The 144179-nt window shown below is 38.7% G+C and overlaps 2 protein-coding genes across 7 annotated transcripts; both read right to left on the reverse strand.

Annotated features, from left to right (window-relative positions):
* Positions 1 to 12049: 12049 nt before the first annotated feature.
* Positions 12050 to 91040, reverse strand: ATE1 (arginyltransferase 1). 4 transcript variants are annotated; one of them, XM_087725916.1, is made up of 13 exons: positions 90844 to 91040; positions 88081 to 88144; positions 86580 to 86642; positions 84945 to 85048; positions 81397 to 81636; positions 79760 to 79983; positions 74683 to 74811; positions 69834 to 69962; positions 63926 to 63958; positions 53929 to 54110; positions 47336 to 47435; positions 26711 to 26831; positions 12050 to 13188 (listed from the first exon to the last, which is right to left on the reverse strand). In XM_087725916.1, the coding sequence occupies exons 1-13, from the start codon at positions 90947 to 90949 to the stop codon at positions 13010 to 13012; spliced, it is 1674 nt and encodes a 557-aa protein (XP_087582042.1). In that variant the 5' UTR covers positions 90950 to 91040; the 3' UTR covers positions 12050 to 13009. The 4 variants fall into 4 exon arrangements, with proteins under 4 accessions (XP_087582042.1, XP_087582041.1, XP_087582040.1 ...); XM_087725915.1 differs by lacking the exon at positions 69834 to 69962 and having other exon boundaries at positions 81397 to 81633; XM_087725914.1 differs by lacking the exon at positions 74683 to 74811.
* Positions 91041 to 100047: 9007 nt separating this feature from the next.
* NSMCE4A (NSE4A component of SMC5/6 complex) lies at positions 100048 to 111809 on the reverse strand. Of its 3 annotated transcripts, none has more exons than XM_087725919.1 (11): positions 111537 to 111809; positions 110010 to 110090; positions 108056 to 108186; positions 106094 to 106245; positions 103997 to 104096; positions 103232 to 103322; positions 102600 to 102694; positions 101979 to 102027; positions 101738 to 101826; positions 101191 to 101279; positions 100048 to 101086 (listed from the first exon to the last, which is right to left on the reverse strand). In XM_087725919.1, the coding sequence occupies exons 1-10, from the start codon at positions 111592 to 111594 to the stop codon at positions 101214 to 101216; spliced, it is 912 nt and encodes a 303-aa protein (XP_087582045.1). In that variant the 5' UTR covers positions 111595 to 111809; the 3' UTR covers positions 100048 to 101086; positions 101191 to 101213. The 3 variants fall into 3 exon arrangements, with proteins under 3 accessions (XP_087582045.1, XP_087582044.1, XP_087582043.1); XM_087725918.1 differs by having other exon boundaries at positions 101196 to 101279; positions 108056 to 108213; positions 111537 to 111808; XM_087725917.1 differs by having other exon boundaries at positions 108056 to 108213; positions 111537 to 111808.
* Between the last annotated feature and the right edge of the window lie 32370 nt (positions 111810 to 144179).

Here is a 144179-nt window from a genome sequence, read left to right on the forward strand (position 1 = left end):
TTGTTATTTTGATTTGGGTTTGGTTATTTTGGCATGAGGGACCCGTAGCAAACATTTTACATTGGGCTTTCCCTTATTCTTTGGCTTGGCAGAAATAGGCACAGTCCTTGCCTTGGGGACTAATCTCTTATTTGTATTTAGTCCAAGGATGCTTGTGAGTTCTGCTCTCTCGTAGACAACGCTGGAGTTCGAAAGAAAGAAGTTAGAAGTTCAAACACAATGGAGTGATAGACCACAGAGCACTGCATATGAAAGCAAACGTGCACTTAGCAATAGCACTTAGATTTACACAGAGAGTCCTCAATTTACGACTACAATTGAGCCCAACATTTCTGTTAAGTGAGAAATTTGTTAAGTGAGTTTTTCTTGCCACATTTATTAAGTGACTCACTGAAATTGTGAAGTGAATCTGGCTTCTCCACGTTCACCGACAAATGCGCGCTCGACAAAAGCGCACCGATGAAACCGCTGTGAGAAAACCGCGAGTTCTAAATCGCACCAACGAATGAGCGCAGAAGCGCGCCGACAACAGCGCGCCAACAAAAGCGCGCCTTTAACACACAAGTAATAACCGCAAGTTCTAAACCTAGCCCTAGGAGTAAGGAGCCGAGGTGGCGCAGTGATTAGAGTGCAGAACTGCAGCCACTTCAGCTGACTGCTAAGCTGCAGTTCGGCGGTTCAAATCTCACCGGCTCAAGGTTGACTCAGCCTTCCATCCTTCCGAGGTGGGTAAAATGAGGACCCGGATTGTTGTTGGGGGCAATATGCTGACTCTGTAAACTGCTTAGAGAGGGCTGAAAGCCCTATGAAGCGGTATATAAGTCTAACTGCTATTGATATTGCTAACCCTAAACCTAACCCTAAACCTAACCCTAAACCTAACCCTGAATCTAACCCTTATCTTAACTGAAATCCCTAAACCTAAACCTAACCCTGAACCTAACCCTTACCTTAACTGAAATCGCGCTTTTGTGGGCGCAGTTTTGTCGGCGCGTTGTTGTGGGCGCGTTTATGATGTCGCAGTTTTCTCACCGCGGTTTCATCGGCGCACTTTTGTCGTTCGCGCATTTGTCGGGTCACGCTTCTCCATTATCTTTGCTTGTCGAAAGGTTGCAAAAGGTGATCACATGACCCCAGGGCACTGCAAATGTCATAAATATGAGTCAGTTTGTCAAGCATCTGAATTTTGATCATGTGACCATGGGGATGTTACAATGTTCATGTGTGAAAAATGGTCATAAGTCACTTTGCCATTGTAACTTTCAATGGTGACTAAACAAGCTGTTGTAAGTCAGGGGTTATTTGTATACTGCTACATAGTGCTTTACAGCACTTTCTGGGCAATTTACAATGTCAGCCTACTGCTCCAAAGATGGGGCTCCTCTTTTTATTGACTTTATTGGAAGGATGGAAGGCTGAGTTGACCTTGAGCTGGTCAAGATCAAATTCCTGGCTGTTGACAATCTCTCCACTTGGCCCAATGGAATATCAGAGGGTTAAAGACCAATAAAGAGCTTGCCAAAAATGTATGTGCAGATACATAGAGGAAAAGTTTTCAACAAAAACACATGAGAATTAAATGCTATTTTGCAAAACTACGCAGAATGCTGTAAAATATTGCCCTGGTTAGCTTATAATACATAAATGAACTCCATTGTTCCTTAGGATTTGCAAGGTTGTTAGCAATGGTTTGGATACAGTTTAGGCACCTTCAGACCAAACTCTATGTCACATGTCAATGGAAACTCAATCATCCAGGCCAAAGGTGTTTAAAGATTGACTCATGGCAACTCGACAAAACTTTGTTAATCTGAGACATTTTGTTGCTCATCCAAGCAACTTCATCAATCAGAGCAAAATTAGTTATGCAGAGAGAGTTGTTGGAATAGGCCAACTCTTGCCAAAACAACTTCAGGGGTTTTCCCCAAATGGCTTGCAATATGTTAATGAAGAGTCAATCATCCAGGCCAAAGTTTATTAAAAGATTAGCAATAGCAATAGCAATAGCAGACTTATATACTGCTTCATAGGGCTTTCAGCCCTCTCTAAGCGGTTTACAGAGTCAGCATATTGCCCCAAACAATCCGGGTCCTCATTTTACCCACCTCGGAAGGATGGAAGGCTGAGTCAACCTTGAGCCGGTGAGATTTGAACAGCCGAACTGCAGAACTGCAGTCAGCTGAAGTAGCTTGCAATGCTGCATTCTAACCACTGCGCCACCTCGGCTCTCCTATGATTGAATCATGATTGAATCATGGCAACTGCACAAAACTTTGTTAATCTGAGTTTCAGGTTGCCCTCGTTCAACCTTTAAACAAAGTTTATCTATAGTTCCTGACACAACACCAAAGTAAGCTGCATAATTTGTTCTGCCTCAGTTTCTATGCTGCTTCAGAAATGGAACAAGTGGTTCCATTTCTGTCAGTTTTAATGACAAGTTAAGAGAAGGGATTGGTTGATTCCATGCCATCAAAAAATCATCGGCCAATCAATCTCCTAATGAAAGTGGGTCTAAGGCTTGAGTTTTGATTGAGGGTTTTAGCCATAGGTCAAAATTGTATTGGAAGGAGTTTCCTATTTTCTTACCGACCCTCAGATGTCAGGAGCTGTAGCTTCCACTAAACCCATGGATGTTCTTTCTATTTGTGGTCTAGGACTTTACATTTTAAGAAATTAAAAACCTCTGTCACAAAGGCAGATTGTCAAGGCATTTATGTGTACACATGTAGACAAGGAGCCCATATAGTGTTTGGCACTTTACATCTCGGTACCTGATCATTCCTACTAGCCAAGCCAAAACACCCATGGAAGAAGTCAACATAATTAGAGAAGAGGTGGCATCTTCTGAGCAGCAACAATAGATGGTGGGTAGGTTCAGAGCCTGCCAATTCATCAAAAGCCAATCCAACGTGTTTAAACCGATCATTTGTCACCATTATCATTTTAATTACATAGCATCATAAGATGTAGCTTTAATAGAGCCGAGGTGGCGCAGTGGTTAGAGTGCAGTACTGCAGGCCACTTCAGCTGACTGCTATCTGCAGTTCAGCGGTTCAAATCTCACCGGCTCAGGGTTGACTCAGCCTTCCATCCTTCCGAGGTGGGTAAAATGAGGACCCGGATTGTTGTTGGGGGCAATATGCTGACTCTGTAAACCGCTTAGAGAGGGCTGAAAGCCCTATGAAGCGGTATATAAGTCTAACTGCTATTGCTATTGCAATAATACATTTGTACAGTATATGGGTAAACATACATATTCTCTTAGTGTAACAAAGGTAGGACTACTACACTTGACCAGCACAAGATGGAAGCAATGACATAGAGAAACCTAATTCTTAAGTGCCATCTGCTGGACCTCTTTTAATCTGGATTCAAGACAGAGTACAATAGTGAGGAAGCACGGGTCGTATTTGCAGGTGACCTTGGTGAGTTTGAGAGTGGAGTGGTGTGAGTGTTTTGCCTTCATGCCTCTCTCAGCAGCTTTTAATACCATGGTAATGGAATCTAATGGATCAAACAATTAAAAGTGATAGTGGGAAGTTTGTGCCATCACATTTTCAAAATTCTGTTAATGTAGCCTTACACTAAAGTAGAAACTCATCATGTTTTGCTTCCCTTGTATCCCATCTTTATTATTTTTACAAATAGCTCAAGGCAACAAATTATCCAACATACATTCTTCCTCCTATTTCCCCCCACAATAATAACCCTGTAAGGTGGGCTGGACTGAGAGAGGGTGACTGGGCCAAGGTCATCCAGCTGGCTTTCATGGCTAAAATGGGACTAGAACTCACCTCCTGATTTCTAATCTGGTGCCTTCATCAGTAGTTCAAGCTGTCTCTCTTGTTCCTTGTCTGGTTTATCTGATAACCATCAGCCAGGGTTATCCTTCTAAGTTGGCTTTGGGGACTAGAAGTGGGAGACACTGTTTTGTGGTGGTTCTCCCCCTTTGTCCAGTTTCAGTCAATGCTGGTGAGGAGAGAAAAGTCAAGCTTTGTCCGAGGGCTCGGTCTCTCTTTAGCATTTATATGAAACCACCAATATGAATTGTGGTACCAATCAGTGTGCTGATGATTCCTAGTTAGATATCTCCAACTCTGGCTGGTCAAGTGATGTTATCACAAATGCTGACCAACTGCCTGGAGACTCTGAGAGTCTGGATGGTGAGGTATCAAGTTCAACTCAACCCTGGCAAAACAGAGTCGCTGTGGGATTTGTTTTTTTTTGGCCCTGGTCAGAGGTGGGTTCCTACCAGTTCGCACCTATTCGGTAGAACTGGTTCATCAAATCTACCGAACCGGTTAGAAGAGGTTCCACCAGTGGACCCAGAAAGCAGGCCACACCTACAGAAGAGGTTCCAATTTTTTTGGAAACTCCTTGGATATGATTACTCTACACTATCATGCTCATATTTATAAAACTCAGTGCCTCTGTGAAACGTAAGGATGACTATTGCGTTTGTGGTGCAGTCAGAACATTGCGTGTGTTGAAGTTGTTTTAACGCAAACCAAAGATGCCTGTTAAATAAACAAGTTTACATCATATTCTTATGCATGCCAGTCTGTGTGTGAGGTAATTTAAGGTGGTTCTGACAAGTGTCGTCGGCATCTTCATATCCAGTCACATGGGCGGCAAACCGCTCCCATCTAGTCACATGGGCAGCAAGCCACTCCCACAAAGGAGGCCACACCCACAGAGTAGGTTCGAACAATTTTTGAAACCCACCACTGGCCCTGGTGATATGCCATCTTTGACTCTGGATGTGACTATGCCTCCAAGACGGAGCTGGTGTGAAATTTGGGGTCCTCATAACTATTGCTTGATGAGGAGATAGCAGCTATGTTGGGTGGGGACTTTGCATAGATCTACATTGTATGTTATTTGTGCCCTTTTCTGTAACAGCGTTCCGTGCACCTTCGGCATTTAGTCATGCCGGCCACAGGACCACAGAGATGTCTTTAGACAGTGCTGACGCTTCAGCTTTGAAACGGAGATGAGCATCACCTGCTAGAGTCGGGATCGACTAGCACATATGTCCGAGGGGAACCTTTACCTATATCTTAACCACCACCCCCCTTAAGATCAGATATATTATTACCATTTATCCTTATGGAGAGCACTCAAGACTCTTTTCCCAGGTGCTAGGATATAGTGCAATCAAGATTAAATGAGACTGTATCAGGAAAGTGTAACTGCAGCACCAAGTTTTTTTCCTGGTTATATATATATAAAAAAAATCTATTAGATTTTTTACAACCAGGGGTTGTAAAAAATCTAATAGATACCTTTCACCCTGGCTTCGCTGATAATGGATAAGAGCCTGTGGCCTAATGGCTAAGAAGTTTGCCTAGTATGTAATATAGCCCAGGTTCAAATCCCAGTAAGGGTATGGCTAGCTGATGAGAGCTAAATAGCTTGAAATAGATCTATACTAGTCTCCCTTTATTTATTTATCAGCACAAATAAACACACACACACACACACATACACACACACACATATGTGTGTGTGTGTGTGTGTGTGTTTTATTTGTGCTGATAAATAAATAAAGATCTATTTCAAGCTATTTAGCTCTCATCAGCTAGCCATACCCTTACTGGGAATCGAGCCTGTGCTGTATTGCCTCTAAGGCAGATGTGTTAACCATTGAGCCACAGAGCTCGACTCCTTATCAGCCAGCCAGGGAAGAAGGTATATATTTAGAGTCACAACCCCTGGTAAGCCCCAATTATGGGAGGAAGCTAACTGCTCCCATCATCTGTCAATCGGCTCGTCACAAGAATCCATCACGACAAAACCCCAATATTTTTACTGTTGCCTTTGTTATATTTGTGTTTTATTTGTGCTGATAAATAAATAAAGGGAGACTAGTATAGATCTATTTCAAGCTATATATATAGTAATTGTATATATTGTCTATTGATCAAAAGCCGCCAAAGTCAATTTTAAGATGAGCAGCTGTACAAAGGTTTTTTTTAAAAAATATATAATATAAAATAACTAGTTGCCTAGGTTTTCATATCTTTATTAAAGGTTCATTAAATCTGATCCTCCAAAGCTGTCATTAGAAAGAAAGGGCTCCGCAAATACAAATTGTTCTCTCCTCCAAATAAGAGGGAACGTCTTGATAACAGCCAAGTACACATTACATGTGTTCTTTGTTTATAAAAGTAAACACAGCAATGAAATCATTTGGCTTCAATTTAATGACTAGCCTAGAGAACTGCCCCAAGGGGGGGGGGATATGGAAGGCAGCCCATAAATATCAACAAACCATTCGTGGTTTTAGTTCCATCTCTTCGTATGAAGTACCGCTCAACTATAATTTTTAACTGTGTGGTCCATAAAAAGATAACATGAACTTTGGCACCTCCGTAAAAAGACGGTGGACATATTGGATTTGGTCTGTTAACTTTTAGATCTACAGATAATCTAACATGCTAATCTGCTTTCAGCAAAAGGACTCACGTTTTACATAGATAGTAAGAGGTTTGGTAAGCTTAATTTTGCAAATAATTCATAAATTTTAACACATAATCTTAACCTGGGTGAAATATTTTCTTTCGTGGGAAAAAATAGCAATAGCAATAGCAGTTAGACTTATATACCGCTTCATAGGGCTTTCAGCCCTCTCTAAGCGGTTTACAGAGTCAGCATATTGCCCCCAACAACACTCCGGGTCCTCATTTTACCCACCTCGGAAGGATGGAAGGCTGAGTCAACCCTGAGCCGGTGAGATTTGAACAGCCGAAGTGCTGAACTGCAGTCAGCTGAAGTAGCCTGCAGTGCTGCATTTAACCACTGCGCCACCTCGGCTCTTACCATTACCATTGAAAACCTACAAAGTCTTGAGACAAAGTGAAAAAAACGTCAGAACAAGACATTCACACACTTATATTAAAATAATTTCAATGAGGAATCAGCCTTGCTGTGTACATTACTCTGTCAAATGCCATGAAACATACACTAGTTTTAATATCACCACGCCCAGGGGTGAAATCACTCACATTGCTACCGGTTCAGTAGCAATGTGAGTGCACATACATGTGCAGAGCATCATAAACAGATGTGATGACATCCAGGTAGGTGGGCGGAGCTTGCTACCGACCATGTCTGTAAAGATAAGTGAACAGCAAGGGGGGGGGAATCCGATGTGCCACACAATTTAGATTTAGCTAGAAAGCAGGTAATCCTGCTTTCTAGTTAATATAAATTGTGTGGCACAGCTGATCATCGGAAATACTGGTTTGCCTGAACTGGTAGCATTTTTTTTTACTACCAGTTCGAGTGAACCGGTAGCATTTTTACTACCGGTTTGGGTGAACCGGTCCGAACCGGTAGCATTTCACCCCTGACCAGACTCCAGGCATGAGGCAATCTTCCATCATGTGAAACTCCATCCCTTATTTTAAAGTATCATTATTCCTGAGCATCAGGGTAATTCACAGAAATATCCTTATTTTTGGAAATGTAGGGTTCATAATATTATGTAAGAAAAATAGCAAAATGCTATTGATATGATATGGATATGATGTACTTTCTTATCAATCATTTATGATAAAAGTACTACTTTTCACAAAATATAACAAAATCATGAAAGGAGACTGGGCAAAGAATTTCACAAGATTTGATGTTTTTGTTTAATTATGCCTTTTTTTAAAAAAAAATGCTGTTTCCACCATTGGACAAATTATGACACTTTCAAGTGCCAGGAAGTTGCTAGTCATCATTAGAACATTTTACTCAAAATAGCATAGCTTTCTATCCAATAGATTTTCTTAAGTATCCTTGTTTTGGACATTTGTCATGATTTAGCATCTTACAATTCTATATAGATATACATAATGATAGTAGACAATAAAGCCAAGGTGGCGCAGTGGTTAAATGCAGCACTGCAGGCTACTTCAGCTGACTGCAGTTCAGTAGTTCAGCTGTTCAAATCCCACCAGGCTCAAGGTTGACTCAGCCTTCCATCCTTCCGAGGTGGGTAAAATGAGGACCCGGATTGTTGTTGGGGGCAATATGCTGACTCTGTAAACCGCTTAGAGAGGGCTGAAAGCCCTATGAAGTGGTATATAAGTCTAACTATTGCTAAAATACATATCAATCCATTTATGAGTGTTTTCAGTTCAAATTTTCCTTTACTGGGACAATTACAAATCTCACAAGGTAATCTCACAATGTATAAGAATAATTTCCAAAGCACCAGAAAAAAAAGCAACAGTATATATTTATGAATATTGTTGGTATGGAGGGAGACCCCAAGCACATTTACTTTAAACATTTCCTTTTGACCTGTTTTCACAAAAATTGTTTAAAATCCACACTTTAAAATATTTCTGTTTGACAAATGCTTTACATTGAGAGTGAGTACTGACTATACATTTTGAGTTCGATATTTGAGCGATGAGATTTAGAGATTAAAAACATATTACCCTATGTTATACTGGCTGTGTGTAATTTTGACTAGATTTAGTGGAAATGTTTTTTATATTTAACACCTACCCACATTAAATGCAAATTTTCAAATTGATGGCTTTTTAATATTTGGAATTCACCAAAATACTGAGTACACTTGATAGCTTTCTGTTTAAGAGCAAGAGGGGACAAAGGTTATATTGCAACTTGAGCAACAGCTTTGATTAATGGGTAATGTGTAACCCACCTTGTTTGAAAAACATTAATGGAAATTATGAAAGACAAATGATATATCCAATCCTCCACCTTCAAAATTCTTTTTGGAAAATAACATTTATTGGGGACTTCGCATGTTAAATTACTACTTAGCTGGCAGTTCTCATCTTTCTGTTCGAGTAAAGTAAAAATAAATAATAGCTTTTATTTAAATGTCTTGACAGGTCTTGTATCTTTTGTTAACATTTGATAAAAAAATAGATTTTCTGTTTAAGCTGGCCCTCCAGCACATAATAACTCTTCACTAAACACACATCTCTCACACACTTTTAAGTATAAGTCTATAATAGACTTAAAGTAGAATAAAAAGTTTAATTAAAACATGGAGCAGTAATAATTAAAATACCTCACCAACTAATAAAATTTGATTTTGGGAAGGGGGCACAGTTGCATGTCTACTGAAAGATTTCCAAAAAGGGGGGTCTGACTTTTTTGTTGGGAGTTTCATAGTAGCAGAATCATAATCCTGTGTTACATACTTTACAAGCAGGCCCATACAAGAATTAGCAGCCTTTCAGATATTCTGGCCCCAATCCAACATACTCCTGTTTATGAAGTAGTTATTTCATTTTAGTTTTCAAATAGTACGAGATGTAAATTGTATGCGTTGTCAGCAGTTTAGTGGTGGAAATAATCCCTTAGGCATATTTATTGGAACAGAACAATTTTGTTCTATATTATGGCTTTATTACTAGCCTCTATCGCCCCAAGTCAGCATGAATCCCTCATATAGATAAGGAGCAGTTTTTTGAAATCATCACTCCATGTTCACAGAAACAATTCCAGTTTGCCAACGATGACCCAAACCACCACATTAATGTATAATCTGTTTATTAAGATACTACTGAGAATGCTCTTTTTCAGTTTCAGTGTTACTCCTCTAATAGCAGAAGAGAGATGTCACCAAAAGAAAACCCCAGCTTTCCTTTTTATCAATGGGAACTACTGTGGCACAAAATTCAAATACTTGAATGAACAAGCATACATAACAGCAAGAGAATGGAAGTACTATATTCATTGAATCCTGAAATCATTGACGTGCTTCATTCAATGTTCTTTTGGTGGCTCAAACACTTTTGTTGTTTTCTTCAAACAAAATAATATTTAGCTTTTATATCAATTACATATTTTTATTCTACTGACTCTCCACTATTTTATGACCGTACAAGTTGACTCCAATAATGGTTTCCTTATCAAGATTTCCAGGATTAAAAAAATAATAATAAGTGGCGAGAAACCAGATGCAGAACGATAATGAATACTGCTGGAATGGCAAACAATATATTACTGATTTTCAAGTTGGAATGTGCCCCCTAGTGGCAATTGAATATGTAGTTAATTATTTTTATTGGATAAAAATGACACAGCCTAATTGTAATTATCTAATTGCTCTAAAGAATGGGCCCTTTGGTTGTTTGGGGAGAAATAAAGATACAGTCAATCTTCCAAGCAGAAATTCTGAGTATGAAATCCACGCAAGATTAATCCAGGTGAGGTTACATGTTACCTTAATAATACTTATTTTACTTCCTATATTTTACATTTAAAGGTATGTTATTTAAATTCTAAATGCTAGATCAAATACTATCAGACTGTATTCTGTAATCTGTAAAATAAAACAGCATTGGGATTAATGCTGCATTGATTTCAGTAAATTTATTCTACGTATGACTTAAGTCTGACCCAACTTCAAAAAACATATATCTTATTTTAGCCACAGCTGAAAAGCGTTCAAAATAATTACAAGAGACAAGGAATTCATTCTGGGTAAAATTTGCAGGTGTAAAAATAACTATGTAGAGAAAAAAAGAAATGTTACTTTCAAAGGCAAGAATAATCATATAGGGCATCCATACGTTCTTGGATCACACTGTTACTGGCTGGTACTAGGTTCAATGATCATGCCAAACCTTGTGTGGATGCAGGAATAAAATTAAGAATTAATTAAGAAAATGTGTGATTTTTCCTCTTCCCAAAATAATGGCTAATAATGTCAAAACTACAACCCGACAACATATCAGCATATTTAACTAAACATGTATGCATTTCTGTGAACATACAGCATGCAATAGCAATAGCAATAGCAGTAGACTTATATACCGCTTCATAGGCCTTTCAGGCCTCTCTAAGCGGTTTACAGAGAGTCAGCATATTGCCCCCAACAATCTGGGTCCTCATTTTACCCACCTCGGAAGGATGGAAGGCTGAGTCAACCCTGAGCCGGTGAGATTTGAACCGCTGACCTGCTGATCTAGCAGTAGCCTGCAGTGCTGCATTTAACCACTGCGCCACCTTGGCGTAGCATGCACTACGATATGCTTGCAAGAGTCTCTGAAAGAAGGCTGATTCCGTGCATACTATTATCATGTTTTCCCAAAAACAAGACAGGGTCTTATTTTCTTTTGACCCCTGAAATAAACACTTGGCCTTATTTTCAGGGAGGTCTTATTATTTTTGAGGTGCAGAAGGTCCCTTAACTGCAGCCTGCAGCTGAGCTGATCAAGAGAGGGCTGGAAGTTCTGCCTCTGTTTCTGGCTCTTGCCAGCCCTAGCATCAGTGGGCCTGCCCCTCTTTTTGAAGCCGCCATTAAGGGGTGTGGTAGCTAAGGCTTGTGGGAGTAGCTTCTGTGAGGCCATTCTGCGCATGGTGCATGTTCCCCCCAGGAAATGGTAGGGGCTGGCTGCGCATGCATTTAAATATTTTAGGGGAAGGCTTAATTTTGGGAGAGAGCTTATTTTAGTGCACATGCTCAAAAGCCTATTGGGGTCATTATCCGGGGAAGTCTTATTTTGGGGGAAACACCTGGGTACTTGAGAGACCGCCTTCTGCCAATTACCTCCCACAGACCCGTTAGATCGCACAGGGTCGGCCTCCTCCGGGTTCCGTCTACCAGCCAATGCCATCTGGCTACTACCTGGGGGAGGGCCTTCTCTGTTGCCGCTCCGGCCCTTTGGAATGAATTCCCCACGGAGATTCGGACCCTCACCCCTCTCCAGGCCTTCCAGAAAGCCGTCAAAACCTGGCTGTGCCGGCAGGCCTGGGGTTGATGAGTTCCCCTCCCCTCTCGACTTGTATGGCCGTATGACTCTTGTCTATTTTAATTATGTGTATTGTGTTTGTATCCCCTTTCCCCTTTTGAGTTGTTCACCGCCCTGAGTCCCTCCCGGAGAAGGGCGGCATACAAATAAATTAAATCTGAATCTGAATCTGAATCTGAAACAGGGTATTACATCCCAAACTACAGGCAAAATCTAGGCAATTAACTGGGTTTTTATGTTCTGCTGTCCTGCTGAATTAGATAATGAGACAAAGATTGATCAAAGTTGTGTGAAAAATATCAGCCGAGTGCAGAATGTTGAATTTCATAGCTTTGTATTTTACAGCTTAAAATACAGCTTAAAATACAGAATGGATAACATCAAAAGTTCTGAAACTCAGTTAAAACATTGCTCAGTGTGAAATGAAGGATTTTTTTAATGGTGTATTGCAAGCATATTCTCTGAATACTACAATGGATATAATGATTAAGAATACAAAAAAAATGGGATGTTTTAATCTACATTTTAAAATTAATTTCTTTGGTAATTTGATAAACATTTTGCCTTCAACCTTTCCCAAAATGTCAATTACAAAAAAAAAACACCACCTAAATCATCAAACTTCCTGGTTATTTCAATACAATTACATGTTATTTAAAGCAAACATCTAAAAGGGAATAATTTGAAAGATGTAATGCATAGATACACATTAGATGGCTTTATATTATATGATATAATAGCAATCCTAGTCACCAACTCTACTAAACAGAGGTTGGGTTTTCCCACTGAAGCATAGTGCAAAACTTTTGCTTACTTACAAGTATCTGGCTAACTGAATTCTGAAATAACACTAGAACAAAATATTAAATTATCTGATAGTAGTCAAAGAAAATAGAAAATTTCTGAAATATTTATACATTTCACAACAACTTATAGTTCATCACCTAGTTGATTTTAAATATTATCTTTACCAAATACCTACAAAATGTGATTTCCCCCACCCCAATGTTCCACTCAATTTTATATTTTTCCCCTTCACTTATTTGAAAATGTAAGAAGGTCTTTAAACTAATGAACTTGGTCATTGTAATATTCTGACAAGCCCTTAATATAAAGACTCAAAATCAATGTTTTATGCTAAAGTTTGTCAACATGTTCATTCCCAGGCAGAAAAAAGGTACACAGTGCTTATTCAATAGGCATAACAACAGAAAAAAGCAGAGATATGTAATATGTATGGATAAAACATCATTCTGGAACATATACAGAATGAATATTCAGCTCCGAAAAAGCAACATCCTCTCTGAACACGCCTGTCCCACGAGAGCTGCATATTGCTGTACAGTTTCTTCATCGCTTGGTCCTTTTCGATTCCTTCTATACATCCTGTAAGGCATAACTGACCTCTTATGGAGAACCTGAACTTGATCAAGTTCCTTTACCATCCCTTCATCAACTGAAAAAGGAAACAGAAATATTAACAAGCTGTAATGGCTAAATGAAAATTAACATGTTAGGTTCTTTTCAGATGACATCAAACTGTACAGGGCAGCAATTTTTATGTTTAGAAAGTGCATCATACGGAAGAAATTTAAAATACTGGATAGGTGAATTTATCTTGGTTTTCAGCTTCAAGCCTGATTTTCGTAAGCAGCGTGATCACAGCCTTATGGAGTTCTCTGAATTAGTTCTATTCAGGTTTTAAGTATAGGAAACCATGCACGTTACAAAGATTTTATTTGTTCACCACTACTATTTTGAAGTATGCAAGCTATGTCTAATATAAATATCAGGAAACAAGTAAGCTTTTCTAAGGTAGCTGCTTAAAATAATTGTTCAAGGTTTAAAATGTTTACTGTATATACTCAAGTATAAGCCTAGTTTTTCAGCCCACTTTTTGGGCTGAAAAAAGCCGACTCGGCTTATACTCGAGTCAGTGAAAAATTTGCCCGAAATGGAGGAGAAAAAGGGGCGGGGCCATGCCGCTGGGTGACACTCGTGAATGGCCCAGTGCCCCTGTGAGTTTCCCCTCCCTCTGTGTCAGTTTGCCGCGCAGCGCGCACCGCACCATCCCCCCTCCTCACGTTCTAATGTAATGCAGGGCTGTCTTACGATTTCCCTTCCTCCCCCTCCTGCCGCTCTGCAACGATGTCCCACCTCCTCCTTGTTATGGCAAGCAGCCACATAGCGATGTCCCACCTCCTCTGGTACAGTGATCCAATGATAGGAATCACTGTGCCGTGTGTCATAGGAGGCGGGACATCGCTCCCGCGGCTGCACGGGACATCATCATCACAGCGGGACATCAGCATCATGAGGTGAGTGAAGTATTTCATTGAATACACCGCTAGTTTACTGTTTTTCTTTGAAATAAATATTCAAAAACATTATTGGTATCTATTTTTATTTTTGAAATTTACCGGTAGCTGCTGCATTTCCCACCCTAGGCTTATACTCGAGTCAATAACTTTTCCAGTTTTTTGTGGTAAAATTAGGTGCCTCGGCTTATATTCGGTTCGGCCTATACTCGAGTATATACGGTAATTGTGCTTGAGTAAAAAGTGCTATATGCTCTTTAAAAATATATTATTACAAGTTTAGAGTATACATGAAAAAAATTGAATCATACAAAATATATAAAAATGCTTTACTAGACTTACCTCAAGGGGTCATATCCCTTCATAAAACCTTCCCATTTGGAGCTAGTCTTATTTTATTCTTCCTATAAAACCATAGTAGGCTTGCACTTTTTATGTCAAGACATTATTTATTATTACTGAATAAAGTAATTATAGAATCGGTGCCATTTTATAATTGTTTATAGGATGGGTTATAATGCAGAACAAAATTGAAATAGTTGTATAAGAGACTTCATTCAAGAAACAAGCAATAACTGAAACATGATGTTTTCCGTTGTTAAATTTAACACTGAACATCTGTTACTAAGGTATATTTTTATATTTGATTAAGAAAAAAATAGATTTTTAAACAAATTATAACTAGGATTTTAAGAAACTCATTTTAAGCTTTGAAACTCATTTCACAATTTATCTGGAGATATTTTTTATAAAATAGGCTGAATTGATGCAATAATATAAAGCATGAATGGAAAGGCCCCCTACTTTGAAGCCATGTATTTATAAAAGCACACAAATCAACAGAAAGCGGAATGAATCCAAACACTTGATAATCTCAAATTATTGTACAAGTTTGTTATGGGAAACTGGCAGCCTATATCAGTAGGAAAAGTTTTGTGTCAAAACAATGCCAACTTTCTCTCTAGCCTCTTCATTATAGCAGTAGAATTTACAAAGACTTGAGACTCCTTTCTCCTTGAGAATGTTTCAGGATATGGATATCTATGTGCAAAGCACAGCATCCTTTAATCACTATTTATTCATTTTGTTTCAAACATAACAAAACATAAAAGGAACATAAGGCTCCATGTTGTGTGTTGTTCAACAAGTCCAAATTTACTTTTGTTTTTAATATTGACAAATGCAATCAAATCCCCAACAGTGACTCAACTTGTTAGTGGCTTTTTGAACAATTAGCCATGTGTAGACCAGTGTTTCTCAACCTTGGTCACCTGAAGATGCGTGGACTTCAATTCCCAGAATCCCCCAGCCAGCTGTGCTGGCTGGGGAACTCTGGGAGTTGAAGTCCACGCATCTTCAGGTGGACTAAGGTTGAGAAGCACTGTTGTCAGAGGTGGGTTCCTACCAGTTCGCACCTATTTGGTAGAACTGGTTCGTCAAATCTACCGAACCGGTTAGAAGAGGTTCCACCAGTGGACCCGGAAAGCAGGCCACACCTACAGAAGAGGTTCCAAAAAATTTTGAAACCCACCACTGGTCTTTGGATATGATTATTCTACACTATCATGCTCCTATTTATGAAACTCAGTGCCTCTGGGAAAGGAAAGGATGACTGCTGTGTTTGTGGTGCAATCAGAACATTGCGTGTGTTGAAGTTGTTTTAACGCAAACCAAAGATGCCTTTTAAAAAACAAGTTTACATCATATTCTTATGCATGCCAGTGCTGTGTGTGAGGTAATTTAAGGTGGTTCTGACAAGTGTCGTCGGCATCTTCATATCCGGTCACATGGGCGGCAAGCCACTCCCATCCGGTCTCATGGGCGGCAAGCCACTCCCACAAAGGAGGCCACACCCACAGAGTAGGTTCAAACAATTTTTGAAACCCACCACTGACTGTTGTAGACTATCTTTTTCTAACATTCTATCAGGTTTATGTATTTCTACTCCTTTGATTACAAATTTGGGGGGGACATTCTGCAAAGAATTTCAGTTTCAAGTAAGTTCATCATAAAATGAGTTTAAGTTCTTAGAAAGAAACAGAAGAGTTATTTAACCTTATGAGCTGCAACCTGAATATTCTGGCACTAAATCATATCTTTAAACAAACATCCACAAAGACCCACCCTCCTATTTCAAGACTCTCATATTTTCCAATCCTATTTCTTTTACCAAACATTGAAATTTGAGATTGGAGAAGCATTTCTTTCTTATTTTAACTGCTCCTAGATCCAGATTTTGTTGACTTTATTAGATGCTGCCTTATAACTATTTTTAAAAAAAAATTGCCAGTGTTTGAAGAAATCATATCTACTACAATAAAATCTGATTTAACTATGGTCTGTATGTCATACAATATTCCTAGTTGTCTTTAATTGAATTCTGGGTACCTCTCTGAACAATAAGTAGAAATCTTTTACGTAAGTATTGCCAAATAAATTAAGAAAACAAACAAAACCCATTGAAATGAACAAAAATGAAATGAAAATGAGATTGCTAAATCTGCAATCCACATCTATCCAGTTGCAAAAAACTCTAATCCCAATTCCACCTGCCTACTATTTTCTAGTGTAAATGTTATTTTTATTTATTTATTTGTTAAGTTTATGTTATACTCAGTTAATGTCAGTATAAATTGAGTTATACGCTCTAAATTCTTAAGAAATATTTTTGATGCAGGCAGTTCTCTCTCTCTCTCTCTCTCTCTCTCTCTCTCTCTCTCTCTCTCTCTCTCTCTCTCGTTTTACAAACTCTAAGGAACAGACTGAGTCAAATTATAATTGCACAAATTATAATTTCAATCCAAGTGTCTTAGTTATTTATGGATATGTACAAGATAATTACAAATATACACTAATCACATGAAGGAAGGATTATGTATTTAAATCTGTCCATGCAAGACTCTGCCAGGAAGTGCTTTTCTGAAAATAATTAAGTAATACTTCATCACTAGGATTTATATGGCAAACAAAGACAGAAATATAAATATGAGCTAGCAGCTTACATCAAGTGAGCAAGATACCGTAAGTATTTCACTTGAGTTGGTTGAGGGATTAATAGTAGATCCCCCCCTCCCCGCTCCCTTCAATCTTTTAATCATAATTTTGTATTCTTGATAGTAGTATGGAGTATGGAGTAGTTTATTTATATGCCGCCCTTTTCCCTGGGGGGACTCAGGGCGGCTTACAATTCGAAAGGAGGGGAAAACAAACAGATTAACACATAAGACAGTACATCATTAAAAGCACAACATTCATACAATTCGGGTGGGTTACAGTCTTTAACCCCAGGCCTGATGAGATAGCCAGGTTTTAAGGGCTGTGCGGAAGGTCTGGAGGGTGGTGAGGGTACGAATCTCCATGGGGAGATCGTTCCATAGGGTCGGAGCTGCCATCGAGAAGGCTCTCCTCCGCGTGGTTGCCAGTCGACATTGACCGGCAGATGGAACTCGGAGGAGGCCTAATCTATGGGATCTAATTGGTCGAGTGGAGGTAATTGGCAGTAGGCGGTCTCTCAAGTACCCAGATCCCAGATTCTTACCTTTAAGATAGATAGATATTTAGTTACAACTGTGTAACTAGACCAGAGCCTTGACCATTTGGCTCTTCATTAGCCATAATTAAGCAACTAGCTAATCATCAGGCTTGCTACTGAATAAGAAACTATCTGAGAAGGGAGTCAGAACATTACCCTGGAGGACTGCATGAGATTGTGTATTATGTCAAGAGGCACGCTTTAAAGTATCACTCATTTTTGTGTGTTTTTCGTAAAATACACTTGACGTCCAATCCAAACATAACACAGTAGGAAAACTCAACATTTATGTGGGAGCTCTGGTAATCACACAATAGGCCCTGGCGGGCTATGTATGCCCACAGGATACACTTTTTGAATTCTAGAACTGCAATGCAAAGTCCATTCATGTTGAGACTGGCTGACTAGACAAGAAGTCAGTATTATAACACAACCCGTTTCTATATGATGTAATTTATTTGGGTTTAGTTAAAATAATGGATTAACTCCCCATTGTGGCTTTGCATTATGTTTGCATTACTAGCACAAACAGTTCCAGCAACCATAATTTAAAGAATTGTGTCAGCATTATGGGTAAATGCAGCAGTCTTTTGAGTACAATACCATGATTTAATAAAGATCATACAGATAGTAGGTAAGACCACAAATAGTTCACACTAGAATGTCCTCAATGATAGCTTCTGACCTCATTTTTTTATGCTGCCCTCACAAAATTATTAAAGCCCCAATTGTAATAGGTGAATTATAGTTAAAATACTAAAATAAATGTTAAAAATAGGGATGTACAAAACATTTTTGTGCTTTAACTGTTTAGGGCCAGTTCATTCTATTCTCCTTCATGTGTCCCAGGAGTGATATGTGCATTTCCAAAAAAAGTACTATAGGAAACTAAAAGAAACATGATCGTGTCATCCCAAGTACGAATGGGTCAAGTTTTAATTCACATCCTTTGTTCAACTCCTGCCCTTTAATTCACATCCTTTGTTCAACTCCTGGAATTTAATTATTAGATCTTGAATTCCAGGAAAAAAACCAAGTAGATCCATAACAATAAAAAACAGAGAAATAGAAATCATGTTAAAGGTTTTGGAACATATCTGCAGTTAGTTAGATCCACACATATATACATACACAAAAGTAATAATTTTAATCCAGAACTTTTAACAGATTATTCCCTTTTTAAAAGACTGCTATCTAGCTTGTCTTTAAAAAACTGTAAATTTCAGAATAAAAAGCTATCAAAAAGTACCAAACCATGCCCTCAAGTTAAATTAATGCTACCAATCCTCCCCATATTCTTTTAATGTAGCTTTATGTATAAACTAATCTCAAAAAAGCAAAGACTTCATGTCACAGCAACAGTATTAGTTATTTAGTCAGTTTGAATTCAGCTATTGTTTTAATGCCAAGAGCCAGTCAAAAGAAAAAAAAAACCACTTTGTTCATTGTAACCCTTCAACAGAATGGTTTTAACTGAGTATAACGGAATCTAAAAACCCTTTACAGCTGTTAAAGAATGACACATAAAAATGATACAATTCTTGATTACTTATAAATGGTTCTGGCATTCCCAGACAATAATACTGATCTGTCAGGATCAATTTTACAAGAATATACCATGAAGTATATATATACAGCATACTATGCTACCTTTTAAATTCAAATTAATCATTTTTCATGATAGAAGTTTTGGCCAATATCTATATTTTAATAAAACAAAAGTTAACGCTGTCTGGATAAATTTCTGTCTATTGAAAAAAGAGTTAGAAAGGGAAAGAGCAAGGAATCTTAAGATTTGGTGGCACCAAAGCCTAACACTGAGACATCAGTAGATTTATCTTCCACTATTCTCATCTGTCCAATCCTGGAGAAATTAAAGTCCAAGGTTGGTTTCTCAAATTTGGGGAAACTTGTGACACTACTGCATATAGAGCCAAAGGGTAGAAACAATGAAATGCTTAACTGCTTGAAATAACCCCTTTGGTTCAAGGTACTATCAGGGGTGGGTTTCAACCAGTTCGCGGCGGTCCCCGCGAACCGGTTGGTCGGCGAACCCGGAAGTAAGTAACTTCTGGGAACGGCAAAGGGCCCACCCGCCCGCCCTCCTTACTGGTCTTTGAAGGCTTCTGCGCTTCCACGCGGGCGCATGGCACATACAGCGCCTGCACAATTTTCCACGAGCAGCTGGAGCATCGCGCAGGCACTAAGACGCATGCGTGAACTGCGCACGTGCACGAGGACGCCGCTGGCCCCGTTCCAACCGAACCGGTTGGAACGGGATAAGCAACCCACCACTGGGTACTATAGAATATAACTACTGAAGAGTCCAATATTTGAACTTGCAGCAATTAAGACTCTGTCTGGAGGCAGTCAAATCCTGAAAGAATTTTGTCCCTTAACTCCAAACCTTACTTAATATTGTTACAAACTTTTGACTCTTCTCTGGGCCTGACTAGTTTGTATATTGCACTTTGTTGACTGAACTCTAAGCTGTGCTGTTGTCTGCTTTTAAGTATTCTTGGCTGATTTTTTAAATCTGGGTTGTTGGTTCATGCCTTTTGCCTTACTATGTGGACTCAGGATAGGATATTATGCTTTAGACCAGGGGTGGCAAACTCTATTTCATTGAGGGCTGCATCAGGATTGTGTTTGACCTCGGGGGGCATGGGGGCGTGGGCAGAATGGGTGTGGCCACCTCGACGTCACTCGTGTCAGTTGTTTATCATCCCCATGGAATATAAAACACTGTAATGTTGTAGTGACATATTTTAAACTTCATCCTATGAACACAATAAATGTTGCTTTAACACTAGTTCCATTTTTCCCCTTTCTAGTTGATGGGAAACTGAAATCTTACAAAATTATAATCATCATAAACATGCTTCCATTAATTTGGAGAAGAATTGTTTATCAGCAAAGATTAACATGCTTCTGCTTACATGACAAACATTCTTTGTTCAGATAAAATGTTCTCTTTTTTATCACAGCATAGCTAGAATTATTGAACCATCAGCGAGTCATCTACTTATTAGGGTTTCCTAGCATAGACTAAAGTTCAGTTGACAAATTTGGATGCAGCTCATTAGCACTATCTGCACTGTTTAAACATATTTTATGATCAAGAATCATATTGGACTGTGAACTTCAAATGCCTTCAAGTGTTTATAAAGTTAATTAAGAACAGATGCAAGATCCAAAATGTAAGAAGTTAAAGCAGTTCTGGGAATAAATCAACACATTTTATGTCTTCTGTAACTTATGGAACAATAACCTTCTACATTTTGCTAAGAACTATGAGAAAATAAGGCTGTTTCATAACTTTCAAAGTGTTGTTTCAAATCTATCCATCACAAAGACAGTATCAATATACTGTATTAAAAATTGTTTATTAAAAATAAAATTTATTTCTAATGAATTCTTAAGTACTCGGGATATAAGCTTGGTTCATTAAAAGAGGTGTAAAATTTTGCTGGCTACATCAGTATATATAAACATATACCGTATTTATCGGCGTATAACACGCACCGGCGTATAACACGCATCCCCCATTTTAACACAAAAATTTGAGTAAAAATTTTTTTCATTAAAAATAAATGACTTGGAAGCTCGGAACTTAATGTTGGATTAAAATTTATAACATTAGAACATGAATTATAACATTAACTCCTCTTAAAAGGCAAATATGAAATGAAAAAACACCTCTTTGAGCAAAAAGTTATTTCCATTTTCTTCCTTATATAATATTTTCTGTTTCAACATAAAGTGCCTTCCTTCCTTCCCTCCCTCCCATCCCTTTCTTTATGTTTTCTTCATGCTTTCTTTTCTTTTTCCTCTGCTCTTTTTAAATCCCCCCCCCTTCTTCTCCTCCTCTACATTTAGGTTGGATTAGTTTGTACAACGGTCATCAAACTTCTGAAGTAAAAATAAATAAATAAATCATATTTAAGAAGAAGAAGAAAAAGGAAGACGTTTTTAGTTAAGTCAAACGTTTTAATAAAAGTTTCATCTTTTAAGATTTGTCCAACACATCCAATTGTAACCTTAACAGTAAAGAATATCACCCCAGCTGCTAAAGGTTCAACCAGTCTGAGAACCATTAAAAAGACAACAGTGCAAAATCCAAAAGACACAACTTCCTCACCGCCATTGCTTTGGTACCAAATCTTTGAGGAAGGGGCTCCAGAAAGAAGGAGGAGGAGGAGGAGGAGGAGGAGGAGGAGGAGAAGGGAACCAAAGAGAGGCTTTTACCGGGTCTGCGCCCCACAGCCAGGACCGTCCTGGCGCCTCCAGCCGCGTTTCTTCCTGCAAAGCCCTTCGGGCAACCCGAGAGTTCCGCTTGACGCCAGAAGGGCTTTGCAGGAAGAAACGCCGCGTTTCTTCCTGCAAAGCCCTTCTGGCGTCAAGCGGAACTCTTGCGGAGTTCTGGCGTCAAGCGGAACAGACTGTGGAAGGAGGGGGAGGAGGAGGGAACCGAAGAGAGCTTTTACCGAGTCTGCGCCCCACAGCCAGGACCGTCCTGGCGCCTCCAGCCGCGTTTCTTCCTGCAAAGCCCTTCGGGCAACCCGAGAGTTCCGCTTGACGCCAGAAGGGCTTTGCAGGAAGAAACGCGGCTGGAGGCGCCAGGACGGTCCTGGCTGTGGGGTGCAGACTCGGTAAAAGCTCTCTTTGCTTCCCTCCTCCTCCCCCTCCTTCCACAGTCTGTGTGACGCTGCCGCCAGGCTGAGAGCTGCCGCTGAAACAAGTTTGGGAAGGTCCTTTGCAGGCAGCCAGTTCTAGCTGCCTGCAAAGGACTTCCCCACGTTTGCTTTGAAAGAAACCTCTGCGCGGGAGTTAGAAACCTCTGCGCGGGGGTTTCTTGCCATGTGCGCGGCCGCGCGGCCGCGCACCTTAGAGGGAACAGTGGACCCGGCGTATAACACGCAGTATCGGCGTATAACACGCAGGCAGGGTTTAAGCTTCAAATTTTAGTTTTAAAACTGCGTGTTATACGCCGATAAATACGGTATGTCTTATTATTTGGCAATAATTATAGTAACGATCATGCAGCCTATATTATCTTTCCAATAGACAACTGTAATTTGCTTCTTTATAAAAGGGAAGCAAATAAAAACGATGCTAGAAAATCATATAGAACGTTTCTTCTGTAGATCTTGTTCCTGCATTATGTTCATGTCTGCTTCACAATCACATAAGTATTAAACGGTTAAGTACCACTATAGGATCATTCTGTTCACCTTAAAAGTCTGAGGAACATTGCACAGGTTGTTCAGTACTAGCTGGGACTGCAAAATTATTTTATTTATTTGGCTTCTATGCATATATGTCTTGAAATTTGCAAAGTAAAAAGCAAAATAAAATTGGTACCAATTGGCTACATCTGTGTTAAAATAATTGGTCTTTATTTTACTCGTTGTGCATTGACAATAAAGGATTGAATTTAAATCCAAACTAGTGAAGATGATGTTTACTTTGTGCTATAGAAAGTATCTTTTTTTGTTTTTACCCAGCATGTAGCTGTTTAAAAAACATTTTAATACTGGAACAGAGAAGTGTATTTGAACTGCTTAAACAAGAAGTCTACTATCTGGAGTTGCATGATACCTCTGAAAATTATAAGGCAGTAGAACTCTCTAGTCTAAAATGTATTTGGAGATGGTTGGTTTTAGGTTGATAGAACCTAGAACATTCAACATGAACTCAAGCGAGTCATCATATTAATAATCTTTAATTTTTAAAACGTTTAATTAAAGAGAGAGAGAAAGAGAAAAAGAGACAGACAGACAGACAGACAGCCCTTGGCTTCACTCACTAGCTTTTATGTCCCACTAAAGCCAAATCAATTCCCAATCTGAAAAAAATGAGAAGATTCCTGATAGCCATTACAACAATAGATTTTCATCACTAACTGCTATACTGATACACATCCATAAAACCAAGCTTTGGCATGACAGATTATGGTGTGATAGGTCTGAAGAAATGATCACCAATAAATGAATATCGCTAAATAATTCTTCCAAAGGTAGCTAACAAGTATCACTATTAGAATAAATAATATTTCTACTGAATCTCACCAGATTCAGTAAAAGATACATTTTTGAAACGAAGTAAGCTGGTGGTCATTTACAGCTATTGATAAGATAACTCTGTCTTCTTACATTGTTCAATTCTGACAACTATTTTATGAATTGGGTGGTCTATCAAACTCTTATGAACTCAATAGCATAACACACATTGATAAAGCAAACTATAGCATGTGAAACAGCATACCACTGTCTGTCTAAGCCAGTGTTTCCCAAAGTGTGGTACGCGTACCCCCAGGGGTACGGGAAGAGTTTGGTGGGGGTACGCGTTGCACCGGAATTTGGTGGGGATCACGTGGGAATATCCACTGCACCGTGCTTAGCTGCGCCCACAGAACAAGGAAAGAAATAGGCGCGTCATACTTTAACATCATTCTGGTTACAAATGCAACACGTGTATCCGGTTTTAACAGAAAAAGTCCTGAAATACATCTTGCCTTTTCCAACTTCATATTTATGCGAAGTTGCTTTTTCTGCATTTGTAGACATTTAAGTCGAAAAAAAGGAAGAGACTATTGGACGTGGAACCGCATCTCAGATTATAATTAACAACCAGGGAACCAAATTATGATGATCTGTCATCTCAACATAAACAATTTCATCCTTCTCATTGAATCAAATAAACGTTCTTTACAACTTTCGTTTATTTTGCGTATGTACCCAAAAAATAAAAAAATAAATATATTTTGATTTTTATTAAAGCATATGTTTTTTATGAGGGGTACTCAGCGTTACGAAAATTATAGAAGGGGTACACATATGTCAAAAGTTTGGGAAACACTGGTTTAAGCCAATATTCATTACATTGTAATTAAAGGCCTTTTTTTAAACTGATGACTGTAAAGGCAGTATTCTGCAGGAGACAAGCCTTGGGATGGTAGCTGCATAAACCTTGATGGCTCTCATTCACAGCAGGCATTATGTTTTAATTTCCTTAAGCCACAGGACCCAAGCTTGAATTCATATTGTATCTGCACTTATGCATTCACTATGGACAAAGAGGCAGACTTTAACATTTATTATTTTGAAGTAGAATTGGTACAAACGTTCAAATTCTTTAAGCTAAGATCACTATTATTATTTGGGTATTAGTTCCTTCATCTTGGAAATTTTTTCTAGACCACCTATTCAAAGCAGCATTTTGTCCGTCTCCTAGTCAGATGGTTTTGTTTGAATTCAATTTATAAAGCAGTGTAATCTTCTTCTTACGGGCAAGGCGTATTTTGGCATTGTTTTAATCTCAGAATCAATTCAGACTTTACAGATCAGCCAAAGTCAGAAAGCTCCTCATTACATGTTCAAGGAAAACAGCATGAAAAAAAACCCCTCACCAACTATAAATTGATTTATTTTCTTCTGGATAAAGTATTCAGACATGAGTAAGCACTTTCATATTTATCAACAGAACCATTTACTTCTATAACAAAATAATCTAGGAAGCAACAGGTTTTGCCTAAAGATCAATGCCAGGAAAAGCCTCACATTTTAAAGAAGCATAAAAATATTGCGTAGGACACAAACAGGGCCTTTCAAAGAGAAGCGTATTTTTCTTTAGCTCTATAATGCCATATAATGTGAGACTGTGCCCTAATTCATATATTCCTCAGGAGCAGACGATGAAATGTAGTGGAAAACATAAGTTCTTCCCACTTCCTCACACTACCTCGTACAAATATTTTATCTTTACACAAAATGTCACATTGCACAGGATACAAATATTTCCCAGGGCATTCCTATGAAAGAGTTTGTTCACCGAGGCTATATGTACATGTGTGTGTGTGTTTCCATTACTCCATTACCATCGTGTTATTTCAGCACTTGACACTGGTGAATATATGAAAGGGACTATAGGATTTTTTCTTAGGTAACATAATAGCTTGTGAAAAATTCTAAAGGAATAGTCGATATATTCGGGTCTTTTCCCGTGTAAGATTGAGATTGTCTTGGCAATGTTTCGGCAACAGGCGCTCTGCACGGCTGGAGAGGGGGGTTGTGCGAGCGGCTGTTCCGCTCTCGCTCACCCACCGCCCAGACTCACCCAGCTCTTCCTGCAGAGCCAGGGCACCTCCACTGCCGCCACCATCCCAGCATGGCTTTTTTGGCGGCTTCCAAACCGAGTCTTCCAGCAGTGGCTGCTCTGGATGTATGCTCTATGGTTGTATGCTCTGCCGGCAGCTGGCCCACAACCATAGAGCGTACGCCCAGAGTGGCCACTGCTGGAAGACTCGGTTTGGAAGCCGCCGAAAAAGCCATGCTGGATGGCGGTGGTGGCAGCAGCGGAGGTGCCCTGGCTCTGCAGGGAGAGCTGGGCCAGGGCATCGTGAGGTGGGAGGCGCGCAAGCAGGAGCAGAACAGCCACTCATGCACCCCCCCCTCCAGCCGTGCAGAGCATCATTCACTGGCATTTTGAAGGCGCCAAGCCACGGGGGTCGGGCGGCAGCAAACAGGCGGTCAGTGAATGACGCTGGAAAGGGGGTTTGCCGGGTGGCTACTCGTGAGCGTGGTCGCTTCATGGCTGTTGTGTTGCGCTGCTGCGACAGCGCAACACAGCCATTCACCCATAAGGCTGTGCCCGGCTCTTTGGGAGCCCGCTCAGAAGAGAGCAGCCGCCCGCCAAACCAAAAAACAATAAACCCCCCCACCTCATAATAAGGCCCAAGCCATATTTTGCGGATAAAAAGAAAATAAGTCTTATTTTCGGGGAAACACAGTATATATAAAAGTGAAATACCACTCATGCAGCATCACAAAATCTCTAGAACTGTAAAGCCTACAAACTTTAAATTTGGCACATATGTTCCTCTTGGCTTCCAGGTCCTCGCTAAGAAAGGATTTTTTGAAATAAGCATCAGATCATTAGTATTTCTTATATTATTATTATTATTAATAACATGTTCTGATGCTAACTATTCATTAATTTTTAAGCTGTAAGTGTCAATTTATTAAGCACAATCACACAGTTTTGTAGCGGAACACAAGTATCCAGTTAGTACATTATAGACTGAAGGTGTCTGCAAAAGTTCCAATGAACTGAAGTTATGCACCTACCTATTTTCAAGTCTTGATTGAGGCGAGAATATTTTGAATGCTCAAGAGTAGGCAGACACTGCTCAAGGGGTATCCAAGTATACGTCTCTGGACATAGTAAATCAGAAGGTCTATACTGCCCCTGCAAAGAAAATAATAGCATGCCATTTATCAAATTCAAATATCTCTTTGTCCAAAAAGTCTCCTGCCTAATATAGATATGAAAGCTTAATAAAACAATCCTGGTACAGTATGTGTGAACAAATGTAAATTTCTCTAAGTATGTAGATTTTCTGCTGGGATGTCCAACTTTGGCCAATTAAAAAAAAACAAAACACCAATACTTGTTTTATTCTTGGATATGAAAGTGCCAGGAATCCCCCAGGAAATTTGAAGACATTTACAAAGAATGCAACGTGCATTTGAAATAAGACAAAACGAACATATCTATATGAACACTGGACGGTCTCTTTATCTTTTACTGCATCTCCTTTTTTAAAAAAAATATGGTATCGCAACGGTAACATTAATGACAATTATCTTAATTTCACTGGCAGCTGCTGTAAGCAAAAATACATTGCACATTAAGAACAATTTATGTGACAGTTTATTGTTTTGAGAAGATAAAACGGAATTAAACCCAATACTAAATAACACATTAAGCCGTTACCTACAAGTCACAGAATGTCTGCCAGCATCACCATACTAGCTGGGAATTTTAGCATCTGCAACCCCAACACAGCTGGTGGGTACCAAATTGGGGAAAGAAAATCTGGAGAATGAATTATCAACTCTGCTCCTTTACATCACCTGTCTTAATCAAATGAAAACTAATTCTAGCTGAAAGACTTAAAAACAAACTAACAAAAAATCAGGATATGTACGGATATAAAATGAAAATAGCGGGGCACAGGATTGGGTTCAAATAAATTAGAGTGTTTCAGAGTAGCAATGGCAGTTAGACTTATATACCGCTTCATAGGGCTTTCAGCCCTCTCTAAGCGGTTTACAGAGTCAGCATATCGCCCCCACAGTCGGGGTCCTCATTTCACCCACCTCGGAAGGATGGAAGGCTGAGTCAACCTTGAGCTGGTGAGATTAGAACCGCTGAACTGCAGATAATAGCAATAGCAATAGCAGTAGACTTATATACCGCTTCATAGGGCTTTCAGCCCTCTCTAAGCGGTTTACAGAGAGTCAGCATATTGCCCCCAACAATCTGGGTCCTCATTTTACCCACCTCGGAAGGATGGAAGGCTGAGTCAACCCTGAGCCGGTGAGATTTGAACCACTGAACTGCTGATCTAGCAGTAGCCTGCAGTGCTGCATTTAACCACTGCGCCACCTCGGCTGATAACAGTCAGCTGAAGTGGCCTGCAGTACTGCACCCTAACCACTGTGCCACCTCGGCTCTATGTGTAAATTGCTCTTTGCAAACACACGGTCATTAAAAAACAACATGGCGGTGACATCAGCGGCAGCAAGGGAACCGGTTGGGGTCACGGCAAGCCTGGGTCACTCCCGGTTCTGTGACCCAGGCAAAAAATTCCACTACCAGTTCGGCTGAACCGGGTTGAACCGGGAGCAACCCACCTCTGGTGCAGGCTTAGTACCCGTAAACAAGTTCTTAAACCAATGAGTCTTTTCTGAGGATGGTGCTGCAACAGTGCAATCTTAGGAAAAGATGCCGTTTCTTTAAAAGGAGAGATGCTACATCTGGGCTATTACATGCTTCAAACCCACTCTGTCCCTTCAAAATTGAAGCTCCAAACTTCACCAGCATCTTCAGTGATACATAAGCTGTTAATGAAAGTAAGCCTTAAAGCAGTTCTGTAAAATTAAATCTTTTCTGACAGATCACAGATATTGCCACCTTAATGGAAATGAGGTTGGCAGCAGCTTTTCTGACTTTTAACACATTATATTGTATTAAAAGCTGTATTAAGCCATTCCATGTAGTGGGTGAAGCAAGGTGAAGCTCATGAAAGCTTACACTTTTTAATAACATTTGTTAGCTGGAAAAGAAGCTTCTGCTCCTGATTTTTTTTTTCCTACCATGGATTAGGATGGCTCTTTTTCTACAATGCTACCTCAAAGTGAAACATTTGGAACATTTTTCTTTCTATAAAATAAAATCTGAAATATCCCTTATTTTACCAATCATTAAATTTGAGAAAAGGAGAAAATCTCTTGAGCCAAAAATAAATATCTTCAGGATAATCATTTATACAAAATCTATGAAAAAATATTTTGGAAAGCAAACTACAATGCCAAATTTTAGGTGATATATATATATATCCTTTCAGCCCAGAAGATTTCAACTTTAGCCACAGAGAAGCCTAACAGATGCTGAGGCTAGGCTAATCAAGCAAGCAAACTTAAGTGAACTAAATATGGAATAAATATCAACATCATTATTGTTTTTTTTAATCAATTTCATATATACATTCACAATTATATGATCTCATAACTGTTATTAATAATATGTATTTATAACAATTTTTCCCTACAGTTGACAATATACTTGAAGATTGCTTTCTTACCATCCCATAGATCCATCTTATCTTACAACGGTCCTACTTCTTCTTCCCTCCTTCCCTCTTTCCTTCCCTCGTTTCTTCTCTCCTACTCTCCTTCCTTCCCTCCTTCCTTCCCTCCCTCCTTCCCCCTTCCCTCCTTCCTTCCTTCCCTCCTTCCTTCCCTCCTTTCTTCTCTCCTTCCTTTCCCCCTTCCTTTCCTCCTTCCTTCTCCCCTTCCTTCTCTCCTACATTCCCTCCTTCCTTCCCTCCTTCCTTCCCTCCTTCCTTCCCTCCTTTCTTCTCTCCTCCTCTCCTTCCTTCCCTCCTTGCTTCCCTCCCTCCTTCCTACCCCCCTTTCTTCTCTTTCTTCTCTCCTTCCTTCCTTCCTCCTCTCCTTTCCCTTCTCTCCTTCACCTTCCTCCCCTTTACCCTTCCCCTCTTCTTCCCATTCCTCCCCTCTTTCCTACTTTTACATTCCCTCCCATTCTTCCTATGCCTTTCCCTTTCTCCTATTCCTTTCCTTTCTCCTCTCCTTCCTATCTTTCCTTCTACTCCTCCCTCCATCCACTCTATCCGTTGTTGTGTTTACATATTCTCAACATCATTATTGTACATTGAATCAAAGACAACCCCTATTGACAGATAATCCTTGACTTATGACTAGTGATTTAAGTGACTTAAGTCACTTAACAGTGTTCGGGGTTACAATGGACTTTTTAAAAAGCTTACAACCCATCCTTGAAGTTATGTCTGCCACCTCAACGCTCTCACACGATTGCATTTCAGGCATTTTGCAACTAACCTGCATTTATGATCAGTTGCAGAGTTATCCAGTTATGTAACCATGATTTGCAAGTGTTTTGTCATTTTCTGGCAGGAAATGCCCATTGGATATATTCCTTTAATGATCACAATTCACTTTACGAAAGTAGTCACTTCCTTTACAAAAAGAATTGAATCTGGCCATGTGATGACCCAACTACTTACTACATTGACTTGTGACCAAAATTCCAGGCACTGTTATAATGATAAGTCAACTACTATCTGTATTTTATAACAGTTTTAATTTAAGTTTGGCACTAGAGAGCTGGCTATTTTTACAGCAGATGCAAACGAATATTAAGCAATGACCTAACATATGGTTCGAATTCCATATCCACATATCTAGTGGGGAAGAAAAGCAACAAAAAGAATTGAAGGAAACTATCACCTGCCAATCATCATATTTTTATATTAAGATTTTCATATTAAGAACATGTGGACTTAACACATGAAATATTTTTAAGACCCATTAAATTGTTAAATTATTTCCTCAAAGAAAAATATCAGTAACATATTTATCTGATCAATGAAAAACTTCACTTTCTACATTTTAGGAATTTTTTTTTTCAGATGGCTTCACATGAAGGCTAACATTTAAACAATGTTTATACTATTTAAAACAGAAACTATTTTCATTATTCCCACAAAATCATAATGGGTGTGAAAATTTTCATTCATGCTTTTGATTAGCCACAGCTCCTTATTGCATCTAACTATGATGTAACAATGTAGCTTATGCAGCTGTTTTATTTTAACAAACCATAGTTAGTAAAAAATAGTTTGCCTGACATTCAGCAACAGTGAATTGTAATTCGTATACATGTAAACCCCTTCTCTGAGTCAAGTTGGAGGAAGAGGCTGGGGTAGAATAGCAATAGCAATAGCAGTTAGACTTATATACCGCTTCATAGGGCTTTCAGCCCTCTCTAAGCGGTTTACAGAGTCAGCATATTGCCCCCATCAGTTTAATAAAATGCACAGCAAATAGACTTACAAAAAAACATGTATAGTCTAAAAATAGAAAACTGGAAAATTAGGAGTACATTCATCCTCTATAGGTGCAGCATATAGATCAATAGCAATAGCAATAGCAGTTAGACTTCTATACCGCTTCATAGGGCTTTCAGCCCTCTCTAAGCGGTTTACAGAGTCAGCATATCGCCCCCAACAACAATCCGGGTCCTCATTTTACCCACCTCGGAAGGATGGAAGGCTGAGTCAACCCTGAGCTGGTGAGATTTGAACAGCCGAACTGCAGAACTGCAGTCAGCTGAAGTAGCCTGCAGTGCTGCATTTAACCACTGCGCCACCTCGGCTCTGTTTCACGCCACCTCGGCTCTTTTTAGAAGCCTAGCTGACCTGAGCTAAGCTATTCTTCTCTCTCATGTTAGGAAATGAAGTCATGTTACATTGAAGGCCCATTGCCACGGTTTCAATTTGTGATGACAATCATAAAATTCCTCTTTATGTGCCACTCGGTCCATATGTGTTCACTTAGAGAAAATCATAGTAGTGCACCAAATCACAATTCTGCTTTTGGCAGTAGGAACAGCTTATCGTGTGCCCAAGCAGCAGAATGGAAACAGAACACCCTGTCTCCACAATTATCTGGCATAATGTGTGCATCTTACTGTTTATTAAATATATCTTTCCACATGGCTCTTTTGAAGTATGCAAAACACTTGCATCATTTTTTTGTTTCATCCCACACATTCCACTATGAGGGGGCAAAGAAGACAAAATATTCCTGATGAAGAGGGAGAATATCTCACTCAGATTTATTCTACAGGCAAATTTCAACTCGAGTAATTATTTTGTCTCTCCTTTCTTTCTCCTTTTTTAGTCTTCAGCCAAAAAGGCATTCAACCAATCTTTCTTGTCGCTAGTTTCCCTCTTGTAAAAGAGACACTGAAAGAAAAACCTTACATATGACATTCATTCAGGCATGGCTAGATATTTAATTGGAAACTTCTGGAGGCAAACTTGGCAGTTCTGCCTTAAGGAGTCTTTAATTGAAGTATTCTCACTTTGCAAACCTTTCTAGTTCCTGCGCTAAAAGCATCTCTGGACTTCTGTTCCAAGGCAAGGCCAAAGATTTTAATAAAACTTTAAGTCTGAAGATTTACTTTTAAAATATTTTGGAAACTCTAAGGGATTTGGTGAGCATTTGAGATGAGGGTATGTTAGTGGGGTTTGTTTTTATAGACTAAGCCAAATATGAAAAGTAAAAAGCTCCAGAGAAAGATAATAGTTGCAAAAAAACAAAGGAGGTCGAGTACCAGTAGCACAGTACAAACAAAAGAGGTTAAACACACATTTAATTCTTTTATCAGGTACAGTGTACATCTGTGTTCTATTTTTCCACAATAAACCCATTGATCTTTTATTAAAAGTGAATTAAGGCCTTCGTCTCAGTTTCCAGACAGCTGCTTTGTAAAGGAATTTTAACATTACATAAACAAAATACCCTAAAATTATCAACAGCAATATATTAAGGCAAAGGCATGAGAAAACGTGAGCCAATCCAAGGATTTATTAAATTCAGCCTTTTCCTTGAAAGAGGACACCAGCAGAATCCCATCAGCCCGATATAACAGCAGACCCTTGCCCCCTTATTTAATTACATAAACAGAGATATGCGTTATCCACCCCGAGAGAGGTCTTTGCAACTAAATTCAGCTACTCTGTTTTCACAAACGCTGTTTAGAGAGCATCACACAGGATAAAGCAGTGTTGAAGGAGGAAGGGGGGGAAAAAACCCAACTATTTGGTCAAGGTTCCAGAGTGCAGGGAGAGTTTGCATGCATTGGATCTTCTTTGTGGATGCCCATACCTTATACCAGCAATGGCAAACCTTTTTTTGGTGTGCATGGCGCGCAGGGGGGGGGGTCGTGCGCAGGAAGTCACTTGCGGTTTGACTCGTAGGGTCATTTTTAGTCCTCCGGAGGCTTTAGAATAGCAATAGCAATAGCAGTTAGACTTATATACCGCTTCATAGGGCTTTCAGCCCTCTCTAAGCGGTTTACAGAGTCAGCATATTGCCCCCAACAACAATCCAGGTCCTCATTTTACCCACCTCGGAAGGATAGAAGGCTGAGTCAACCCTGAGCCGGTGAGATTTGAACAGCTGAACTGCAGAACTGCAGTCAGCTGAAGTAGCCTGCAGTGCTGCATTTAACCACTGCGCCACCTTGGTCCCTGAAGCCTCCGGAGGGCTTAAACCCATCCTATGAGCAAACCAGAAGTCTGTTCCTGAACTTCCGGTTTGCCCATAGGGCTGGATTTTTGCGTTCCAGGGGCTTCAGAGAAGCTCCTGAAGCCTCTGGAGGGCCGGGGGGGGGGGGCGGAGGAGGCTCTTTTCACCCTCCCTAGGCTCCCATAAAGCCTCTGGAGCTTGGGGATGGCAAAAGATGGCTTTAAAAAAGACTGAACGCCTTGCATGCCCTGACAAATGGCTCCATGTGCCAGCTGTGGCACGCGTGCCAGAGGTTCACCATCCCAACTTTATACAGTGATGCTAGGAAACAGTGCTAGGCAGCCTTAAGTACCAGGGCCAGTAGAGACTCTACAGCAGTGTTTCTCAACCTTGGCGACTTTAAGTCCTGTGGACTTCAACTCCCAGAATTCGCTAGCCAGCATTGCTGGCTGGGGAATTCTGGGAGTTGAGGTCCATAGGACTTAAAGTCGCCAAGGTTGAGAAACACTGCTCTACAGCCTCTTTTTACATATAATTTATTTTCACATGTCAAGGAGCAAAAGAGCTTCAGTATCTGGCTTCACATTCAACATTCCAGAACTTATATTTTTGGAAAGCCCGGCCACACTTAAACTTGGCCCTAGAACAACAACAAAAAAACCTTGTGTCTAATATTTCTATTTTGATGGCTTAGGATGTTGTTATTGTTTCAAAATATCAGGAACGAGAACAGATATTTTTGCTGATCATTTTTTTTTTGAAAGCTAGTAATACATTTATTCTAGTGAAATATTTCAGAATAGACTTTTACACAAATGCATATGCATAGATACATACTTGTGATTAAGACAGAGGCCAACAGCTATTTCAAAGAGGGAGTTTGGCAACACGTCACTAAAAACCAACTTCTATACTGGCAGTGGTGTTGGTTTGTTTACCAAAAGATTCCTATGACCCCCATGTAGGAATCCTGAGATTATTGCGGCATTGGTACCATTCTGTCAACCTCTGTTAAGAGTATATAAACATTTTGTTTATTTTGAATATGTAGTGCTTATAGGACCAACTAATTCAATTCTTCAGAACAACTGGATATGACACAAGCCTTTATGCTCCCTGTTGTAAAATCTTATTGAGCAGCATTTGTTTAAAATGATAGGTGAAATCGATAGGAAACCCTTTTTTCTTTTCCTCCCAGGTATCTGTGTTGTTTCTCAGGCCTATATTTAAGGATTAAACCATCTTTAATCTTTGGTTAACATTAACGTCTTAATTTATATAATCAACTAAAGAAAAAAAAGGAGAAATTTGCAGGGGAAGAGAAGAAAATCCTTTGTATAATTCTAAATAGCCAGCTTTGACTATATTCCTACTTCTTTAACATGCAAATCAGATTTCTGGTACATTCTGGTATTTTCCAAGCTCCTGTTTCAAAAACCTCAAATATTTTAAGTGGTAAGTTCTTTTTAAAGCATGAATAATTCAAGTTGTCAGATGGCTCCTAGTCTACACAAGTGAATGGAAGCTTGAAAGTGGCAGACAAAAATATTCAGCCTACTCTCTTCGAGGCTATTTCTAGTCTGTAACAATTATAACAGATATAACAGAATAACAGAGTTGGAAGAGACCTTGGAGGTCTTCTAGTCCAACCCCCTGCTCTCCTTGATTAAGTTTTCTTTTACACTTTTAGTCTACCATGCAATGAGTACAAGAGCTCAGAATGTGGTTGTGACAAGTTATCAAATCTGCTGGAAATGGAAATCTATGCAGTTGTACAATGAATTATTGTTAAAAACAACTCCACACATAAAGTATAGTTAAATGTGAAATAAACTTATCACAATTAATATGACATTTGTTCAGTATTACATTACAATCTTGCCTTACTCAGATCATTTACTTTTAAAAATTCAGTCTAATCCACATATCCATTTGCTAACAAAGAAATCAGTCAAAAAATATTTTAAAAACTTTGTGATAGCAACATTGAGTTGATATAGGATTATATTTACAGACGCTGAAAGGGGTAGATTGAAGATCTATAATTCCAGAATTTTTTTAAAAAACAAAAACAAAAATAGTATACTAAATAGAATACTGTAAATAGGTTACGTTAGTGGAGATGCTACCAATTGAAAACCAGAGAAATTATTGTACATCCTTCAATTCCTTTAATCTGCTTAAGGATGTAAATAGCAATAGCAATAGACAAATACCGCTTCATAAGGCTTTCAGCCCTCTCTAAGCGGTTTACAGAGTCAGCATATTGCCCCCACAGTCTGGGTCCTCATTTCACCCACCTCGGAAGGATGGAAGGCTGAGTCAACCTTGAGCCGGTGAGATTTGAACCACTGAACTGCAGATAGCAGTCAGCTGAAGTGTCCTGTAGTACTGCACCCTAACCACTGCGCCACCTCGGCTCATTCATATTTTTAAAGGTACACTCTGCTCCCAGCACTGATTGACTATTATTCTGAAGAAGATGCTATTAATTGTAATTCTGTCGAACTGACCTCATTGATAGAAATGTGATAATGAAATTCTCATTTTCTCTTTTCAATAGCTTAGTAGATGGGGGAGGGGTGTTTTCATCCATTCATTTGTGTCTGATTCTCAGAGACTGACTCTGCGACTCCCTGCAATTTGGGAGTCCTCCTGGATCCACAGCTGACTCTAGAACACCATCTGTCGGCTGTGACCAGGGGGGCCTTTGCCCAGGTTCGCCTGATGCACCAATTGCGACCCTACCTGGACCGGGAGGCCCTTCGGATAGTCACTCACGCCCTCGTCACCTCAAGACTGGACTACTGTAACGCGCTCTACATGGGGCTGCCCTTGAAGAGTGTTCGAAGACTTCAGCTTGTCCAGAATGCAGCCACGCGAGCGATTGTGGGTGCACCTCGGTACACCCACGTTACACCTATCCTCCGCGAGCTGCACTGGCTGCCCATTGGTCTCCGGACACGTTTCAAGGTGCTAGTCGTTACTTTTAAAGCCCTACATGGTATCGGACTTGGTTATTTGAGAGACCGCCTCCTGCCAGTCACCTCCCAAAGACCTATTAGATCCCACAGACTAGACCTCCTCCGAATTCCATCTGCCGGCCAATGTCGGCTGGTGACTCCCCGAGGGAGGGCCTTCTCTGTGGCTGCTCCGGCCCTCTGGAACGATCTCCCCGTTGAGATCCGGACCCTTACCACCCTTCTGGCCTTCCGCAAAGCAACTAAGACCTGGCTGTTCCGGGCTGTTGAACTATCCAGCCCCCTTCAAGGTTATGACTGTTGTTGTATTTTAAATTTCTGTTTTCTACTTTTATTATTGTACCCCCTCCCCTTCTGATTGTTAGCCGCCCTGAGTCTTTCGGGAATAGGGCGGCATACAAGTCAAATAAAACCTAAACCTAAACCTTTTCATAACCTTTCAAAAGTGGTTTTGCCATTGCCTGATTCCTAGGGCTGAGTGAAAGTGACTGGTTCAATATAGCAGTAGACTTATATACCGCTTCATAGGGCTTTCAGCCCTCTCTAAGCGGTTTACAGAGAGTCAGCATATTGCCCCCAACAATCTGGGTCCTCATTTTACCCACCTCGGAAGGATGGAAGGCTGAGTCAACCCTGAGCCGGTGAGATTTGAACCGCTGAACTGCTGATCTAGCAGTAGCCTGCAGTGCTGCATTTAACCACTGCGCCACCTTGGCTCCTCAAGATCACCCAGTTGGCTTTGTGCCCAAGGCAGGGTTAAAACTCACACCATTAACCACTACATTAAACTGGCTGTCTTAGAGACCCTATCGAACTTGTGGCCAAGAAAAAAGAAACGTTTATGAAACACATGTACCTGAAGAGTTTCAACTATTCTTGAGAGATTAAAAACAATTTCAGGGCAGATTGAAACACAAGGGTTATTTTATTGTCAATCAAATGGCACCACAATGATATGTACACCATTTGTTTAACAATCTGTAAAAATCCCTATTTTTAACTGAACAGTACAAGAATTACCATTCTTAGAATGGATTGTATTTTAATGATTTGTATTTTTCCAAATATCCTCTAATTGTATGCCATTTAAAGCATCTTTTAATGCATTTTACATTATCTGCACTGATTTTCTAGTGTCAGAAACATATTTTTACACTAGAAAACCAGCATACAACAAAGGAGAGCCAAAAATTGGCTGCCGATTATTATTTTCTGTATAAAAAATAAATAATTCATTCATTATAGATGCATATTTAACTGCAGGAATGAATTCTCAGGCAGTACATGCATTAATTCAATACAACTCCAATAGAAGAAAATATATGTAGCTCAGGGTTGAACTGTGGAACCCATGAGCTTATTTGTTTGGTTGTAGACATTACATTACCCAAGTAGGTAACATTATCCATTTAGGTAATAGGTAAGAAGAAGAACTTATCTTAGGGAACAGGAAAGAATAGGCAACAGGCTGAGAACAATTCTTGATTTAGGACAAAATCCAAAAGAACAAAATTCATAGCCAGGCAATGCAATTATTACAACTATAATTTATATGAACATTTTAGTTCTTTAATATAAGTTATGTAAATTATCCTAGATAGGCTGGTTGGAAACAATTAACTACAGTTACTTATAATTTAGAGGTGGCACGGTGGTTAGGGTGCAGTACTGCAGGCCATTTCAGCTGACTGTTATCTGCAGTTCAGCGGTTCAAATCTTACCGGCTCAAGGTTGACTCAGCCTTCCATCCTTCCGAGGTGGGTAAAATGAGGACCCGGATTGTTAGGGGGCAATATGCTGACTCTGTAAACCGCTTAGAGAGGGCTGAAAGCCCTATGAAGCGGTATATAAGTCTAACTGCTATTGCTATTGATTTACATTTCTGATTGGGAGCAAAACCGGAATGAAAAAGATTAGGATTTTTAGGCTCATTCAATTCAGAAAATGCCTCCCAATACAAGTATGAACTGGTATGACAAAAGCAATTTTAAAGTATTGCTACATTTTTGACTATCAAGAAAATCTTCACTTGTTTAGATAAAAGTTTTCACTAATACTTCAAAATTTTCTGAGGCGAGAATTTATCAACATTGTTCAGCCACTTCACTGGGCAAGAGTAATAAACAGCACATCATATGATAATAAAACATCACTGAATGAATTACAAGGGTCTGAAAAGGGTCACAGCTCTCAGAAGACACTCTAGTATTTCATCCTATGCTAAAACAGTGTAATAAAAAGATTATGTAATTAGCCTTTCAAGACCAATAAATACTATTTAGTCTACAGCAGTTTTTGTACTTTGGCTCCAGACTGCTGATGACAGAAATACGTTTTATGGTTTCTCTACTGAGGTAAGATCTCTGAATGTTTATTTATAACTAAAATAATAATATTCCAGTGATTTCATGTATGGACATAGTTCTAAACAGCCGAATAGTAAAAATACGGATAATAAAAATAAAGGAAAATAATCAGTATTCTTCTAAACAGTTTGTTTGTTTATTACCTTTAACTGCTTTCATTTTTTTTTCACCATTGCAAAATTGATCTTATGACTCTGAAAAAGGAGCTTTTAAAAACATTAGACATGTTTTTAAATTTTTAGCACAAAAAATAAAACACACTTCCAAAGAAGTATATGTCTCCTTTTCAGTACTTCATCTTACATTTATAGATTCTATATGCTGCACCATTTCTATATTAACTAAGGTAATTAAATTAAGTTAAATTGTATTGTATAAAATGGGGGGGGGGCAAGGATAGTTGATGCGCCAAATATAGCCTCTCAACTATCAAACGACAACCCGGCCTTCACGTGGTGCCCCCTGTTCCCACCAATCGGGCTCTGTCGACCCTTGGGACTGGCGTCCCCTTGGGTATATCCAGCCGAAACAGCTTCCATGGATCGCCATAAATTTCCATGGAAGTCGCCTATACCCACGTTGGGTGAAGAGGCGTCGAGTGAGTGAGTGAGTGTATAAAATGCTTTTTTATATGAGTTATGAAAATATAATTGTTGATATGAAAGCTACAAAAGAGAAATATTTCGTTGAATAGGTCCATAAGGAAGTGCATTACGGCTTTAATAAAAGCGTGCTATATACTAACTACAAGACCATGGGTCAACTAAAAAAACATCTATTGAGATTTGAAAGCATCTTTGAATTGCATCTTCTTTGCATTTTCTTGCAAAATAGAAGATGGATTCATACAGAATTGGTTTTAAAAAGCTAAATCATAATTATACAGTCTATATGACAAGTTTCCAGGAATCATCTGTCTTCATGTTTTAGTAATGTAAATCATACCAATCACAAGCATTATAGCAGGCCTTCATTGTTTTGATATAATTCACAACTAACCTCTTTGCATTTTGCCTTGATTAGCTTAAGTTTAGTACAGCATGAATTAGTCATGATAAATATCTCCCTAGTGTGTCATTTAGAATAGTTCATTTCTAGTATGTTATGTGAATCTGGAATTAATCTTTCTGGCAGCTCTCTTTTTGACAGCAGCAGTCAAATTTCCCGTAACAAGTCAGGGGCTGTTAACTTCCTTTGCTTTTCTCTCAATTGCCCTGAAATTCAAACTTTGAAATAAATAATATTTAAGTGGTCAAAATAAAAAGGCAATTTATTATTTCTATGTTTTATGTTATCTTATTAAGAAAACATTCTACATTTGAAATGAAAGATGTTTGCTAAATGATATAACCTTTTGTAAGGATACGTCCAAACTGGAATTGTTTGCTGAAAAAAGTAGAAACAGCATTTACATTCCCGAAGCTAATCAGAAGTAAAGGCTGACATATTTTTAAGGAAGACAAATACTTCTGTCTTTTTTACCGGTATCCCAAGATAGTGCAGATTCCACTCATAAATGTTAGAAAACTGAAGTTTTCATTTTATAATTCCAGTCAACCAAACAAGTCATCTTAAGTAATCTTGACCTAATACTTTGTAGTGTATTATAGCAATAGCAATAGCAGTTCGACTTATATACCGCTTCATAGGGCTTTCAGCCCTCTCTAAGCGGTTTACAGAGTCAGCATATCGCCCCCACAGTCTGGGTCCTCATTTCACCCACCTCGGAAGGATGGAAGGCTGAGTCAACCTTGAGCCGGTGAGATTAGAACCGCTGAACTGCAGATAACGGTCAGCTGAAGTGGTCTGCAGTACTACACCCTAACCACTGCGCCACCTCGGCTCTTACAAAAAGTATTACAAAAAGCTTCTAAGAATTTTGTTCAAGCATTCACAGGCCAGAAATATTCACAAACACTCTCAATTAACTTTATTTTTCATCTTAAGTGATATTACCCTCAGGACATTCACATATGAAACATGAATAATAGCATAGCCAGAAATTTTTCATGTAAGCAACAATCAGATTTCAAGATATTTGCTCCTACAGATACACATACTGCATAGATATTTTCCAGGGGCATTAAGATGCTTTATGTGTACTTCCACAATTAAACCAAAAGCAACTGCATAGATAAGCTGTGGTGGCGCAGTGGTTAAATGCAGCACTGCAGGCTACTTCAGCTGACTGCAGTTCTGCAGTTCGGCTGTTCAAATCTCACCGGCTCAAGGTTGACTCAGCCTTCCATCCTTCCGAGGTGGGTAAAATGAGGACCCGGATTGTTGGGGGCAATATGCTGACTCTGTAAACCGCTTAGAGAGGCTGAAAGTCCTATGAAGCGGTATATAAGTTTAACTGCTATTGCTATAAGTTCGGCTAACAGATAATGGATGATCCAGAATGACTCACTAGGCGTCCATGGCTGAAATTGACCATAAATCTAGATTTCTATAGTCCTAGTCCAAAACATTATATATTACATTCTCCCCCACCTCACACTGCCCCATACACACTTACAAATATGATTAGGGAAGGGTTATGTAGGGCATACACAAAGTTCATTACAACAGCCCAGAGGATAGCTCATTTTTCAGGACAGGCCTAGTCAACCTAAACCTTTGGAAGTTTTAGAATGCAAGTCTCATAATCTATGATTACTGAAATGCTTCTGAATTTTCTAGGACTTGTATACCACAGTATCTGCAGAAGAAAAGGTTGACAGTCCTCATTTTTTAAATCCGTGTACTACTTTTCAAAATCAAGCTTTCGAAGAACAGCTTACTATAGATAAAAATCAAATGTTTTTAAAATTAATATCAGTGGCTAAATCTATGTAATATATGGATTTAAAATATTTATGGCCTAAAAGAATATACCAAAATTTTAGTTCCAATATTAGTTCCAAGCATATCTCACTAGGGAGGGCATTCTAGAATCTGGAGGCTAACGGTGAAAGATGCCCATTCTTGGAATGCCACATCAAACATATAATGGATAGCACATATAGAAAACCCTTTGAAGATACTTTTAGTGTATTAGTTGGTCTCATTAAAAAGCCCTAAATATCAGAAGGCAGAAACTATTAACAACTGGTGACAAGTAAACAATATGAAGGTGTCCATAAAGTCACCAGTAATCAACCTCGACTTGTAGAAAACTTTACTATAGGAAAAGGAACATATATAGGAACAAAACTACTGTGTTAGGATATCAGGAATTATATATTATATATAGAATTTCTAAGATATTATGTATCTAAGAAATCTTACATGAGAAATCTTACATGAGTTTAATGGTGACATTTAACAAAGCAAACATTTAAAATTTGATTTCATCGCAACATCTTAGGTTAGATTAGGTTCATTCGATTTATATGCCGCCCTTCTCCCAAGGACTCAGGCGTACAACATTAAAAGAAACACATAATACAAAAGTTAAAAAGAAATTATCCCAAACCCAATTAAAATTGACAATGACATTTTTTTAAAAAGAATTAAAATTAACAGTAATCAATAATTTATTTTGTTTTGTTCGGGCCAGGCTGGCTTGCTGGAAAAGCCAACTTTTTAGGGCGCATCGGAAGGACCGGAGGTCAGGGATTATACGAAGCTCCGGGGGCAGCTCATTCCAGAGGGAAGGCGCTCCCACAGAGAAGGCTCTGCCCCTGGGGGTCACTAGCCGACACTGTCTGGCCGACGGCACCCTGAGGAGGCCAACTCTGTGGGATCGCACTGGACGATGGGAGGCTACCGGTGGCAGTAGGTGGTCTCGGATCTTCGACAATGAAGTTATCTGAGGTTTAATTAAGAATCTTTCCATATTGTAACAAGATATTTTAGTAGCTATGACTACAAAACAATGGTCTCTTCTTGATGCAATTGCTAGAGATTAGCATTATTATCCTCAAGGAATCAATAACATATGAGCCTTGAATGGAATATAACCCTTCCAATGTTGTAATTCTCTGACAGAGGTCAATATTATCATGTTAGAAGCTCTGGCATGTACAGGTAGTCATCAGTTGTGAAACTTTCTGTCACTAAGTGATGCAGGTATTAAGCACAAGTCATGTGACCACACTGCTTAGCAACATCAATCCCGCCCATCCCAGTTGCCATTGTTAACCGAATCCCATCAGCTGGTTAGATGGGGACCTAGCCCAAACCCAATCAATCCTGACCTAAGTCCTCCCACATCCAAGCTTGAGTAAAGTAAGGGACTGTCTCCTCTTGAACTCCACTCACCCACAACAGTCTCAGCTGGCTGCTACTACCCCAGCCTCAATTTCAATCCCAGGGGCACGGGCGCTGCCACTCTCAAGTGCTGCCTGAAGGTTTGCATCCCCAGTCCCTTGTGAAGAGAGTTTGGCATGGTTGTTCCTTTTTAGTTTTACAGTTTTAATATGGTTTTCTATGTTTTAACTCTTGATTAGGAACCACCCAATGCTGATTAGAAGATGGGAGCCTACATCAACGTTTTAAACAAACAAACAAATAAATAAATTTGAGGAAAAATATGCAACGGTCTGGCTTTGGCAGGAGAAGTTATCGTTATAGGAAGGTTTTTTTTTAGATATATGATGTTATTCGCATGGAATTAAACCTGGCACCACTATTAACTCAGATTGTTAGACTGCAACATTCAAAATAACAAGAAGCTGAGATCAGAAGCACAAGAGGAAATTCCACTGCCATATGGCAATGCTACATGTCACATGCCATCTAAGAGGCAACTGCAGTCATTCCATGCAATTTACATTGTATTACATGCAACTTCCATCTTTTCTCACAACAGAAGGAATACTTTGAGAAGGGCATATGTTTGTGTCAAATAAGCAAAAAGGACCTTCAGGATCTGATTGAAGAGCCAAAGTTTTTTCATTCAGGCTTTAGAAGCCTATCCGTGATGCGCAGAAGTGTACAATTAATGGTAGACATTATGGTAAGTAAATGCAGGTAACAAAAGAGCTAATTTCAAGGATTATTTTCCTGGTTCGTATATTAAAATATGCCAATTGTATCTAAAGTTATGTAGTCGAAGGATCACTTTTCATTTACTCCTCATATGTAAAGAATTCAAGCTATGTCAGTTTAAGGGTCAGGCAAAATTTCTACTGCACTTATCCTGCAGTTTTTTTGTCTATGGCAGGTGTCAGCAACTCACAGCTCCAGAGCCACATGCGGCTCTTTCGTCCCCCTGCTGTGGCTCCCTGCCAGCTGAACCAGCCACTGGCAGGCCCCGCACCTCACCTTCCCCTCCCAATCTCTCCTCACCTCACCTTAAAAGGTAAGGGCGACGGCGGGAGCTGAAGACTCACTGTATATTCCAGAGTGGGAGCAAATGCCGCTGTACTTGCCTCATCTCATGAGTGCTTCTTCCGGCCCTTGTTAGTGTTGCATGCACCTCGGTTGCTTTGGGAGACGTGCAACTTGCTCTCCGCCCCAAGACACTGGCCTGGTCTGGCTGAGGCCAATATTCTACATCGTAATGGGCTCCGGAAGGAGAAGGGGATGCCGTCTTCCCCCATTGGGAAGCGGGCTAAATTTAACTGTGCTGCACAAGGTGCTGCAACAGCAGCGGACAGGCCATGGAGGTGGCAATAGCAGCGGCGTTGGCCACAGCTGGGCTGGGCCAGTGTCTTGGGGTGGAAGGTAAGTCATGCGTCTCCCTGAGTGACCGAGGTGTGCACAGCACCAACAAGGGCAGGAAGAAGCACCCGCTTTGCTTCCACTCTGGAATAGGGAGTGAATCTCCATCCCCCGCAGTCGTCCTTACCTTCTCAGGTGACAAGTGATTGGGAGGGGAGGGCGAGGGGCAGGGCCAGCCAGTGGTGAGTTCAGCCGATAGGGAACCACAGAAGAGGGGATGAAAGAGCTTCATTTATCATTGAGTTGGCCATGTCCACCCAGGCTTCGTGGCTTCCGGTGTTTTCTTTACAGTGGGAAATGGGTCCAAATGGCTCTTTGAGTGTTTAACATTGCAGACCCCTGGTCTATAGAGATTCTCAGTCATCCAACTCATGGTTGTCTCAAGGTGCCATTGAAAAAGCAACAGGACTTTCTTTGTGTTTTTCCTTGAAAATATTTAGCTTCCCATCCAAGGGTTTTTTAATAGCACCTTTGTGATTACAATTTACTTACCTATTTATTCAATTTATATGACACTTATCTCACATTCCTACAATCTGACCTATCATAGCCGTTTTAACTGAAATCCATGCAATAAATATTATAAAACACAGATTTTATTGCATTGCCAAAATAATTTCCTGTTCATAACAATGACTTCTGGCAGACCACGGGGCCATACTCACTTTCTCCACACCCAGATTATATTGTTCCTTTGCTTAATTTAAATTTTTATTTTTTATGGTATAATTTTTAAGTCTGTAAGGTTTGGGTTGTACAACAGAATAGTTGTATATTTGAGTGTTCTCACCCACTCAATTGTGTTATTCAAGAACAATTTCAAAACAATTATTGCAGCTTTTCGTTTAAAAAATGTTTGTGCAGTCCAGTAATAGGTCATTGCTGCCACAGGACTCTATCAGTACATGAGCCAAACAGTTGATTTTCATCTTAAATCAGCTAAAATATAAAATGCAATTATGCTGACCAAATAATCCTTCAGGAAGACACAAAGTGAAAGCTGTATTGTGTTAGGGCTTGCAAAAGATTTGCAATCTTTTCAGTGTTACAATGGCAGGCTCACAATTGTAGCTTTGAGCAGGAGATCATAGGTAAACAAGCATCCTGTATGGATTCTGTTCTGCTATGGTTTTCCATTTCTGCTTAGGCAGCAAAGCTAATTTACCGAAAAAGGTTAACTAAATTCCACAGTCATGGAACTATGAAGGAGCCAGGGCTCAAGAGATTAAAACTGCTAACATTCCTTGCACAACCTTTCAAGCTGCTGAATATCGCAAAACTCAAATCACAAAAATTGGTTCTCAAGCACTTTCAAAAAGTACATTCTGCTTATCACAACAGCCTATCCAAAGTAATGTAATAATTAATCACAGATGAATTGGCCTTTTATTTCTTCGTTAACCTTTTGGAATCCATTCTGATATCAAGCTATCTCATGACAATAATAACCTGGGTTTAATCTGTTAAACTAATCACACTTTCTATTGTCTTTCTGCAACTCTAAATTAAGTTCACTTAAAATGTTCTGTTGAAGTGATATCATTTTTTAAGAATGCTGAAATATATTTTCAGAAATTTTAATTCTACTATATTCACATAAGTTATAATTTGTTCTAAAAATACAAACCTAACGTAAAAGTTTTTGAGAAGATAAACAGTTGGTTAAACAAAAGCAAAACTGGAAATGAAACTGAAATGTATTTGCATGAAAACGTACAAAATGCTAATAAATCTTGGGAAATTCCTTGACCATAAAAATCTAGTCTGGTAGGTGTTATGTTGTGCTGTCATTGTCCACAGATCCAATTTAAAGATCTTAAAATGGCTTTTAATTTTCAAAAGATGCTTTATAACTATACTAAGTAAATAAAAGTGTAAGTTGCCTGGTACTGTTATCTGCCAACTTCTCTACTACAGGGCTATGGATTCTTTCTATTAATACATGGAATTATATTCCAAAAATTTGTTCTTCAAAAAGACAAGAAAGTAATTCATGTTTTATGAAATACGTTCAATCTATTGAATTATATTAACAAAGTAAAACTTAGAGGATTAAGATACTAAAGAAAAAATTGTATTCCTGAATTAGATTGCGAACCAGCATGGTATGTCATAAATATGTTTTTTTAAAAACTTAGGAAGTGTATTTATGAATATGTGAATTGAAGAACAGAATAGACAATGTGGAACTAGTTAGATAAATGGTTTAATCTACTAAAAGCATCTTCCTGCAGAGTAGGGAATCTAACAGAAATCCCTTGGACTTAATTTATAAGCTCCATGTTTCAATTCCTCACCAACATTTTATTGGTTTTAATAATTTCAGCAGACTCACGGAAATCAAAACTAGGAAACCTGTATTCCAGCTAACAATATTTGCCAAAAACTGGATCATCAGATCTTTACAACAATTACAGAAAGTTATATTTGTAGATGGAAAGAATAGAGAGCCACTAAAATCCATTTTGTCAGGGCAATATTCTGTCTTGCTCAGCAGATGCTAACCCATTTTTAAACAGCGCTGCATTTTAGCAACTGAAGCAAAGCTCACTTAACACTAAAAGGATGTGAGTTTTTTTTAGCCAAACCAAAGAGCTCTCAAAGGACATTAACACTAGGATCTGGGAAAGAAAATAGAGTCTACACTAATAAAATAATGTAATTGCCATCCTTACTTTATTCAACATTCAAATGTTACTTATATAAACATGTCCCTGTTAGATTAGGCTGAAGACCTATCAAACCCAGAAACCAAATAATTATTTTAAGTATGCTGAAGGTTTGTGTGTGTGTGTGTGTGTGTGTGTCTTCATGATTTCTTTTTCTTTTTCAGTTGAATAGGATATCCTTACCCATTATTACGATCTGTTTAGAAAGTTTCCCTCATGTAAAAAAAAGTTTGATAGGTGGAACATGGAACAACTATTTGTGAAATATAAAGTCTTTATTCTCCAATTACCCAGCACCAGCCAATTTATAGACAACTAAGCAGATAGTAGTTCTCTCTTTTTGACCAAGCAAAGCAGGAAATATTGAGAATGTATAAATCTGTCCTAATGGTATTGAAAAATCAAATATCAGGCTAAATTCTAATAATTAAAATTGTATCTTACCTTGTATCGCATTTTAGGACATGAATAAATATAAAACCCCATGTAATAATAACATAGATCATAGGCCTTTTCATGAAGTTGCCTGGTAAAAGCAATTTCCCTGTAAAATAAAAATAATCCAAAATGTATCAAAATATAATACCAGATAAATTGTGTACAGAAATACAAATAGATCTACAGTAAATGTACATATAATAAAATAAAATGCCCTAAAATTTGCTTTATGTTAAGAACTTATTACATTTAAGAAACAGATTCTACCTACATTAAAAACTCCAACTAATTTACTTAAAAAAACAATTTTTCATGTTGTCCTGACAAGATGCTAATACAGTGTTTCTCAACCTTGGCAACTTGAAGATGTCTGGACTTCAACTCCCAGAATTCCCCAGCCAATGCTGGCTGAGGAATTCTGGGAGTTGAAGTCCAGACATCTTCAAGGTTGAGAAACACTGTGCTAATATGAAACTCAAATGTGAAGCAATTAATAGGAAATTTTTGAAAGTTTTTTTAAAAAGGTTAGTTTTATTGAGAAAACTATGGATGTTTAGCCTAGTCCTTGCATTCAATAAGATTTCAATACTTTCAATGCAACTTCAGAGATTTTTTTTAATCAAACCAGATGATTTTAAAGAACTTTTTATTTAGTTACAGAAATTTACCCAAATATCTGCATAAGAGCAGCAAATACTATTGTCTGTATTAACTCAATTTTCATCCCTTTTCTTTGATGAAAAATGTGCAGTATTTCCTTCTTTTCTTATTCAACCTGGAGGCCATTCTGCAGTTTTGCCAATTACATTAGTCACTTGCAGAGAGCTGCTTTTACGCTGCTTAAAAGGAAGAAAGATGCAGGATTGCCAAATTCTGTTCTCTTTGTACCAGAAAGCCATTTAGCGTTTTAACCTTCATCTAAATTGTTCCAACAAACATGAGGGTTAAGTATCTCAAATCCTCATACAGGCACTTATAAAGAAATGGAGAACCGAAGCGATTATGAAAGTAAGTTAATATAAGTGGTACCTTCTAAGGGAAATAAGAATCAGTTGGCAAGATGGTAAACATTTTATAGCGTGACCCAACAAAAGGGCAAATGACAAAACCGCGCCTGACTAAACCGCGTCGCTAAAACCGCAACATCATCAACGCGGCGACAACAGCGCGGCGACAACAGCGCGGAGACAGAAGGGCGCTTTACTACAGCGCGGAGACCGAAAGCCGATTTAACTTAAGGTAAGGATTAGGTTTAGGGTTAGGTTTAGCGTTTTGTTTAGGGTTATGGTTAGCGTTATGTTTAGGGTTAGGGTTAGCGTTACGTTTAGGGTTAGGGTTAGGTTTAGTTTTACAGCGTGCTTCTGTCGTCGCGCTGTTGTCTGCGCAATTCAGCGATCATTCGTTGGAATGCTTTAGAACACGCGGTTTTATCACCGCAGTTTAGTCGGGCGCGGTTTTGTTGTTCGCCCTTTTGTCGGTGAACCCATTTTATAGGGGTGTTATAAATGTTCCTGAATATAAGATTGAAGGCTCAACCATATTCCCATGAAATACAGTTGTTTATCAAAGACTGTCTCAGATTATGCTGGAGAGGAAAAAAAAAACGTTTGATATGTTTAAAACAAAAGAGAAAATTCTGGAAAGAGGTTGAACAGAGGCTTTCGATGTTAGATCCTCTGAAGAAAGCATGGAACCTCCAAGAAGATTCCTGGAGAAGTCCGAGAACCCTAAAGGAAAAGGTCATTGTTCAGAAAGTCTAACATACAAAACCAGAAATTTTGCTATGCTTTTTATTTTATTTTTGTTTTCAACATTATACCAAGCCTCTTTGTATTTAAATTTTCTACATACATTAAGGAGTATCTAATTTCAATTTCATCCATATTACAATGTAAGAAGATATAATTTTTTTTTCAGAATCTTCTTGTAATGTTCTGAACCCTCTTCTTGTGATCTATAATATTCCAGGTAGATTAGCAGATTCAGCTCTCTACCGGCTGCTCTTTTCTTGTCTCCGCTGTAATTTCTGAGTTGCTATATACTGTGATCTGCTAAACTCTGTAATTTATCTTCCTCTCCACTGAATATTTAAATTTTTATAATTAAAGTCCCAGGGGGTGGAGTAATTCAGGAGGTTTTTTAAAGAGGTTTGATGTCACATAGTCAGAAGCAGATACATTATTTTATTTTGAATTTTTAATCTCCTTAAGAGGCAGCACTGAGTATGAGAACCTTAATTTTTTTTACTCATTAAGATTACAGGGTGGACATCAGGTGAAGCCTCCTGAAATTTAAGTGGCAGCAGCAGGAACTACCAACCACATTCCCAAAGTAAAGGCAGGACCAATACACAAGGTTCCAGAGGGCTTCATAGAAAGGAGGGCCTTAGCAATTCTGTACAGGGTTTTCAAACAAAAGTTTAGAAAACTGCAGAACTAAAAAAAGCAAGGGGAACAGCATTTCCCTTCCATACCTATGTTTATTAATTAGAAAGACTATAAAAAGTGGATTTTTTCATACTGATTCCAACTGACTACGTAAATTAGAAGACATAGATATCTAATCTGTTGTAAATTATTGTTCTTTGGTAATAAACTATTGTGCTTCATGTTTAAAATTAAAAGAAATGTACATACAGATTTTAAATTCAGTCCAAGACCCAAACTAAAATTCACAGCAAGGAATGAATAAATGTTTGGCATATATTCTGAATGTTACATATCTAATTCACATAGTTTTTAACTATGTAATCTGAGTTATTGTACTGTTTACAACTTCCTATAGTATTCGAATGTAAGGAATCAATAGCTATCATATGTCAGCAAATCACACTACTATTCATTACAGATATGATTTTTATTGCCAGCAATACTCAGAAATGGGAATGAACCCAAACTATAAGGCATACTTATTCTAATTCTCCTTAGCAATATTCAAACACTGAAAAATTAAGCAGTTAGGTAATTTTAATTTTAAAATATCTGACATAGATTGTAAAGGATATCATAGTTCTTTGGTTGAGTCAATCAAACTGTTACAGAAAATAACCTTAATTACTGTTTTTCAAAGACAAATTAGTTCTAATGCTTTTCTCATTGCCCCACAAAGTAATGAATAAAGGCTAAGGACATTTCAGAGTGCCACAAAACTAGTTAATCTAGTTTACTATTTCTTTTGCCCTGTTTTCCTGTATTGAAAAATAATTCTTAAATTTAATGGCCTGGAGTGAAATATAATGAATGTTAGCTTGATCAAACAAAAGGCGCATTAAATACAGCATCCTACAAAGTACTAGCTCTTTCTTAGTGCTACCACATATAGATTGGATTAGAGAAGTTTTATACCTAATTACATGGCCTCTGACTCTGTTATAACATTGTGAAGAGCCTATGTTGTTCTTCACTAGTAAAACATCCTCAAAGTAGTCATTGAGCAGTACAAGGGAGCCTACTATTATCATGTCCAATATTATACAAAGATGTTGCTCTGGTTGGAAAATTTTGGTAGACCTTTACTGAGTTCAACAGTTACATCAAATAAAAACAGTAACAGTGAAAATCTGTGAGATGGTTCTGCAGGAGGTAAAATAATTACCCTTGGATCAAATATGTTAAGGTTATAAGCATTTAAGTATTCCTGCAAAAGGAAATAGTGTCATTTCTGTTTCAAAGAACACTGTTCAGAAAATAAACAATTCATTTAGCCCACATCAACTTCTATATACTGTCCCTAGAAAACGAAAATAAACAGATACATTCTCAGAGGCACAAGAGACTTTAAAACTAAGCATGTAGCAGGAAGTAAGAGTCCTTATTTGATTACTGATCTACTTAAGTCAAGAATCTGCCAATCAATCTTTAACAGATCATATTAATTTTTAAGAAGTTTACTGATATTCTCATATAGCATTCTTTAAATGCTTAGCCAAAAACAACAACAATGCCAATGTAGAATTAATGCTCATTAAAAAATTACAGAATAAAGCTGGTAGCAGCTTGTATGTAACCAATGCCTTCCTTGCTTCCTAAGAGTTTTCTAGTCCTAGCAACTTCAATTAGTTTATGTGTGCAATTCTACATAAGAATTACTAATCCTCAAATGAATTCACCCTTATATATTAATGGTTTAACAAGCTGACTTCTTTTTTTTTATTGAAAAGTTTTAATAAATTTTACAAATATTTCCCTTTCCCCTTCCCTCCCTCCACCCCCACCCTACCCCCCTGCCACCCCTCCTTCCCCCCAACTTCCCAGAGCAAAATACAGGGTATAAACATTTAACAATCATACACTAACATAAGCTAACTAACTGTAACATCTTACCTCCCTCTTGTACTTTAACTCCCCTTTTATTAAGCTAAATTTAGATTAATTATAACATTCCTTGGTCCTTCATAAGCTAAATAAAATTCCTCAGTCCAATATTTATTATGAATGTAGTCAATCCATCTTCTTCATTCCAACTTGTATTTCTCATCTGAATAGTCTTTCCAATATGCTGAAATTTTAGCCATCTCTGCTAAGTTTACTACTTTTAATGTCCATTCTTGAATAATAGGCAATTCTTCCTTCTTCCAGCAATCTTCTGACTTCTTAAGTAACTTAGACATAAAAGCACACTGAGCTTAGCTAAACTTTATAATTTATTATTAATCACAGAGAGACACCAGATACACCAAATACTGCTTATCGGCAAATAATACATTATTTCCATTAGGGGGAAAAGTATTGCAACTGTTAACACTTATTAACTACATTAAATGAACTTGTTATTGCAATTGACATTCATTGATTGATTGATTGATTGATTGTCTGCTAAATATCACTGTATACATCATAATTTGTTGTATCAACCTGTAGTCTTATCTCTATGGATGAACACATCTGATTTTTTTTTAAATGAGAAACTAAAAGAAACAGAAGAGCATTTTTCAAGGAAAGGGGGAAAACCCTTCTGCATCTGTGGAAGAGAGCTGGTGAGGAAAGTTAAGATGATAGCCACAACTCTGGAAATCAAAGTCCTACCCTTTTGTATATGTGTCAATACCATATAGAAAGAGAAAAGGGATTGATTTGACTCACCTGGGTAAGGATCCCCCCATCCCTTTTATGCTCATGCAAATTTACACATCTTCACAAACTTTCCTGGCGTTCATCACAGCTCCTTTGCAACCTCTGTGACTTATATGTACCTTCTCCAACCCTCCCTTACTTCATGCTCTTCCCCCAACCTGTGCCTTTTGCAACCTCCTTGTACCTTTTCCAACCTGTGTCTTGCTCTTCTTCCGCAACCCCTCTGTCCTGCACACCTTTCATGACCCCTTTGGAGCACACACACACCCATCCATGCCATACCTCTCTCTCACACCCTGTCGAGCCCTCCCTGACTTATGTCTTGTTTTGGTTGTGGGAAGCCTGCAGGAAACTGCATCTCAGTCATGTTTTCACCATAACAGTCAAGTGTTCTCCAACTGGCCTCTCCCCTCCCACAGAGTGGAGAGCTTGCCTAAACAAGTGATCAATTCTGAGTGTTTTTTTCCAAAGCTCCAGATTTCTATAAAGTGAAGTCCAGCTCTATGAACCTGATTAGTCTTCTGGCAGCTGCTGTCTGTAACTGATGAGAGTTTAATCAGCTTCACAGCTTTGCTTTTTCTAAGAGGCTCAGGGTTTGAAGCCCAGAACCCATTAGGCCACGGGGGGGGGGGGGGGAGGGGAGGACGGGGACGGGTGTGTGTGTCAAACTCAACTTCATGGAGGGATGCAAAAGGGTTGTGTTTGAATTCGTGGGGTCGGCATGGACAGGGTGGGCATGGCCAGCTCAATGTCACTCGTGTCAGGGGCACCAGTGGTGGCCTGAGTGCTCTCCCAGGGAAACAGGCCCCCAAGCTCAGTTTGCAGCCGCGACAGCCTCCTGCAACCTTCTGCCAGTGAAAACGGAGCTTCGGAGAGCCACGTGCTGCCCTCCCAAGCTCCATTTTCGCTGGCAGAGGCACCATGGGCCAGTCCTTCACTGTTTCCAGGGCAGCCCCATGGGCCAAATCTAAGCACCCCACAGGCCAGATCCATCCCTCGGCCCTTGAGTTTGACACCCCTACACTAGGCAAACAAAAAGGACCAGCGCATTCCTCTTGATGTGTATTCCCCACTTTATAGTATGCCTACTTAGTCTCTTGTAATTCTTTCTTCTCCAATAAAAGTAAATACAAACATTAATTTTTTTTCTTGCCCTCTTCTTAATTTTCCAGTGCTTGGATGAGCATTCCAAAGACTAGGGGAGTAGGGGGAAAGTGTTATGACATGTGCCCTTTTAACCTAGTTTGCTCTTAGTTGAATTTAGGAAATCTTCCTGCCATTTGGGCTCAATCAGCTGCCTGAGGTTGTATCTTTCTGTCCCTCTAAAACAAATGAAAGCTGAAATAAATCTGTAAGCACAGTCACTGGGACATGATTTTCCACTTTGTGACGACATCACTTAGCAACTGATTTGCTGATCCCAATTGTGATCATTACATGAAGACTATCTGCATTAGAAATGTCATTAGATGAGACTTGAATACTTTTAGGTGCAAAAATATGACAAGGGTCTTGTACATATCTTACCTTAAAGCAGAGTAGACACCCAAAGACAGAGAAGAAAAATCTGGATCATAGTAGAGATACACAGAGGATACACACTTCGGAAGGATGTCAATTACACCGACAGCAATTAGTTTTCCCTCAAGCCAATATTGCTGGTGGAAAGAACCATAGCCACAATCTGGACCATTTGGTGAATGTTCTGCCTAGGAAATTAAAATCATGATAGAAGGATCTTGTTTTTATTCAGTATGACTTCTTAAAATTGGTATTAGCAAATAGGGGGGGGGATATTTATCATACAACAAAACTGATACTTAAAAAGGGGTTCCACCACAAAACCGCGGATGACAAAATCGCGGTCGACGAAAGCGCATATGTGACGTCATCACAGCGCGACGAAAAAGATCGAAAAATGTAAAAATAAAGCGAAAACCTTACCCTAACCCCCCCAAACCTAACCCTAAACCTAACCCTAAACCTAACCCTTAACCTAACCCTAAACCTAACCCTAAACCTAACCCTTAACCTAACGAAAAACCTAACGCTAACCCTTAACCTAACGCTAAACATAATGCTAACGCTCTAAACCTAACCCTAACCCTTAACCTAACCCTAACCCTAACCCTTAACCTAACCCTTACCTTTATGTGAATCGGCTTGCTGTAATTTAATTTTTATTTCAATTTTTCGATCTTTTTCGTCGCGTTGTGATGACGTCACATACGCGATTTCGTCGACCGCGCTTTTGTGGAACGCGGTTTTGACGGGTCACGTAAAAAGGCAAATTCTTTGAAAACACATACATACATATTGAGAAAAAGACTCCTAATAATAAAAGTTACAGTGAGTTCTTTCACAAGAACCTGAATTAAGGCTTAAAGCAGTATGTGAATCAATTTCTGACCTTTTTTTTTTGGTTTAAAAAATTAACATTCAAGGCAGTGGTGGGTTCCGGGTGGTACGACCCAGTACGGCTGTAACAGGAGTAGCGGGGAGACGCAGCCACTGTACTGGTATGGTGGCTAGTTTGGCCCACTTGCCTGCCCACCCTCTATGGTCGTTTAATACCACGACCGGCCCATTGTGCACGCGCGCACGGCATGTGGTGCCTGCGCAACCTCCGCCAAGCAGCTGGGTGTCGCAGGGCAGTGTTGTATGCAGGTGCGCGCAGCTTGTGTGCCTGTCTAGGATGCCCGGCCCCATGTGCAGCGTACCGGCTGCACTGTGGTCTGGAAGCCACCACTGATTCAAGGCAATCACCTTGAATAATCACCTGCAGTTAATAAGTTTATCTCTCAAATGTAGTAAGGTTGGGTTTAACGGCTTAAATCAGGAGTGTCAAATTGTATTTCTTCAAGGGCGAGATCAGCATTGTAGTTCTCCTTGAGCCGGCTTGGGGGGCGGGGCGGGGCAGAATGAACGACTTCTGTAGCACCCTGACAGCCAAAAGCCCCTCCCCCTGCACCCATTTTCGGCCTGGACAGCCTCCTGCAGAAGGCGGCTTCCTGCGTTTTGACCAGCAGAGTTCTGCAGGAGGCCATCCAGACCAAAAATGGGGCACAAGGGAATCTGCATGTGGCACTCCCATGCTCCATTTCGGCTCCCAGAGGCTGTGTGAACCGGTTGTTTACTATTTCCATGCTGGCCCCATGGCTAGATTTAAGCACCTCATGGACCGAAACTGGCCCACACCCCTGGCTTAAACAGACTTGATGAGTCTACCATTGTAAATCCAATTTATATAATTATGCTTATGTAAATTGTTCTGAGTGTACTGTGATTGGACCAATGTTGAAAAATCAGTATGCTTATTTAATTAATCCAGCAAGTATATTCAAATAATTTTAATTTTCTTAGCTTAAAGTTGTCACCAAATAAGGATTAGAAGTTTTTCAGAAACCATACTTCAGGGGATATATGGTTATACTTGTTTTATCTAATGGTTCCTCCTTAAAAATGTATCCCAGGAAAATATGTGTTTATCCCAAAGCATCTTGCAATCCAGAAAAATTCATTGACAATAATCTTTTAGTTTATTATGCCAATTAAACCAGTTGAAGAGATGCCTACACTAACTGACAACTTCTGGAAATCACACTCACCACAGTCTAGGGTATCTGGATGTGGCTCTTCTTCATTTAGACAATTATTCTACTACCAGTGTTGTCATGAGGAGATGCTCTCTACCTAGAATCTGGGTGTATCAGAATAAGACAGCTCTCTTCCATCCGAATAAACTTTTAAGTGGACGGCTCCAATTTTAACCAGGGTTACTAGATCTAAATTGTCTTGGATTATACAGTGCTAGATAGTAGTAGAGTAGAAAAATTATGCTTTTAAAAAAAATAAAAGATAACAAAATAAGGATTGGAGAGAATTTAGTTGTAACAAGCTGCATAAAGTTGAGATCTGCCCCAAAGCTAGCACTGAGAAATCTGCAAGTAGTCTGAAGAAACAAAGAGGTAAGAATTGCAGAATTGGAACAGATTAAAAAAGCCACCACTGAGCCAACAGCACATAAAAGAAATAAATGATCCCTCACATGACTAAATGAACCTTGAAAACTGTACTAGTTCCAGTTCCCCTGGGGATTTTTAGGCACAAACATATGAAATCCTTTTCTCCAGATTCTTGCTTTTTGCAGACCTCCAACTAAGACACAATGAGAATTTAAAAAAACTCAAGTTCCCCTTTGAATTCCTCCGTCCCTCCATTATTACCCACTGAAGAAAGTCATTGTCTTTAGAGAACCTTTAAGAACCATCAGCAAGCCATTCTTTTAAAACGTGACCCGTCAAAACCGCGGTAGACAAAAGCGCGCTCGACGAAAGCGCGTACCTGACGTCATCAGCAGCGTGACGAAAAAAATTAAAAATAAATTAAATTGAAAGTAAAATAAAATTAAAGCAAGCCGATTCACATAAAGGTAAGGGTTAGGTTTAGGGTTAGGGTTAGGTTAAGGGTTAGGGTTAGGTTTAGGGTTACGTTAAGCGTTAGGGTTAGGTTTAGCATTAGGTTAAGGGTTAGCGTTAGGTTTAGCGTTAGGTTAAGGGTTAGGTTTAGGGTTAGGTTTAGGGTTAGGTTTGGGGGGGTTAGGGTAAGGTTTTCGCTTTAATTTTAAATTTACCGCTCACAGCGCGATGTTTTTGTCGCGCTGTGATGACGTCACGTACGCGCTTTCGTCGAGCGCGCTTTTGTCTACCGCGGTTTTGTGGTGGAACCCTTTTTAAAATCCAATTACTTTAGATACTATTCTACCCCAAAATTCCTTAATTATTAAATCAGGCAATATCTTGACAATTTGAATTGTATCTGATTAAGTTACTGGAGGCAGCTAGGCTATTGAGTCTAACTCCATACTTAGCAAAGTGGTCCAAATTCAGCCATATGCAACAAATGGGTGGTCAGTATTTCTTTGAATGTGTCCAACTATTGATGATAGAATAACGATTGATGGGAATTGTTTCTGCTATCAAACTGTTTTTAACATTCGAAAGTTTTCTTTAACATTCAACTAAAATTTGCCTTTCTATAACTCTTAAGACTTGTGAAAATTGTTTGTTTCAGAATCTAGAGCAACCATTCAGTCAGCCAATTAATTTGGTGGAACCCAAAACTTGGAACATTCTGACTTGAGGTTTCATATAAAATAAAATCTGGATGGGGCACGTAGAGCAAAGCTGTTATGTGTTTCCAGTGCAGTATATTCCAACAGCTTACCCACAGCCAAGTAGCTTTTTCCCCTTCCTTCAGCAACTGTAATCTGATAGCAATAGCAGTAGACTTATATACCGCTTCATAGGCCTTTCAGGCCTCTCTAAGCGGTTTACAGAGAGTCAGCATATTGCCCCCAACAATCTGGGTCCTCATTTTACCCACCTCGGAAGGATGGAAGGCTGAGTCAACCCTGAGCCGGTGGGATTTGAACCGCTGACCTGCTGATCTAGCAGTAGCCTGCAGTGCTGCATTTAACCACTGCGCCACCTTGGCTCACACAGTATACACAATCTTCTCAACCCCTTTCCTCCCTACTCTTAGTCACTGACATAAACATATCTTACTAAGCCACTGTTCTCAATCTTCCCAACACTTTCCTTTGCTCCACTAATCTTAGAAGGCTTCTGTCTTTGTTTTGATATTATCGTCCGTTGGTCTCCTATTAAAGTACATCTCTATCAGATTATGAAACTCTGCCTATAGCCTATAGAACCGAGATGGCGCAGTGGTTAGGGTGCAGTACTGCAGGCCACTTCAGCTGACTGTTATCTGCAGTTCAGTGGTTCTAATCTCACCGGCTCAAGGTTGACTCAGCCTTCCATCCTTCCGAGGTGGGTGAAATGAGGATCCAGACTGTTGGGGGCGATAAGCTGACTCTGTAAACCGCTTAGAGAGGGCTGAAAGCCCTATGAAGCGGTATATAAGTCTAACTGCTATTGCTATTGCTATTGCTATTAATTAAATCTTGGGTGCAAGCTCTAAGAAATTCTTTAGAGCTTACTTCCAAGGCTACAATACATTATATTGGTCACTTTATAATTTTTAAGAAGGTAATAAGCATTTGTTTAAAATTATTTTTGACCAGCTTTCATTTAAATTAAAGAAAGGAGGATGGTAAAAAATACCCTTCAGTTAATTAATACTTTGGACTTCTCCTGTCCCATAAACCAGTGTTTCTCAACCTTGTCAACTTGAAGATGTCTGGACTTCAACTCCCAGAATTCCCCAGCCAGCATTCGCTGGCTGGGGAATTCTGGGAGTTGAAGTCCAGACATCTTCAAGTTGACAAGGTTGAGAAACACTGCCATAAACACATAATTGGTACAACTGTACATGACAAGGTATATGAAGCTATCCTGAATGTCAGAATGTAAAATGATCACAGGTCAATATATTCCATTAAAGGTAACAAAACTAATCTGTTGAAATATAATTCCAATAATTATTTTTATTTTGGGTTTCCCCACAATGTCCCAAAGTCTTCTGGGTTATTGACAACTGAAAACAATGATCCTAACAGGCAGTGCTGTAAGAAAATAGGGTGCATATAAAGGAGGCTCAAATTAATAGTATGAAGGCGTACACTTCCAAAGTGTTCAAATCTGGTTTTGGGTTTGGGCATATGCGTGCATGTATTATATTGAAAAAGAGGGAGATGTACCCTTTTTAACTGGCATATGTAGTTCAAAAGTTTTTATGGCCTTGAATATGCAACACTTTTTTATTCAGAGCCATCTAATCAAAAACATATGCAAGCAGTGCCATACAAAATTTAATTCAAGATTCATAAGTTAAAAATACACAGTATACATAAGCAAGCCTACAGCTATACAAAAGAAGAAAAATAATCTGCTGTTTTACTTGACGAGTGATAAAAGCTTTTTTCCTATTAAGTCTAATGATTCTGATTAGCCTTCATAGCTTGGAGAAATGTAAAAAAAAAGTAAGGGTAGATCTAGCAAAGGAAAACAACAAACTCTTCACACATGGCTTTGTTCAAAACGCAGCATCTCAAACTACTGGTGCAATTACTTTAACTTGACAATTTCATTATACTCATGTGATAGTTAACTCTTTTAAGATGGAGAAAAAAGTTCTTTTAACTATTAGATATTAAGTCATCAGGTACCTTGACTTTAAACTAGCATTAATTCTCCAGGCTGGGTTCTCTGTTTTTTTTTTTTTTTTTAAATATAATGTTGAAACTGTTGGCTTTTTTTAAATTTATATATTTGTGTTTTGTTTTTTTTTAAATAAAAGTGCTCAAGCATAAGAATCCTTTTAGGCTCCGCTTTGTGAACGTCAAATTTATCTTTTGCAAAACAGAAAAAAAAACCATTCTTTATTTATTTTTTATTCTTTGCTGTGTAAATGCCTCAAGTATTTATTTTGGTCACAACATTGTAAAAACAGCTTTTTAAACCGAGTCCACAACTTGCCTCCCCCCACCCCCCACCCCCCACCCCCCACCCCAAGCAGATCCAGACAGCCTTTTAATGCCTAGAGAATTGCACTTTAGTATTTTTGGCTGTTCAGATACTGGAGCTGATGGAGTGATAATGAAGAATGGGTAAGCCAGGATTTTAAGGATTTGGGGAAATCTTTTCTCTCTCTCTTTTTTTTTCCTTAAATGATGTGACCCTCTGGAAGGAGGTCCACCAATATCCTCTCAACTCCTATTGTAATGATAGTCTGGAAATCCTTATTTAGTCACTGGGCTAGGCTGAATGGGACATTGTGATGTTTTAGGTATCTTTTACTTGGTTGCTGGATTGCAATTATTTTGTCATTTTTACACTTGTTTTGGTTAATATTCTATATTCTTATTTTATGTGTTTATTGTTGTCAACTGTCCAGAGTTGGTTGGAATCAAGAAGCATTCAAATGGAAATAAATAAATAAAAGTTTGGCAGAATCAGGCATAGGGGGATTGAGAAAGTCAAATGGCAGCTGCAACTCTGCAGTCATACCATTTCCTCTTTTTTGCATATTTCTTGATACCGTGGCACGACAAAACCGCGGTCCACTAAAGCGCGCCCGATTAAAGCGCGTACCTGACGTCATCAGCAGCGCGACAAATACGACCGCGGAGAAAAAAGGCCGCTTTAAAAAGAGCTTTTAAAGCAAGCCGCTTCACGTAAAGGTAAGGGTTAGGGTTAGGGTTAGGATTAGGTTAAGGGTTAGGGTTAGTTTAGGGTTACGTTAAGCGTTAGGGTTAGAGTTAGCGTTAGGTTAAGGGTTAGGTTTAGGGTTAGGTTTAGGGTTAGGTTAAGGGTTAGGTTTAGGGTTAGGTTTAGGGTTAGGTTTGGGGGGGTTAGGTTTAGGTTTACGCTTTAATTTTAACTTTACCGCTCACAGCGTGCTGTTTTCGTCGCGCTGTGATGACGTCAGGTACGCGCTTTCGTCGAGCGCGCTTTAATCTACCGTGGTTTTGTGGTGGAACCTCTTGATACATGTATAAAATGGGTAGAGTTTTGATCACATAGATGCAAACAGCATATTGAACCCTCTTTCCATAAATACCTCTGTACGTGTTTTGAATTTCTATCAAAACATGGCAGGCAACTATGGATCCAAAGACAGAACCCGAAGGTCCTCTGCAAAATTACACTCCATTTCTGCCCCCAAAGATTCTTACCAATAAAGTAATAAAAAAGACTGTGCCATCCGAATATATGTATATATTCTTATAAACAGTTGCAAGTTAAATCATTCTAATATGCAGATACAATGAAATCCCCTAAATGTTCCCTTTTTATAAATATAAGATACGTTTCCTACTAATATTTGTATTTGTATTTGTATTTAGTTTATTTGTATGCCGCCCTTCTCCAGGAGGGACTCAGGGCGGCGAACAACTCAGGGGGGAAAGGGGACATAAACACAGTACACATGATTAAAATACACGAAAATCACACAGCCATACAGTCGAGAGGGGAGGGGAACTCATCAACCCCAGGCCTGCCGGCACAGCCAGGTTTTGATGGCTTTCCGGAAGGCCTGGAGAGGGGTGAGGGTCTGGATCTCCGTGGGGAGTTCATTCCAAAGGGCCAGAGCTGCTACAGAGAAGGCCCTCCCCCGGGTAGTAGCCAGATGGCATTGGCTGGTGGACGGAACCCGAAGGAGGCCGACCCTGTGAGATCTAACGGGTCTTTGGGAGGTAATTGGCAGCAGGCAGTCTCTCAAGTACCCAGGTCCAATACCATGAGGGGCTTTATAAGTTATAAGTGTTTGTGTGTGTGTCTACAAGAAATCTCACCACAACCCTAAGAATTCTCATATCGCATTACCTTGTAAATTCATTCCACCATCATTTATCACATATAGCCATCTGTACCAATTATTCCACAGCAATAAATCCTGGGAAGGATTAAATTGCTAATCACTAACTGATGTAACCTATTCAGTTTTATCTGAAAAAATAATTAAAGATCTTGAGGCTTTAAGCAGCTCAGTTTATTCACAAAATTAGCCACTCATGGTTGTATAAGAATGTTATGTAGATAAAATCAGCAAAAGATTGGCCATCAATTGAACCTGTTTAGGGTAAATTGTAGAGATCAGAAAGACTAAACTTGAACAAGAAGACAAATACTATGGGTATGTCTGTGTCTGTTTTGTGTATGTGTGTATCTAAGACCTGGGATAGGCCAATGTTGTGGTTTGAGGGTGTAAATGCATTGTCCCAGGATGTTAAGTTGTTCCAAATAAAGCTGTTTTTTCCAATTAACTGATGGTGACTTTGTCAATGTCAATGATGCTCTCTGTGTGTTTGGGATTGCATCCATGGTGCCTATTAATACTCTTTTTGCTTTAAATCAAAATTGCTTAAAGTTAGCTTAGCAAGAAGAAGCTAAGATCAATGTAGAGATGTTATTAATTTATTTATTTATTTTTCTCATTAGATTTTAGACTGTGATTGTTAAAAATCTATACCGTGTACGGGTTCTGGGAAGTCGGGGGGGGGAGGAGGTGGGGGGTTGGGGGAGGGTGGGGGGAGGGAGGGATATATCTTACACAATGTGTTAGATCTCAATGCAATGTGACTTCACATGTGTACTGTTTTTCTTTAATTCTTTTTTAAAAAAATAGGATAAGCCAAGTACATCAATATATAGTGGAAATACACCAAGGAGAGGAGGAGTAGGGAAGAAGAAAGATGGGTAGAGAGGGATGGGAGAGAGGGTGGGGGGAAAGGCGAAAAGGAAGGGGGGGAGCGGATCTGGAGAGAGGAGTGGTAGAGGGCGAGGGGAAGTAGGGTAGAGGGGGATGATGGAGGGAAGATAGAAAGTTGGAAGGTGGGTGAAGAAAGAGGTGTATGAAGAATGGAAGAGGTATATTGGGCTTTTATTTTCTGGGGCATTGTTGACAAGAGGAATTGATGCAATTATTGTTTAATACTGTATGGTGTATACATGTGAGTGTATGAAAATGAAAATAAATATACTAAATCCTAAAAAAAATAAATACTCTTTTTGCTTTATTTTGCCACTGTCATTCTACTTAAATTTACAGATTTTGTGATTTTCTCCAGTTCTTTCCCTTCTCTTTTACTGTCTCCAAGTATTGCAATGTCCACTATCCAGACTTTTTTGTCTTTCTTCACACCAACTATTAAGTCTGGAGTGTTATGTAGTAGTAGGTGCTTATCTGTTTGAATGCTACTTTGGTTTCTACATTTGTATCTCTTTGGTTTGGTCCCATCAATTCTTGCTTCAGGCATATGTTATTTCTTGCAGATCTTCCAATATACCATGGTTACTTTGTCATCCTGCTGCATTATCTTATGATTATATCGAATTGTATCTCCAAGTAGATACAATTTATTGAACATGCATTGATCAGATCCCTCAGTCAGAGGAATTTGCAGAGTCTGATAATATCACAGTACAAGCTTCACTTTTTATGTATGTGTATGTGATTTCAAGATATAAATGCAAAGGGGGCTAAATTCATATTGCACCAATGGAATACTCATTTTGACATTCCCTCACTTACACATGCCATAGAATTCTGTTTACAGTTCCTAGTAATCATCTATATCACCTATTGTCCAAAAAAATAATAATTGTTGCTTTACTTTGAAGTCAGATTAACATATCACTAGCCTGTATTTGTAAACTGCCCAGAATCCTTTGGCACTAAGATGGATGACATATAAATTAAATAGACAGATATCAATATTTTAGTTAAAATATGTGCTTAATAGATCTCCGCATATGAAAATCTATTAAGTAACAAAAAGCTCATCAACGGTTTACAGATAGATAAAAATATCAAGCTGCACGTCAACCTTAAGTAATGTATTCATAAAATAAACAAAAATATAAAACTCATCAATCCTTTTCAATTGAAACTCAAAGAATTAAATCAACAATAACAAAAATAATTCAATGCTAAATTAGTGGAACTGAGAACATTTTCTGTATTATAAATATAGTAGCAAACTTTAGATACTGAAAAGAAACTGTATGTTGTATTTAAATAATACAAAGATATAGTGTTAAAAGTAATTTCATACCTCAAGTGGTGAATCACAGAGAAATCGCGTAAACTGTATTTGATGTATTTTTCAAAAGTTCAGATCACCAGAAGTCAGATCCAGCATAAAACAATGAAACACACAGAGTAAAATAAGTTAATATTATTTGCTATGCATTATTATGCAGCATTATTGAAAAGAGTAACTTAATGCCTAGTGCTTTTCTATTATTAACAGGTTGAATTGATGGAATAAATCAACAATTTACTTCAAGTCTTGTATCAATACAGAGAATAGCAATAATAGAGACAGTTTCTGTCTTAATATTAATAGGAAGAGTTACTTGTTGAAATGGACAGCTGTATAAATAAATAAATATTTTTGCAAATTTAGGTCTTGAAAATCTATAACTGTTATCATGTCGCCTGCCTGTGTGATTCATGTATAATGAAGTAGATTATATTTTAGTTTTTTACTTTAACAAATGCATCAAAACATTCAAGTGGCTTTTATTTCATGCAGTGGCTAGAACATTTTAAGATACTAATATTACAAATTTAAAACTTTAGGGCAGGGGTGTCAAACTCAAGGCCCGGGGGCAGAATCCGGCCTGAGGGGTGCTTAGATCTGGCCCATGGGGCCGCCCTGGAAACAGCACAGGGCTGGCCTGGGGTACTTCTGCTAGTGAAAATGGAGCTGAAGAGGGGCGTGGGTGGCCCTTCTGAGCTCTGTTTTTGCTGGCAGAGGGTTTCAGGAGACTGTCGCAGCCGAAAACACAGCTTGGGAGCTTGTTTTCACTGGCCGAGCATTTGGCCCGCCACAGGCGCCCCACGAACAAATAGCATCATGCTAGCCATGCCCACCGTGACCACACCCACCATGACCACACCCAACCCAACCCTCTGAGGTCAAACACAACCTGGATGCAGCCCTCAATGAAATCGAGTCTGACACCCCTGCAATCAGATGAACAGGCTAGGGTCATATAAAACCTATAAGGGCTATTGTCAATATAGGATATTTATTTAGATATGCTATATGAAATGATGTGCCAGCTTCTATTAAAGTCCAGTGATGTTGAAGATGCACTTTAATATTTTGCTTGGAAGACCCAAGTTTTGTATGTTATGGATAGGCATTGACTTACAATCACAATAGAACCTGGGATTTCAATCATAATTTGTAACATGCCCTTCCCCCACTCTTTTAATAGATTATTGCTCTTTTAAAATATTTTTTATGATCCACAAACCAGTCACATGATGAAAGAACACTGCAATCAGTCATAAATGCAAGCTAGTTACCCAACACATGATCACATGACCGTGGGATGGGGCAGTTGTAACTTTCAGATGGAACAAACCGGTAAGTAGCGCTTTAAAAGTCCACGTAACTGAACAGCTGTTAAACAACTGGTCGTACGTCGAGGACTAATTAAAATACCCTTTCCTTGATCTCAATAGCTTATTGATCCTGCTTTCCTCGTTTTTATTTTATTTATTTGTATCACACCTTTATTACTTTTACAAATAAGGTGGTGAACATATCTAACATACTTTTTCCTCCTCCTTTTTCCCCTCAACAACAGTCCTGTGAGGTGGGTTGGGCTGAAGGAGAGTGACTCCTTCTACCAGATGGCTTTCATGCTTAAGGGGGAATTTGAACTCAGTCTCCTGCTTTCTAACCTGGTGCCTTAATCACTAGGCCAAAGTGGCTCTCTACACAGATGCAATGTAAGACAGAAGCAATATAACCCATTTTTTTTAAAGGATAATGTTTCAAATTTAACTTGAATACAGAAATAGTTCTGAAGAACGTATATGAACACAAAGAAAACAAAGTTGCATTTACAGATATATTCCTTCAGCAAAATATTCTAAGAGCAGCCATGTGCATTCATGAAGACTAGGATATAGCCAGAGGTGGGTTTCTACCAGTTCGCACCTATTCGGTAGAACCGGTTCATCAAATCTACCGAACCGGTTAGAAGAGGTTCCACCAGTGGACCCGGAAAGCAGGCCACACCTACAGAAGAGGTTCCAAAATTTTTTGAAACCCACCACTGGTCCTTGGATATGATTATTCTACACTATCATGCTCCTATTTATAAAACTCAGTGCCTCTGTGAAAGGTAAGGATGACTACTGCATTTGTGGTGCAATCAGAACATTGCGTGTGTTGAAGTTGTTTTAACGCAAACCAAAGATGCCTTTTAAAAAACAAGTTTACATCCTATTCTTATGCATGCCAGTGCTGTGTGTGAGGTAATTTAAGGTGGTTCTGACAAGTGTCGTCGGCATCTTCATATCCGGTCACATGGGCGGCAAGCCACTCCCATCCGGTCACATGGGCGGCAAACCACTCCCACAAAGGAGGCCACACCCACAGAGTAGGTTCGAACAATTTTTGAAACCCACCACTGGATATAGCATACAGTAATTTTAAAAAATTCTGTTTGTATGTGTGTGTATATATTGTTATAACAAAACAATGTCCAATTCAAATGTCGGATAAATTGATAGTGATGTATCTTTACAGAAAAGGTTTTTTTTTTTAAAATCTGGAAAATCCCATTTGTTTATTCAGTTTTATTTATGGCAGTACTGTGAGCAGAAAGCAGAAATCACATCAAGCCGAGGTAAAAAACTGTTCATCCTACAGAAATTGTAACTAGGTAAGCAAAAAAAGACTAGCTGTAAACTTCATGATACAAAACAGACAAAAGAAATGGGAGAAAAAAAATCAAAGGAAACCTAACTATGCAGATGACTACTTCCCCACCCCGCAGATATGCTAAAAGACAAATACAAACAGGGCCAAAAGTATTGGTGTCACTCCGCTTTTTCTGAAAGAATCCCAACTGACATGAAATAAGTTGAAACTGACACAAGTGCATGGCATCCACCATTCTTTATTGCACTGCAAGACAGATTTTAAAGAATCGAATCCTCCCATGAACAATACAGATAGCCCCCAATTTACAACAGTTCATTTAGCGACCGTTCAAAATTACAACGCCACTGAAAAAGTGACATGATCATTTCTCACAGTTACCACCTTTGTAGCAAACCATGATCATGTGATCAAAATTCAGATGCCTGGCAACTGGTTCATACTTATGACTGTTGCTGTATCCTGGGGTCATGTGATCGATCACCTTTCCTGACCTTCTGCCAAGCAAAGTCAATGTGAAATTATTATTAACTTATCAATGTGCTAGTCGTCACTTATAAAGCCCTTCATGGTATTGGACCTGGGTACTTGAGAGACCGCCTGCTGCCAATTACCTCCCAAAGACCCATTAGATCACACAGAGCAGGCCTCCTCTGGGTTCCGTCTACCAGCCAATGTCATCTGGCTACTACCCGGGGGAGGGCCTTCTCTGTGGCGGCTCCGGCCCTTTGGAACGAACTCCCCGCAGAGATTCGAACCCTCACCTCTCTCCAGGCCTTCCGAAAAGCCGTTAAAACCTGGCTGTGTCGGCAGGCCTGGGGTCGATGAGTTCCCTTCCCCTCTCGAATCGTGTGGCTGTTGGTTGTTTTTAAATGCCCTGTATTTTTGTAGTTTTTGTGTTTTTTCCCTTCCCCTCCTTGGGTTTGTGCGCCGCCCTGAGTCCCGCCGGGAATAGGGCGGCATATAAATAAAATGAAACTCGAAACTCAATTGCAGTAGTTCACTTAACAATTGGGGCAAGAAAAAAACGAACTAATAAAAACAGGGCAAAAGTCACTTAACTCATGTCTTACTTAACAACAGAAATCTTGGTCTCAATTGTGGTTGTAAATCAAGGATTACCTGTATTTTTTTTTCTGATGCCATTTTTTATTTTTATTCAACCCAAAGAAAGTATAATTAATCCACAAAAGAACAGTAAATATTTACAATCCATTTAGCAATTAAAGGAAAGGCTTCTATAAACTTAAATCAGTCCTGAAGACAATGAAACAATGTAATATTCACTTATTCACAACCAAGCTGTTCCAAAGACTGAATAAATTGAAACTATTTATAAACCTTAGAAGAAAATTATTGGTTTCATTATTCTAATTATACTCCTGAATTTGAAAGTAGTTAAGTAGCTTGCTGAAATCTATTCAGATCTGAGAAATAGTCTATTGTAATAGGAACTGCCTGTTTGGCTTTTATTTAAACTTGCTAATTCCTTAATTATACATAAGATCAATTGGAAAATATAGTGTAATTAAATACTATTTTTTTTCCATTGGAAATATTTTTGACACTGCAGGACCTTCCAAAATTTTAATGCTAGATTTCTATTGCTCAAGAAATGTTACCACATTATATACTGTAAATATATATTCAAGATTATACAGTATAGTCTATCCTATAAGACTATTTTCACTATTTATTATTAAGATAACTATATGAAAGCTATAACATCTAATCACTGTTCTGTGGTTCTTGAGAGCACACAATTTTTTTAATACTATGATTAGATCCGTCTCCTAAAAAGAGATCCCTTAACTACAACTACTTATCTAAGTAACTTAATTGATTTTGTGTTATCATTATATCTTATATACTATCATTAACCTGCTATGAATCTAGCAGAATCAAAGCATAGTAAATAAATATCAGGACCAATTGCTAATAGTTCACAAGAAAAGCATGTTTTAAACTGCAGATTTGTTTCAGATATTTATGCCCTAAGGGAGAAGGGGGGGAAAATATGTTCTTATGCCCAACTATTTTCTTTTCCTTTACGTTCCATTTCCCTTTTTAAACACTCAACTGTATGTTGGGGGGGTGGGGTAGAGTAACGAAGAAAGGAAAAGACTATTCATAACCAGTTCAGTCACACTGGTGCAGCATTTTAGGCAGATAATATTTTTCAGGTCTTTAAATAAATTTCCTTCCAAAACAAATATTTGGCTAAGCTCAAGGTAAGGAGCTTGTCCAGTTTTGCAGTGGAAACTGAGCTACGTAGTATTTTTTTTCCCCTATAAACTTGTCATTATGAAATATACCAAAAGTAGTGGTGAAAATGCTTGCTCCATTAAGTAAGTATTGCAATAAAATAGTTTGCTGTGGCTATTTAATAGAACTACCCACCAACTTATGATCATGTATGGAAATGTTTTCTAACTGGTGCAATTGCCGTTTGATTTGCTTTGGTTACCTGGAGATGTAAACTGATTCTTCAGAAGACTTGGAACAGCATAAAGGGTCTTAATAACCAGGACCATTATAGAAGCTATGCATGGTGAGCCCGAAATAGTAACACTATATTATCAGGTGCAGTTAAAGAAGACATAAAATTATTTTAAGGTTTAAAAAAAAAATCTGTGATCAGATACAAGTGTTCAGCACACTTAATTGGCTCAAGCAGGAGCCCACTTTTAATCCCATATTAAAAGTCTCATTAAGAAACAGCACTACAATATAGGCAATATGGATACTAAATATATTCTGTTTATATGCACCAGCAAAAGCTTTGTCTGAAGATGGAATTGCAAACAGTCGTAGCAAATCGTATTCTTTAATAAGCATTTGGGCTTTCTGGGAATGAACGTGGTTGGTTGTGTTAGAACTTTCAGTTGACTTGACAGAATGAAGCCAAAAACATTTAAAATTAAGGCCATACTGTCCAGCTGCAGGAGAATATCTTTATTATTATTTATTAAATTTATACGACACCTTATTGCCTAGAACTCTGGGTTTCCCTGTCAATCTTCCATCCAGGTGTTAACCAAAATATTTCTGATTAGCTCCAACAAGATAGGACTGATATGGTTACTCTTGGAAGCTCTATGGACTCTTCCCTATATCAGGATTTATCTGGGCTTCTGTTTTTACGTTTAAACGAGATTGGGAAAAACATTGCTTTGAAAGATTAGATCAATCTGAATGACTGGGAAAAAAGTCCATTCATGTTTATTTATAACATTAATAATATGGACAAAAAAATGCATGCAAAAAACTGTACCTGGTCCTCGTCACATTCAAGAGGGGTGTCCTTGTGTATGGTCATCTGATACTTGGCAAATAAACTGGCCGACTGAGTAAAAGATGAACTGAACTGTGGATCCTCAAAAGAAACTGGTACTAACCTCACCTTCAGAGCAAGGGAAAATACAATATTTTATATAATTTTTTTCCTAATACTCCTGAAGGGTAGGCCAGGCTATCATCTCCTCAGATCCTTTCAAAGCCTCTGCCAAGGAGACATACAAGAAACTCCTATCAACCACAAACCCCTCCACCACCACCATTTTACATGCTAACATGTTTCTACATGGTGAGGGCCTTCTCTGTGGCTGCTCCGACCCTCTGGAACGAACTCCCCGTGGAGATTCGTACCCTCTCCACCCTCCAGGCCTTCCGCATAGCCCTTAAAACCTGGCTGTTCCGACAGGCCTGGGGCTAAAGACTCGCTGCCCCACTTCGAATGATATGATTGTTGTGTGTTTTTAACTATGTATGGTTTTATGTTTATTGTAACTTTGTTTGTTTTTTCCCTCCCTTTGAGTTGTGAGCCGCCCTGAGTCCCTTTCAGGGAAAAGGGCGGCATACAAATAAAATTAAAATCTAAAATCTAAATCTACCATGTTACTAGTCTATGCCCAGGCTCCACAGGACAGGCAGCATACAAATATCTGTGTAAATATAAATAAATACTACACAGAAACGATAAAATACAATTTGTACATAGAGGAAACTGTAAAATTTTGTGGCATTTCATAATCTACACTTCTGAGGAAGCCAAGAGTTTTAGTTTTTGAAGTTAACTTTGATACTTCCATTTTCAAGTTGTGATCTGAATTCACTCTGGTCAGTATTGTCTACCTGCCTCAATGAATGGTAAATACGTTCTAAGGAAAATCACACACAGAGCAACATCTAACAAAGGCTACTTTCTCCATGAATTGATTCTCCCTTTAAGGACTCTGTTACTATTGAGATACTGAGGTTATCTGGATTTTTTCCAACAATCAAAGCTGCTATCATAAAAAATTTCTGAAAGATTTTTTTTTCTTTTTCCAAAAGAAAACGAATGTTTCAATTTTAATTGAGTAGAAAATACATAATCATTATTTCTTAATTTGTAGAGCTGTAGAATATGAACAAACTATAAGCAAAAATATGAAATGTAACTGGGGCAGCAGCCCAAATCCTAATTATCAGAGCCAATTTCTAGTAATTTCTGAAGCTCTGCCATTATTCCATTCATGTGCCAAAATAAGAGCTGATAATGAATGCTCTTAATGCCAAAGGAGTTATCCATAATCTGTGACACATCTTTAATAACCAGTCATTCTAGCAGACCCTCCCTTATCACACAATTAACACAATACCAATCATTACCTTAAAAGGGTTTTAATTCAGCTAACATTAAAAAGCACTAAATAATTCCAAATAATTTCCACACGCTATAAACTGGTCACTTTTTAAAAACATTTTTTTTTGTCTACTGAATTTATATATTCTACCACATGAAAGAAGTCAGCGTAATGTAGGATGAAAATGGGATGAGAACTGAGAAGTGATGGCAAAAAGACTGAAAGTTTTACTAGGAAGAAGAAACAGTGAAAGAATGAAAGGAACACAATAATGAATGGCATTATGGGCAAACCAGCATCATTTAGTACCAGGAGGATTCTTAAGAATGAATGCAGGTAGTCCTCAATTTATGACAATAATATCAGAATTTCCATTGCTAATCAAGGGGATTGTTAACTGAGTCGCGCTTGATTTTTACAGCCCTTTTTGTAATGTTTATAAAGCATATCACTGCAATTGCCAACATCCAAATTTTGATCATGCGACCATGGAGATGCTGCGTTAAGTGTAAGAATGATCGTAAGTCACTTTTACAGTGCCCTTGTTAATTTTGACTGGTCACTAAAGGAATGGTTGTAAGTCAGGGACAACAGGTACTGAATACTAACTATAGTTCAGAAGGCAGCTGCGCGGGTGATAGTGGGTGTGCTGAGGTACAACCACGTTACACCTATCCTCCGTGAGCTGCACTGGCTACCTATTGGTCTCGGGACTCAATTCAAGGTGTTGGTTATCACCTTTAACGCCCTACATGGCTTAGGGCCAGGATACCTTCGAGACCGCCTGCTGACACATACCTCCCAGCGACCAGTAAGATCCCATAGACTGGGCCTCCTTCAGGTGCCGTTGGCCAAACAATGTCGGCTGGCGGGCCCTCGGAGGAGACCCTTCTCGGTGGCTGCTCCGACTCTTTGAAACCAGCTCCCCCCGGAAATCTGGACCATACCCGCTCTGATGGCCTTCAGGAAAGCCGTAAAAACTTGGCTGTTCCGGCAGGCCTGGGACTGTTGACCTCACTGTTGAGGTCCGCCCCCGACTAGAATGAATTTATGAGGGATGACTGTTGTTTTAAATTGTATGTTTTTTATTTTATTTTTGTAAGCCGCCCGGAGTCCTTTGGGATTGGGTGGCATATAAGAGCTTTAAATAAATAAATTAAATAAATAAATAGATACTAAACTTTGCCTGGCTTAATTTAAGAAACATTTACAGCACCCGCAAAAAAACTAACAAAATAGCATTTGAAGGAAAAATCAAATGCAGGCAAGCAGAAAAATCAAGCGTGTACCAACTGCACCTTTTTCTAGGTGAGAAGGTTCTCCTAATAATCACTCACATCTCAGTCACCTCTCAGATGGACTAATCCAATGCATTCTACACAAGGCTGCCCTTGAATACCTAGAACAGTGTTTCTCAACCTTGGCAACTTGAAGATGTCCAGACTTCAACTCCCAGAATTCCCCAGCCAGCATTAGCTGGCTGGGGAATTCTGGGAGTTGAAGTCCGGACATCTTCAAGTTGCCAAGGTTGAGAAACACTGACCTAGAAGCTGCAGTTGGTTCAAAATGCAGCAGTGTCGACAGTTATAGATGCTGCTCCATAAATTACATTATTTCCCGCATCTTTCTGAGTCAAATTCAACATCCTGGTGATCCATAAAGTTCTCCATGACATGGGGACAGGTTGTACGCAGGATTTTCTCTTCTCGATCATGGCAGAAGAGGTACGCTATGAAAGAGTGCAACCTGGTAGGATCCAGGAAGAAACCTTTTCCTTTCACAGCACTTGTCCTGGAGATTGGATTGTCCACAACTCGTTTAATCTTTCACACGTCGTGGGCTTGAACTTGGGGTCAGAATGTTTGCTGGAGCCCGTAAATTAGTTTTATTGAAATATTTGGACAGGCAGTCCTCGGCTTATAACCACAATTGAGCCCAACATTTCTGTTGTTAAGTGAGACATTTGTTAATCGGGCTTTGCCCCCATTTCACAACCTTTCTTGACACAGTTGTTTAAGCGAATCACTCCAGTTGTTGATTTAATAACACGGTTGTTAAGTGAATCAGGCTTCCCCGTTGATTTCGCTTGCAAAGGGGGATCCTCTTGGGACACAGCAACGGTCATAAATAGGAACCCATTGCCAGGCATCAGAAGTTTGATCATATGGGGATGCTACAAAGCGCCGAGGTGGCGCGGTGGTTAAATGCAGCACTGCAGGCTACTTCAGCTGACTGCTATCTGCAGTTCGGCGGTTCAAATCTCACCGGCTCAGGGTTGACTCAGCCTTCCATCCTTCCGAGGTGGGTAAAATGAGGACCCGGATTGTTGTTGGGGGCAATATGCTGACTCTGTAAACCGCTTAGAGAGGGCTGAAAGCCCCATGAAGAGGTATATAAGTCTAACTGCTATTGTTATTGCTATTGCTACAAAGGTCGTAAGTATGAAAAATGGTCATGTTGCTTTTTTCAGTGCCGTTGTAATTCTGAACGGTCACTAAATGAATATTATAAGTCTAGACTACCTGTATTGTATTTGTATTACAAGAGCCGAGGTGGCGCAGTGGTTAAATGCAGCACTGCAGGCTACTGCTAGATCAGCAGTTCAGTGGTTCAAATCTCACCGGCTCAAGGTTGACTCAGCCTTCCATCCTTCCGAGGTGGGTAAATTGAGGACCCAGATTGTTGGGGGCAATATGCTGACTCTCTGTAAACCGCTTAGAGAGGGCTGAAAGCCCTATGAAGCGGTATATAAGTCTACTGCTATTGCTATTGCTATTAGTGGTTGGATATGCTGCATTTTTGTGAGAGCGTTTTTTGCTGTGTTTTGAATTGTTGCTAGCCACTCAGAGTCAGTTCTTTGAGATAGATAAGTAAGAAAAGAAAAGAAAAGAAAAGGAACAATAATATTTCAGACTTTCCTTCCCCACTTTGTCTAATGATTTCCTTATCCATCTCATTCCACTGTGAAATCTACTTTATGAATAGGACCTTCAGCACAAGTTTAATCCAAGGAAACTTTCCAATGGTTGCATTCTGCATTAATATTGTTAAAATATAATTCCAGCTCACAGTAATGACATAAATACTCTCTGGACCAGTGTTTCTCAACCTTAGCAACTTGAAGACGTCCGGACTTCAACTCCCAGAATTCCCCAGCCAGCGTTCGCTGGCTGGGGAATTCTGGGAGTTGAAGTCCAGACATCTTCAAGTTGCTAAGGTTGAGAAACACTGGTCTAGACAATCTTATATTTCCCCGTTTAGAAAATCTACAGTGTACTATACTTAAGCATTGCTAATATTTATGACAAATTAATTACTGCTTCTCTTTTTATATTTTGTGTATTTTGTGGCACTCCTGAGTTTGAAAGGATGCTTGTGTTTTCTGGATATTCAGTTTAGTATAATTGAGATAGTTTTCATAGTTTCTACGATTAAGATACTTTTAAAAAATAGCTTTTGGTTTTCAGAGTAGACTAAAACAGTACACTGCCTGACCTGGCTGGCGGTTGGTTTACCAGGAGGGTCCTTGTGAATAATCATCTGGTAACGCTTATAAACCTGGTAAGACTCCTGAAATGTGGCTTTGAACTGGGAACTTTGTGGAGATGATCGCATCAGCCTCACCTTCCAAAGAATTAAAGACAATTGTTGCAATAATATACATCAGAAATCTAAATGCTTGAAAACAATACAGATAATATTTAAATAATAATTCTTCATGTTTTTCACCCAACGTTGTGCAGATATTTTTCACAAAGAGAACATTTAGCTTTTCTTTTGTTTTCACCATTCAAAGCACAAGTTCCAACCACATTGCCCTTCATTTCAATATTTTCAAAAGATTATAAGCAAAATCTGATTTGAAGCAGTCATGTGATGTTCAAATGTAAAGTAAATGTAACATAGGTTCATGCATACATACATTCACACACTCATATTACCGTTAGTTTGGACTTTGGTGGTCAATTAACATTTACATGCTATTTTGAAACAAAAGATTTTTTTTTAGGTTTTCTTAAATCTAATTGTACATTATATTTGTGATGATTTATTTTAAGGATACCTAGTCAACTTTGAATGTATTAAAATACAATATCGGTGAATTTCTTAACATGTTTAATCTGAAGTGTCACCAAGTTCAGTGGTAAGTAAACATAAATTTGCTTAGGTCCGCATTAGCGAATTCAGGGGTCTCAAACTCCCCACCCGTGGGCCAAATGCGTCATGCGCTGGCCATGCCCAGTTTAGCGAAGGGGAAAAAAGTCCCGATGTGACAAGAGTGTGACACTCCTGAGCTAATTCATGTGCTTAGGTTTGTGTTATCCTAGAAGCTCAAAAAAACCACCATGCTTGGAATCAGCTATTCCTAAAACAAATTTTATTTATTTATATATTTATATATTTATATAAATAGCTTGAAATAGATCTATACTAGTCTCCCTTTATTTATTTATCAGCACAAATAAAATAAAAAAACACAAATATAACAAAGGCAACAGTAAAAATATTGGGTTTCTGTCGTGATGGACTCTTGTGACGAGCCGAAGGACAGATGATGGAAGCAGTTAGCTTCCTCCCATAATTGGGGCTTACCAGGGGTTGTAAAAATCTAATAGATGTGTATATATATACATACATACATACATACATACATACATACATACATACATACATATATATATATTAGTTATATTTATGCTGATAAATAAATAAAGGGAGACTAGTATAGATCTATTTCAAGCTATTTAGCTCTCATCAGCTAGCCATACCCTATGTTGGGAATCGAACCTGTGCTCTATTGCCTCTCAGGCAGATGTGTTAACCATTGAGCTACAGAGCTCGATTCCTTATCAGCCAGCCAGGGTGAGAGGTATATATTTAAAGTCACAACCCCTGGTATGCCCAAATATGGGAGGAAGGTCACACTTCCACTCTCTGTCTTCGGCTCGTCACAAGAGACCATCCAGACAGAAACCCAATATTTTTTACTGTTGCCTTGGCTAGCTGATGAGAGCTAAATAGCTTGAAATAGATCTATACTAGTCTCCCTTTATTTATTTATCAGCATAAATATAACAAATGTAACAAAAAGGCAACAGTAAAAAATATTGGGTTTCTGTCTGGATGGTCTCTTGTGACGAGCCGAAGACAGAGAGTGGAAGTGTGACCTTCCTCCCATATTTGGGCATACCAGGGGTTGTGACTTTATTTTATATATATATATATGCCTTTGTTATATTTGTGTTTTTTTATTTGTGCTGATAAATAAATAAAGGGAGACTAGTATAGATCTATTTCAAATCTAGTTCAAATCCCAGTAAGGGTATGGCTAGCTGATGAGAGCTAAATAGCTTGAAATAGATCTATACTAGTCTCCCTTTATTTATTTATCAGCACAAATAAAAAAACATATATATATATATATATATATATATATATATATATGTATGTATGTATGTATGTATGTATGTATGTATGTATGTATGTATGTATGTATGTGTATATATATGTGTATGTATGTATGTATGTATGTATGTATGTATGTATGTGTATATATATATATATATATATATATATATATATATATATATATATATATATATATATATATATATATATATATATATATATATATATATATATATATATATATATATATATATGATTTTTACAGCCCCTGGTAAGCCCCAATTATGGGAGGAAGCTAATTGCTTCCATCATCTGTCAATCGGCTCGTCACAAGAGTCCATCACGACAGAAACCCAATGTTTTTTACTGTTGCCTTTGTTATATTTGTGGTTTTTTTTATTTGTGTTGATAAATAAATAAAGGGAGACTAGTATAGATCTATTTCAAGCTATTTAGCTCTCATCAGCTAGCCATACCCTAAATCTAATAGATACCTTTCACCCTGGCTTCGCTGATAATGGATAAGAACCTGTGGCCTAATGGCTAAGAAGTCTGCCTAGTATGTAATATAGCCCAGGTTCAAATCCCAGTAAGGGTATGGCTAGCTGATGAGAGCTAAATAGCTTGAAATAGATCTATACTAGTCTCCCTTTATTTATTTATCAGCCCAAATTAAAACACACACACACACACACATATATAAATAAATAAATAAAAATAAAACACACACACACATATATATATACATACATATACACACACACACACACACACACACACACACACACACACACACACACACACACACACACACATATATATATATATATATATAAAATTTAACCAATGTGCCCTTTGGATTATCTTCACTCTATCAAAAGCATTATTTTGATACTGGAAAACATGCCACTGGCTATGGATGACGAAGGTTCAAAAGATCAAACAAACATGTTGTTGCCATGTACTACACTGAACAGTGAGTCCCAATGCCCTGGCAGATAGAAATCATCACAGCAAGTGACACGGAGGTCATGTTAATGCTTGGCAGCAATCAAGAAGCTCAGGTTAAGCATCCTTTTGGTTCAGAGACAGCATAAACAACAAGAATAGGTTAAATCCAGGAAGCAGCCCGTGGTAATGGAATTGCGTCAGAAAATAATGTGGCAAGAAAGAAGTTCCTGGAAGGAACAGAAGACTAGAAATGGAAGAAATGACACTCGACATGTTAAAAGGTGCCATGAGTTTTTAAGAGTTTTATGCCAGTTTATTTTTGATTTGAGGCAGTTACTTGGTTTTAATGTTTTCTATGCCACCCATGGTTGTTGTTACAATATGGGTGGCTATATAAATCTTTTAAAAGAAAATAAGAATTAAATTGAGACTGAAAGTTAACAAGACACTCTTTTTAAGCCAGAGTCTTAAAAGCTACGTTCTTTGAACATTTACTACTTTGGCATAACTGCTAAGAAAGCTTCACTTTAAAAAGTTATTTAAATAAAGCACACTTAACATTAATGAATGCCTGCCATGTTAATAAAAAAATGGATAATTTCCATTACCTACTAGTCACGTCTCTTTCTTTACAATTAGATTTCCTCTTTTTACCAGTATTATATTTATGTTTGGGTATAATCACTAATTTTGAGTAGAAAGTCCTTCTCCCAAAATCATTGTTTTTTTTGACATTCAAAGAAATAACAAAACCGCTGCCATCAAAACAACTTCCTCTTAGCTGTAACTTGGAATCCGATCAAAAATTAATTAAACAGGATGATTAACAATTGCTCCAAAGTTAATGGATATACAGTATAATACACACACAGATTTTTATACATCTAGTTGAGCTAGGACATTATCGCCTAAAAAACGCCTACATTCATAAACAAATGTTTCATTCCGGGCTTTATGAAATAGTTGAAAATATACTGGTATTCCTATCTTCGGCTCTCTAAAAATCTAAACCTCTATAGTCATTTTTATAATTATGTTCCAAGGATGTTACATTTTAGGTTCTCATTGAAGTTATACACCCCAATCTCTTTGTCTCATTCATTTAGATGGAACCATAGCACCCCCTTGTGTTTCTGCAAAGAACACGAAACTTTTCAAGCGCAGGTAAGTCCTTGATTCACAACAGTTTATTTAGTGACTTTTGAAGTCACAAAGTGACATTACAGTTTTTCACACTTACAACCATTCAGCATGTGATCAAAATTCAGATGCTTGGCAACTGACTCATATTTATGACGGTTGCAGTGTCCTGGGGACAAGTGGTCATCTTTACGACTTTCTGACAAGCAAAGTCAACGGGGAAGCCAGATTCATTTAACAACCGTGTTACTAACTTAACAGCCTGCAGTGATTCACTTAACAACTGCGGCAAGAAAGGTCGTAAAGTACGGGGAAAAGTCACTTAACAATTGTCTTCCTTAGCAAAGAAATTTTGGGCTCTGTTGTGGTTGTAAACTGAGGACTACCTGTACAAGTAACACACTATGTTTTCCCAATTCAAGAAAGGTTTGCCGTGTTCCCTGCTTTTGCATTTAAAACAGATCTCATATTTTGCTTACTGTATTGCTTAACATTAGTAAATATCACCTCCCAAAGACCTATTAGATCCCACAGACTAGGCATCCTCCAGGTTCCATCTGCCGGCCAATGTCGGCTGGCAACTCCCCGGGGGAGGGCCTTCTCTGTGGCTGCTCCGGCCCTCTGGAACGATCTCCCCGTTGAGATCTGGACCCTTACCACCCTTCCGGCCTTCCGCAAAGCCACTAAGACCTGGCTGTTCCGGCAGGCCTGGGGCTGTTGAATTTTCCAGCCCGATCCGAGGTTACGACTGTTGTCGTATTTTAAATTGTTGTCTTTTATTTTTATTTTTGTACCCCCTCCCCTTCTGATTGTTAGCCCAGTGTTTCTCAACCTTGGCAACTTGAAGATGTCTGGACTTCAACTCCCAGAATTCCCCAGCCAGCGAATGCTGGCTGGGGAATTCTGGGAGTTGAAGTCCAGACATCTTCAAGTTGCCAAGGTTGAGAAACACTGTGTTAGCCGACCTGAGTCTCCCGGGAATAGGGCGGCATACAAACCAAATACAACTTAAACTTAAACTTAAACAAGGCAAAAGTACCTTGCCATAAGCAATAGGGATATATATTCATACCTCTATCTGATGCAGAGCTTCAGGAGGTAAGGTGGCAAAAATGAAGTCTTCAATTGATTTTGGTTGATTTGTTTTAGGACAACAGTTCTGACTGGTCAAACTGCGAGACTCTGATTCAAGTGAAATTGGCTTTGTCTGGCCCTGAAGTTTTTTCTGCAACTTTTGTTCCTTCCGGATGACCTTTGCTTTACGACAGGGTGGTTTATTCAAGTCAGGTCCTCTGCCTAGAATGCCAATACATTACCCAGTGGGAAAAGCATATATTGAAGGAAATCAAATTAATTTACTTTTGTACTTTTAATATGACTGTCTATAAAGAAAGTATTATTTTTAAAGAGTTACGCTTTATGTAACATTTCGATTGTTGCTACTCCACCTATCCATTAAAATGTTAAGGTTCTAGTGTCCTCTTATCTATTATTATATTTGCAGGTTACTGCAAGTGATGTAACTATACAGAAAAACGCACTATATAGTGATTATGACTTAGATGCAACAGAAAGTTTGCCTTCCATCATTCAGAAAAAAGGACCTTGCGAACAAGATTATATTGAAACTTTGATAAAGGATGAGGATTTTTTTCTTCTCTTAAGTTATTCCATTAAATAGCCAGGTTTATGTTCAAAAACACATACACAAGATTAAATTAACTACATATCTGTTAGATAACAAAATCCCTAGTCCTAAAAAAAGGGGGAATTTAAAGATGCAACACCACAGAAGAACTAAAAAAAAATATAACATCAGTGTTTTCTACACCAGCTTGAGGGGGGAGGAATAAGCACCCCTGGAGCATATTTTAGCAGGCTCAAAAATTATTTTGCAAATGAAAACTTTCCTCCTTTCTCTAGTAAAGCAATTCTCAATTTTGGCCTTGAAAGATGTGTAGTTCTCAACTCTCAGAATTCCCCACTAGCATTGCAATCGAAGTCTACACATCTTTAAGCGCTGAAATTGAGAAACACTGCTTTAGCAGAATTCCTGCTGAACACAAGAAACACAAAGTGCACTTGTTGAACCAAGACAAAGATGCTAATTTATGTATCCAATATAGTAAAATAAATCTGAGGATTGTGAACTAACAAGCTTACAAGTACCATTACCATGAAGGAGTTAATGAAATGGAGAAGATAGCCAGCTATGCTGTGGCTTTTTTTTAACCTTTATCTTTAGCAAGTTTCTTGATAAATAAAAGTGTCATAATACATTTAATGTTGGAACTTAGTTAAGAAGCTCTACAATTAATTCTAGTGTCTTTTTTCTCTGGCAAAAAGAAAAACCTTCAGAAAAAGGAGAAAAGAATGAATTAAAAAATGAAATATGTTTTCTTACGTTTGGCTGAGAGAGAGAGCTACCATAAATTCTGTTCTAACAAAGTTAGTTAATACTGGGTAAAGACTCATGCAAAATAACAATGCCAATACATCCATTTGGAAAAGAGGATTTTCTAAGTGCGTTCTTTTAGACAACTTTGGCAAAAAAAATCATTGGAATGAAAGGGTTCAGCGTGCAATTATTTGATTCTGTTTTTCCCAGGTGGGTCTCACCACCATAAGAGAGATACAATGCAGCATAAAATAGGCAGATGTAAATCTAGTTTGCTGCGGTAAAGCAAAAGAAAAAGAAAAAAACACTACCTGGCTTAGGAGTAACATGTCCTATCTGTAATGGTTTGCTGGAACCAATATTCAATTTTTCATTACACAATTCAGAATTTTTGGAATCTACTTCCTTTACATTCATTTCTTCTGTCATTTCTTCCTCTTCTGTGGGATCAGTACCGAGGGGCAGCAATTCAGATTGGCTTCTGATAGGTAGATTTTTAAAGAAAAAACTACAGCCATCAGCCTCTTTGGTGTGCGACTCCACGGGATCTACTACAAATAATAATACAGAAAAGAGACATACAAAATGGGAAAATGCAAACTTCATGTCAATAAAAGGTTAATATTTGAATTGAATTGAATTGAATTTATTGCATTTATATGCTGCCCTTTTCCCCGAAGGGGACTCAGGGCGGCTCACAATCCAAGTCAGGGAAGGGGGTACAGATAAGGGATAAAAAAGGCGAACAAAACAATACACAATTTAAAAGCACACAACAACCATACCATTCGAGGGGGGGGGGGCAAAAGCTCTTTAGCCCCAGGCCTGTCGGAACAGCCAGGTTTTAAGGGCTTTGCAGAAGGCCTGGAGGGTGGTGAGGGTTCGAATCTCCACGGGGAGCTCGTTCCAGAGGGTCGGAGCAGCCACAGAGAAGGCCCTCCTCCGGGTAGTCACCTGCCGGCATTGGCCGGCGGATGGAATTCGGAGGAGGCCTAATCTGTGGGATCTAATCGGTCTATTCTACTTTAACATGAACAAATTACATTTTAACCTCAATTATAACATACATACATGATCCCACAATACTTATGTAATTGACCTTTCAAAACAAATTAATTAAATTTATGTACCCAATGACTCCCAAGACTCTAAATAGAATATACTGTTGTCAAGAGAAATTGTACAATCATTTTCACCCATGCTATATACACACAGAATGGATTTAGGTGACGCCTCATATATTTCATTAGTAGACTGAACTATATAACCTGATGTAACAAACAAAGGAGTCACCTTTAAAGTGGAATTCCACAAACATATTAACATATATGCCTTCGCATCATGGCAATATTTTGAATACAGCAACTGAGATAGCAAAGTGGGCTGTAATTTTCTTTTTAAAAAACAGGAAGGGGCAAAAGTTCTTTGAAAGTCCCAACTGGAAAAATAAGGAGCCATCTTAATTTCTACATTATGAAATATTTTTGTTATAAAGATTAAAAAAAATAGTTGCCAAGAAGTGTATCAGTGGGTAGGTGAGCAGAGGAATTTCTGAGATGGTATGACTTGTATTCAATGTATTAATGATAAGAAATTAATCATAAAAACAAATTAAATTAAATTATTTTAACAAGGGGAAAAAAGATCTGAATCACTGCATTGTTATTTAAGAATAAATATTTCCAGTGTTTGTTATTAAATAATAAAAACTAAAATCTATTAAATTAATAGAGAAAAATACCGGTTTCTAACACATAACTCTAACCTCAACTAATCAATAATTTATAAATACATTTCTAATTTCAGTTCTTTAGTATGTTATTCTTGCTCTTTAAAAACTATACTTTCAAATACTTCATATATTACACTTTGCTGGGTACTATACAAATGTGTGTAAGCCATTTTTGCTTAACCTTTAAGCTTCTGTTGCTAATATACACTATTAATATTAACATTGCAACATATTCTCCAAGTTTAAATTCCCAATACTGATAACATCTCTTTGTAAATCATGTGCTACATTTATCTTTGCAGCACTGAACATGTATTTTAATTCATCGTTATTTTTTTAAATTAACATGCTTTTGGAATTATGACTAGTAAAAGCAATTGCAATTTGATTTCTAAAATGTTCTGAATAGTGCTGCTTATTTTGTTCAAGGGCTTCTAAGGGTTTGGTTTTTTTTACATATCTACCACAAATGGTTGGAAGAATAAAAACTGACCTCAAAAAGGAGAAGTCTTCTAAGAAATATGACAGAATTTGAAAAGCTCATACAAAATCAATTTCACTTATTAGGGTGGATCTATTCGTGGCACGACAAAACCGCGGTCCACTAAAGCGCGCCCGATTAAAGCGCGTCGCTGACGTCATCAGCAGCGCGACAACAACGACCGCGGAGAAAAAAGGGCGCTTTAAAAAGCGCTTTTAAAGCAAGCCGATTCACGTAAAGGTAAGGGTTAGGTTTAGGGTTAGGGTTAGGGTTAGGGTTAGGGTTAGGTTAAGGGTTAGGGTTAGGGTTAGGTTTAGGGTTAGGTTTGGGGGGGTTAGGTTTAGGTTTACGCGTTAATTTTAGCTTTACCGTTCACAGCGTGCTTTTTTTGTCGCGCTGTGATGACGTCAGGTACGCGGTTTCGTCGAGCGCGCTTTAGTCGACCGCGGTTTTGTGGTGGAACCGATCTATTTAGAATTCACACTGCAGATATCAAAGTAGTGGGTAGCTTCTGCCTTAGGATCAACCATCAACAGTAAAGGAACAAGCAGTCAAGAAATGTGCCAGAGATTAATACTTGGTAGAAAGCCACAAAGGCCTTAGAAAAGGCTACCTAGAATAACTCCATGGCGAGATAAGCAGCAAATGAATTTAATAAAGTAATAAAAGATACTCAACAAATTAGAGATAGGTCATCATAGAAAAGAATTATATGGTCACTAAGAGTTGAAAACAATTTAATGGCGGACTTGTAAAAAGGTTAAAGCATTTTGGATAAAAATATGGTGGATTATGCAAAATGTTCTTTAAAAAAAAGGATAAAGTTTACCCCGCAGTTATTTTTGTTAGGTATAATTACTGATTGTACAGTTATAGAGACTAACCTGATTTTGCATTTAACAACCGCAGCAAGACTGCTGGTAGCGCAATACTGGAAGAAGGAAGATTTGCTTACTATTCAAGAATGGACATTAAAAGTAACAAACCTAGCAGAGATGGCTAAAATATCAGCATATCTCAAGGACCATTCAAATGAGAGATATAAACTGGAGTGGATAAGATGGATTGACTATACTCAAAATAAATATGGGACTAAGAAATTCCAGATAGTTTATGACTGAAGAAACAAGGAATGATATAATCTGTTTAGAGCTAGCCTAGCAAAGAGGAGTTAAAGCTCAAATGAAAGATGATACTAACTTCTTATTAAGTTTATCTTAGAATATCTTTGTTAAAGATTTATACCCTGTATTGGTTCTGGGAAGCTGGGGGTGGGGGGGTTGGGGGGTTTGGGGGGAGGGTAGTGGGAGGAATGGAAACATTTGTAAAAGTTTTTTTTTTAATTTTCAATTAAAAAAATAATTTAATGGCACATAATAAATCAGGGCTTGTGTGTATAAACTATTACTCAGATATGACACAGAGGCAGAACACATAAAAACTGGAAATGGATAGAAATTTTAAAGAAACAGTCACAACAACGAGAAAAATTATGGAATAAATCTATAAAATTTTCCCCAAAGTCTAACTTGAAACGGATACAAAAATTTATATTATTGAATCAATTAGAACTATCTATTTTGTTTTCAAAAAAAATATGCAGAATACACCAACAAATAATTCTTAAAGAACTCTTAAACAATTACCTTCAATATCTGCTTTTGAATGTTCTCCTTTTATTAAAAATTTTAACATCTTCTTCAAAACTTTTTTATGTGATTTGGAAGGTTGGAAATGCAATGCTTGGCACCTCAAAAGAGAAAAAGAATAACTGCAGTTAAGGTATGTCCTAACTAATATAGAAATTAAGCATGCTTCATTTTGTATTAATTAATAATTTAGTTCTAGAATGTCAAAAGCTATATGGATATAGTTTATTAGTAACATATGTCACATGATTTAGTAATTTCCTGTGCATAATTTGGAATTATGAATCCTGTTTAAACAACTGCACTTTTTATGGAATTAAAATCCAGTGAAATATGCAGAATCTTTCATGTTTTTTATTCCATCTCCCCAAAACAAAATGCAATATGTAACTGAAGACTCAATCATCCAGGCCAAAACAATCTAAAAATCTAGAAATCATGTACATTTCAAGATGATAGATACTCTTCATCTGCTCTCAGCATCAAAATGCAATGAACTGTTGAAGAGAGGCAGAGTACAGCATCTTCAACAAAGATCAGTAAATATAAGAAAAGTTATTAGTATGAAAAAATAAGGCTGGAAAAAAAGTTACACCCAAGGCGTTAAAAATACTATATTTCTGATATATCTTCCTATATCTAGGGTTACGGATCCAGTTGCAACCGATATGGTGCAACGGGGCCGGCTGTCCACCACGTGCACAGCACACGCGCACATGTGTACTTACCACCCGCGAAGCTTTGCGACACTTTAGCTGCTCGGCAGAGCATCACACAGGCGTCGTATGCTCCGTGCGCGGAAGCCCTGATCGGCTCAAATACAGGTAAGGGCGGCGGGCGGACAGGTGGGCCCTCCAGAGCACTGTACCGGAACAGTACCTGGTGCTCCCAGCAGGCACTGATACACCCATACCGGGGCGTACCGGTTGTATCCCACCACTGCTAGATAAGCTCTCTCAATATGGATGCTATGGAAAGTAGTAAAGATTATGCTGTTCCAGAGAGCCTTGGGGATTGATTGAGCACCATCTGAAACCAGTTTTTATTTCTAACTTTTTAAATTAGCTATTTAATTTGGTAGTTGATTTACTGTAGTTTATTTTGTATTAGTTTTATTCAATGTTCTGTAACTCTTACAATTCAAAGGCATGTAGGTTTGATAATTAAATATTTTTTCTTGACTAGCTAGGTCAACAATAAATATGTCTTTATAAAGATTTTAATGAAAACTTTCATTCTACAGCAAGTCTTTGATAACCATCTATAGATGGTTATACAGCCACTTGTCCTAACATGAAATCTGATGAACCCCAGTTTTAAATAAAATTTATTATCTTAATTGAAAGTGTTTTAATCTCGCAACATTACCAAATTTAACAATATTCAAATTAGTCCTCCTTGCAATCTTGCAAGGTTTTAATCAAAAAGGTAGGTATTTCCTATAATGATTACTTACATCATTCTATGTGAATTGTTAATTAGAAACCACTCTGCTATATAATTGCTGACTCTCATTTACAAGGCAAATTAGGCTGGGACATGCTAAACACTTAAACAGACATTTGGATATGGCAATTACATAACACAGGAACTAAATTAGAAAAAAATGTTTAAGTACTGCATAAGACTTACCTTACTGTATACTGAGGACAGCATGTCTGATTCATAGTAGGCTTATAAACATATTTTCCACTTCTGTGAATTAAAAAGATGAACATATTTTGATGAATTCTTACAATTCTCTTAAGCTAAAATATATAATAAATATCACACCTTAGAGGCAAAAAAGCTTTATGTAAAAATCAAATTATATAATCCACTATATAATCTATAAATGTGTTACTATACCGTACGTAACATAAATCTTCTGAGCTTTCTAATGTTAAACAAGCTCATCATCCCTTTGATGGAAACACTTTTTTCATCTTCATTTTCCTGATAACTTTACAATTAGTAAAGAGCCGAGGTGGTGCAGTGGTTAAATGCAGCACTGCAGGCTACTTCAGCTGACTGCAGTTCTGCAGTTCGGCTGTTCAAATCTCACCAGCTCAGGGTTGACTCAGCCTTCCATCCTTCCGAGGTGGGTAAAATGAGGACCCGGATTGTTGTTGGGGGCAACATGCTGACTCTGTAAAACGCTTAGAGAGGGCTGAAAGCCCTATGAAACGGTATACAAGTCTAACTGCTATTGCTATAGTATTATAATATTTTGGATGGCTATACAAATTTTAGGTAGTTATCCTAAACCCTATCAATTTAGCCCCTCTAACTTTAATGGATATTTTCCACAATATATAGAAAAAGATATGGATGACAAGTTCAGCATATTCAAATTCTGACTCCTTTAAATTCCGTGGAATTAAAGATGAATGAAGCAATAAATATATGATACAGAGTGGTAGGATTTCATTCCAAACTTTCATTCCCTGATAATCAAAGATACGGGGTACCAGTGTACCATATCTTAAAAAGCCGCCAAATTTTATTTGTTGGTAGATTTATATCACAACATTCTTGCAGGAGCTAAAGGCAGCTATAAGTATGCTCTCCTCTAATTTTAAGACAATCACAACCTTGTGAGTTTTTTTGCTCAGAGAGAATGTCCATTTTCCATGATGGAATGTCCATTTTCCATTTTCCTGAGGTAGACCTGAACCAGGGTTTCCAGTTGTGGTTAAATGTTTTAATCAGCAATTAAGAAGATCCTGTATTTGCAATAGTCACACTTATGGAGGTGGGACAGCACTCCCTCCCTCCATAATATTCATTATGTTAGAACACAGTATAAATAAGAAGCAATAGATTACATGTGGATCTATCCAGAGTGATAATTGTTTATATTACTGTGAATACTTAAAATACTGGTATAATTTCTTAAGTCTCATTTTATACTGCATTTTATACTAAAAGTTATACTAAAAGTATTGAAATTTTCAGATAATATTTGGAGAGTTATTTTATGTAGTAAGATGACCATTGGTGTCATCACCTCAAGTAATGTCTAACACTCTAAATACATGGAGGTACTTAATGATTTTATGTATTTTATAGGACATCAATAGTATTTTACTGGTTATGATCCCATGTTTTTTTATACTGGAGTTTAATCTGGAATATTCAATTAATCGCTTACCTTCGCCACCCTCGATCTATAAGATCCTGGTAGTCTTGAACAGTCAGTGAGTGAGCCCACATGCCTGGCGCAAATATTCATACAAAAAAATATTTATATAAATATTGGGAGAACTTTGCTTCAAACAACGGAAAAATGGAACTCTCTACATGGGTCTTAATAACACAAATTATTTTTAAAAATACTATTGAAACTTTTCAAAATCATAGTTAAACACATAATTAACATTAAATCAATGCTTCGGTACATTCTGCTACAAGCACATATGGCTTCCTCAACATCTTGTACTTATTTTCATTCATTAGATTACTTTTCATTATGTCTGGCTTCATATAATACGTTAGATCAAGGTTCGAGGTTCATTTTATTTATATGCCGCCCTATTCCCGGCGGGACTCAGAGCGGCGCACAAACCCAAGGAGGGGAAGGGAAACACAAAAACTACAACAAAAAAGTACAGGGCATTTAAAACAACCAACAGCCACACGATTCGAGAGGGGAAGGGAACTCATCGACCCCAGGCCTGCCGACACAGCCAGGTTTTAACGGCTTTTCGGAAGGTCTGGAGAGAGGTGAGGCTCCGAATCTCTGCGGGGAGCTCGTTCCAAAGGGCCAGAGCCGCCACAGAGAAGGCCCTCCCCCGGGTAGTGGCCAGATGACATATGTTCTATGATTTCAGCCAGTGAATTTATAGTTCGGTATGTTAGACGATCCAGTAAATTGGGTCTATTAAATAAGCCATGGGTTAGTATGCTGCAAAAATACAGTCCTCAGTCAGTCTTCCTGAAGCAGCGCACTTTCCAGATGTGATAGTTAAAATTCCCAGAATTTGCCAACCAGCATGAACAAAATCTGGGTTAACGCTCTTATATCTGAAGGAGGGTGGATTTAAATCAAGTCGATTTAAATCACTAGTAAAAAGGTTTGATTTAAAACTCGATTTAAATCATAATTTTTAAAGAGCAATTGTCATCTCTGTCCTGCAGCAGCTACTCCTCTGACCTGTTGACTCACCATACAACAAATCTCTATTTCTTTTCTTTAAAATCTATTACTTTCTTTAATTGGGGATTGTACAAAACAATGAAGCATAAAGTACAATAAATGCAATCTGATTGAGTACATAGTGATTGACTAGTTTCTATGCATGGCTGGGAATGCTATATATTTCTATTAATTTGCACTTGATTTCTTGCCCATCTCTCTGTTGTGGGTGTATAATAACAAATGTTTAACACATATGCCCAGCCCATTCTATATGTGTTCCCATGCGCCTGAGAAAATATGCTGGGGCATATAAAGGCCTATGGATTATAATAAAATGTGCTTATAGACGTTTTCTGAGTACAGACAGTCCACTTACAACAATAGCAGTAGCAATAGCAGTTAGACTTACATACCGCTTCATAGGGCTTTCAGCCCTCTCTAAGCGATTTACAGAGTCAGCATATCGCCCCCAACAACAATCCGGGTGCTCATTTTACCCACCTCGGAAGGATGGAAGGCTGAGTCAACCCTGAGCCGGTGAGATTTGAACAGCCGAACTGCAGAACTGCAGTCAGCTGAAGTAACCGGCAGTGCTGCATTTAACCACTGCGCCACCTTGGCTCTGTCCATTTAGTGACCATTTAAAGTTACAACGGCAACTGGAAAAAAGTGACTTATGGCCGTTCTTCACACTTACGACCGTTGCACCATCTCCATGATCAAAATTCAGAATCTTGGCAACTGACTCATATTTATGACGATCAGAGTGCCCCCCGGGGGGGTCATGTGATCACCTTTTGTGACCTGACAAAAGCAAGTCAATGGGGAAGCCAAATTCAGTTAACAATCGCCGTACTAACTTAACAATTGCAACGACTCACTTAACGACGGTGTCAAAAAAGGTCGTAAAACAGGGCAAAACTCGCTTAAACGTCTCACTTAACAACATAAAATGTGGGCTCAATTGGGGTAGTAAGTCGAGGACTACAATCATAGGAGGACTGTCCTTTGGAAGCCAAGAAAGGGGCTAGAGGTGACGCAGTGGTTAGGGTGCAGTACTGCAAGCTATTTCAGCTGACTGTTATCTGCAGTTCAGCGGTTCAAATCTCACTGGCTCAAGGTTGACTCAGCCTTCCATCCTTCCGAGGTGGGTGAAATGTTGTTGTTGGGGGCAATATGCTGACTCTGTAAACCGCTTAGAGAGGGCTGAAACTGCTATTGCTATATTGGGAGGAAGAAGACAAAAAAAAATGAAGACCGAAAAGCACCAGATAACTTGTAAAGGATGCCCTGAAAACGGATCCCACCGGACTTATCGGAAGCGAACAGGTGTTTCCTTTCCCTCTTTCTATTTTTAATTCCAACTCTGGTCATTTAAAGGGCGGGGAAGGGCTCGAACTAGAGATGGGCTAGACGGGGCCGGGGGTCCTTTTGCGAGTGGTGACATTAAGTGTTTTTTAAAGCAGTGTTTCTCAACCTTGACAACTTGGAAGTCCTATGGACTTCAACTCCCAGAATCCCCCAGCCAGCATAGCTGGCTGGGGAATTCTGGGAGTTGAAGTCCACAGGACTTCAAGTTGCCAAGGTAGAGAAACACTGTTTTAAAGGATAACCCAGAGAGGCGCTTGGAAACTGTCCGGCTTCCACTCCTCGCCTTCAGCCTAAGCGCGGCCTATTATCCCTGCCTCACACGGCAACCGAAAGACTCGCCCTTGAGGCAAATGAAGGGGGAAAAGGCTCGGCTTCTGCTCTCTCCCCCCCGCCTCCGACTCGTACCGTGGGAGAAGTTGCCGCTGTCGTTCTTGCAGTAACCGCAGCGGTAGCCGCCGTCTCCCCCCAGGTACTCCACGATGCTCAAGGAACCGCCTCCCATCATCGCCATCTCGGCCGCCCGGCCGCCTTTTCGATGACCTCCTGTCCGCCGCCCAGCCGAGGGAATCTCTCGGGCAGCCTAAGCAGCGGCGCCGGCGCCGGCGGCCGCCATTTTAACCGAGGGCAGAAGGCAGCTCGATTGAGCGACATCTTCCGGTTGCCAAAGGCCGAACGCGTGGCAGCTTCCATTTGCGGGGCCGAATAGGACTATTTGAAGCCGGGAAGGGGGTGTGGGGGAAACCTCATTAAAGGCTTGCTTTTATCCCTGTGCTTGGTGTGACGGCCTCCAGAAGCTTAACTGGATAACTAAACAGTTTTTATTTCTTTTTTATTATTATTTACTTATTAAATGTTTGTCGCCCATCTCGCCCCAAGATGAAGCTGTAATAAAAGCGTTAGCCTGCATCAGATTGATACGGCTACCTTACTGGGTTTTGGTTATAATATAGATACACACACACACACACGGATGGAGATGGATGGATGGATGGATGGAGAGAGAGAGAGAGAGAGAGATGATAGAGGGATGGATGGATGGATGGATGGATGGATGGATGGATGGATGGATGGATGGATGGATGGAGAGAGAGAGATGAGAGAGAGAGAGATGATGGATGGATTGATGGATGGATGGATGGATAGATAGATAGATAGATAGATAGATAGATAGATAGATAGATAGATATAGATGATAGATAGATAGATATAGATGATAGATAGATAGAGATAGATGATAGATGATGGATGGAGATAGAGAGATATGATAGATGGATAGATAGATAGATAGATAGATAGATAGATAGATAGATAGATAGATAGATAGAGATAGATGATAGAGATAGATAGATAGATAGATGATAGAGATAGATAGATAGATGATAGATAGATAGATAGATAGATAGATAGATAGATAGATAGATAGATAGATAGATAGATAGATAGATATAGATGATAGATAGATAGAGATAGATGATAGATAGATGATGGATGGATGGATGGAGATAGAGATATGATAGATGGATGGATGGATGGATAGATAGATAGATAGATGATAGATAGATGAGATAGATAGATAGATAGATAGATAGATGATAGAGATAGATAGATAGATAGATAGATAGATAGATAGATAGATAGATAGATAGATAGATAGATAGATAGATAGATAGATAGATATAGATGATAGATAGATAGAGATAGATGATAGATGATGGATGGAGATAGAGAGATATGATAGATGGATGGATAGATAGATAGATAGATAGATAGATAGAGATAGATGATAGAGATAGATAGATAGATAGATAGATAGATAGATAGATAGATAGATAGATAGATGATAGAGATAGATAGATGATAGATAGATAGATAGATAGATAGATAGATAGATAGATAGATAGATAGATAGATAGATAGATAGATAGATAGATATAGATGATAGATAGATAGAGATAGATGATAGATAGATGATGGATGGATGGATGGAGATAGAGATATGATAGATGGATGGATGGATGGATAGATAGATAGATAGATAGATGATAGATAGATGATATAGATAGATAGATAGATAGATGATAGAGATAGATAGATAGATAGATAGATAGATAGATAGATAGACAGACAGACAGACAGACAGACAGACAGACAGACAGACAGATAGATAGATAGATAGATAGATATAGATGATAGATAGATAGAGATAGATGATAGATGATGGATGGAGATAGAGAGATATGATAGATGGATGGATGGATGGATGGATAGATAGATAGATAGATAGATAGAGATAGATGATAGAGATAGAGATAGATAGATAGATAGATAGATAGATAGATAGATAGATAGATAGATAGATAGATAGATAGATAGATAGATAGATAGATGATAGAGATAGATAGATGATAGATAGATAGATAGATAGATAGATAGATAGATAGATAGATAGATAGATAGATAGATAGATAGATATAGATGATAGATAGATAGAGATAGATGATAGATAGATGATGGATGGATGGATGGAGAGAGATATGATAGATGGATGGATGGATAGATAGATAGATAGATGATAGATAGATGATATAGATAGATAGATAGATAGATAGATAGATAGATAGATAGATAGATAGATAGATAGATGATAGATGATAGAGAGAGATAGATAGATAGATAGATAGATAGATAGATAGATAGATAGATAGATAGATAGATAGATAGATAGATAGATAGATAGATAGATAGATAGATATAGATGATAGATAGATGATGGATGGATGGATGGATGGATGGATGGATGGATGGATGGATGGATGGATGGAGATGGATGGATGGATGGATGGATGGATGGATGGATGGATGGATGGATGGATGGACGGACGGACGGACAGACAGACAGACGATGATAGATAGATAGATAGATAGATAGATAGATAGATAGATAGATAGATAGATAGATAGATAGATATAGATGATAGATAGATAGAGATAGATGATAGATGATGGATGGAGATAGAGAGATATGATAGATGGATGGATAGATAGATAGATAGATAGATAGATAGATAGATAGATAGATAGATAGATAGAGATGATAGAGATAGATAGATAGATAGATAGATGATAGAGATAGATAGATGATAGATAGATAGATAGATAGATAGATAGATAGATAGATAGATAGATAGATATAGATGATAGATAGATAGAGATAGATGATAGATAGATGATGGATGGATGGATGGAGATAGAGATATGATAGATGGATGGATGGATAGATAGATAGATAGATGATAGATAGATGATATAGATAGATAGATAGATAGATAGATAGATAGATAGATAGATAGATAGATAGATAGATAGATAGATAGATAGATAGATAGATAGATAGATGATAGAGATAGATAGATAGATAGATAGATAGATAGATAGATAGATAGATGATAGATAGATAGATAGATAGATAGATAGATAGATAGATAGATAGATAGATAGATAGATAGATAGATAGATAGATATAGATGATAGATAGATGATGGATGGATGGATGGATGGATGGATGGAGATGGATGGATGGATGGATGGATGGATGGATGGATGGATGGATGGATGGATGGATAGATAGATAGATAGATAGATAGATAGATAGATAGATAGATAGATAGATAGATAGATAGATAGATACTCGATCCAGAAAGTAAAACGTTGCAGGGTTATAGTAGGTCAACTTTATCTTCAGACAAATAAATGTAACAAAAGGTAATGTTACTGTTCTATTTTTAAAGACTAGGAAGAACTTGAGGAATTTTATTTCAGGTGCCAAGGTTAATCTGAAGAGATGCCATTTTTTGTGTTTCCTTGGTCACAAAAAAAGAAAAGGCTGCTCAAAAGGCAGAGGTTAAAAGTGAGTATCTGAAAAAGCCTGCCAGTCATTTCAGGAAAGCATCCTAGGTCCCAAGAGTAAAAGTCTAATTTTATAATAATAGACAGTGCATATTAAAGTGATGTGTGGGCTTTTGTAGTGTTAAATTGCCTATTCTGCTCTTATATTGGTAGCACATCTGTTCTGACCCCCCCTCCTCCATCCAGTAACGACAGCCGAGACAAGCGTAAAATGGAATGTCCTTTAATAACAAGTCCAGACAGATAAGGACTTTGGCAGCAAGTCCGACAAACCTTGGCAGCAATGCAGACAAACTCTGGCAGCAATCCAGCCTGCCAAGTTCGTTTCTCTTTAGTCCAAGCGTTGACTTCTGCAAGAAGGGCGTGGCACAAGCAGTCTCTTTTATAGTCTGGAGAGGAGCTTAATGACCATCAGCTGAGCTTAATTACCTCCTGTAATTACGTAGTTGTTCTTGATGCCGAGTAGCCCTTCGACGGCATGCATCCCGGAACAACTCACAGTTGGTTTCTGGATCACTCTCGTCTCCTCCCCACTGATCCAAGGCTCAGGCGCCCCCCCCCCCCGGTGGCCAACCAGTCTCTCTGCCCCCTGCTCGAAGTCGGAACCCTGTCCAGGGTCCTCCACATCCTCCAGGGCCGACTCATAGGGCCCCTCGCTGTCGGAGTCTGGTGGCAGCTCCAACGGCTCCTGCCGGGCCACAGCACATCTAAGCTTTCTCTTTGTTGATAAGGTTCATCATCTTGTTGGGCATTGGGTGGCTTTTTTAAAATGAAGCGTGGAGTAATTCAAGTAGCAGATGATCAATTAATGTAGCTTTTGCCATCCTTCTTTTGGGCTACATTAAATTACCAAGAGACAATTGTTTGGTACATGCTCCGCTAGCCACTGCTGATTGTTACAGAGCTGAGAACTAACAATGGCCATTTGGGAGTTCTTTTTTGCACCCTCATTTATAGCTCCAATGTGGAGCTTTCCTCATCCCCAGGAAATAAACAGTCATAGCCCTTCAGCTGCCCAATTCTCTGTCCTCAGAGGAAGTGTTTTTCCGCAGCTTACACATTTTATGTAGGGCGGATTCTTCTGCATTTTCAACAGATCCACAAAACTAAACATACTTCATTCCCCACAACATTCATCCTGCTTCAGCTCAGTTGAGGACTGATTGCCTCATTGTACAGGTGCATTTTTTCCCTGTTCTGGAAATTCATCCAGCACTAAATATATTTCTTAAGACCTCTTCATGTATTAACTTTGAAAGGATGTGTGCTGCTGCTGTTTTAAATGTAACAATATTATCCATTTCTGTACAGCAGCAATAAATCATAATAAATGGCACTGTCTGGTTGGTTTCCACTAAACTCTTTTTTCCCCACATCCTTTCAGAAAAGATATGTTCATATAAAAGCAATGAAGAAACTAGAAAACCCTGCATTTTTGCGTCTGGGGCCTGGGAGTTGAACATTTTTTCCCAAATGATTTCCCATTTCCCAAATCATTATTTTCTTGCTATATACATTATGTGTCTATAGTGAGCCGATTCTTTGCATCTATTCTTTTCTGAATGCATTAGTATTCATATAATTTGAACTCGGGACTGTGTCCTGTTAATTTTTAAGCACAAAAAGTGACAAGGTATCTACTTCTGAGATATGCTGCAGAAGCTGGATATGGCAAGATCAGAAATACATATTATCATTTTGTCATATGGGTTTACAGACATAGACTCTTCATGGTATTGGACCTGGGTACTTGAGAGACCGCCTGCTGCCAATTACCTCCAATTGACCGATTAGATCCCACAGATTAGGCCTCCTCCAAATTCCATCCGCCGGCCAGTGTTGACTGGCGACCACTCGGAGGAGAGCCTTCTCTGTGGCTGCTCCGACCCTCTGGAACGAACTCCCCGTGGAGATTCGAACCCTCACCACCCTCCAGGCCTTCCGCAAAGCCCTTAAAACCTGGCTGTTCCGACAGGCCTGGGGTTAAAGAGCTGTTGCCCCCATCTCGAATGGTATGACTGTTGTGTGTTTTAAATTATGTATTGTTATGCTTTGTTTTTTAAATTTCTGTCTGTATTCCCCTTCCCTGGTTTGAGTTGTGAGCCACCCTGAGTCCCCTTCAGGGGGAAAGGGCGGCATATAAATGTAATAAATTGAATCGAATTGAATGAGAAATATAGAGCTGAGGTGGCGCAGTGATTAAATACAGCACTGCAGGCTACTTCAGCTGACTGCAGTTCTGCAGTTCGGCGGTTCAAATCTCACCGGCTCAAGGTTCACTCAGCCTTCCACCCTTCCGAGGTGGGTGAAATGAGGGCCCAGACTATGGGGGCGATATGCTGACTCTGTAAACCGCTTAGAGAGGGCTGAAAGCCCTATGAAGCGGTATATAAGTCTAACTGCTATTGCTATATAGTCCTTGCTTAACCAGCTTTCATTCAGCATATATTCAGTTATGATGGTGCTGAACAAAGGGCAGTCCTCTAGCTTCTGGCCCAAGGTCATGTGAACAAAATTCAGTCCTGTCACATTTACAACCGCAGTGCGCCTTTGTTCTCTTTGCCTCCCTACTTCCACTATCCTGGCCATGCAAGGGGAGATGCTGTGGAAATGTTTAATAGACCAGTGATCCTCAATCTTTCTGGCTTGGTGGCACAACATGGGGAGGGGACGGGAGGGGTTGGTTCTGTGAAAGTGGTAGGCATGTGCATGCAAGCACACCCAACTCCATTTGTATGAGTGGCCCAGGGATTTGGGATCCCTGAAGGTAGTATAGTCCACCAGGTAAGAACTATGAGCTGTGTCACATCAAGCTACTGATCAGGACCTCCTTTCATGTACCTGCCAAGCCCTCCTTTCACAAAACAACCGGTACAAAAGGAACTGGTGCAAATGGCAGTTTTGACTGCACCAGTTATTTAAGGAAACTGGCCAGCGCGGAAGAGGAGCCAGGCGGTAATGATGGGCAGTGCAGCCAGTGGCCAGGGTGATTGATGGATCAGAAGCCAAAAGTAGGGAGATGGAAGGGGGGGGAGAGGTTGCTGGGAAGAATTGGAGGCAGTCCCTTACCTGCCGAGATGGCGCAGTGGTTAAATGCAGCACTGCAGGCTACTGCTAGATCAGCAGTTCAGCGGTTCAAATCTCACCGGCTCAGGGTTGACTCAGCCTTCCATCCTTCCGAGGTGGGTAAAATGAGGACCCAGATTGTTGGGGGCAATATGCTGACTCTCTGTAAACCGCTTAGAGAGGGCTGAAAGCCCTATGAAGCGGTATATAAGTCTACTGCTATTGCTATTGCTACCTTCTAAGAAGCCAGGTGAGTACTCGCTTAACGACCATGTGGATTCATACAAAGATTCTCAGGACTGCCCTCCCCAAGTTGAGCAGTCATGCGACATTTCACTTAACCGGATCACTTGGCATCAAGTGAGGGCTACTTGTACTTCAATAATTACTGGCTTTTTGATTATGTGCCATCAAGTTGCCGATTGCCTTTAGTTAATCCACTATTTAATCCTTATTTAAATTGTTCCACTCATAGGTGTGGAATATTTGTCTAGATGTGAAGAAATAACATTGCAGATTCAGATATTTAAGACCGTGTTTTTCAACCACTGTGCCGCGGCACACTAGTGTGCCGTGACATAGTGTAAGGTGTGCCGTGGGAGAATTACTTTATATATAGTCAATATAGGCACAGTTAAAAATTTTTAACACTTTCTAATGGTGGTGTGCCTCGTGATTTTTTTTCATGAAAAAAGTGTGCCTTTGCACAAAAAAGGTTGAAAAACACTGATTTAAGAGATGTGTTCAACAAAAGGCGATGAAATATTCTTTGTACTTTGAATTCATACGATGCTGGCATCATCATATTATAACATGTATACTAAAGACTTAGATGAAATGTATACACCACCTAATCCAAATGGCCCTGGCACATTACAAGCAGTCCTCGATTTACAACAAAAGTTACAAGCCCCACTTCCAAAGGTATTTACAATCCGATTCAAAGTTCTGACTCCCTCACCCCAAGGTCATTTTGGGTGCATGGCAATTGGCCTGCATTTACAGCTATTTACAGTACCCCCATCATGACCAGAATTTACATTTTTTTGCTGTTAACCTGTGTTTAATTTCAGTTTCCAGCAAAATAACATCCATTCACTTAAAGACCATGCAAAAAAGGTCGTAAAATCATGCACAATTACCTGATGACCCACCTAATGACTGTTACAATTTACGACCCGTATTCTTTGCTCAATTACTCGTAAGTCGAGCACAATCTGTATTCATTAAATCAGTGTTTCCCAACCTTAGCAACTTGAAGATGTCCGGACTTCAACTCTCAGAATTCCCCAGCCAGCGAATGCTGGCTGGGGAATTCTGGGAGTTGAAGTCCGGACATCTTCAAGTTGCCAAGGTTGAGAAACACTGCATTAAATAACAGTAGTATATGATCAAAGGTATTTTTTCAAGAGACAGCTGGACTCTCTTGTTCTTCTTTGAAAATGTTTCACTTCTCATCAAAGAATCTTCTTCAGTTCTGAATGGATGGGGGAGCGAGGAATGGAAGGATTTTCAGCAGCATCAACTCTTGTCACCTACAACGCTGTGAAATATCTAACTACCCAATCAGCTCTTCTAATCGGCAATACCACCCATCACACCAACAAGTCACAGGACTTTGCCAGCAAGGTTTGCAAACTAAAACTGGACCCTAAAATTAGTTTATTAAGACTGCGTGTTCACTGACATTTATTAATGCAGTCAGACTACAACTGTCTAAAATCTGCTCATTTGGATTCAAAAATAAATCTCCTTGATGCATTTATATTATGTATTATTTGTATGATGCATATTAGAAATCTAGTGATGGAATAATATGTGCTAGGAATGGAAGAATACCATAGAATTTTATAAGTTAACTAATTCAGCTTCATTTATTTTTGGTATCAGCTATAATACCACTACACTTTGTTATCTCATGCAGCGTTCCAAGAAAATACTTTTAAAAGAGTAATTTATAAGGTGCAGGGTAGCTTACAAGCATCTACTAGACCAGTGATGGTGAACCTATGACACGCGTGTCAGTGCTGACACGCGTAGCCATTTGGGGTGACACGCACAGGATTTCATGCGATTCATCCTCGGCTCCTGCACAGCCGCCGAGGATGAAAGAATCTGTGCTGGAGGAACCGGGGGGGGGGGGGGCGGGACGTGTGATCTCCCCCTCACTCACTTACTGTATCACCGCCGCCCCTTTCTGAGCGCACGCACGTCATCAGCGCGGTGAGGGAGGACCCGCAGGAGAGGAGCGCGGGAACAGTGCGCGCCTCTCTCCAGTCAGGCCGGCACAGAGAGTCTGCTCCTGGGACTGTCGGTTACGACCGCACCACAGCAGGGAACAGCGGAGTGCCAACGGGAACTGTGAGCGCCATTATACATTTTTGTAGTTTAAACTATAAATTGCGCAAAATTATGTTTTTGTCGAAGTGATACACAACGCGAGTTATGCTCGATTTTTTGCCGATTTTTGACACACCACGCCAAAAAGGTTGCCCATCACTGTACTAGACTGTACCTATAGTCCAAAAAGTATTTTCAAAGGCAAAACTTCTATGTTATCATCTGTATTTAATATTTGTATTCATTATTCTGTAAAGGTTATCAAGCTTGCGCAACTCAAAAATGACTACAGAGACATTTGAAATTGTTAATCTTAAACACACAACCCGTTGTAAAAGTGTATCGAAGTGTTTAATTCCAAGTGGTTGCTTCTGCCAAAGTTTCAATAATAGGGAGTGACATCCACAAGTAACTTTGTTCTTGTAAGCCATTTCTCAACGACATTCTACTTCATCCTTCTTTTCACCATAAACATTTGAATGCTTATGCTAAATGCAGAATTACAGCCAAATGGTATGATGGAGGAAAGCAAAATATTTCAACTAGGTAAGTACATTCTATGATGTAGAGCGTCTGATGCACTTCTCTTCTCAGCCTTTCTTCCTTCTTGGTCTTGCATTTCCACTCCCCATTTTTCTTCTCTACACCACCATTCACAAATAATGAGGTTCAAAATCTATGGAACTATAAATAAGCTCTATAAAAGTGCATATTCTCCTAAACTAAGATATAATTAACACATACTGCTGCAACATAAAGGAACTGGGAGGGTACCATTCTAGTCCTTTAACATTTAAATGTTTTAGGCACAACTATCTATGTCTTGCAATATGAATCTCCTTGGACATTAAAGATTATTTTAAAAAGGATCTTTAACTCAGTCTTTTTCAGGCACATAAAAGAAGGTATGCTCTGCATCACTCCAAAAATACAGAGCAAACTCCCTTGGGAACTCTTTCCACCTCTGAAGACGGATCAAATGTCTTCTTTACTGAGATGTATCATATTTTATTTGTGTGGTTAGCTAACTTTTTGCTTTATGGAAAAGTGAAATATAAATTCAAACAACATAATATTGACCAAATGAATGTGTAATAAGACAAAGCCGATTCAGAATATAAAATCTACAATGAGACTAATTTGCTGTTACAGCAAATAAATAATGTACAAAATGTTGTATAATACAACATTGTTATTTAGAAAACCTGCATGCATTCCACTTATTCAAGCAAATATACAATACTTAAACAGGAAAGTTTAGCTCATTTCCATCCAAGATTAGGCTGGTTCTTAAAGACCTATGGAGGATACCTGTGTAAAAGAATGAGGTTGAAATCTGCAAAAGATAGATAAAATTCAAGTCAGCCCAAACTAACAATTATTGTGCTTGAATATCAACAACGAAAATGATATCAAAAAAATTAAAGAAAAAAATAGTACCTTACATTCAGATCAGCTTCATCTCATGTCTGTGACTGTGCAAGAGGTGGAATCATTGGCTGTGAAATTTCAAATATATCCACAATTTTCTATGTGAAAATAAAAATTTAAAGTCTTTTAATCTATAGTATTATAGATAAAATGTGCATTAATAAACATATCCAACTTTCAGCCACCATTAGTTAAAATATTATGCTGTTAAATGCAAAGTTATTGCAAGTTAACAAAGCTTCTGACTAACATTTATTTTTACCAAACAATGTAAACTCTGGATATGTGCTGCATTTTCTTTTAAGATGGAAGACTGTATAAAATACATAAATGAAATCCATTGCTATTTTGATAAATAGCCTATCTTACACACATTGAAGGAAGAAAAGAATAGTATATTTTCCCCTTCAAAATTACAGAACCAGGAAATTGCCTTTCCATATTTTTAAGATCTAAATAATAAAGTTTTGCTAATCATAGTTGTAGCATTTTAGGTACAAAAACTCAGTTCAGGAATATTTAAAATAACTTCCGGAAATAAAATAATTAACTATACCATCCATTCTTGATAGCTCATTGATATGACAGCTTGCTTCCGTGCGTGAGAATCCTCATAATTTTCTATTCCTTGTGGACGTAAAGGCTCTAGCAAAATATTGTATTTTGGGGACACATGTTTATATTTAAAGAAATGAAAATTCAATTTCACTAAAACAATATAAATTCAAGTATATGTCAAATTAAGAGACGAAGACATTTTAAAACAATTCCTAGTGTTAGAAATATTGCAACATTACCTATTATAGGAAGCTTATCTTGATCCAGTTTTATTCTTGCAAGTCCATCCTAGGAAAAAAAAATCAATTTACCTCTAAGAAAGCAAACCTATCAGAAATAGGTTATGGAATATGAAATATATTTAGTGGGCTGAATTCAACGGCAATAAGAATGATAAACAAATTTAGCCACATATTATTTGTTTGACTTTGATTAGGTTAATTTTATTATTACAACCAGTTATATGAAATAGACTATGATTCAGTTATGGTTTAGTACAAAAAGCAAATCCAGTCATTCAGGAATTAGTTCCAGTTTTAATCTTTTAAACAGTAAATAGATGTAAGATTTAAAACAAAACGTGATCCATATTTCAAGTGTCTAAATATCATAACATATTATTTATAATTATCAAGCTTCTTTCAAAATCAATTTATTACCACTGTCAAAGGGAATCTGGTTTATAAAAGTGAGGTTAGTAAATTATAAACATACATCAAACTATTTCTATTACATAAGAGATGAAAGAAGAATTAGTCAACCAGCAGTCCTCCAACATGGAGGGTCCAAATCTTGTGTTTATATTTGTGGCACAATACATTTTGCTTTTATAATTAAGGGAGTAAATTCTTTTTCCTTACCCTTATTAAGAATGAGACATGAAACATGTTTTCCACAGTTCGTGAGAAAGAATTTGGGTCTGTCACAAACTCAAGGAAGGATATTGGGGTAGAAGCTATAATGTAAAAACAACATACTTTTAATATCGATACATTCATTTAGCTGTTCAGCCTATTTCTAGTTTATTTTCTGTGTTCAACATCATCTAACTATAATTTATCTATGAATGGAAAAAATTTCTAAGCCCACATTTAATAGTTTTCACTATTCTTTTTTATTTATTTAAAGGTAGGTCTAATCATGGTCTGCAGCAGAATGAGAAATGCAAACTGAATTTTCTTAACAAACCTTAGACATATGCTATCTAAATGATTTTCCTACACAAAAGTATTATCATAACATCAGATTGAGAAATATGTATATAGAGAGCCAAATTAATGTAACTGAGCATTTACAGTACAAATATCACAATGAAAATTAAGCTAATTGCAGAAAAAAATACAGCTAAATGTTTCAAGCATACAACCTCTTTACAACTTCAAATGATCTTTTCTGCTCAAACATTTTTGTTCTGGCATCCTCGATCTTATACTCTTCGTATCCTAGCCACCATAACAATACTTAAAGGAAATGCTGAATTCCCTTAACTTACGCTCTTCTGCGTAATAGGCTTGTAAGAATCCCAAAATCCGTTCTACTTCCTTTTCAGTAGCTTCTTGGTGAGACTCTTCCATTTTCTTTAACTAAAAAAAGAATTAATTTAGCAAGTTATTATCAATATAGCTATATTTTATGACAATGTTACAGTAGTCTTCCCCTTCCATTATAATATTCTTAATTTCTTTTTAAAATGTTGCCGTTTTCCTTAAAGCATACTTTATTATGGTTGCTCATAACCAGCAATACTTTCATCAATGCAAACTTGATTTGTGGGATAAATGAAATGATTTTTAAAAAGAGTAAATATCTGAGGATGAGGATTTTCTTTCTGTTTCCTAATAGATATGTGATGTATGCAAACATTCTCTTATCTAACCGATAAGGAGAATGTGCAAAAATAGAACTGACCTCAAATAATTCAACTGATATGAAGAATAAGCTTTTATATAAAGAATAAGCTTTTAAAGTTGACTTTAAAGTTTTATGCACCATTTACAAATTACAATAATCAGCTGCTTCAAAGGACATTTTTTTCAATGTATGTATATTAGAAGATTATTGGGGCAAATATTACATCCTCCTTCTGTACAATGTCAGAACCAAACATCTGCAAAAAATCATTATTCATCATCAAGCTTTGTTATAACAAAAAAAAAATCTATTTACGTGTCCTCTTCTGTTACCGTGCTATGAATTTCAGCTGGAAGTTTCTCATCCCCAAAGTAACATTAGACTTTACTTCTCACATGTAACTCACTTGTGCAGGCATTACTCTGTTTCCATCTGAAGTTGCCTTCTTTCGTTGCCTTTCAATTCGTGGCCTTTCAACCGGAGGATCAGGAGTAAATGTGCCTAACCTAAGCCAATGAAAACATTGTTAATTCTTTATATGGGGCTGCCCTTGAAGAGCATCCGGCGACTTCAGCTAGTCCAGAACGCGGCCGCGCGAGTGATTGTGGGTGCACCTTGGTTCACCCACATAACACCTATCCTCCGCGAGCTGCGCTGGCTACCTGTCGATCTCCGGATGCGCTTCAAGGTGCTACTAGTCACCCATAAAGCCCTGCATGGTAGTGGATCTGCGTACTTGAGAGACCGCCTTCTGCCAATTACCTCCCTGCGACCAATTAGATCTCATAGATTGGGCCTCCTCCGAATTCCATCGGCCAGCCAGTGCCGGCTGGCAACTACAAGGAGGAGGGCCTTCTCAGTAGTAGCCCCGACCCTTTGGAACGAGCTCCCCGTGGAGATTCGTACCCTCACCACCGTCCAGGCCTTCCGCACAGCCCTTAAGAACTGGCTAGCCCGTCAGGCCTGGGGACAAAGATAGCCGCCCCTCCCGAATGATGAATGAATGTTGCTTATTATTTTTTACTATATGTGTCTACGTCATTGTTTGTATTCCCCTTCCTGATCTTTATGTGAGCCGCCCTGAGTCCCCTCAGGGAAAAGGGCGGCCTATAAATGTTAATAAACATCTAAACATCTAAACATATAACATTCCAAATAATCTGAAGACATAACACTGTAATTTTGCAAACATGACCAAGAAACTAGAAAAATGTAGCAACAGAACACCCACCCACCCCCCAAAAAACCCACCCTGCTGAGATTAGATTTTTTTTCAGTTTTAATGCCTTCAGACCTAATCAAGTTTTGATGTTAGAGTCATGTCAGGATAATTCAGATGAATGCAAAATCTTAGTCTGGTTACTCTCAACTATACACATTTCTTGCTCTTATTTCAAATTTTAAAATGTTATTACCCAAGAGCAGGGGTCTCCAAATTTGGGAACTTTAAGACTTGTGAACTTCAACTCCCAGAATTCTGGCTGGGGAATTCTGGGAGTTGAAGTCCACAAGTCTTAAAAGTTCCCAGATTTGGAGACCTCTGCCCAAGAGCAACAAAAGGAAACATTCATAGAACACCTTTAAAGCACTTTGGAAAGAATACCAATTATGGAATAATAGCAATAGCAATAGCAGTTAGACTTATATACCGCTTCATAGGGCTTTCAGCCCTCTCTAAGCGGTTTACAGAGTCAGCATTTGCCCCCAACAATCCGGGTCCTCATTTTACCCACCTCGGAAGGATGGAAGGCTGAGTCAACCCTGAGCCGGTGAGATTTGAACAGCTGAACTGCAGTCAGCTGAAGTAACCTGCAGGGCTGCATTTAACCACTGCGCCACCTCGGCGCAGTGGTTAAATTAGGGTCAATAGCATTTTCTATCAAGAAACCTCCTTGCCCCAAACCGATTTGATGTAGGTGACATGGAAGCTGGGAATGACAACATAATAAAAGGTCTTCGGTTTCTTTATCTGCAGAAATCTTACAAGTCCAATCAGATAAAAAACATAAAACCTAGGTATCTTGCTCACTTCAACGAGGGTTCAGGCATTCCAGAAAACTTCCAGAAAATATATGTGAGGCTTTCCAAAGTGCTGAGAACAGCTGAGAAGAGCCGAGGTGGCGCAGTGGTTAGGGTGCAGTACTGCAGGCCACTTCAGCTGACTGCTAGTTCTGCAGCTCGGCGGTTCAAATCTCACCGGCTCAAGGTTGACTCAGCCTTCCATCCTTCCGAGGTGGGTAAAATGAGGACCCGGATTGTTGTTGGGGCAATATGCTGACTCTGTGAACCGCCTAGAGAGGGCGGAAAGCCCTATGAAGCGGTATATAAGTCTAACTGCTATTGCTATTGCTATTGCGAACAAACCTCAAAGAGAATAGTAGACAAATTATAATGTGCAAGATTCTTTAATTGGGCTATTCAAGTCCCAAGCAACAAAAAAATCTATAGCGTAATTCTTGTGAAAGTTATCATACCAGACTGAACGGTGGACACCACAACTCACATGAAATGGAAAACAGGGGCCCTCCTAAAGTATTTGTTTGCTTCTTCACCAAGTTTATGCCAAGCATTATTAGGTAAGAATCCACCAGCAACCTGTTCTTCTTCACTATCACTTTCTTCCACTTCCAAACGATTTAGACCCATAAGTGATAACTGTAGAAGAAATATATCACGGTATCAATTTGCATTTTTATACAAAATAATGACAATGCAAAATTAGAATCTGATTCAAGAAGAAATATGTTAAGGTGCACAATATTTTGAAGGTAATAATATGCTTATGAAGTTACCTTTATATTTAAACCTATACAGCAGTGTTTCTCAACCTTGGCAACTTGAAGATGTCCGGACTTCAACTCCCAGAATTCCCCAGCCAGCATTTGCTGGCTGGGGAATTCTGGGAGTTGAAGTCCGGACATCTTCAAGTTGCCAAGGTTGAGAAACACTGCTATACAGAATGATACTAACTACAGTGCATTGCAACTTTGATCTGAAACTACAACATCTTAATCAATTTATCTTGTGTTTTTTTTAAACAGGGAATTCCGTTTAAAATATGTGGTGTATGTTATCTCCTTGCACATACCATTCCCCCACCTCCTCACCACCATCTCCAAAAATGCAGAACTATTTACATAACTGAAATTGAGGAGGCAGCCAATTCTCTTTGAAGTGGTACAAAGAACTATTTGAACTGCCTTACAGACAAAACAAGCAGACAAATATTTTTCCCACCCACCCCCCAAACCCAAACTATCAGCAAGTCTGGTCTGTGATGCCAGGTTTAAAAAAAATGAAAATCTAAAGAAACTTCAGCAGTAATTTTTAATTTTCTTTGGCTCATGACTGGTGATGGAGCAAAAACGAACTGTGACAACATGGTTTACAATTCTAACTATCCAGTACAGCAAAATAATTCTACAGGATTAAAAAAAATGTTTGGATCACTACATTTTTGATACTGAATAGTTTGATTTTCAATACTGCAATAATTCACTAATTTGAAGTTAGTGTGATAAAACCAGAGAAGAGGTTATAAAGCATGATAGCCCAAGAGTTACAGCCTGCATTTAAAATAAGCAATGGGGTTCTAACATCTCTATTAAAATATAGGATTAATGCAACAGCAAGATAACAATCTGGTTCCCACGAACTGAAGAACTTCAAGTGCACTGCATACTTTTTTTTTGCTTTCAGATTCTAAAACTGATATTTCAGCTTATATGAGTGAAATATTTAAGTATACTTTAAATATTGCTATTAGGTTTGCTAAAAAATATTATTTCAAAGTTTAAACAATGAATACATGATGAGTTACTATAATGAAATGTTGATGGGAATATTATATATATATATATATATGTGTGTGTGTGTGTGTGTGTGTAGGTCTTTGGTTATTCGGGTTTTCTCTTTCTAAAATTGGAGGTGTCTTGGCCAGTGTTTTTCAACCTTTTTTGTGCAAAGGCACACTTTTTTCATGAAAAAAATCACGAGGCACACCACCATTAGAAAATGTTAAAAAAATTTAACTCTGTGCTTATATTGACTATATATAAAGTGTTTTTCCCACGGCACACCTTACACTATGTCACGGCACACTAGTGTGCCGCAGCACAGTGGTTGAAAAACACTGGTCTTGGCGACGTTTCGACGAAGTCTCATTCGTCATCTTCAGGCTTCGTCCTTGCTCTTGGAAGCACGAAGCCTGAAGATGATGAATGAGACTTCGTCGAAACGTCGCCAAGACACCTCCAATTTTACGCGGAAGAAAACCCAAATAACCAAAGACCTACATCCTAACACCCGCGAAAACCTCAGACAATATATATATACAATCAAATTCTATTTAATAAAACAGAAAAGCCTTATATTACTATAATTATATTGCTATATAAAAGCCTTATATTACTATATTCTATAAAACAGAAAAGCCTTATATTACTATAGAGCTCATGCAACTTACCAAATCTCCAGCAAATGCAGATGGATCAAATATTGTCATATCTGAGTGTAACTGATTTGCTTTTTCTTTTCCGATATTTGATGCCAAAACTAGGAACTGGGCATCCAAAGCAGCCTCCCTTGCCCAGGACACTGTTTCGAGAGAAGAAAAATTGTTTGCTAGATTCAAAGGGAATGGAAGACAAGAACGTAATTTTCATTAATATTCAGTTTTTGATGAATGCTTGTTATTTCCGAGAATCGCAAATTAACTAAATAAGAGCAAGTTAACAATCCAAAGGGGTAGAAGAAGAAGAAATGCATTTCTGAGAGAATTCTAAGCAAGATATGCGCCCAATTATTTGCTGTATGATAAGATATATCTATAATTGGCAGTATAGTAGTCCTCGATGTATGACAATTGAGCTCAAAATTTTTATTGCTAAGCAAGTCAGTTGTTAAGTTTTAATCCATTTTATGACCTTTCTTGCCAGGTATTAAATGAATCACTGTAGTTTGTCAATAACACAGTTGTTAAGTGAATCTTTGCTTCTCAAGATTAACCATTGACTTTGGTCCCCAGATCTATGACAAAAGGTGATCACGTGACCCCGGGATACTGCAACTATCATAAATACATGCCAGTTGCCAAATATCCAAATTTTGATCACATGACAATGCAGGTTGTAAGTTGTACAACAGTTGTAAGTATAAAAAATAGTCATGTCATATTTTTCTATCTTAGAATGATCACTGAATGAATGGTTATAAATTGAGGACTACCTATATACAGATAATAATCTATAAAAAACACTGATTTAGTATGGATCAACTAGTTGCATATTTTAATAATATTAACAGCTGAACAATATAAAAACATTGAATACTGTGGCAATGACAATGCGGCATTGATGCTTTACAAAATTTGTTTAAAAAATCTTGGATAAGTTTAGAATCAGGCCTCAGATTCCAAAACACCAAGCTCTAATTTTTTTAAAAAAATTCCTAAACTTCAGAAATTAAGTTTTAAATCTTTCAAGATAACACAGTAAATCAATGAATAGTAGTGTCAAGAATGACAATTACATTTCACAATCATGCTTATATTATTATCAGCAACACAATTGCTAATTGGCTAAAAACAACAACATGTGTACTAGAGGTTTCATTTTTCTCCAAATGAAATCAATTGCTCTTCCTTGAAGCTTAAGATTCAAGGTTTTATCAATCAAGGATTGTCTCTAAAGTGCACTACTATGTCATTGAAAAAGGAACCAAAACAAAGCCACTATCAATCAGAACTAGGTAGCCATTTGAAAACTGAAAAGGTAGCAAAGATTATGTCTTTATTGATACTACCTTGTAATTACCTTGTAATTTTTATTCATTTATATCACTTAGCATATTGCTTGCTTATTCTATGTGTGATTACTATGTTCATTATTACATTATTATCTTGTAAAAAGCATGCTATGGGTTTCTATTAATACTTAAAACAATAAAAACTATTCTTCCTTCTGAGTTTCATACTTTATCATTTACATTCATATCACTTGATGTAATATTTACTGCCCACCAAATATGAAATAAAAATGAAATTGATACTATCAATCAAAAAGAAAGTAACATATGATTAAGAAAGAAACCATTAGAGAGGAAATATATTAGATTGAATTTTTAATTGCTTTTAATTACAGGGAAATAATTTTAGGAAAATAAAGTAATTTTCCTCTCTGCTGGCCTCTTCCAGTTACGTCAGGCCTATAGTAAATTAAACTTCTTCATGTTTTCTGAAGAATACAGGTAGCTACTATTAATAAACAAAATGATTGATATTTTCCTCACTAGAATAAGTTGAATGTATTAAAGTAGCAATGTGACACATATTCTTTCCTTTTTTATTTTATTTGAAGCTTCTAGAAATTTATGGAAAATCAAGCACTGAAAAAAAATTTTTGCGATAATTCTCAACCTACCTCCAGAGAAGAGTTTATCAGCATCTTCTAGAGCTTCTGTCAATTTATCATTATTGGTGCTCAGCATCAGCTCATGGTTTTCTAACAAAACAGGGGGGAAACCATATTTAATCATTGAGAAACCTAAACCAAAAAGGCCACCCCATTAAAACCAGTATATATATCAGTGTGTATACGTATACGTATACGTATACGTATACGTATACATATACATATATATACATACATACATACATACATATATATATATATATATATATATATATACACACACACACACACACATATATATATATTTGTTGTATTTGTGCTGATAAAGGGAGACTAGTATAGATCTATTTCAAGCTATTTAGCTCTCATCAGCTAGCCATATGGCTAGCTGATGAGAGCTAAATAGCTTGAAATACATCTATTCTAGTCTCCCTTTATTTATTTATCAGCACAAATACAACAAATGTAACAAAAAAAGGGAACAGAAAAATATTGGGTTTCTGCCTGGATGGTCTCTTGTGACGAGCCGAAGGACAGAGAATGGAAGTGTGACCTTCCTCCCATATTTGGGCATACCTGGGGCTGTAAAAATCTATATATATATATATATATATATATGTATATATGTATATATGTATATATGTATATATGTATATATGTATATATGTATATATGTATATATGTATATATGTATATATGTATATATGTATATATGTATATATGTATATATGTATATATGTATATATGTATATACACATACATACACACACACACACACACACACACACACATATATATATATAGTCACAAGAGACCATTACGACAGAAACCCAATATTTTTACTGTTGCCTTTGTTACATTTGTGTTGCATTTGTGCTGATAAATAGTCTCCCTTTATTTATTTATCAGCACAAATGCAACACACACACCAATTTGCAAGATATATATATACATATATATACACACACACACACACACACACATACACACACACCAATTTGCAAGATAAGAGTTCCATTTCTTGAAGCCCAAGATGCACAAAGATTACAATTCAGATTTATATTTAGAATACATTTTAATAAAGATTTGGTCACCCTCCGCCCCCCCCCCCCGCAAACTGAGGCATTTAGACTTCATTCATTTAGAAGAATGGCGATTTAGGGCTCTCAAGCTCCATCACCTCCAAACAAGCAAAGTTGGGGGCGGAAAAGATGCAAGACTGGAAATTGCACCCCATCCACCTTCCCCCAGACAGGAAAAAAAGAATCCCCAGACAGGAGAAGAGCAGACAATCCACCCTGGGTCTCGCACGATCCTAAGACGGATGAGGTTACCTGGTTTGGGGTAAAGAGGCGCCTGCAAGGGAACAAGGAAGCCCGGAGACCCACCCAAGGACGCACCGCCTCCATGCAGACAGGGGTCGAGCGTCAGCGGACCGATCCAAGGCCACCAGGCCGGTTTCCTGGATCAACCGGGATTACTTCGCGCCATTTCCCTCCTAATTTGTGGGGATGGGGGGGAGGCGGAGGGACTTACGCTGAACGGTAGAAATTAGTTCTCGGTACTGTTGGCGGAGAATGCGGCGCGTCGTCATTTCGTCAAGATTCCTCCCCGGAAGTTTTCACCTCGAAACGGAACCAGACGGGCATTTAAGGGCCCAATCCCTGGTACCTGGAGTAGCCCGACATGGCATTTAGAAGCTCGGCCAGGGACAAGATGAGGCAGCGCTCCCGGTTCCGCCTCTGGCCTCAGTCTCCGATCTCTCTCCTCTCTCTCTCTCTCACCCCCTTCTCAGCTGTTCTTCCTCGCGCACTGAACGCCGGGAAAAGGGGGCGGCGCCAAGCCTGACATAGAGATAAATAACGGAGAGAGAGAACCCTCAAGGCCGAGAGGGGAGTCGCTGTTGTCACAATGGATTTTAGAACGAGGCAGGGTCATTTCGCCGGAAGGGAATAGGAATGAATAGAAGAGAATAAGAATAGGATTAGAATAGGAATAGGAATAGGATAGGATAGGAATAGAAATAGAATAGAATAGAAATAGAATAGAAATAGAATAGAAATAGAATAGGAATAGGAATAGGAATAGGAATAGAATAGAAATAGAATAGGAATAGAAATAGAATAGAATAGGAATAGAATAGGAATAGAAATAGAATAGGAATAGAATAGGAATAGAATAGAATAGAATAGAATAGGAATAGAATAGGAATAGAATAGAAATAGAATAGAATAGAAATAGAATAGAAATAGAATAGGAATAGAATAGGAATAGAAATAGAATAGGAATAGAATAGGAATAGGAATAGAATAGAATAGAAATAGAATAGGAATAGAATAGGAATAGAATAGAATAGAAATAGAATAGGAATAGAAATAGAATAGAAATAGAATAGAATAGAAATAGAATAGGAATAGAATAGAAATAGAATAGGAATAGAAATAGAATAGAAATAGAATAGAATAGGAATAGAATAGGAATAGAAATAGAATAGGAATAGGAATAGAAATAGAATAGGAATAGGATAGGAATAGAATAGGAAAGGAATAGAATAGGAATAGAATAGAAATAGAATAGAAATAGAATAGGAATAGGATAGGAATAGAATAGGATAGGAATAGGAAAGGAATAGAATAGGAATAGAATAGGAATAGAATAGGAATAGAAATAGAATAGAAATAGAAATAGAATAGAAATAGAATAGGAATAGAATAGAAATAGAATAGAAATAGAATAGAAATAGAATAGAAATAGAATAGAAATAGAATAGAATAGGAATAGAATAGAAATAGAATAGAAATAGAATAGGAATAGAAATAGAATAGGAATAGGATAGGAATAGAATAGGAAAGGAATAGAATAGGAATAGAATAGAAATAGAATAGGAATAGAAATAGAATAGGAATAGAATAGAAATAGAATAGAATAGGAATAGGATAGGAATAGAATAGGAAAGGAATAGAATAGGAATAGAATAGAATAGAAATAGAATGGAATAGGAATAGAATAGGAATAGAATAGGAATAGAATAGAATTGGAATAGATTAGAATAGGAATAGAATAGAATAAGAATAGAATAGGAATGGAATAGAAACTTCATTGTCAGTTTGAAGGTACACTAATTGGCATACTTGATCCGGAACCAAACTGGCATCACTGCAGCTTCAAAGTTGTATGATAATATTGTGTAAAGCGGAGTTCTCAAAGTTCGCAAGTTCAAGATGTGTGGACCAGCTCCCAGAATTTCCCGGCAGTCCACACAAACTGAAGTTACCGAGGTTGTGAAACACTATGTTAAAAAAGAGGTGGACTTGGGAAGAAGAAAGAGAGCAATTTAATAAGGAGAAAAGATTACACAATCCTAAGAGAGAAGCGTGAGAAAGAAACTCAAAAGGACCCAACTTGATTTTGTTTGTCATGCAGAAACTCGAACAAGCTTTTTAGGTTCTGTTGTCCTACCATGAACCAATAAAGAGCACTTGTGGAACTTATGCTGGTCCTATTTCTTGAAAGAGCGCCATTAGCATATAGGCAACTGTAGTTTGTTCCAAGTGAAGTTTCTGGATGATCTTGAAAAGTCTCAACCTTAATATAATAGGGATATATTGACTCTAAATCAGTGGTGGGTTTCAAAAATTGTTCGAACCTACTCTGTGGGTGTGGCCTCCTTTGTGGGAGTGGCTTGCCACCCATATGACCGGATGGGAGTGGCTTGCCACCCATGTGACCGGATATGAAGATGCCGACGACACTTGTCAGAACCACCTTAAATTACCCCACACACAGCACTGGCATGCATAAGAATATGATGTAAACTTGCTTTTTAAAAGGCATCTTTGGTGTGCGTTAAAACAACTTCAACACACGCAATATTCTGATTGCACCACAAACGCAGTAGTCATCCTTACCTTTCACAGAGGCCCTGAGTTTTATAAATATGAGCATGATAGTGTAGAATAATCATATCCAAGGACCAGTGGTGGGTTTCAGAAAATATTTGGAATCTCTTCTGTAGGTGTGGCCTGCTTTCCGGGTCCACTGGTGGAACCTCCTCTAACCAGTTCGGTAGATTTGACGAACCGGTTCTACCGAATAGGTGCGAACTGGTAGGAACCCACCTCTGGGGTAAACATATGATGTAACAAAGGTATTCTCACCAAAACTCTTTTCTGGAGAATCATTTATATCAGTTATGTGAGTCAGTATGGTGCAATGGCTAGATGCTGTAATAGAGTTGGAGAAACCCAGGTTCAATTCTACCCATAGCTACAGAAGATCACTGCGTGATTTTGGACAAGTTACTTTCTCTAAGTCTAAGAGTGGCATGGTAGCCTAGAAGTACAGATACTTGCCTCATGCTCAGGAGTTGAGAGTTTTGATCCTAGGCAGTGACAGATGTTTCTCTACATGACTGCAAAGAGAACATATCTGTTGTGAACTTCACATAGGTGTCAGGAAGGGCATCTGGCCAGCAAATACTTAGCTCCATTCAGCTGCAACTGATTCCATCCCAATACAAGAGATTACAGGATTGTAAAAAGAAAACCTCTCTCTCCGCCTCTGCTACCTACCTGAGAGGATTGTGGTATGGAGAAGTGAAAAGTTTGAAGTTTGAAGTTTAATAACATTTGTATGCTGCCAAATCCCGTGGGACTCCGGGCAGCTAACAATACAATAAATCAAAAAGAAGAAAAGGAAAGAAAAGATAGATTTAAAAAACACATCATGCACTCCATTCTGAGTAGGGCTGGACCATATTTTGGGGTCAACAGCCCTAGGCCTGCCGGAACAGCCAGGTTTTAGTGGCTTTACGGAAGGCCGGGAGAGTGGGAAGGGTCCGGATCTCTGCGGGAAGATCGTTCCACAGGGCCGGGGCAGCTACAGAGAAAAAAAAGAGATACAATATATGTCCAATATATCCATGAGCTTACGGATAAAAGGTACAGTATCTAATAAATAACTATTCCTAAAAATTGACAGTACCATGATTGAAACATCCCATTATTTTCTACAGAAAAGTTATTCCTCGAAGGCCGATATTTCATTGTTTTCTATAAATTGGCCTCATTTATCATTTTTATCATTTTATTGACATTTATAGGCCGCCCTTTTCCCTAAGGGGACTCAGGGCGGCTTACATTTCATAGGAGGGGAGTGCAAGACAGGACACAAAAGAAATGTGAATAAAGGAAAATAACCAATAAAACACAACATTCATTCGACATTCGGGCGGGGCGAGATTAGGATCTTATGATCCCCAGGCCTGACGGGCTAGCCAGATCTTGAGGGCTGTGCGGAAGGTCTGGACGGTGGTGAGGGTGCGAATCTCCATGGGGAGATCATTCCAAAGCGTCGGAGCTGCAACCGAGAAGGCTCTTCTCCGCGTAGTCGCCAGTCGGCACTGACTGGCGGATGGAATTCGGAGGAGGCCTACTCTATGCAATCTGATGGGACGAAGGGAGGTAATCGGCAGAAGGCGGTCTCTCAAATAGTCAGATCCACTACCATAAAGGGCTTTATGAATGGTGAGTAGCACCTTGAAGCGCACCCGGAGATCAACAGGTAGCCAGCGCAGCTCACGGCCTGATATACAATCTGCATAAAAACTTGATCCAGCCTAAATGATGTCTTGTTCTTCAGACACTCTGTCCTTTTTCCCATTGCAACCTTCTCATACTATCAGAAGATCGTCCTTAGCTTGTTGTTTTTTTTAAATCCAGTTTTGCAGATAGGAACAGCAGCTACAAGTCAAATGAACTTGGCAAGGCTCCTGTTTATCAAACCAGAATCAGATTGCACGCAAGGATAACTGGATAGAGCTGGCCTCTTTTTCTGAAACCAAGGGGCACAGAAAACCATGCACTGTCATGAAGAAAAACAAAAGGAAAGCAAAAAGAAATGCCTTCCTTCAGCAGGGCTTGTGCCAGAAGCAAGAATTTATTGTCTTAAAAAAATAACATAAAGACAAACTTTTGGTCCATCTGAAAAACAATTTCACAGTGGAAAATTAGTAGAGTTTATTTTATTATTCATTGGTGTAATAGTTAATTTATTTCATACATTTTAAACTTTATATCTGTGAAGAGTTGATAGTTTTTAAATTAACATAGTTTAAAAAAACGACAAGCAGATGAATTAGAATATAATTGCTAAAAATACACGTGACCTTTCAAGCCCTTACATCTCACAATACTATGCTCTGGTATAAAAGCTCAGTGCTTACAGTAGTTGTGTTTAAAAAGTCTAGCTTTTCAGGGAAAACATAGAGTTGTGAAATCATTGTTGCCATAATATACATGGTTTAGTAGTCTAAGTGTAGACTATTGTCTGGTCAAACCAGTTTTTTTTTTTCCTTTCACGTTATTGAAACTGTCCTGGTCTGTAAACAGAGAGTATTTCTGTATAATGAGAACAGCTTCTCTGTTAATGCTCCAATATTATTAGCTCCTTTCTAGTCCTGGCACTCTGACAACTGAATAAACATAACCATGGGATGAGAAAGTGACTGTCTATAGAGATGGGTAAGCCTGGGGGTGCAGGAAAAGAGATGTGGAATTATTAGTGCAGGAAAAACACTATTTACAAAATATTACTCCAGATACGCTGCAGTGTAAGGCACTTAATTACAATCAAAAATAATCCATCTGGAGGCTCATTATGCACATTTGTAAAAGAGTGGTTTGCTTCTCTGGTTAGCAATGGAGATTCAGTCTCAAGTAATTAAATCTGAAGCAACTACAAAAAAAAAAAAGGATTTATAGGCTATACTCAATCCTAAATGTATCAGCCACCGGTTAATACAGCCTTTCTCAGCATTTTTGCCCTTGAGAAACCCTTGAAATAACTTTCAGGTCCCATCGAATATCTGTGTAGGCACATATATGTATGCATGTGTGTGTGTGTACATGTGTGTATACATACAGGAGAGAAATATATAGAAATCTACAAATAAATGTGAAACCTCACAATACAATTCACTTCTAACCTACATTTTACCACATGTTCAAGAAAAGCAACGTGAAAGGCTGTCAATGAAGCCATAGCACATAAAAATTTCCATTACTGCAAGTATACACAATGTACAGCATTATTATTTTTTATTTCTTTTCAGTCACAACTTTTTGTGGAATCTCCGGCACCATTTCTCATGGTGCCAAGAGTTCCATCAAAGCCCAGTTGAGAAAAACAGGTCTAGCCTATTGTGTTATGTCAGCCTACTAGTTGTTGATTCAAGGTATTGTGCAAATTGCCCCAATATAGAGTATATAAATCAACTATAGTTAAGTTAATCATTGATAATGAGCCTACCACTGCGTTTTGCAAATCCAGCCCATTTGAATGAGCTATAGTTCAGTGTGTTGTGCAAAACCAGACAATTGTATTAATTAATAAAACCATTTTCAATTCAACATTGGTTAGTATAAAGTACAAACGAAGCCAAGAATCATACAATCTTGACGATGGTGTTCATGACCACCATTAAAATGGCATCATACAAATATCAATATTAGATACATCATCACATCTGTTGTAAGTATATATGGTAAATCATGAGATTTATATGATAACAATTTCACAAGTATTGAAATCCCTCCCCATCCCCCACTTCTAGTAGATGCTCATGGCTCCTGAAAGCACATTTAATCACTTTCCAGTATGTGACTCATGGAATGGAAACTCCATAGCTCATTTTTGTTGATGGCCTATGTTAAGTCTCAGGTTGTACAGTAGCTGCTTGGAGCTGAAGGTGATTCAGAGTCTCACAGCATACTCTTTAGCAAGATTAGTGAAATTTAAGAGACTTGGTTCCAAGAATACCAGGTACTGAATTATTTTTAATTTAAAGCAGAGGTGGGTTCCTACCAGTTCGCACCTATTCGGTAGAACCGGTTCGTCAAACCTACCGAACCAGTTAGAAGAGGTTCCACCAGTGGACCCGGAAAGCAGGCCACACTTACAGAAGAGGTTCCAAAATTTTTTGAAACCCACCACTGGTCCTTGGATATGATTATTCTACACTATCATGCTCATGTTTATAAAACTCAGTGCCTCTGTGAAAGGTGAGGATGACTACTGCGTTTGTGGTGCAATCAGAACATTGCGTGTGTTGAAGTTGTTTTAACGCAAACCAAAGATGCCTTTTAAAAAACAAGTTTACATCATATTCTTATGCATGCCAGTGCCTGTGTGTGGGGTAATTTAAGGTGGTTCTGACAAGTGTCGTCGGCATCTTCATATCCGGTCACATGGACGGCAAGCCACTCCCATCCGGTCATATAGGCAGCAAGCCACTCCCATAAAGGAGGCCACACCCACAGAGTAGGTTCGAACAATTTTTGAAACCCACCACTGGTTTACCCAATATTATGCATGTAAACTTTAAGTTTTGATGAGGAAGTGACAGGATTTCTTAAGCAGACAAAATGGGATGTGCACCTACACACACGCGCGCACACACACACACACACACACACACCTTTATAGAACAACAGAATAACAGAGTTGGAAGGCGCTTTGGGGGATCTTCTAGTCCGACCCCAACCCCCCACGCACACACACTCATTTGTCTGAAATCCTATACCATTTCAGAGAAATAGTTGTCCAATCTCTTCTTTAAGACCTCCAGGGTTGGAGCACCCACAACTTCTGGAGACAAGTCTTCCCACTGATTAATTGTTCTAATTGTCGGGAAATTTCTCAATTCTTAGTTAATTCTCTCCTTGATTAGTTTCCATAGAAATATTAATACTGTACCTTTATCTTGCACCTGTTGTCTGTGTATATGTGTGTTGTTCTATATACTTAGATATACAATATATAGGTATTTGGATTCCTATAAAAGTGTGCGTATATACAGCAGAGAGAGAGAGAGAGAGAGAGAGGGAAGGAGGGAGGGAGGGAGGGAGGGAGGGAGAGAGAGAGAAACCAGAAATATACAGAAAGAAAAAATCCATTAAAACTATGTGAGAGATAGCTTATGCTTAAGATCAGGAATGATTTAAATTGTTTAAAGTTAGTTTAGCAAGGAGGAGCTAAGTTCAATGTAAAGATGTTATCAATTTCTTATTCTTTTTTCCAATATATTTTAGACTGTTTTTGTTAAAAATGTATACCGTGTACGGGTTCTGGGAAGTCGGGGGGGGGGGGAAGGCTGGGGGAGGGTGGGGGGAGTGGGGGAGGGATATATATCAGGTTTGATGAGACATGTTAGATTTTAATGTAATTTGACTCCACATGTATACTGTTTTCTCTTATATTTTCATTACTATTATTATTATTATTATTTCTTTAAAACTAGGATATGTTAAGCATATTGACATGAAGCGGAAATACACCAATGAGAGGAGGAGTGGGAAACAGAAGAGAGAAGAAAGATGGGAAGAGAGGGATAGGAGAGAGGGTAAGGGGGGAATATGAGGAGGATAAGGAGGAGTGGAATGTAGAGAGAGGAGAAGGAGAAAGGAAGGGAAAATAGGAAAGGATGATGGAGGGAAGATAGAAAGTTGGAGAGAGGTAGAAGAAAGAGGTGTATGGAGAGCAGAAGAGCTATAATGGGTTTTTATTTTTCTGGGCATTGTTGACAAGAAGAACTGATGTAATTATTATTTAATACTATATGATACTGGCTAGGTATAGTATACATGTGAGTGTATGTTATGAAAATGGAAATAAAAAATATTTTTTTAAAAAACTATGCGAGAGAAAAGGACACACCAGCACCTGAGCTAGCTCCGGAGAAAGGTAGCTAGGCCTTTCTTTGTAATGTTTTACCATTCAAGTAGCTGGCAGCTCCTGTGTCTCCTGTAGAGCAGTGACGTATTACAGCTTAGAGTTCCCGGGTCAAATTCCTTACCCGGTGTTATCCAGTACTGTGTTCTCAAACCTAAGCCAATTCACATTAATAGAACTCTTTCATGTGATCCAGGGGGGAAAGGGATCCCATCACAGAGGAGTGAAAGGCAGTGAAGGACTTGGAGAAATGACTTATCTCTTTCCGTTTAGTTTAAGGAAGGAACACTAGGTAAGTCCATCCAAAATCACACTTTGGGGTGTTAGATTTTAAAGTAATATGATTGCACATGTATACTGTCTTCTCTTATTTTTCCTTTAAAACTAAGATTATGTTAAGTATATTGATATGGAAGCATAAATACCATCAACATAGAATGGTGTTTGCTCGGAAGTTGAAATACACCAAGTGAATGAGAGGAAGAGTGGGAAACAGAGGAGAGAAGAAAGGTAGGAAGAGAGGGAGAGGAGAGAGGGTAAGGGGGGGGGAGACGAGGAGGATAAGGAGGAGTGGAATGAAGAGAGAGGAGAAAGGAAGGGGAAGTAGAGTAGAAAAGGATGATGGAGGGAAGAAAGGAGGTAGAAGAGAGGTAGAAGAAAGAGGTGTATGGAGAGCAGAAGAGCTAATAATGGGTTTTTATCTTTCTGGGCATTGATGGCAAGAGGAACTGATGTAATTACTACTTAATATAATAAGATATTGGCTATGTAATAGTATACATGTGATTATATGTTATGAAAATGGAAAATAAATTAAAAAAACAAAATCACACTTTTATAAATCCTTGACAACAGAAAGCTTGATGTATATTATCAACTCAAGTTTGCAGTGTTACCAAAAAAAAGACCTATATTTATGTTTTATATTTCTGACTGAAACTTTCATTTCGCAGTCATTCTCAGACTATATGTTTGCTAGCTCACGTGAGGATCAAAACAAAGTATTTTTTTAAATTCTTTTAGCATATATAATTGGAGTAATGTTCCCATGTGTCATAAAGCCAAATAAGAATGTTATGGTAACATGAGTTATGCTAATATAACTGTTCTAAAGGGGTAGGATTATACCAGGGATTCTTTTTAAATTGTGAGAGTCTTAAAACATGTTATTTATTAACTTTCAGGAGTTTATTTGTTGGTTCTCGGTGTCACATAAAACCGTAAAATATAACAAAAATATTTTCAACCCCAGTACTATTCAATTCAAATTCAAATTAAAAGCTTTTATTGTCATTGCACATTATGTATGTAATGAAATTGGTTTAGCCTCTACTGGTGCTGTCCATACAAGTCCATACACTATACTTGATGTTTTTGATTTCTATCCATCAAAGTATGTGCTAGAAATGTATGATTCTTTATTCTTACCTTGAGTACTTCTAAAAATAAAAATGCTGACACATTGCTGTAGTCAGGGCCGGATTTAGATGAAAAGAGGCCCTAGGCTATTCCACTAATGAGGCCCTTTCACCTCCCATTTTTAAGTTTGTAAATTACATGAGAGACAATAAAATACATCATTACTGTGATATATATCAATATTTATCAATATATATAGCTGGCCTCCCGACGGAGGGCGGCTCTGCTCTGCGGCAAAGGCAGCGAGGCCAGCCGCGTCCCCTGCTGCGCTCAGTTGCCCGGCTCGGCCCCCTCGTCCTCACCTGCCTGGCCGCCGGTGGGCTCCGCGTCGACGGGGCGGCTACTGGGAGCGGCCGCGCCTCTTGCCCGACCACTGGTGCCGGGAATGTGGGCGGGCTCTCCAACTGCCGTGACGCTGGAACGATCTTAACCAATACATTTTTATGTTTGTTTATTAGTCATATGCGTAGAATTTCTCCTTATTTTCGGTTCAGTGTTTTAGTGTTCACTGTTTTTAGAATAGTGTAATTTTAATTTTGCTAACATTTGAATGTAGGCCCCTCTTGATCTTGAGGCCCTAGGCTGAAGCCTAGTTAGCCTATAGGAAAATCCGGCCCTGGCTAGAAATACATGATTCTTTATTCTTACCTTGAGTACTTCTAAAAATAAAAATGCTGACACATTGCTGTAGTATCTTCCTATGGCTTTTTAACTCAATAACCTCATTATCTTGTTAATTTTGTTGTGTTTTGTATTAATTGAAATAACCTTGGAAGTTTATTACAATCAAATTCATACAATATAGAATATTCAAACTACATTTTAAATCTTTGTACCATGTCTGGAAGAAAATGATTGACCCATACTTATACTTAGTGTCTTTCTCAACATTTTCATTATTTTGTATCTGTTACAAATTTATATTTGCCTTTCCCCCAAGCCATTAATCAGCTTGGTTACATAAGAAGGGCAGTCCTAATTTAGAGAAAGGCCTATCTCCGGGATGACGAACCTATGCCACGCGTGCCACAGCTGGCACGCAGAGCCATTTGTCAGGGCACGCGAGGCATTGCCCTGTCAACTGGCCAGCACGCATGCGTGCGTTGGCCAGCTGAGTTCAGTCTTTTTTAAAGCCATTTTTCGCCCTCCCCAGTCTCCAGAGGCTTTATAGAAGCCTGGGGAGAGTGAAAGGAGTCCTTCACACACCCCGGAGGCCTTCCAGAGGCTTCAGGAGCTGGAGGGCAAAAAAACGGCCCTATGGGCAAACCGGAAGTTTGGGAACGGACTTAAGCTCTTAGGGCTTAAACCAGCTCTACGAGCAAACCAGAAGTGATTTGCTTGTAGGGTCGTTTTTAGTCCTCCAGAGGCTTCAGGGAAGCCTCCTGAAGGTCCCTGAAGCCTCCGGAGGGCCTCCAAGATGGCGGGGGAGGCTGTTTTCACCCTCCCCAGGCTCCTATAAAGCCTCTGGAGACTGGGGAGGGGGGAAAAGCATGAAAAAAAATGGGGAGTGCCTCTCATGCGTGCATGCGCACAGGGGGGTGTCGCACATTGCATTATGGGTGCGGCATGGCCACGCATGACCCCCCTGCGTTCCCACCTTATGGCACGTGAGCCAAAAAAGGTTGGCTATCTAGTTTAGCTTTCAGTTTCTCAAAGTAAATATTAATGTAGGTTCAGTATTTCTCAACCGCAGTAACCATGGCTGGCTCGGGAAGTCCACACATTTTAAAGTTAATAAGATTGAAAAACACTGACTTTGATAATAGTACAGATAGTTTTCGACCTACAACAGTTCATTCGGTGATTCTTCAAAGTAACCACAGCACTAAAAAAAGGGACCATTTTTCACATTTATGACAGTTGCAGCAAACCTCCCTTGGCAACTGACTCATATTTATGATGGTTACTGTGTCCCTTGTTCATGTGTTTTTGTGGCCTTCTGACAAAAAAAAACGTAGTGGGGAAGCCAGATTCACTTAACAACTTTGTTACTAACTTAATAGCAATAGCAATAGCAGTTAGACTTATATACCGCTTCATAGGGCTTTCAGCCCTCTCTAAGCGGTTTACAGAGTCAGCAACTTGCCCCCAACAACAATCCGGGTGCTCATTTTACCCACCTCGGAAGGATGGAAGGCTGAGTCAACCTTGAGCCGGTGAGATTAGAACCGCTGAACTGCAGATAACAGTCAGCTGAAGTGGCCTGCAGTACTGCACCCTAACCACTGCACCACCTCGGCTCTTCAACTTAACAATTGCAGTGATTCATTTAACATCTGTAGCAAGCAAGCAGTGGTGGGTTCTGGATCCCATTGCAACAGGTACGGTTGCAACGCGAGCCGGCATCCTCCACATGAACGTGCACAGCGTGCACACACATGCGCGTAGAGTGCGCATACGTCATGCCTTCCAGCGATGCCTCCGCAAGCCTGTGCAACGCTCCAGCTGCTTGGCAGAGCGACGCACAGGCGCTGTACGCACCATGCATATGCACGGAAGTGCCGAAGGCTTTAAAGGACAGGTAAGGAACTCGGGTGGGAGGGTGGGCCCTCCGGAACACCACACCAGAATGGTACCCAGTGCTCCGGCCAGGATCCGGTACGCCTGTACTGGGGCATACCGCCTGCAACCCACCACTGCAAGCAAGGTTGTAAAACTTGGAAAACTTGTTTAACAAATGCCTCACTTAGCAATTGAACTCAATTGTGGTTGTAAGTCAAGGATTACCTGTAGTTTCCAGCAAGACAACAATTATTTCTTGCTGTGGTTTGTCTACATCTTGATACCCTTTGTGAACTTCACAAAAGAAAACATTGTGTTAAAGGGGGACAAATATGTATCAGCATTTATAAGTCATGTGGTAGAAAAGTATCTTCATCCAGTGTGAGTGCATGGAATGAGTCACAAGGATCATGTTGCATGGAGAAGTTCTTTTTCTATACTGGGGTTTGAGTGGTGTGATTGAAAGTGATAAGAGCCCCTAACCTCAAAAGGGATGGCCTTTAACGGTAGTGGGTTGCAGGCAGGGGTGTGTTTCAACTGGTTCGCGGCGGTCCCCGCGAACCGGTTGGTCGGCGAACCTGGAAGTAAGTAACTTCCGGGAACGGCGAAGGGCCCACCCGCCCGCCTGCGTTCCTTACCCGGTTTTGACGAGTTCTGCGCTTCCACGCATGCGCAGGACGCATACAGCGCCTGCGCGATCCTCCAGGAGCAGCTGGAGCATCGCACAGACACTAGTACGCATGCGTGCGCTGCGCACGTGCACGAGGACGTCACCGGCCCCGTTCCAACCGAACCGGTTGGAACGGGGCGAGAAACCCACCCCTGGTTGCAGGCCGTAAGCCCCAGTACGGGCGTACCGGTGCCTGCCAGGAGCACCAGGTACCATTCTGGCACAGTGCTCTGGAGGACCTGCCCACCCGAACTCCTTATCTGTATTTGAGCTCTTCAGTGCTTCCGCGCATGCGCACGGAGTATACAGCACCTGCACGATGCTCTGCCGAGCAGTTGGAGGATTGCGGAGGCATCGTGGAGGCATTGTTGAGGTAAGGACACATGCGTATGTGTGTGTGCATGCATGTGGGGGACGCTGGGCCCCGATGCACCATACCGGTTGCACCGGGATCCGGAATCCACCATTGACCTTTAACCTTTGTTGTATCAGGTCATGGCTTGTGGACTTCAAAGCCCAGAATTCCTCAGCCATCCAGTTCCCAAGGTTGCGAAACCCTGTTATATACTATTCTTCTACTTCCTTTTCCTGGATGTTTCTAGTAAGAAAAAAGATAGGAAAATATTTGAAAATCAAGAAAACGTTGTGGTTAGTTTATGAAATCACTAACTGCCTCCCTTATAACATATCATGAATCAGGTAAGGAGACTGCAGAATAAAATAGAAGCCGAGGTGGCGCAGTGGTTAGGGTGCAGTACTGCAGGCCACTTCAGCTGACTGTTATCTGCAGTTCAGCGGTTCTAATCTCACCGGCTCAAGGTTGACTCAGCCTTCCATCCTTCCGAGGTGGGTGAAATGAGGACCCAGACTGTGGGGGTGATATGCTGACTCTGTAAACCGCTTAGAGAGGGCTGAAAGCCCTATGAAGCGATATGTAAGTCTAACTGCTATTGCTATAAAACTCAAATTGGAAGCAACCTCTGTTCTTTCAAGCTGAAAACTTGAAATAATAAAAACCCATTAATAAATTATGTGTACACTTTCATGGCCATAGTGCACTTTCTATAATTACTGGTTTTTGTCTGAGTAAAGTGCAAGACCCATTACTGATGTTTATTCAACTAACAGGTGTTAAACGATCCCTTTAAGTAATTAAACCTTTCTCATATCTTTTGAAGCAATTTTATGTTTTGAAGCTAGATGAATGCCCAGGTCACTGGAGTGCCATTTTGTGCACCCATTGTTAGGGAAGAAGAAAAGCAAAATTGAACAAAAAACATAGGGATTAAAAAGGGTGACATATCTGCAAAAACCTGAATATATGACAGCTTTAGCTTAACATAACATACATTCATCATACTTAATAACATCCGATGGTTATTTTCCCACCATTTCATCCTATCACTATTAAATAGGTTAAGCTGATACACAATGAGAGAAAGCATTTGTATTTCATGAATTAGGAATTACTGGACTCTTCCAGTCTCACTCCACTCTAATTAAAGTGACCAGATTTTAAGATAGGTAAAGCGGGACACCATTGACCAGGGGGGGCGGGCTCGGAGCACCTGAGCTATAAAAAAAAGCCTTCCCCCGATTGCCTTCCTTCAATGCCCCCCAACCCTTTCAAAAGCCACCCCCATCGCCAGCCTCTCCCAACCGGATCCCCGCCTGCCTCCCCTCAGCTCACCCGGACCAGGTTGCTGATGGCGGCTGCACGGCATGCAGGGAGAGGGGCGCCCGAGAGAAGCAGGCAAAAAAAAAAAACTTGGCCCGGGACCGAGCCTCCTCCTCACCGAGTTGCCGCCGCCAGAAATCCCCCCCCCGCCTGAGGCCGCCGGACGGCTGTCACAAAAACATCGCGTGTCGGCACGCACACGCACAGGAGGGGAGGGAGCTTTACCCCTCATCGGGCACTTCGAGCGAGCCGAGCGGAGGGAGGGAAACCACTGCCCTCTAAAGGCCACATCGGGAACAACACTTCAGAGAAATAAAAACTTTTTTTTTAACGGCGTCATTTTTAAAATTGATAATTCGGCGTCTTTTCTTTCTTTTGGAAAATCGGGACTTTTGAACACGCCGCGGGACACGGGACAAATTTTGAAAAATCGTGACTGTCCCGCCAAAAGCGGGACGTCTGGTCACCTTACTCTAATTATGATAGCAAAGTGCCAAGTTATGCAGTTATCTTGGTAACATCATTGGATATTCTTTTTTTTATTTTAGCATTTTATATTGTACCTCCATTTGGATGGCTGCATTATTGCCTAAACATATCAGACATGGAAACTGAATTTAATTTATTTATTTATTTGAAATCCAGGAGTTTAAACATAGCAAACTGCAAACAGAAATAGGAAAAATAACAGAAGGAATCCTACAATTCATATGAACAGGACGGGGAAATCAGCATCGACCTAATTTGTTGTTGTTGTTTTCTAAAACTGCTTTGTAGAATATTTTCCATGTTTGTTTATAGCACTACGCATTAGGAGCAGGAATTCAGTAGACTTAAAATAGCATCTGGAATTTTAACTCTTAAGTTGCATGAAAAGTTACAAGTGGGTTACAGTTCCTACCTTAATTACTGCTTTTACAAAAAGAGCACACACTGAAGATAGGAAGACAAAGAGTTAAAAATAATCTTTATTGTGAATATTCCAGAAATATTCCAGTACATCAATAAAAGCAGCACTGAATTAACTACATTCTTTTTTTTTTAATGCTGTCCATTTCAATTCTTATATGGCAAAATTGTCTTAAAGGTTTTGGAATAAAACAGTCTGATTCAGTTACACTTTTCAAATATAATTGTGTATAAAGCATTGGGATTGGGAAATAAACAATTTTTCAAATTGCTCCTTGCAAGTATATAGCCGTTAATGTCTATGGACATTATTCTGAGTCATCCAGGTCATAGTTGTCCAAAAAGTGCTTTATCAAGAGACAACTTGTTTTTCTTTGAAGATCTTTCCATTCTCATCCAAGAAGCTTCTTCAGCTCTGACTGGATGGCGGGGAGTGGCCATTTTGTTGGCACAATAAACCAAATTTGCCAACAAATCATGTGATAAATTTCTCTATCTTTTAATATTCCAACTGATTTTAAATTTATCCAGACTTCCTTATTCCTAGTAAAGGAGTGAAACCTGTAAAACTCCTGAAACAAAGAAAACAACCTCCCCATATATTATTTTAGAGAAGATAATTTATTGTAAAATCACTTCCTTTGGAAATCAATTTTGAAAACATGTTAACTACATCATACTGAATATGTCGGCCTTCCAAGGCAGATTAGACACGAAATACAACCTGATGAGCTAATTATACTTTATTATAAGGCTACATTAATAGACCCTTGCAAATCTGAAGTTAAGGGAGTCTCTTTCTCTGCCCATTATGCAGCTGTAGGCTATGCCCTTTCTTATCCAATGATTCTCTAGGCAGGCTCTCTCTTTCTCCCCCCACCCCTGGACATTCCCACATACAATTAACAGAACAAGAACTGACAGGCTGAAAAATGAAGGAAATATTGCTAATATGAACGTATTTTTGAATAGCATCAAATACTGCATGAGAACATTCTGAATGTGCAATTAATAAGGCACTTAAAGTTATGTTATTACATAATACAGATAAGTGAGATCTGCATACAAAAGTACTATTTAATATGTTGCTGGTGACTGCATAGTCTTGGCAAGTAGCTTTTCCAATTGAGCTTCTTTCCATATGTTGTAATACCCCCCCCCAAAAAAAAATCCATTCATGCCCCTTTTGTTTGCATTTCCCTGTTCATTTTTGTATTTCTTCCATTTCTCATCTTACATTGTTGAAAGAAATGTCCTTCTGGGTTCAGCTCCAAGTGGGGAAGAAGACACTGGAGACATGGAGGCTGCTTGGAAAGATGGTTTATTGTTGGACAGGGCCACATGGCTTGAGCCCTGAACAGAAAAGGTGATCACATGCTTCAATGTTGGTGGAGAAGAAAAGAGGGCTGAGGAAGGGGCTTGCTAGGCTTTTTATAACCTGTTCAGTCCCACCTCTCTGTTTCCTGTTCCTGTGTAAGAAATGCATTCTGATTGGTTGTCAGACTCCCATGGTGCCATGCAGGGGGCTACTCTCTAGGCTGTTTTGAATCCAGGTATAGAGGAGTTCTCAGATGCCATGTGGAGAGTTGAGTAATATCCCTTCCCCCTGCAGCTGCAGTGGAGAAGTCTTTATTATGTAAAGTGGGCTAGCCTGGCCTTCTCAATGGCCTATTGACAAAGTGTGGATGGGCAGGAAGCTACAGGCAACTATTCTGTCTTTTAAAGCATGTTTCTTTCTTTTCACATCCAGAGAAATATTCTGCCTTTTCAATATTTCCTAGGATATTTCATTTTTCTGGGAGAGGGCTGGATGATAACTTCCCACAACAGTATTGTTGTAAAGCAACAAAAACATGCCCACTGATTATAGTTTAGGCTGAAGTAATGAAATCCATAGAAAAACTCTTTATTTCATTCGTGAATCTGCACAGTTATATAGCTAGCAAGAAATATCTTAGCCACCAGGAACACTGCTTAGCAGATCTATAGTAAGCACATTCTTTGACTGATCAAATTTCTCATGACAGACAAGTTGGGACTTGACAAGTGCTTTTCCTAATTCTGAGTTTTGATCAAAAGCAAATCAAACAGAAGGTAAGATATTAGTCAACGTGTTTTCAGCAAGATTTAACGCCCCATTTCAGGAATTTGGAAACCTAGCTGAAAACTGCATGTGCTCAGTTATTCCTACAGCTATTTTGAACAACTTGCTGCATAAAAAACACCGGAGGACCATATATATTTTCACATATTATTGCCACTAGTGAATGAATTCGTCCTTCAACAACAGAGCAGACCTGTGCAGGCATTGGATACAAATGATACTTGAGCTGGATCTTGACTGGGTGTGCAAAATTAGGTATGGATGCAGTAGGTAGGAAAGGCTTTTTAATATTTTTTTTTCTTAGATTTGATTATTGGATGGAATCCAATGGAGAAAAACATTGGTCTCCATCTTTCTTAACAAAAGCCTGGGTGAAGAGCCTGGTCTTCACAGCTCTTCTAAACAACAGCAAAATGGATATAATGCCTGATACTTTATCACTTGTAGGCTGTTTTAAGTCCTAGGCTTTTAAAGTCATCACTATTATTTTAGCCATTGTTTATCCACTTCAGGATGAAGCCCTCCTCCACATGTTTCCAGAATATACATTCCTCTGCTTTCTTTTGCCAATTAGGCCCACAATACTTGCTGATGTCATGGATCTATCTTGTTTTAAGTCTCTTTCACAGACATTTTTATCAAATGGGAGCCATTCTATGACTGCCTTGGTCCACCTGTTCTTCTTGCTATGTTACTATCCCTTTTCTATTTCAATTCTTTTACTTTCTTGATGATATCATATACTTTCGTTTGTTCTTTAATCCATGTGCAGGTCTTTCTCTCTTGTCTTGTAATGTCAAACATGTATCTTTCCATAGTTCTTTGTGATACTCGTAGCTTTTGTATAGATTGAGGGCTTAGTGTCCATGTGGCATATATTAGAGCAGATGATAAAGTATTTGTTCATATGTCACTCTAAAATTAGGGAAAACCCAGAAAACTCAAAAAGTTATAATTTTTAACTTGGCAGGAAAAAAAAGACAATATATTTAAAATTAATGATTCAAAAGCACGCCCCCTTGTAATTTTATTTAAATATAAATGTTAACTAAATGAAATTAGTTTTATCTTGCCCCCACTCTTGTCTTCTTGGGTGTTGGCTTGCCACTCAAAAGCTGTTACACATTGTCCACCCATGATTTAGAATAATATGTAGATTGTGATGGCATAAAACCACATATGTCATAATAGATGTAATAATTGAAGTCTTGGTGTGTGGAAGAGAAAGTTAAACATAAGCAACCATGAGAGGATTGAAAAGTAAATTTGATGTATGTGTTTGATGCTCTCAAACTGGCATGTAACTGCCAATTTTAGCTGCTGTATACAACATACATTATCCTGACTTACAACTTACTTCTGCCAGGAAAAGGAAAAAAAAGGAAAGCAGTATAGGTGTGTAGGAAGTTAGCATCCACCCTCTCCTAGAAGAATGAAATATCCTAGGTCCTACTACTAGGAAATATTGAAAAGGCAGAATATTACATTTCCCTGGATAAGAAATGGAGAAACATGTTTTTAGGCAGGAAACAGACTCATTCTTTTTTTTTTTTTTTTTTTATTAAATGTTTTTTAAGTTTTAGTTTAAAACTGGTACAACATCTTTCTTAATATATCAATCAATTACAGATAATACAGAAAAAAAAACAAAGACAACAATCAGAAAAACAAAACAAAACACAGGTATCTATTATGAAAAAATAAGAAGTATATCAACTGGTTACAACATGTTTTGGTGCTTCTCTTCGATTGACTCCTATTAATTCAAGTATCTTAACTCAAATATTTGCCATATCAACATCATTATACCTCCGGTTTTAATTATTATAATTATTTAAACATCCTTCATCCTTAGTTATGCTAAGGAATTAGTCCATGACACATGCTGGCAGTTCATTTACTTATTTGTAAAATCCTCTATTATCATCAAATCCTCATGTTCTATTTTAACTAAACATCCATAATATTCAGTTATATCATATATCCTAACATTTTCCCAATATTGATTAACATTTAATTATATGGATTTTATTTAATTTTTTAATAGTGCTAATTATTATAGTTAATACTCTTTATGTATACCCTAAAGGTGTTTTCTCATATCCAATTGTTAGTTATCATATCGACTCCACATTATATACATTACTATTAATATCAATTATTATTCAACTATATCTGTTACACAAAAAAGCAATTAGATTTAGCTAATTTTCAGTTATATTCATCAGTCTATCAACCAATTCCAAATTATATATATTGCTATCTATATCAATCATTGTTCAGCTATATCTATTACAAATTGAAGTAATCCGATCTAGATATTTTAGCTAAACATCCATAATATTCAATTATATCATATATCATAACATTTTCCCAGTATTAATTAACTTTTGATTGTATGGATTCTATTTAGTTTTTTAATAGTGCTAATTATTATAGTTAATACTCTTTATGTGTAATCTAAAAGTATTTTCTCATATCCAATTGTTAATTATCATGTCAACTCCACATTATATACATTGCTATCAATATCAATTATTATTCAACAATATTTGTTACACAGAAAAGCAATTAGATTTAACTAGTTTTCAATTGTATTCAACAATCTATCAGCCAGTTCCAGATTATATATATTGCTATCCATATCAGTCATTATTCAGCTATATCTATTACATATTAAAGTAATCCGATCTAGCTAATTTTAAATTTTTTGTCAGCCTGTGTCCCTCCAGCCACAAGGTTTCCTCCGTCCAGTAGCCATTCGTTGAATAGATTTACCAAATGTTTCCATAAGCAAGTCCAAACAAAAATATTTCGGCACCTTTGGATTCTGAATGTCAGTGATGAAGTAATAAAGTTGTTCTTGGTTTATAAAGCTTCCCAATTTAACTTTAATTCTCAAGGGTGGATTCTTCATTCCTTCTGCACACTGTCTCTTTAAATGAGACGTCTTTATGGCTTCCCCCTTCTTCTCTTCCTCTGAGATAGACCAGACACCATTTCTCACATTTTCCGTTTGTGTTTCAGGGACATTTAAGCATTCAACGTTCTCAGTTTTAGCTTCATATTTTAGAATAAATTGATCCGAAACAGACTCATTCTTAATAGCCCCACCTTTCTCAATTGGCCATTAGGGGACCTGAGGTAGTCTACTCTACATAACAAAGATAGGACTAGCTTTCTACAGAAACTCACCACATGACATCTGGGAAGAAGCAATGCTCAACTAAACTTGGACTCAAAACACAGCCTAGAGAGTTGCCTCTACATGAGCCCATGGGAGTCTGACAACCAATCAGAATATATTTCTTACACAGGAACAGGAAACAAAGAGGTGGGGCTGAACAGAGAGTATAAAGCCAGAAAATTTCAGAATCTCGGTCTCTCTTTTCTTCTTCACCCAACATCTGGAAGCATGTGATCACCTTTTTCCCCAGAACCTTAAGTTACCATTAAATCATCTTTCCAAGCAGCCTCCATGTTTCCAGTGTCTTTTTTCCCCCACTTGGAACTGAACCCAGAAGAAGATATCTTCCAACAGATGTAAATGAATTTTTTGAATGCATTTTGTGTGAACGGTGTTCAAAACACCTAGACACAAAATCAGTCCAAGTAATTCTTATTAATAACAGGTCAACACTGAAGACTTAAGCATTGCTCTAACCTTATATATAGATCACGCTCAGTTCTACAAAGTTGGAGACTTGGAATCTTATTTTAAAATAGTATTTCATGGGTATAGATAATTTTAGGATTGGAGCCAATACGTCTGGTCTATTGTTGTCTCCTTTCAGATTAAATTATTGAAGTCTGAGGATAAAGTTTCTCTATTTTTAAGAACAATTCCTCTGAAGAAGGGAAGGGCATTGAAGAAGAGATCCTTTTCTGGACAATCTGGGTATTGTATACAAGCAGGAAATGCTACAATTATTGCCAATATTTCAGAAAGTTGAAAGAAAAAAAATACTTGCAAACATTTATATTATTGTTATTCTGGTTTAGCGTTAGAATCATGTTCATGAAACCAGCCACTTTAGCTCAGAGATGAGCATGTTATAACAATGTGGTAAACCGATTAGTACAGGTTTAGCAAAAGAGGACAGAAATAACAACATTATTTATCCAGTATCATTCTGAACTAAAATAAGCTCTTGTAGGAAAAGGAACCCTTGCAGATTACAGTGGCTGAGTTCACATATTATGTTTAGCCATAGTTTATAGCAATATAGCAATAGCAATAGCAGTTAGACTTATATACCGCTTCATAGGGCTTTCAGCCCTCTCTAAGTGGTTTACAGAGTCAGCATATCGCCCCCACAGTCTGGGTCCTCATTTCACCCACCTCGGAAGGATGGAAGGCTGAGTCAACCTTGAGCCGGTGAGATTAGAACCGCTGAACTGCAGATAACAGTCAGCTGAAGTGGCCTGCAGTACTGCACCCTAATCATTGTGCCACCTCGGCTCGCTTTATGGTAACCATGCTTTTTGAACAAGCAAATGTTGGCTGTTTTTACTCATTAGAGTAAGCCATAAATGAAGATCAGTAAACACATTTTCTAAGTTCACACAATAAGTAAATTAAAGCACAACACCGGAAACAAACTTAGTGCAACTGTATGTGAAACAGTTTTGAGCAAACATTACTGAATACATTTTCTCTCTCTCTATGATGATATATCCATGATACAGCAAATTCTTCCATACAGATTTTCCCTTAGATCTAAGGAAGATCTAAGGCTATTTTTTTTCCTCACAGCTGCTACTTACTACCTAAATCCATTTTGTGGATCCCAGGATGCTATAAAAATCAGAATAGATCCCATAAACCTGAAGTCACCTCAGTCCTGCTTCAAGTCCACAAATAACTTTAAAAAACCTTTACTAATAAGATTTACAACAGGGTGTCTAACCTTGGCAACTTTAAGACTTGTGGATTTCCAACTCCAGACAGTCTGGGGAATTCTGGAAGTTGAATCCACAAGTCTTAAAATTGCCAAAATTGGACAGCCCTGATTTACAATAAATGTCCCTCAAGTACTGTAATGTGTGTGATTCCTTTACAGCCTCTAAAATGTGAGAAACCTGAAATCACAGTACCAATCTTAAAAGTGTTTAGCTTTGGAAAACAGAAATGGCCTGATTGTTTTAGCAACTTAGTTTTATGACTGAAAGATAGTAACAGCAGCTATTAGTAGACCAGGTTTGGTATAGGAAATGCGATCCACATTAGTTTTATCATTAGAGCAGCAGATTAGACTTTGTGTTTGAAACACTGAAGGTTTGTGCCATCTGGGACAACAGAAGCTGGCTTTCTCCCTTTCTATCCCACAAGTCCCGCTAAAGCTTTTTTCTTTTAAATAACCCACATAATCCAATTAGAAAGTGTGATAATGTTGTTTAGTAAATGACGTTAAAGCAATAAATCACAGACCACAAGCTACCTTGGTTTATTAAATGACTTTTTGATTTTTCTAAATGATGCACACAGTGTTATTTATAGGAGGTTCACCACAATAACCACACAAAACTCCTAAGTACTGTTGAAAGAAATGTCCTTCTGGGTTCGGCTCCAAGTGGCGAAAGAGACATTGGAGACATGGAGGCTGCTTGGAAAGATGGTTTATTGTTGGACAGGGCCACATGGCTTGAGCCCTGAACAGAAAAGGTGATCACATGCTTCAATGTTGGTGGAGAAGAAGAGAAGGGCTGAGGAAGGGGCTTGCTAGGCTTTTTATAACCTGTTCAGTCCCACCTCTCTGTTTCCTGTTCCTGTGTAAGAAATGTATTCTGATTGGTTGTCAGACTCCCATAGGACCATGCAAGGGCAACTTTCTAGGCTGTGTTTTGAATCCAGTTTTGGTTGAGTTCTCAGGTGCCATGTGGTGAGTTGGGGCCAATATTATCATGCTTTAATCCCATCCCCCCTGGAGCTGAAGTGGAGAAGCCTTTATTATGTAAAGTGGACTAGCTTGGCCTTCTTAATGGCCCATTAACAGTGGGGATGGGCAGGAAGCTACAGGCAGCTATTCTGTCTTTTAAAACATGTTTCTTTCTTTTTACATCCAGAGAAATATTCTGCCTTTTCAATATTTCCTAGGATATTTCATTTTTCTGGGAGAGGGCTGGATGATAACTTCCCACAGTACTAAATGGCTACCATTTTCTTTTTTCTTTTCCACATGAAAAGATTTCTTTCTCTTTACCAGCACTCCCAAAGTAACTGCATCTTGGAAAACTGACCTTTGTGGGAAACCAAAACCCGACTGTCTGTAAATTATAAAGCTCATCCTCCAGCAATCATAATTACCTCTGATTAAGCTGTCCAGGAACAGGTTTATGTAGCCAGGAAATCATCTGAATGAATCAGCTATGGAGGAGGGAACTAACTGCATACTTGTCAGAAAGTGACTTATAGGAAAACAGCCCTGATGTGATTTGGCCCTGGGTTACTCTGGTGCCAAAGTGGGTCATCTCATTTCCTGAGTATGTCTTTCTTTCCCCAGGAATCTGTAGGACAGCTGTGTCAGACTATGGTGATAAAAATCAGAAGGAGTTGGATAGCATCTTTTCCAAGTAGCCAATTTTATGAAAAGCTCTCAAAAGGTTATATAGCTTTTCATATAATTGGTTAGTTGGAAAGGGTGTAACTAAATTCCTTCTGATTTTGTCTCTACCAAAAACAAGCTTCCGTTTTTCTTTCTCATTCTTAGGCTGTCTTGAACATTTGATTATAATAAGGTGGCATGAGATGATGGTGTCAAACTTGTGTCGTCACTGTGGTGTCACATGATGTATCAGAACCAACACATGACACATACAGCCCATGGGCAAGGAGTTTGACACCCCTGAACTATAGCAAGGGTGACCAACCTTGGTAACTTTAAAACTGTAGACTTCATCTTCCAAAATTCCCTAGGCAGCCATGCTGGCAGGGGGATTCTGGGAATTGAAGTCCATAAGTCTTAAAATTGCCAAGGTTGGACACCACTGGTCTCTATGCTTTTTGGTTGTTCTTTCTGCCTGGGTAAAATAGCCATATCAGAGGTGGGTTCCTACCAGTTCGCACCTATTCGGTGGAACCGGTTTGTCAAATATACCGAACCGGTTAGAAGAGGTTCCACCAGTGGACCCGGAAAGCAGGCCACACCTACAGAAGAGGTTCCAAAATTTTTTGAAACCCACCACTGGTCCTTGGATATGATTATTCTACACGATCATGCTCCTATTTATAAAACTCAGTGCCTCTGTGAAAGGTAAGGATGACTACTGCGTTTGTGGTGCAATCAGAACATTGCGTGTGTTGAAGTTGTTTTAACGCAAACCAAGGATGCCTTTAAAAAAAACAAGTTTACATCATATTCTTATGCATGCCTGTGTGTGAGACAAGTGTCGTCGGCATCTTCATATCCGGTCACATGGGCGGCAAGCCACTCCCATCCGGTCACATGGGTGGCAAGCCACTCCCACAAAGGAGGCCACACCCACAGAGTAGGTTCAAACAATTTTTGAAACCCACCACTGAGCCATATCAATGCAAAGTGTTATTCCATGACTTTTTCTCTGAATATATAGTAATAAACATCTGGAAGCCAGGAAAGTTATAGACTCCTAGAAAGATAAATATACAATGAAAAAAAAATGTACATATGCTACATGAAAGTAAAATGTAGACTACCTTTGAACATTTCCCTGCGCATTCTTACTTGGAGGAAGAAAAAGCAACTTCTTTCTCAAACTTGAATGGACATGCTTTAAAAAACTGTTGTTTCAAGCAATGTTCATTGATTCTATACAAGATTCCAATATTCTATATTGTTTTACTAGAGATCTCTGTGCCTCAGTCTTAGTGGGCATGCAGATTTTTGGAACCCTGGTTTGATAGTCTTTGTTTAACTTCTCCAAATCAGTAAAATAAACGAATTATTAAATTATAGTTTCCATCACCTCTAGCCAACATGGACAATTTGTTGTTAGAATGGTTGAAAATTATACATCCCAATGTTCTGGAGGTTGATTGCTAAAAATTAGTTTATTCCTTTAGCACAATGATGAGGCAGATATGAACTGGCGAGACCTGTAGTATGAAAGAAAGCTATAATTACTGTAAGTAAGTGAAGAATGTACTTTAACTGTTGTTCTGGAACCAGGATAGATATATTCTGATGTAGCTCACCATTTGATGTAGCTCAGTGATGGGCAACCTTTTTGGCGTGGTGTGTCAAAAATCGGCAAAAAATCGAGCATAACTCGCGTTGTGTGTCACTTCGACAAAAACATAATTTTGCGCAATTTATAGTTTAAACTACAAAAATGTATAATTGCAATATATAATTGTATTTAATAAACCAAAAACAAATTATTTAACATACCTGCTTAGTAACTTCTTTGTTCATCAGTCGATTTCGTATGTTGCCCTTGATATTATTGAACTTGTTTGGGGTGCCGTGAACCAGGGCTGTGGAGTCGGCTGCTTCCAGCACCACGTCCTCATCAACATGCCGCTCCAGCCCGCAATTACAAGTCCATGGCACCCCAATAGTTGCTGCTAATGGCGCTCACAGTTCCCGTTGGCACTCCGCTGTTCCCTGCTGTGGTGCGGTCGTAACCGACAGTCCCAGGAGTAGACTCTCTGTGCCGGCCTGACTGGAGAGAGGCGCGCACTGTTCCCGCGCTCCTCTCCTGCGGGTCCTCCCCCGCCGCGCTGATGACGTGTGTGCGCACGGCACGCACGCCTTACCAGCAGCCCCTGCACTCAGAAAGGGGCAGTGGTGATACAGTAAGTGAGTGTGGGCGGGGGAGATCACACGTCCCGCCCCCCCCATTCCTCTAGCACAGATTCTTTCATCCTCGGCGGCCGTGCAGGAGCCGAGGATGAATTGCATGAAATCCTGTGCGTGTCACCCCAAATGGCTACGCGTGTCAGCACTGACACGCGTGTCATAGGTTCGCCATCACTGATTGTAGCTGATTGGAGCAGCAGACAACTCCAACTCAACTGTTTCTGGAGAACCATAAACTCATGACATTGGCAATTTCCACTCTTATCATAGGAAGAAAAACAAAGCAATAAAAAAGAAATTCTTATAGGGGGAAAAAAGCAAAATTGTGCTGTCTGCAAGGAATAAGGAATACTTATTTTTTTTTCATAAGGAATTTTAAAACTTGTGATCTGCAAGTAATGCCAACCAGAAATCTATCATCTTCTTTTCCTAAACATTCAGAGCAAGTCTATGCAAGCTAGCTTATTTAGAAGTAATTCTCAGTCATGTGGGAATGGATAAGCAATTTTCATAAAATTGAAGAAGGCATGAAAGCAGGGGTAGTCAACCTTTTTATACCTACCGCCCACTTTTGTATCTCTGTTAGTAGTAAAATTTTCTAACCGCCCACCGGTTCCACAGTAATGGTGATTTATAAAGTAGGGAAGTAACTTTACTTTATAAAATTTATAAAGCAGAGTTACACCAAACCCCTATTGCCCACCATGGAAGTTGGAACACCCACTAGTGGGTGGTAGGGACCAGGTTGACTACCACTGCTTTAAAGTATATCCAGGGTCAGCCCTACTATTAAGCAATTTGTGGCATCTGAATCACATAGGTGATCTAGGAGGACAACTGTGGTGATTTCTTCTGTGTTTTAGATATTTACTCTTTTTTATTACTGGGCAAAGCAGCATAGGTCACATGTTCTACCTTATGTTTTCTAAGCTAGCCTCGTGGAAGAAGTGACATGGAAGAAATTTATCCTAACAATTCTCACTCCAATAGCTTTAGGGAAGAGAGTCTCAGCTTTTTTCTCATCTTAAGCTGGCCAAATATTCCAAATATTCTGGAGCAGGCATGGGCCTGAATCTTCCTTCCACCGCAGATCAGTTGTAGGTTGTTGTTCTTTCAGTTATTGCTCAAACAAATGTATATGTGAATGTTTGTTTTATCTACATTCTAAATTTTAATATTTTGCAGATAAGTATAATAATTTGCCTGCATGCATTTTCTAGAGGAAAAAGTCTTTAGAGGGGTAAGATAAAGCTTTTTGATTGGTAACATTTGGAACATTCTTTCTGGAAGAAGTCAAAATGAAAAGCTTGATCTGTTTAATTGATTCATATCAGGCAACACTTGGAAGCAGCTTGAGAGACGGTGACAAGGAAAGAACATGTCGAAGCATGCAAAAATCATGTGATTTGCTAGTGGATTGTCTTTTCAAATAAAATATGCCCAGATCAATGGAGTTATATCGCTGCAATTTTGTTTCTACAAATTGTGGTATGTTTGCAGGCACAATTGATATCTGGTACAGCTTTGGTGTATTACATTACTGATGACAGAGGGAGGGAGGGAAAGAGAAAAAAGAACAAAATCATCTGAACCATCCTTTGCAAAATTGAAGTGTGGAAAGTTATCACCCAGCCCTCTCCCAGAAAAATGAAATATCCTAGGGAATATTGAAAAGGCAGAATATTATGTTTCCCTGGATGTGAAAAAGGAGAAACGTTTTAAAGAGAAACTTCCTGCAGCTTCCTGCCCCCACCCACTTTGTCAATGGGCCATTAAGGAGGCCAAACAAGTCCCTTTACATAATAAAGAGTTCTCCCCTTCAGCTCCAGGGGATGGGATTAAGGCGTGATAATATTGGCCCTTTACCCAACTCCCCACATGGCATCTGAGAACTCAACCAAACCTGGATTTGAAACGCAGCCTAGAGAGTTGCCCCTGCATGGCCCCATGGGAGTCTGACAACCAATCAGAATACAAGCTCAGGATCAAAGGCCAAAGAGGGCATAAAACCAGGGACTCAGCATCTCAGCTGGCCCTTCTCTTCTTCTCCACCAACACTGAAGCATGTGATCACCTTTTCTATTCAGGACTCAAGCCATGGGGTCCTGTCTACCAATCTGTCTACCAATCTTTCCAAGCAGCCTCCATTTCTCCAGTGTCTTTTTCCCCACTTGGAGCTGAACCCAGAAGGACATTTCTTTCATCAGAAGAAAACCATATTATACCAAAATCTGCACAGTGTTTTATTTTACATAGCACTACAACGATGTATATTTTAAACTGCAATTGATTTTGTTTATATTTAATGGTAAGACATAGACCATGGCTTACAAATCATAGTGGCTACTACTAGGCTCATTGTTAAATTAAATATAAACAAATCGTACACATTTTGGTTTTTGGTGAGGTATAAATCACATCAATGAAGAATCAAAGTTAATCTCTTGACTGGCTAAGAGAAGGAGGTTTCACTAGATTGCCTCTTTCATTTGAATGGACAGCGTAGAGATTTGGCAATAGTTTTAAAGACATGAATGACGGTAGTTTAACCTCTTCCCCTTTTCACTTTTTTTTCATTTTAGCTGAAAAATTACACTGCCAAAATTCAGTCAACAGACTGCTTACTTTTGGCTCTGTAATCCCAGGGATCATAAATGCACACCCATGACATGTGGGTTCCCCTCCCAGTCTGCAAATCTCTGTTGGCTGTTTCTGCAAGCAAGATTTGTCCAGATTCCATTTATTCGTTTGTGCTGATGTTAAATGTTATTAATAGCTATTAAGTCACCAAGTAAAGCAAGTGCCATGTTTTTTTGCATCAGCACATCTCAGTGAGTTTCTGGCTTTTATATTCCATCTTTCCATTGTGACTCACCAGGAAGTCATTTCCAGCAGAAAAAATAAGGTTTGACAAAAGCAAGCCAAACAAAAGATAATTGTTTTTGAAGGGATTGCCGAATTCATTCAAAGAAAAACAAATCCATGCACACCTTAGCCATTCAGCTAGCTTTTAAATTATTATTTACGCTCCACAAATGCCTGCAGCTGAAACATGACCTGGTTAGATTGATTTCTTGAAACTCTTTCTCTTTTTGTACTTGGTCTTCAAGCGTGCCTACTGGATTTGCATGAATTTATATTATGAATTAATCAAACTGCAATCCAGAAGACAAGGTTGTACATTCTCTGGGTTCCACCACAAAACCGCGGACGACAAAATCGCGCTCGACGAAAGCGCGTACGTGATGTCATCACAGCGCGACGAAAACATCGCGCTGTGATCGATAAATGTAAAAATAAAGCGAAAACCTTACCCTAACCCCCCCAAACCTAACCCTAAACCTAACCCTTAACCTAACCCTAAATCTAACCCTAAACCTAACCCTTAACCTAACGCTAAACCTAACGCTGACCCTTAACCTAACGCTAAACGTAACCCTAACGCTCTAAACCTAACCCTAACCCTTAACCTAACCCTAACCCTAACCCTTACCTTTATGTGAATCGGCTTGCTTTAATTTTATTTTTATTTCAATTTTTAATTTTTTTCGTCGCACTGTGATGACGTCAAATGCGCGCTTTCATCGAGCGCACTTTTGTGGACCGCGGTTTTGACGGGTCACACATTCTCTGAAAGCAGCAGCATGAGAAACACATTTTAGCTGGCCTTCCAGTTTTGTCCGTATAAAGAACAGGAGATATAATGGCCTCTGTAAAATAAAGCTTCTGTCTTTCCTCATGCAACAGCTCACAGTTCTGAGATACGTAGTGTTTATGGCCATAGGAGAATCTTCCTTTGTCCATCTCAGTGTAGTTAAAAGTAGTTTGTCATAAAGCTCATAGGTTTCAGAGGGATTTTTCAAGTACAAATATAGGAAAATAGCCAAATATCCTGGCTCATTTTCTGTAACTCCAACATATGAATGATATTTCTCACTTTTATTTTTTTATGTAGCAATTATTGAGTGTGTTAACTGACTGATACTACTCTATACCTGGGGTGGAGTCTGCATCTTTGCTCAACAGGTTATGCTTAATTGAAGGTGGGTCATTTAAATGAAGGGTAAATGCATTTGATTCAGAGCACTGGAGGAAAACAGAGAGAGCTGGCTGAAGCATTATAATTGGAAAAGAGTGAAGTGCTTGAATTCCAGAAAAGATCCAGATTATATCTCCCCACCCACCCCCATGTAAGTGTACTAAAATTTCTCATGAGATCAATTTTTCTAATGGTTTCAGATTTAGATGAGCATTACTTAGGAAAGACAGTGCTTACGTGGTTTTAATTACATAAAACCAGCATGCTTCAAAAGTGTCATGTCTAAAACTTAGAATGGGAAACTAAAATTGATCACTGTATATGTAAATTCAAAGAATAGCAGTATTCTAATTCTAGTGTGTTAGAAAATGAGTGAAAAAGTCCAAAGAATCTTGCATTTTACATTGAAAGATGGACTTCAAGGACTGAATAGATAAAATATTCTCAGAAATGAATGGTAGCTATTTCTACTACTGTTTTATAGAGCCTAAATGTTTATTCCGAAATAAATATTTCGCCGTGTGTCTGATGCTAGCATAGGTTTGATTGGGTTCAATCATAATAATGTTTGTTTTGGATATAGCTGCCTTCTCTCAACCTAGAAGTATAGGAGGTAAACCATGATTTCTACCTTATAGAAATGTATTAACTCAGCCTTTTATAGTTTATTTACTGAATGACAGTCTCATTTTAACTAGATTCTACTATATGCACATACGAAGATATTCAAGATGATCTGGTATTAGCTATTTTTTTATTTTATTTTAAGAGGTAAAGACCTTAATCAGAGATAAAAGCATAAATATACTTCAATTTACACAAGGGACTAAAAGTGATCTGGAATGTAATTTAAAAAGATGTGTGTAGTTTATTCCAATTTAAACTGAATTTAGTTCCATACAATTTGATAATTTGAGTCAATTTGGAAAATCAGATGGATTCGGTTTTACAAATCAATTAAATTAACAGCTTCCACGTTGATAATTTAAATTAGAGACCCAGTTCATGAAGTTGATACCTAATTGCTTTCAAATGAAAAACCTGAAATGAATTTTATACCACTTTAATATTTAGGGTACAAAAGGATCATTATATAGATCTCCTAAACTTGGCATATTACTAGTTTAGAAATATATTTCGCACAGTTTAACTACAGAAATTTATCAAATTTAAGTTTTAAATAGAGCCGAGGTGGCGCAGTGGTTAAATGCAGCACTGCAGGCTACTTCAGCTGACTGCAGTTCTGCAGTTCGGCTGTTCAAATCTCACCGGCTCAGGGTTGACTCAGCCTTCCATCCTTCCGAGGTGGGTAAAATGAGGACCCGGATTGTTGTTGGGGGCAATATGCTGACTCTGTAAACCGTTTAGAGAGGGCTGAAAGCCCTATGGAGCAGTATATAAGTCTAACTGCTATTGCTAAAAGGAAAAACAGGCTTAAAACGTGATTTATGAAAATACAAATCTTTCTCCCTCCTCTCCCATCATACAACTGAATATGAAAACTGGTTTAGTCTCAAATTAGATACGATGAAACCAGGCTGTGTGCGTTTTTTACATGAAGCAAAATTGTTCACAGTGACCCATTATGAACAATCTAAATTATGACACTGCCCAACTATTTAGATAAAAGAGAAATTCAATGATGTAGAAGTTTTAGACTTACCACTCCTAGGTTACCAGAATCTAAATGACTGCTAAATGGCAACAAGGTCATACCAAAATCTCTATTTGCTATTGTATTTGTAGCTCAGAGACAGTATTACCTTTAAAGCCCTACATGGCCTAGGACCCGGATATCTGCGAGACCGTCTTCTGCCACATACCTCCCAATGGCCGATAAGATGGCACAGGTGCTGTCAGCCAGACAATGTCGGCTGGCGGCTCCCCGGGGGAGGGCCTTCTCTGTAGCCGCTCCGACCCTATGGAATGAACTACTCCCAGAGATCCGGACCCTACCCACTCTCATGGCCTTCCGAAAGGCTATCAAAACCTGGCTTTTCCGGCAGGCCTGGGGCTGTTGACCTCATGACTGAGGTCCAGCCCCGACCAGAGTGGATGTATGATGTGGTTTTTAAACTGTTTCCTCTGTTTTTAATTTTTTATTTTTTTGAAGTTTGTTTCTGTAAGCCGCCCGGAGTCCTTCGGGATTGGGCGGCCTATAAATTTATTCAATTCAATTCAATTCAATACTGCTTGTCAGTTATAATGCAGTAACATATAGATTGACAGCCACTTTGGTGCAATGGTTAAGGCATCAGGCTAAAAGCTGGGAGACCATGAGTTCTAGTTCTGCTTTAGGCATAAAGCCAGATGGATGACCTTGACTTTATATTTAACAGATGAAGACTT

The sequence above is a fragment of the Thamnophis sirtalis genome, unplaced genomic scaffold (assembly GCF_051295495.1).
Source record: "Thamnophis sirtalis isolate CommonGarterSnake01/CBP01778 unplaced genomic scaffold, rThaSir2_p1.2 scaffold_11, whole genome shotgun sequence".
Taxonomy (NCBI): Eukaryota; Metazoa; Chordata; class Lepidosauria; order Squamata; family Natricidae; genus Thamnophis; species Thamnophis sirtalis.

Coding starts and splice junctions, on each gene's coding strand:
- NSMCE4A (XM_087725918.1), bottom strand. CDS start 111,594: ATGACGACGCGCCGCATTCTCCGCCAACAGTACCGAGAACTAATTTCT. Junction 104,097..106,093: donor GCCCCTGTTTTCCATTTCAT/GTGAGTTGTGGT, acceptor TCATTGGCTTAG/GTTAGGCACATTTACTCCTG. Junction 102,695..103,231: donor AGCCTATTACGCAGAAGAGC/GTAAGTTAAGGG, acceptor TTTACATTATAG/CTTCTACCCCAATATCCTTC.
- ATE1 (XM_087725916.1), bottom strand. CDS start 90,949: ATGGCGATGATGGGAGGCGGTTCCTTGAGCATCGTGGAGTACCTGGGG. Junction 63,959..69,833: donor TTGAATGTGACGAGGACCAG/GTACAGTTTTTT, acceptor CATCAAATACAG/TTTACGCGATTTCTCTGTGA. Junction 26,832..47,335: donor GTCCTAAAATGCGATACAAG/GTAAGATACAAT, acceptor TTTTCTTTGCAG/GGGCAGTATAGACCTTCTGA.